Here is a 107,297-nt window from a genome sequence, read left to right as displayed (position 1 = left end):
AAGATAGGTTATCCAGGAGGGTGTATTTCTAGCTAGTTTCTCTCTCAACCTAGCCTACCCCACAGAATCATTGGGAATCTAAAATTAAAATTAAGCTAATTCTGAAATCGTCAAGGGGAAGAAATCCTAAATCCTATGTTTTTGGTGTGTCTGTGTGTTCAAATGGCTGCCCTTGCCCATTCCCAGCTGGCATCACAGACTGAAATAAAAATAACCCGCCTTGCTCACCTCCTAATTATTTTTAATGGTGGTTTAAGCGGTAAAAATATATATATACAACATTGGAGTGGGAACTGTCACAAAGCAGCCTTTCAGACTTCAGGTAAAATCCCTTCTTTCTTTCTTAGCTACTTGCTTGGTATTTCCTTCCTTCCTTCCTTCCTTCCTTCCTTCCTTCCTTCCTTCCCTTTCCATGCCACCTTTCTTATTTTATTTTTTAACCCAGACAGCTTTCATGCCTAAGGTTGGACTAGAACTTACAATTTCCCGGTGACTGGCCAGCTGTCACACCTAATGGAGGACTAGAACTCTCCATCGCCTGGCCAAAGTCACCTAGCTGGCTGCCATGCTTAAGATGAAACTAGAATTCTCTTATCGCCTGGTGATTGGCCCAAAGTCATCCACTCAGGTTTCATGCCTAAAGCAGGACTAGAACTCATGTCTCCTAGTTTCTAGGCCAGCATCTTAACCATTACCCCAAACTGGCTCTTTTCTACTTTGTTTCCTGGCCTGCTGAAGGTCCAAACAACTCCTGTGCACATGCCCAAATTCCTTACAGAACGCAATCCTGCCAATGCCAGTTCTGTAGCGATCAAAAGACCTCTGTTTTCTTTATGGCACAGGTGAGGATACCTTGAGCCTTTTATGACTTCTGGACTTCAACTCCCAGAATTCCTGAGCCGGCCATGCAATCTTTTTTTTCTCAAGCCAAGTCAATGAATGCGGCTCAGAATTCTGGGCGTTGAAGTCCACACAAGTCATAAAAGGCCCAAAGGTTTCCCCATCCCTACTTTATGGGAATAGGAAAAAAGGACCGCATTCAAAATATCAAAGGATTTCACTAGAAGGAGAAGAGGATCTATTCATCCCAGAGCACCAAAATGCTGGTGTTGTGGCCTGCCAGCGGTCAGCGGAGCTGGTGGCAGACTCGGACAGTGAGGAGGTTGGGGAGGAACATGGGCCAGTCCTGGAGTCTGGGGAAGGCTCTGATGAGGGCTCGGCATTGGAGGCAGAGATGGGGCCAGGGCTGTCCAACAGTTATCACCTGCCTTCGGAGTGGGAGATACGTGGGGAAGAAGAACAGCTGGAGCCTGTTCCCAATGTGCACATGTGCAGAGTTGCCAGAAGAAGGGAACAGCTAAGGAACAAGGGTCAACTTGGGAGTAAAGCCACAGGTGGATGGTGAATGGCCCCTCCCATAGGGAATAAAAGAGGAGTGAAGGGGGAGTGGAGTTTTGCAGGAGACAATTCATTTTGGGTGAAGATCTGTTCCTATATTCTTGTTAAGTATTGTGGCATCTGAAAGATATCGGCCTGGCCGCTCTCCAAGCCTGATAAAGGCCTGTAGTTGTGAAATCTCTTGAAAGATAGTTGGCCGGGACTTTGCTGGAGAGGAATTCACTGTAAACTAAATAAAAGGGGTTTTATTGGGACGAGGAGTCGGCTTCGTGCTGTTGGGGAAGCCTAGGTCAGAACAGGTAGTCTTTGCGCAGGGCAGTGAAATCTCGGGCTAAATTGGGAATGCAAAAGCATACACGCACACACACACACACACACACCCCACCCCACCCCACCCTAGAAAGAGGCTATTGTTGCAAATAAAACAAACTTGATGTGACTCAAAGACAACACCATCCAACTTAGCTCAAAGCAATCTTCATTTCAGGCAAAAAACAAACAAACAAACCAGCTAGTCATCTTTGGCTGATCTTGAAAAGCAAAGCAGGATTAAATTTAGCGGGCTCTGTGTAGGAGGAGTAAGCAGCACCCAAGGGCTACAATTTTCCTGGAAGAAACAGAGGGATATCTGTGTGCGGTCATCAGTCTTCGAAAGGGGAGTGGGGTTTGCAGGAGACAGTTCAGTTCATTAGGGTGAAGATCTGTTCCTGATTTCTTGCCAAGTTATTGCTGCTGCAGTGTGGCGTTTGGAAGCTATCGGCCTGGCAACTCTCCCAGCCTGACAAAGGTCTGTAGTAGTGAAATCTCATGAAAGACTGTTCGCCGGGACTTTGCTGGAGAGGAATTCCCTTTCGCCTAAATAGAAGGGATGAGGAGTCTGCTTCATGATTTAGTATTTAGTATTTATTTGATTTGTCAATCGCTTACAAGATACAGGTATAAGAATAAACATAGTTTTGAATACATGAGATAGATACTTATAAGAAAAATAAAAAGAAACAATAGGACAGGGACAGTAGGCACTTTGGTGCGCTTATGCACGCCCCCTATAGACCTCTTAGGAAAGGGGTGAGGTCAATAGTAGACAGTCTAAGGTTAAAGTTTTGGGTGTTTGGGGAAGAAACCACAGAGTCAGGTAGAGTATTCCAGACATTGACCACTCCGTTGCTGAAGTCGTATTTTCTGCAACCAAGTTTGGTGCGATTAACCTTGAGTTTGTATCTATTTTGTGCTCTTGTATTGTTGTGGTTGAAGCTGAAGTATTCATTTGCAGGTAGGACATTGCAATGTATGATTTTATATACTATATTTAGATCGGACCGGAGGCGGCATAGTTTTAGGTTTTCTAGGTCTAGAGTTTCAAGTCTGGTGGCATAAGGTATTCTGCAACGAGTAGAGGAGCGGAGAACTCTTCTTGTGAAATATTTCTGGACTTTTTCAATTGTGTTAATATCAGATACATGATTTGGGTTCCAGACTGATGAGCTGTATTCAAATATTGGTCTTGGAAAGCCTAGCTCAGAACGTTTACAGTCCCTTCAAACCTTCCCTGCGAAGGGTACAGATCAATGATTTTTTTATTTTTACACGACACGGCTACTTCGGCTAATCCTCAACTTACAACCACAACTTAGCCCTTATATGTGTGTTCATGTAGTGTGTTGTGTGTTAAGTAAATTTAGGACTTGGTGCCTTGTGCAGGTCTACCTCAACTTAGGACCCCAATGGAATCCAAACTTTCTGTCGCTAAGCGAGACAGCTGTTGAGTTTTCCCCATCTTCTGACCTTTCTTCACACAGTTATTAAGCAAATCATGGCACTTATTAAGTTAGTCACATGGTTCTTAAGCGGATCTGGAGTTCCCATTCATTTTGCTTGACAGAAGGTCACCAAAGGTAACCACATGACTCCGAGGACACTGCAACCCGTCCTAAATATGAGTCACTTGCCAAGCGTCTGAATTTTGATCCCATGACCGTGCGGTGCCGCAATGGTCACAAGCGTGATACACTGTCCTAAAAAAATTTCTGTGCCATGGCAACTTCAAATGGTCACTAAATGAACTGTTGTAAGTCGGGAACTCCCTGTATCTGTGTTCCAATTTTCACTCAGGACCCGGCCTGTTGCTGCATTCGAAATGGATGCAGAGGACAAAAAACACAGCTGGATCCCCGCAAGATCGATCATTTGATCCAACAACCCCGTTTGAATGGGATGGTATAAGGCTGTGATGGCGAACCTATGGCACATGTGCCAAAAGTGGCACACAGAGTCATTTGTGCCGGCACGCGGGCTGCAGGCAAATTTACCTCACTGCACATGCACGTACCTCACAGCTGATTTTTCGGCTGGTTTGAGGCCTTTTTTGGCCTCCCAGAGGCTTGGAAAAAGCCTTTGCAAGGCTTTTCAGGTCGAATAATAGGCCCCTTTCATCATTTCCTGTAACACCAGAAGTGACTAAACGGGCCTATTATTCACCCTGAAAAGCCTTGCAAAGGCTTTTTCCAAGCCTCTGGGAGGCCGAAAAAGGCCTCAAACCAGCCAATAAATCGGCTGTGAGGTGCAGTGCGGGTAAGGGGGTGACATGGGGGGGGATTGCACGTGCATATGTAGGCGGCATGAGGGGGCGCACATTGCATTCTGGGTGCTGGCACGCGAATGCGTGCGTGCTGATGCGCGCACAATTTTTAGCACAGGAGCCCAAAAAGGTTAGCCACCACTGGTATAAGGTCTTCTGCCTTGAGCAGTTGGTTGGCCTACATGATCTCTGAGGTCCCTTCCAGCCCTATGAGACTATGTCCTAAGAGGCGGTCCAAGTCAGCCTGGGTAGCTAGACATTAAAAAAAGCCCAGGCATGGGATCCCCATTGCCCTGGAGATAAGCTCAATCGAGGGAGCAGGAGGACGTCTCTCCCCTTCCTCTTGTTAGGAAGATAGATTTGTGTGGGTGTCTGTGGTTAGAAAAACATAGCTGAACAGGTTTTGTGTTGCTTCCTATGAAGTTCCCACTCACGTGAGGTTTCTGAAGGAAAGGAAGTTTATGGTGCCCACGCCCACTCAATGACTGCCTCTTGCCTCCTGCACATTACAGATCCACTGAGCAGATAAAGAAGGGTTTAATGGGGCCCAGACATCCACAAAGTCCTACACTTAGGCAAGAAAAACCATACAGACTGGGTGAAACCAGGCTCAGTAGCAGTAACTGTGAGAGGGATCTTGGAGTCTTAGTGGACAACCAGCTAAATAGGAGTCAGCCATGTGCAGCAGCAGCCAAAAAACCCAAAGCAACCCTAAATTGCCTTAACAGAGGGATACAATCAAGATCAAGTGAGGTACTAATACCACTCTATAAAGCCTTAGTAAGACCACACCTAGAGTCCTGCATCCAGTTTTGGTCACCACATTATAAAAAGGATGTTGAGACTCTAGAAATAGTACAGAGAAGAGCAGCCAGGATGATTAGGGGACTGGAGACTAAAACATATGAAGAACGGTTTCAGGAACTGGGCCTGGCTAGTCTAGTGAAGAGAAGGACCAGGGGATACATGATAACAGTCATCCAATATTTGAGGGGCTGGGGTCAAGCTATTTTCCAAAGCACCCGAAAGCCAGACAAGGAATAATGGATGGAAACTGAACAAGGAGAGATTCAACCTGGAAATAAGGAGAAACTTTCTGACAGTGAGAGCAATCAACCCATGGAACAGCTTTGACTTCAGAAGTTGTGGAAGCGCCATCACTTGAGACCTTCAAGAAGAGATTGGACTGCCATTTGTCAGAAATGGTGTAGGGTCTCCCGCTTGGGTGGGGGATTGGACTAGATGACCTATAAGGTCCCTTCCAACTCTGATTATCTGTTATCTGTTAACTTACAAGGGACACCGTCTTTGCCATCCCATGTGCGGAAAGTTGCCTTCATCTTGCTCTCCAGCCAAGGTGATACAGCCCAGAGCTATTGTTGCTTAAAAGGTAAAGGTTCCCCTCGCACGTATGTGCTTGTCGTTTCCAGCTCTAGGGAGTGGTGCTCATCTCCATTACAAAGCCAAAGAGCCATCCGAAAATGTCTCCGTGGTCATGTGGCCAGCAGGACTAAATGCCGAAGGTGCACATAACACTGTTCCCTTCCCACCAAAGGTGGTTCCTATTTTTCTACTTGCATTTTTACGTGCTTTCGAACTGCTAGGTTGGCAGAAGCTGGGACAAGTAACGGGAGCTCACTCCATTACATGGCACTAGGGATTCGAACCGCTGAACCTCTCTCTCTCTCAGCCAGCTCCACTCCCTCTTCTCCCTCAGAGCTCTCAGGTTGCCTGGATGCGGATCCTGACTCCCACGCCTCCTTCTCCTCCTCTGATTGAGCTGCTGGAGGAGCCAGTGGCCGACAGGCCACAACAGGTCATTTAAGCGAATCTGGCTTTGCCCTACGGATGTTGCTTGGCTGGGAAGGTGGCAAACGGCAATGAAGTGACCCCAGGATGCTGCAACCATTGGACATGTATGCCGGTTGTCACATGCCCGAATTGTGATGGCGTGCATTTATGACGGTATGACAGTCATAAGTGCAAGGATCGGGGGCGTAAGTCACTTTTTTCAGTACCATTGTAACTTGGAACGATCACTAAATGAACAGTTTTGATTTGAGGATTTTCTGGAACCCAGATATTTGCAGCTTTCATCATACCACTGTCATTGCCACGCTGTAGCAGCAATTACTTGGCAAGAAATCAGGAACACATCTTCACTCTAAGGAATTGAACTATCTGTCTCCTGCAAACCCCACTCCCCTTTTCCTCCTCTTTATTTCCTATGGGAGGGGCCATTCACCGTCCACCTGTGCCCTTACTCCCGAGTTGACCCCTGTTCCTTAACTGTTCCCTTCTCCTGGCAGCTCTGTGCATGCACACATTGGGAACAGGCTCCAGATGTTCTTCTGCCCTACTGATCTCCATCTTCGAAGGCAGCTGATAACTGTCAGACGGCCCTGGCCCCATCTCTGCCTCCGACGCAGAGCCCTCATCAGAGCCTTCTCCAGACTCCAGGATTGGCCCATGATCCTCCCCAACCTCCTCCCTGTCCAAGTCTGCCGCCAGCTCCGCTGGCCGCTGGCAGGCCACAACACCAGCATTTTGATGCTCTGGGATGAATAGATCCTCTTCTCCTTCTAGTGAAATCCTTTGATATTTGTATATTTGTTTTATCCTATTCTACCTCTTATTTTCTTCTCTTTGGACATGATCTGTTGTGCAGCCGCCTAACGGAATCTCCTCCCTGCAGATCAGGGTGCATGTTAAAAAAAAATGCATCAAGAGACGTGAGAATTGGCCAAATCTCATCCCTCAATCTTTCATATTTGAATAGTGGGTCTTCTGGATCTCCTTGTTATCACCCTGTTCAGCCAGAGAGGATCAATTCAGCAAACAACTCCCAGGGCGGTGGACAGGGGTGGGATGCAAATATTTTTAATATTTTTCTGTGGGCGTGGCTAGGGGCCGTGGTCATGTGACTAGGCGGGCGTGGCTTCTTCTTTTGTGCAGCACCCCACACATATACACTCCATTTTTTTTTTGCTTCCTGGGCCTCAGAGAACCCTCCTGGGCAAAGCATTAAGACAACGAGGGGGATCCCGGCACAGCTGATCATTGGAAAAGCTGGTCGTTGTGAGGGGAAAAAAAAAAAGCTGTTTTTTACTACCAGTTCAGCCGAATGGCAGCATTTACTAGTAGAATCCAAACACTGGTGATGGAAAAAGATTTACAATAACAGCAGCCGCATTGATTCCTCTGGAAATAAAAGGAAGTGGGGGAAGGCTTTTATTGGGCCAAGGAAAAGGGAAATAAATGATGCTGATTTATTGACGCTGGAGTTATATTCAAGCCCGTGTGCATCGTGCAGGGGTTATTCTGACATTTGCCACAAGAGGGGGCAGCACAACGTAATCTCTTGGTAGCCCGAACTTTCCATCATCCTTTTCAGAAAGAGATTATAGGATAAAGTCCTTGGTGCTCTCTAAACTTGGTTGTTTGGTTGCGTAATATTTTGTTACTTGATTCGGTAACATCTTCAGTGCAAATGCATGTGGGGTCTTCTCCGTGTTTTTATATGGTAGTTTACCCTGCCAGTGTTAGTGGAGTGTGATTTTTCTCCTTTATATTTCCTTCGCTAGGGTATTGTTTTCTGCTTGATTGTTTGTCTGGTGTTAATTCTTGCTTATCTGAATGTTGGCTGCTGTAGGTGTATGTTCTGGTTTTCCTTCCTTCCTTCCTTCCTTCCTTCCTTCCTTCCTTCCTTCCTTCCTTCCTTCCTTCCTTCCTTCCTTCCTTCCTTCCTTCCTTCCTTCCTTCCTCCTTCCTTCCTTCCTCCCTCCCTCCCTCCCTCCTTCCTTCCTTCCTCCTCCCTCCTCCTCCTTCCTTCCTTCCTTCCTTCCTTCCTTCCTCCCTCCCTCCCTCCTTCCTCCTTCTTCCTTCCTTCCTTCCTTCCTTCCTTCCTTCCTTCCTTCCTTCCTTCCTTCCTTCCTTCCTTCCTCCTTCCTTCCATCCATCCATCCATCCATCCATCCATCCATCAGAACAGAGTTGGAGGGGACCTTGGAGGTCTTCTAGTCCTACCCCCTGCTTAAGCAGAAGACTTTCTACTATTTCAGACAAGTGACTGTCCAGTCTCTTCTTAAAAAACTCCAATGATGAAGCAACCACAACCTTTCTTCCTTCCTCCCATGAATGGGCTGCTACCGGTTCGCACCGGTTTGTGTGAACCGTTTGTGAATTTTATGGCCAGTTCGGCGAACCGGCAAATCCCACCCCTGGCTGGCCCTGCCCACCCCACTCTGCCCCCCCCAGGAGTCTCCACATGGCCTGTTTTGCATCTCAGGTAAGTTCAGGGCCCGTGTGGAGACTCGGAGAGGGCGAAAAATGGGCCTCCCTCCAGAGAGCCTCCGGAGCCCGGGGAGGCTGTTTTCGCCCTCCCGGAGGCTCAAGAAAAGCATCCGGGAAGTTCGGGAAGTTCCAGAAGGCCAGAATGGGCCTATTTCCAGAGAGCCTCCAGAGCCTGAGGAGAGTGAAAATGCCCCCCCTCTGGCAGCCCATTTTCGCAACCCGGGTGGTGCAGGAGACTGACTAGGACACGCCCACCATCCACCCATCAACTGGGCAGAGTTGAACTGGTTGTTAAACTATTTGAAATCCACCCCTGCCTCCTTCCCCCCTTCTTTCTTCCTTCTTTCCTTTTTCTTTCTTTCTTTCTTTCTTTCTTTCTTTCTTTCTTTCTTTCTTTCTTTCTTTCTTTCTTTCTTTCTTTCTTTCTTTCTTCCTTCCTTCCTTCCTTCCTTCCTTCCTTCCTTCCTTCCTTCCTTCCTTTTCTCTCCTTTAAATTGCATGTAAATGTGGTTTATCTCTATGTGTCTATGGATGGCTGGTTCAATCATTGGGCTAGGATGCTGACAGTTTTCCAATTTAAACTATGCTCCAGTCTGAGTTTTCGTTGTTCATCAAGCCTCACAGTTTAGGTCCACCTATCCAGAAGGTGCCTGACCTGGAAAAAGCTGAGTGATGGAAAGTTCCCTTTCATGTGCATTTTGGGGTCCTTCACTGCTTTTAAACTCCATTTAACTGAGGTCAAGACTCTAAACATTGTTGTCTTTAAAAAAATAAATGGCACTTCCCAATTTTGCAATTTCTTAATGAAAGCCCCAAACTCCTGTTTTGCAGCCCCTTAGAGAATTCCCCAGCAAAGTGGGGACAATGTTTATAGCATGTTTGTGAAGATTCTCAATCATGACCAGGTCATGACTGCCCCAAAGGTGCTTTTCAAAAGGCAACTGGTTCTTAGTTCTTTCTTGAAAACATTTTACTTCTCATCCAAGAACTGAAGAAAATTCTTGGATGAGAAGCAAAACATTTTCAAGAAAAAGAAAAAAAGAAAATCTAGTTGCCTTTTTAAAAAAGGCAGAAGAAATATCCTTCTGGGTTAAGATCCAAGTGAGGAAAAAGACACTGGATTCGTGGAAGTTGCTTGGAAAAAAGGTTTATTGATGAACAGGATCACATGCCTCGGAGATCCTGAGCGAAAAGAGAAGGGATGTTGAGAGTCCCTGGGTTTTATGCCCTCTCTAAGCTTTGAACTTCCTGGGACACAGGGAGAGTATCCTGATTGGTTGCTGTCAGGGGTCATAGCTAGCTTGGTAGGTTGTCTGTGTGCTAAGTTTGGTTGAAACTTGCTGGGCGATGCAATGAACGGCAATGAAATAGCTCTGCCTGAAGGAGGTAGAACTTTGTTATGTAGAATAGGCTGGCCCAAGCCTTAATGGCCCATTAACAAAGGTGGTGGTGGGTGGGCTGCTGAGTTTCTGCCTCTCTAAATTTCTACTTCTCTTTTAGGGGAAATATTCTGCCTTTTTGACGTATCCTAAAATATTTCATTTTTCGAGGGAGAGGGGTGGGTTTTAACTTCCAACAGGGGGCTACAGCTTCTGCATTATTAGGTTAGGATGGGTTTTAAACCCCAAAATGAATGCCTTCAGTTTTGAGCTTCACCCCTAAACATCTCTCTAGCTCTTAAGCCAAGCTTTTCCTCCTTGCTCTAAAATATTCCCCTTGGGGAACAATTTACAGCAGGTGTGTATTTCAGATGAATGGGGCTCAGGATGGTGTGTGTTTTGAATTCCCTCTTCTTGAAGCCGTTTGGGTTCATTGGGACACCCTTGTCAAGTCGGCCGTAAATATAATTCTCCTGCTCCTCCTTGAGGAAGTGAAAAAGGAGGCAACACGATCTGAGTTGCAACGTTTCTGAAATCTAAGAGTTGAATGAAATTAAATCTGGAACAGAAGTTCCATTTCAGGACGAAACAAGGAAGGTTGTTGGGGGGCATGACTCGTTTTATGTTTCAAGTGAGAACGATCTTCTGTGAGACAAGCCAGGATAGGAGTCTGGTGGTCTTTGTGCAGGAAAGAGCAAGGGTCCCAACTGGAATTAGATTGAGAGAAGAACAAACTTTCTCAGAGGTTGTTCAGAGTCACCTTTGGATCGTGAGATGGGTGGTAAATAAATTTGATCATAATATTTGGAAGTACCTGGAAACAGCAGAATAGAAGAGAAAGAACTGGAGAAGATAACTGTTCTGTCCTAGGCCTCCCAAAAAGCATTAAATCAATCCTGAGTACTGGCAAAAAACCTCTTTGATTATATTAATGTGAATTTATTTATTTATTTATTTTATTTTATTTTATTTTATTTATTTATTTATTTATTTATTTATTTATTTATTTATTTATTTATTTGTCAATCGCTTACAAGATAACAGGTATAAGTATAAACATAGTTATGAATACATGAAATGGATACATATAAGAAAAATAAAAAGAAACAATAGGACAGGGGCAGTAGGCACTTTGGTGCGCTTATGCGCGCCCCCTACCGACCTCTTAGGAAAGGGGTGAGGTCAATAGTAGACAGTCTAAGGTTAAAGTTTTTGGGGTTTGGGGAAGAAACCACAGAGTCAGGTAGAGTATTCCAGACATTGACCACTCTGTTGCTGAAGTCGTATTTCCTGCAATCAAGTTTGGTGCGGTCTACCTTGAGTTTGTATCTATTGTGTGCTCTTGTATTGTTATGGTTGAAGCTGAAGTATTCATTGACAGGTAGGACATTACAATGTATGATTTTATATACTATATTTAGATCGGACCGAAGGCAGCATAGTTCTAGGTTTTCTAGGTCTAGAATTTCGAGTCTGGTGGCATAAGGTATTCTGCAATGAGTAGAGGAGTGGAGAACTCTTCTTGTGAAATATTTCTGGACTTTCTCAACTGTGCTAATATCAGATACATAATGTGGGTTCCAGACTGATGAGCTGTATTCAAGTATTGATCTAGCAAATGTTTTATATGCTCTAGTTAGTAGTGTGATATTACCAGAGAAAAAGCTACATAGTATTAGGTTAACAACTCTTAATGCCTTTTTGGCTATGTAATTACAGTGGGCTCTAGCACTTAGATCATTAGAGATGAGTATTCCAAGGTCCTTTACAGAGTTTGGATCATCAACAAGATCTTGACTATTCAGCTTGTATTTTATTTTCTGATTTTTTTTTGCCAATATGTAAGACAGAGCATTTATTTGTTGAGATTTGAAGTTGCCATTTGTTTGACCATTCTGATACATAGTCAAGGTCTTTTTGAAGGGTAGCAGTATTGTTGGTGGTATTGAATAGCATTACATCATCAGCGAAGAGAACGCAATTGCTCTTGATATGATCACAGAGGTCATTTATGTAGAGTATGAAGAGAGTTGGTCCTAGAACACTGCCCTGGGGGACACCACTATTGACAGGTACAGAATTTGATAGGACACTCCCAATTTTGACCATTTGTTGTCTGTTTGACAGGAATGCTTCTATCCAGTTATGCAGTTGTCCAGATATACCATAAGATTTTAGTTTTAGTAGTTTAGTAATTATGAAATTAATATTAATTTAGTAGTTTAGTAATTTCATTCACAGTCAGCCAACAGCTTGGCAAACAGTCTTGCAAAGGTATGCTAATGAGCTCAGACCTTTATCAATCCTGGAACACTGCCTGGTAAATAGTTCCACACTCATTGCTGGCAGGGAAGGGCTGGGTTATACAGACAAATCTCCATGAGGCTGGAACAAACAAATGACTGAACGAGCGAGTTGTTTCCTGCAAAAGCCCCCTCCCCTTTTGCTTTCTTTTAATCCTTATGAGAGGGGGCATTAATTATCCACCTGTGGCCTTACTCCCACCTCAACTCTGAGTTCTTAATTGTGCCTTCCTTTTGGCAGGTCTGCGCATGAGCAGGCCTGGAACCGGTTCCAGAAGCTCCCCCACCTCACTGCTGTCCGAGCCCAAAGGCAGCTGATGACTGCAAGCCTGTCCTGGCCCCATCTCTGCTTCTGACACAGAGCCCTTATCCGAGCCTTCCTCAGCCTCCAGAAATGGCCTAGATTCCTCCCCAACCTTCTCACTACTGCCACGACTCTACTGCCAGCTCCTCCAGCTGCCCGCGGGCCACAACAATAACTAAATACAAAGACCTGCAAATAGAAATAGAACAACTGTGGCAAAAAGAAAGCCAAGATAGTACCAATTGTAATAAGAGCCTTGAGTGCAATCTCAAAACACCCGGAACACCACTTAAACCACACCGGCATTGACAAAATCCCCATCAGTCAATTGCAAAAGGCAGCTTTACTCAGAACAGCTTACATCCTGTGGCAATCCTTTAAGTTCAAGTTTCCCTCTTTAATGTTTTTAAATTTTTATTTATTCATCAGACAAAAATTATATATTCGAATAAACACAATAAAAAATTAAAATGTGACAGGGACAATAGCCATGTTAGTGAACTTACGCACGCCCCCTTAGGAACCTCTTAAATATGGCATGAGGTCCAGAGAAGTTAAGTTAGGAATTAAAACTGTGAAAGTTAGCTGAGACAACAAAACTGGGTAAGATATGCCAGACTTTGACCAACACTATTACAAAAATCATTTTTTTTAATTGTAGAGTTTAAAGCGGTTTAGATGGTTTAAAGGGGTTGTTTTTACATACAGGTGGTCTTCAACTTACAATCACAATTGAGTCCAAAATTTCTGCCGCTAAGCGAGACAGTTGATAAGTGAATTTTGCTCAACCTATTTTGCCATGATTGTTAAATGAATCATGACAGTTGTTAAGTTAGTAACAGGATTGTTAAGTGAATCTGGCTTCCCCATTGACTTTGCCTGTCAGAAGGGGGAATCATGTGACCCTGAGACATTGCGACCGTCATAAACATGAATCAGTTCCCATCAGTTTGATCACGTGACCATGGAGAGGCTTCAATGATTGTAAATGTGAAAAACAATCATGTCATTTTTTTCAGTGCCATTGTAACTTCGAACGGTCGCTAAACAAATGATTATAAGTTGAGGACAAGCTGCATTTTGGAGTTTTCACGCCCCTAATTTGAACGAAAGCAATTCTAAGATTGTAGCCGCCATACCACACTTTTCCTAAGAGGGAGAAGTACAAAATGGAGGCATTGCTGAGATGAAGGACAACGCTACGTGGGAGGAGACCATAGAGTTGTCCAACAACTACCAATGTTTTTGCCAGAACAAGGAGCATCCCATTGATTGCAGAAACTTGGGAGTTTCTGTGAGATATCATGAGGCCCATTGTTGCAGAAACTTGGGATCTTCTGTGGGATGTTTTGAGGCCCATTCAAAAGTGGTGGGAAGGTTTATGCGCTGGAGCCTCATTCTTTCCTCGGCTCCCCTGTACAGCAACAGATGTTGAACAGCTGGATCTGAGCAATGCCAGAGTCACTCGACATTCAGGATGTGGAGAGATTAAATCACTATTCTCAAGGCAACAATTTACTGTGTGAGGTCCTCTCCCCGCTGAGAAGCAAGTGACAGCTAAGAAATTAAGAAACAAGACCCAGAAACAAAAGCAGACTTATTATTTTTACATCCCCTTCCAAGCAAGTCATGAAAACACAATCCCTTTTCCAAAGAGATTGCACTCTGAACCGCTTTGAATAAAACCTCACACCACCACTTTTACAGTTACAAGAAATTGATTTTTGGATTCTTTCTTTCTTTCTTTCTTTCTTTCTTTCTTTCTTTCTTTCTTTCTTTCTTTCTTTCTTTCTTTCTTTCTTTCTTTCTTTCTTTCTTTCTTTCTTTCTCTTTCCTTCCTCCCTCTCTCCCTCCTTCCCTTGCTCCTGCCCCTATTTCTCTCGTTTCTTTGTTTCTTGCTGCTTTTTTCTTTCTTTTTCTTTCCTTCTATCCTTCCTCCATCCCTCTCTCCCACCCTCCTTCTATTTCTCTTCTTTCATCCCTCATTTTTTTACTTCCTTCCTTTTTCTTTCTTTCTTTCTTCTTCCCTCCCTCCCTCTTTTCTCCTTCCTTTCATCCTCCCTTCCTTGCTCCAACCCCTATTTCTTGCTTGCTTGTTTTTTCTTTCCTTTTCCTTCCTTCCTTTTCCCTCCCTTCCCTCCCCCCTATTTATTTTCCATCCTTTTCCTTTTCCGTCCTTCCTTCCTTCCTTCCTTTTCCTTCCTTCCTTCCTTCCTTCCTTCCTTCCTTCCTTCCTTTCCTCTCCCCCTCCCACTATTTCTCTTCTTCTGTCCCTCTCATTTCCTTCCTTCCTTCCTTCTTCTTTCTTCTTCCCTCCCTCCTTCTCCCTCCATTAAAACAGTTTACTAAACTCAATAAGCCCCACAATTCTTGCCTTCATGTGCCATAACCTATGCACCCTACTATGGATGGATATGAGGATGATGACCTGGTTCTCACAGCATACAAAGATGCTGGCTGAGTTCCCACAACCGCAAATGAGCAACCTCATTTCAGTGAAGTTTAACATGTCCGGAAAACCCCTATGAACCAATGTAAAGTTTCAGGCAGTTAAAATGTTGGCTGGTGGACATGTTTAGTCTGAAAAGCAAATTCCAAATGCATATATAAACAGAAAAATGCTCCAATGTTTTCCTTCCAGGAATCTTCCTCCATTAAACATGGAACTGCTTTGATTTCCAAGCAGCAGCAAACTCAACTGAGAAGGGAGTAAGGTTTTTTTTTAATAGCAGCCTCTGATTCTGTCCATTTCATGGCCCATCATAGATCCCAGTTTCTTCTTAAGCAAATACAGGTAGTCCTCAAATTACAAGAGTTCGTTTAGTGATCACTCAAAGTTACAACGGCATTGAAAAAAGTGACTTATGACCATTTTTCGTTGCAGCATCGCCATGGTCGCATGATCAGAATTCACATACTGGGCAACTGACTCATATTTATGATGGTTGCAGTGTCCCGTGGCCATGTGGTCCCTTTTTGTGACCTTCTGGAGAGCAAAGTCAGTGGGGAAGCATGATTCATTTGTTATTAACTTAACAACTTAGAACTTAGCATAACTTTATTGTCACTTTGATTTTACACTAATCGGCACATATTAAAATGAAATTCCGTTGCATACAGCTCTTCAAAGGGTCACCGCCTTCAATGTACACTACCTAAACATGACAAAATAAATAAAGAAAAAATTATGTATATACCCACTGTATTATATGACAAAGAGAAGCAACCCAGTCTAGTTCGGATGTCTACATGTACATGGTGAGAGAAACGAATCTTGCAGTTTACTAGATGGATGGCATAGGGCAGGGATCCCCAACCTTTCGACGCCGCGCCCGGTTCTGGCGCCAGCTGGCCGCGTCCGGTTAGCTCGCGCCATCTTTTGACGAAAAATCACTTTGGTGACGTTTCGAGTGATTTTTCGCAGGCGCAGCTTGGTGAGCTTTTCGGAGAAATGGCTTTCTACCCGAAAAGCTCAGCTGCGCCCATCTTTTGAAAAATTGCTTTTTTACCAAAAAGATGGCGCGCCAGCAACCAGCGCGGTAAGGCTTGTTCCGCACGTCCGCGGACGGCGTGGGGACCCCTGGCATAGGGGAACAAAGCTGTTACAGAATCTGAAAATCCTGCTAGAAATATTTTGAAATGTGTCAGAGTATATTAATGGACTGAAATAGAGTTTGGTAACAAGGTCAGCCAGTGAATAGGCATAGCAACTAAATCAGCAAATGAAGTAGCCTAGGCTGGAAACTGAAACTAAAATTAGCCTAGGCGTGGCTCTCTATTAAGCTCTGCAACTCTGCAGCTATGTTGAGCTCTGAGTCTGTCTATTGAAGATGAAACTAACTTGCTTGCTTGCCTGCTTGCCTGCTGAACTAAAGTGAAACTGGTGTCTGTTTCTGAGCTCCTGAGTTGCTACTGAAATTACTTGCAACATATTTCCCTTTGAGTTTGCTCCATGTTGGAGAAATCTACAACTGGTTTGTAAAATCTACTTATTACGTTTATAAAGATGTTAAACGAAGCATCAACCATCTGTGTTTATTTTTCTGGTGCTGAATTGATGCTGCAAAACTCTGAACAATTGGAGCAACAGAAATAGACCACAAAGGGGTGTGTGGGGGGTCTCTAACAATGCTTTGAGCTCTAAGCACATAGCACTTGTAAGCAGTATCCTGAATGACAGGAAGAAAGCTTCCTATAATCTTCTCCGCTGTCCTCACCACTCTCTGTAGGGACTTTCTACCTGAGGCACTGCTGCCATCAAACCAAACCGGGATGTGGTTTGTTAAAACGCTCTCAATCGTGCCTCCATAAAAAAGGGGCCAGGACAGAAGGAGAAAAATGTGCTCTCCTCATCCAATGCAAAAATTGCACACTTCATTAAGGATGACATGTGGAGATACCCGAACTGCAATTATTCACTTAGCAACAGTGGCAATGAAGGTGGTAAAATGGGGCAAAATTCACTTGACTAATGTCTCACTTAGCCACAGAAAATTTTGGGCTTAATTGTGGTTATAAGTTGAGAACTACCTATATATAAGTATGGGAGAAACCAAGAGGCTTTCTGAGGATCATTAAGTTTTTTGTTCCAACTGTGCCCTGAGAAAATCTGTTTTTTTCCTGACATCCCTTTGCCGTGTTTCCCCTAATAAAGTTTGACAACTTCATCTTATCTCTTCTCGGGCCCTCTCTGAGAAGCCATTGAGAGTTGGGAAAATGAAGCTGCTATTATCCTAATTAGCTGTGACACAGATTGTAGCAGCTGAGAAAAGATGGCTCAATTAGAAGATATTGACATCACTTTAAAAACAATGCTTTGAGCTCTATCACATAGCACTTGTAAGCAGTATCCTGAATGACAGGAAGAAAGCTTCCTATAATCTTCTCCACTGTCCTCACCACTCTCTGTAGGGACTTTCTACCTGAGGCACTGCTGCCACCAAACCAAACCGGGATGTGGTTTGTTAAAACGCTCTCAATCGTGCCTCCATAAAAAAGGGGCCAGGACAGAAGGAGAAAAATGTGCTCTCCTCATCCAATGCAAAAATTGCACACTTCATTAAGGATGACATGTGGAGATACCCGAACTGCAATTATTCACTTAGCAACAGTGGCAATGAAGGTGGTAAAATGGGGCAAAATTCACTTGACTAACGTCTCACTTAGCCACAGAAAATTTTGGGCTTAATTGTGGTTATAAGTTGAGAACTACCTATATATAAGTATGGGAGAAACCAAGAGGCTTTCTGAGGATCATTAAGTTTTTTGTTCCAACTGTGCCCTGAGAAAATCTGTTTTTTTCCTAACATCCCTTTGCCGTGTTTCCCTTAATAAAGTTTGACAACTTCATCTTATCTCTTTCTCGGGCCCCCTCCGGGAAGCCATTGAGAGTTGGGAAAATGAAGCTGCTATTATCCTAATTAGCTGTGACACAGATGGTAGCAGCTGAGAAAAGATGGCTAATTAAGTCCAGATCATTGCTCTGACATCCCACTTTTAAAAAATAAATCTCTTCTCCCAGCCAACACCCTCTCAATCTTTTTAAATCCAGTCCACTCAGAAGGTGGGCTGATTCCAAAACTGCCATAAAACCATCAAAACAAACCTTGTGATCAATAGCTTGATTACTAACTCACCCTCTGTCCCATCCTCCTTCGCTGACAAGGCCACTAACATGTTCTCAGTTCCCTAGGGTGGGAGTTGTAGTACAACAGCTCTGAAGGTGTGAGAATAATCACAAAATACAGCAGAGACAGTGAACAATATGAGACCTGGGGTTTATATGCAAGTTCAAATGTACAGTGTCTGTCCTTTTTCCTGGGTTCACAATCTACCCAACTACGTAATTCCCTACGCCACACCCATTGCGTACCACCTGTTTCCTTTCATTTGGACACTACCCTTGTTTTCATGGCTTCTTCCTGTTATGTTCTTCTCAACACATTGGATTATTAACCAGTTCCATTCAGGTCAGAATGACCCTAGCATCTCTTACATTAATCTTTAAGCCAAAATATACAACCCCCATGTTCCAGCCAAAAACCTGACATTTACTTCAGAAAATAACAAGTTACAAAACAGTACATGTTTTCAGTAATCATTATAAAAGGTCACATTTTGAAAAAAGATGGAGTCCCTTCTGCTCTTCATTATCTCAGGTGTAACTTGCAACAATATATTATTTCCACATATAACATAAGGGAAAGGAATACATTGCCTTAAAAGAAAATAAGCAATTGACAGGTAGTGGGCTTGAATTATGACCGCAACTGAGCCCAAAATTTATGTTGCTCAGTGAGATAGTTGTTTAGTGAATTTTGCCCCCATTTTACAACATTTTTGTCTCATGGTTAAGTGAATCACTGCCATCGTTAAGTTAGAAACACATTTGTTAAGTGAATCTGGCTTCCCCGTTGATTTTGCTTGTCAGATGGTCGCAAAAGGGGATCGCATGACCCTGGGACGCTGCAATCGTCATAAATATGAGTCAGTTGCCAAGCATTTGTATTTTGAACATGCAACCATGGAGATGCAACAAAGGTCATACATGTGAAAAATGGTCATAAGTTACTTGTTTCAGTACCGTAATAACTTCAAACAGTCACTAACTTAATGGTTGTAAGTCAAGGGCAACCTGTAATATGTGATGGGAACATCATTTGGGGGGGTCTCGTTATGTCCAAAGGATGCCATTGTTTGCTTACCTAGCTGGTGTACAGGTAGTCCTTGACTTACAACAGTTCACTTAGTGACTGGCATTGGAAAAAGTGACTTATGACCGTTATAGCATCCCCACGGTCATGTGATCAAAATCCAGGCGCTTGGCAACTGATTTGTATTTATGACGGTCACAGTGTCCTGGGAGGCCACATGGTCTTCTTTTGCGACCTTCTGACAAGCAGAGTCAATGGGGAATTCAGATTCACTTAACAAACATGAGCTTCCTGTTCCTGTGGCAAGAGCATGTATCTGTTGGCTATAGTCAGATTTGGGCCATGTGAAGAATCATGTGTGTATGAATCAGGTTTTGTGGACCCTTGGGCTGATGTAATGTCCCCAGGTGATTTCACAGTGCAGTGAGACCTGCTAATAGATGGGTAGAGGGCTAATTCTATTATGTCCTGAGGGGTCATGTCTTAATCCCATCACCCTGGAGCTTTGGTTTTTGTCTTGTAGATAGGCTGGGCCAGTCCTGCTAGGGCTTATTAAGAAAAGTGGGGGCTGCTTTCCAAGAGCATGTTTCTCCTTTAGGGAGAAACTATAATATTCTGCCTTTTTAATATTTCCTAAAATATTTCATTCTTCTAAGAGGGGTGGGTGCTAACTTTATACACTGCAAACTGCCTTAAACGAAGGTTCGTTGCCAAGTGACCAAGATATGGTCACGTGACCACAACGTGGGGGAAAGGCACCAGAACTTCAAACCAATCGGGATCCATTGTAACTTCTAACGATCAATAAGCAACTCGCCATTTCCACGGAATTGTGCGGCAAGTGTCCTAATGAAGTCAGAGACATTGACCCGAACTTGTAGTTTTATACAAATAAATATATTTAATGTCTATATCTATAGCAGACAAGATATGTCAGGAACAGAGAAATGTCATGAGGTAAATTGAAGAGTGTACAGAACAGAGAGAAGAAAAAAAGGCGGGAAAAAAGGAAAACGCTCCCTTTATGCTCACGGCGACCAATCACAGCACAGATTGCCTCATGCATGACTCAGCCCTTTCTAACTCATAGACGACATCTGTGTGTTCTGGCCCATTGAACCTTTTACTGTTCTGGCTACTAAATTTAATATTTAATAACCATCATAAGTTGAGTGCAACCGAAAATTGTTGCTCCCTTTTTCAGAAAATAATTTCATCTATTCTTTTGGGCTGGGGGAAAAAAAACCACTCTACTTTTGAAGAGGGAGGCAGATGAAAACTGCAAAATACACCCGGTTTATTTGAACAACGGTGGTCCCAAATGAAACCAAATATTTAAATTCTAATTTCCCCCCACCCCTCCACAAAGAAAATAAAAGCCTTTTAAAAGACCACTTATTTTTCCTGCCCAGTTAGCCCGACATGCAATTAGTCACAATCCCCGTTCTGTGGCATTCCCAATTCCCCGATTGCTTGTAAACCACGCTGTTTATTGAATATTACCTTGCTACACGACGGTTTATTATGGTGGAATTTTATTTAATGGTTCTAAAAAGCCATTTTGCTAAAATACACCTTTTGTTTTGTCGCCTCCCTCCAATTAGCCTGCATTCAGGCATATTAATTCCAGCACCTTGCAAATTATTTGCGGTTGGAAATAGGAGGCAGTGTTACTGTACGTTTGTGTTCTTTCACTGCCTTTATGGCTGGTTTAGCAGAACCCATGTATGCAGGTAGTTCTCAACTTACAATTGACCCCAAAATTTCTCCTCTTAAGCAAATGCTTGTGAAGTGAATTTTGCCCCCATTTGATGACGTGTCTTGTGGTTAAGAAAATCACTGCAATTGTTAAGTGAATCTGGCTTCCCCGACATAGAATTTTGCACAGAAATAGCTGTGTTTTTCTTTTAAATCTAGCCTATGAACACCCCTAGTTTTCCAGTGTGAATAAAGAAACAACAACAAAAGCATAATCTCGCAAGATTTTAAACAAAACAATAGAGTATCCCTATTTCCATAATACAATCCTCTATGCCAGGAGTTGCCAACCTTTTGGACCTCAGGAACCACCAAACTCATAATTTTAAATCCCGTGGACCAGACACCCTGGGAAAATCCCAAAAAAAGTCTGCAGGAAAATTTCCCACCCCGTTTTCCTACCAATCGATCATTCTTTATTTGGGATTGCAGGATACCGTCTCCAGCTCCATTCTCAGGGGGAGAGAGAGACTTTTGGCTTCATGCAAGGAAAGCAGCAGAAGTCTTTCTCTCCCCCAAATTCCGCTAGAAATGAGTCTTTGTGACTTGTTGCGCCGGAGCAGCCTCTGGGAGCAGGATGCCTTGCAGGGTCCCAAAGACTCATTTTTGGCAGAGTTTGGGGGAAAGACTGTTGCTGCTTTCCTTGTGTGCAGCCAAAAGCAGACAGCAGACTGGTGGCCAGGCCAGGTGTGGGGCAAGTTTCCCCACTCTGCCCTTCCCCCCTCCCCTCACTGCCTCGTGCTATTTGCAATGCAAGCGACACAAGCCTTGTGTTCCCACACAGCTTGGATTAATTGCTTTGGGGGGTACTTTGGGGGTGACATTTCTCTGCAGACCACCAAAATTTTCTCATGGACCACCAGTGGTCCCCGGCCCACTGCTTGGCAACCACTGCTTTATGATCATAGTTGTAATGGTTGTTAAGCCTTTTTTTTGGTGGTAATCATTAAGAAAATGTGACAATCATTGCTGTCAAGCGAACTCATTGCTCACTAGGGTACGTTTTTGCCCCAAATCAAAAGCAAGTGCTGTGTTTTGGTAAAACCATAATAAAACAGTCATGGGACTGCAGAACGTGGCCAGTATTCTATAATTGCAACTGTTTTGCTGAAAGTCTGAAATGAGGTCACAGGACTGTGCAGTGGTGAGGGCGACCATCGTAATTTCGAATCCGAGTCATTGGTCCCCCTTTTTTCAGTACTGTCATAACTTCGGTTGCTAAGCAACTGGTTGTATGTTGAGGACTACCTCTAAGAGGAGTACCAATTTCGCAATGGATTTTTGGCCAGAGAACATCGCCGTCCAGCCATCCTTGCAAACTTTTAAATTGATGCACAATATATATATATATATATATATATATATATATATATATATATATATATATATATATATATATAAAAAAGCCATTTTGCTAAAATACACCTTTTGTCTTGTCGCCTCCCTCCAATTAGCTTGCATTCAGGCATATTAATTCCAGCACCTTGCAAATTATTTGCGGTGGGAAATAGGAGGCAGTGTTACTGTACGTTTGTGTTCTTTCACTGCCTTTATGGCTGGTTTAGCAGAACCCATGTATGCAGGTAGTTCTCAACTCTACAATTGACCCCAAAATTTCTCCTCTTAAGCAAGATGCTTGTGAAGTGAATTTTGCCCCCATTTGATGACGTGTCTTGTGGTTAAGAAAATCACTGCAATTGTTAAGTGAATCTGGCTTCCCGACATAGAATTTTGCACAGAAATAGCTGTGTTTTTCTTTTAAATCTAGCCTATGAACACCCCTAGTTTTCCTGTGTGAATAAAGAAACAACAACAAAAGCATAATCTCGCAAGATTTTAAACAAAACAATAGAGTATCCCTATTTCCATAATACAATCCTCTATGACAGGAGTTGCCAACCTTTTGGACCTCAGAAACCACCAAACTCATAATTTTAAACTCCCGTGACCAGACACTCCTGGGAAAATCCCAAAAAAGTCTGCAGGAAAATTTCCCACCCCGCTTTTCCTACCAATCGATCATTCTTTATTTGGGACTGCAGGATACCATCTCCAGCTCTATTCTCAGGGGGAGAGAGAGACTTTTGGCTTCATGCAAGGAAAGCAGCAGAAGTCTTTCTCTCCCCCAAATTCCGCTAGAAATGAGTCTTTGTGACTTGTTGCGCTGGAGCAGCCTCTGGGAGCAGGATGCCTTGCAGGGTCCCAAAGACTCATTTTTGGCAGAGTTTGGGGGAAAGACTGTTGCTGCTTTCCTTGTGTGCAGCCAAAAGCAGACAGCAGACTGGTGGCCAGGCCAGGTGTGTGGGGCACGTGGGGCAAGTTTCCCCCCTCTGCCCTTCCCCCCTCCCCTCACTGCCTCGTGCTGTTTGCAATGCAAGAAGACACAAGCCTTGTGTCCCACACAGCTTGGATTAATTGCTTTGGGGGGTACTTTGGGGGTGACATTTCTCTGCAGACCACCAAAATTTTCTCATGGACCACCAGTGGTCCCCGGCCCACTGCTTGGCAACCACTGCTTTATGATCATAGTTGTAATGGTTGTTAAGCCTTTTTTTTTGTGGTAATCATTAAGAAAATGTGACAATCATTGCTGTCAAGCGAACTCATTGCTCACTGGGGTACGTTTTTGCCCCAAATCAAAAGCAAGTGCCGTGTTTTGGCAAAACCATAATAAAACAGTCATGGGACTGCAGAACGCGGCCAGTATTCTATAATTGCAACTGTTTTGCTGAAAGTCTGAAATGAGGTCACAGGACTATGCAGTGGTGAGGGCGACCATCGTAATTTCGAATCCGAGTCATTGGTCCCCCTTTTTCAGTACTGTCATAACTTCGGTTGCTAAGCAACTGGTTGTATGTTGAGGACTACCTCTAAGAGGAGTACCAATTTCGCAATGGATTTTTGGCCAGAGAACGTCGCCGTCCAGCCATCCTTGCAAACTTTAATTGATGCACAATATATATATATATATATATATATATATATATATATATATATATATATATATATATATATATATATATATATATATATTTGTTTTCTTAAGTTTTCGCTGGTATTACATGTATGTATTGCTGGTTCGGGTATTTTCCCACGCGGAAAATACCCGAACCAAGTCAACACCATATATATATATATATATATATATATATATATATATATATATATATATATATATACATACATACATATATACACATACATACACATACACATACACATACACACACACATATATATATATATGTTTTCTCAGAAAACATATATATATATATATATATATATATAGAGAGAGAGAGAGAGAGAGAGAGAGTAATGAAGGGAAGAAGACAATGGGGAAAGAAAAAAGTATAAGGAACACAGATGCCTTTGAAGGACTTTATTAACAACTCAGCTTATGCCTCTTCCAAGTAAAAATTCGGTCTGCATAAAAATTAAAATATAACTCTGAATATATAGACCTTCCCCTTTATTTACATGATATCATATCAGATAGATTTGTGTCTCTCTATTTACAGATATAGAATCATGTACAAAGAATAAAAAAAAACCAGTTTTTAACTGCACGTTTAAGTTGTTACGTGATAAAATGAACAACTTGCTTTTCTTTTTCTTTTCATTTAGAAAACTGTCCTAAACCAGCCCGTGCCTTCATGCTTACAGTTTTTTTTTAAAAAGCCAGAAAATTTAAGCCCAACCAATTCTTCATGTCAGCAACCATGCTGCCTGGGGTTTTCAAAGGTATTTAAAACAAAGATCCACAAGCAGAGTAAAAGTGCAATTCTAGGCACAGAAAATAATAATAATAATGCATCTTTGCATTAGATTTTAATAAGCCACTGCATCACTCCAAGTATTCCACGTCAAGTTTTAAATCCCATTAAGTCTGTGGTCAAGGTAGCTGAGAATTCTGGGAGTTGAAGTTCACATCCTTCTATCCAGCTCAAATAGGACAAATGTTTCCTTTCTTGCAGCTTGTTTCCCTCTCTGTATAAAGTTAACATCCCTATCAAAAAAAAACTAAAACACAAACTGTATTTGAGTCCTTAATTTTCCCCTCAAATTAATTTTTAAGGCATCCTTAAAACTCCAGCCTGATTGCTTTCAACAGTTGTGGACGCTCCATGGCTGGAGGCTTTCAGAAAGAGAGTGAACAAACATTTGCTGAAATGGGTTAGGCTGGGGTCTCCTGCTTGAGTAGGGGGCTGGACTAGACCTCCAAGGTTCCTTCCAAATCTATTATTCTGTTACTTCCTCAGGCCCCTCTTCCATTTGTCAAAATGGCCAAACCTTGCAGAATTTCAGGGATGTCTGATGAAGATTTGGTTGAAGAAGTCAATTATTTCTGCCTACTGCCAACTCATAAAATATTTCTATTGGCATTCTATTCTTTTTAGAGTTGCCAACAGAAAGAAAGGGGGGAAAGCGGCAGCTTGGAAATCAAAAGTGCATTCCATAAATAGTTTTCAAAGATAGTAACTAGGGGACTGAAGTTTCTGCTGCACAAAATTCTAGCTGGAGAGCATGACTGATGACTCTGGGCTATGGAGGTGTCCCATTGGAGAATATGGATTACGATACACCCAGAAGGGTGTGTGTGTGTGGGGGAAACCAGGGTCAAGGGTGACAATGAATGATGTGTCTCAGAGTCGGCTGCACCCAGGCAATGCCGGACATGTTAACTCCCAATAAATCCTTTTGAAGTTTTGCTTGAGACTCATGAATTAATTGGGGTAAATTCCGGAATCCTGACACATACGTTGAGTGAAAATGCCAATGTTGTTTTTTTGAGGTCAGGATGACTGATAACCTGAAGCACGAGTTAATCTCCCAAGCTTTGGTGAATTTCAAACTTTTCTTTTCTTCAGAGCGGGTGGTGTGCCTGTATCACTTCTTGATCGTTTATGGGTGCCTATCACCTTAAAATATTTCCGGCTTCAGCTCAGGATCTTAATTTGGTTCATTGTGTGGGCACTTCTATGCATGCACAGAGGGGTCCATGTTTCCAAATACCAAGCACTGAGGAAAAAGGGAATTGCAGGCAAGGCCCTAAAAAAGTAAGAAAGCAGAGACAGAAAATCTGCGGAGGGTAGTTGTCAGTTGGCATATTGTGCATAAAAAGCCAGCTTCACCCGTTCAATCTGGTGGCACAGTTTGATGGCTGGGCCAAGCTTCAATTCCATGCATTCCTGGACGGTTGGGAGCGTCAGCAGGAGAAGGGCTTGTCCATCAATATCCTGCAAAAAGGAGAAATAGAGGGGGGAAATATATTTTTAGTTAAGGAGTCTTCCTCGGTTGAAGTTTCAAAACAATTGGATTGTGGGGCTTTTATACTGATTGATCCAGGGATGTAACACCCCTGAGTGTCTGTTAATTGGACATAGGATTTGGCCCAAACAAAAGGAAATTAATGGGAAGTCGAAGGTTAAAAAAATGTAAAAAAAATATCCCTGTGGATTTTACTTCACTACTTGTTGCCAACTGTAGTGGGCAGTGGGCATCTCTGTTTCAAGGCCATTGAGCCAGTGCTGTCCGAAGATATTTCCACGGTCATGTGGCCAGCATGATGTCATGGAGTGCTGTTACTGTACCTTCCCACCAAAGTGGTACCTATTGATCTACTATTGATCTATAGAAGACCGCTGAGGTCCCTCCCACTGTATCAGTTTATGTCCTGTGTTAACGCAATTCTGATCCTGTATCAGGAAGTGCTACAGTTAAAGAAAAGAAAAGTGTTAGGGATAACATGGTTACCTAACTTAGTTTGGGTAAAATAATATATATAGACTATGATTGTGTGTATCACTTTAAATGCAGACCATGTATTTTGGGTGCGGTTGTAAAATCACCATAAGAGGGAGCAAGAGAGCTCACTGTTTGCTGGCTTTTACTGGATTGCTGACAATGATGGATTGATAGTGATAACTGTGTGTTTTCCCTGCTATTGCTGAACGAAGAAAAGAGGTTTGATTTTCTTCATATCTCTACTGCAAAAAGAGATATATTACTGGACTGATTATTTGTAAGTTTACTGACCTCTTTTTCAACACTGGACTTTGCTAATGAATAATCCCCGGACGGACTGAACTAAGTGTATGATATATGGACTGTTGGACTATGCTAACAATCTTACTGGAATAAATCTATTTAACTAGCACTGTGTATCTGTTTTACTGAATGTAAGCTACAACAACGTTTATCTCACATATCTGCCTGACTGACTGACTACCGTTGCACATTTTGCTAGGGTGTATATCCCTAACACTGGTTATGGGCCCAGCTGCACAGTCAGACTAACCAGGATATAACAGGCTTATATAAAGTGAGAGTTTGTGTAGTTACACAATACTGTAAACAGACAGCTGTGTTTTATTAATTATAGTTTAATATCCAGAAAAAGATGGCACAAGTCAATTTACCAAGTTTGTCTCTAATATCCAAACTGGATGGAACAAACTATGTTTCATGGTCTATGAAATGCAGCCTACTTCTACGCAGAGAAGGTTTGTGGAGTATAATTCAAAACCCACCAGAGGTAGATGGGATCCGGAGGATGAGGATGATGCCCAGAAAATACAAGAATATAAACTGAAGAATGAGCAAGTTCTCTGTATAATAGGACTGACACTCTCTGACCAGCAGCTTGTCCATATTCGTGGAGAAGAAACAGCTGCAAAATGTTGGGAGAATTTAAAGAAGATTTATGTTCGAGACAGTGTAGGAGCACATATAAATCTTACACGAAAGCTGTTTAGAACACATCTTCAAAAGAATGGAGACATGCTGAGTCATATAAACACTATGAAGAGAATTTTTCAGGAACTGCATGAAAAAGAACTTATCTTCACAGAACTACATCAAGTTTATATAATTTTGTCTTCGTTAGATGAGAGTTATGATGACTATGTAACTTCACTTGAAGTTCTGCCAAAAGATAATCTTACATTAACTGACATTACTGGCAGATTAATTGAAGAAGCCAGGAGAAGGCTTGAAAGGGATCAACTCAGAAGGGAACAACCACAATGTGAAGAAGAGAAAGAATCTTCGTCAGCTTATACAATTAGAAAATGTTTTAATTGTGGAGGAAAAGAACATTTGGCTAGATTCTGCAAGAAAGCAAAAAGCCAAAATGCCAGCCAGAATGCTAAAAGGCATCAAAAGGATAAAAAATGTATAGAGTTAGCCATGTATAGCAACGAAACTGTGAATAATAATTTATGGGTTGTAGATAGTGCAGCATCGCACTGCATAATGAAAGATAAGAAAAGGTTTGTTAAGATGTCCACGAGTTCACAGCAGATATTGTTAGCTAATGGCTGGAAACTGAAAGCTAAAGGTGAAGGTATAGCATATTGTTCTTGCATAAAAGAAAATGTAAAAATGTTATATGTACTACAACTTAAGTTTAATTTGCTTTCGGTTAGAGTTTTGGTTAAACTAGGTTATGTAATTACCTTTAAGGGAGAAAGTTGCATAATAGAAAAAGAAGGTAAAAAAGTGACTGCAACTTTAAAAGGTGAATTGTATGTGTTAAATGATAATTCATTAGAGGTAGCTAACACAGTTTATAATAATGTTAAACCTCATGATGAGTGCATACATTTGTTACACAGACGTTTAGGGCATATAAATTTTAAAATGCTCAAACAAACGGTAGAACTATCTAAAGGTATAAAATTTGAAGCCTGGCAGTAAGTATTTGCACTGCAATACTTGTAGTCAAGAAAAAAGCAAGGTAATACCAGCAAATAGATTAAATGGATTTAAGACAAAGGAGCCTCTAGAGGTCGTATTTGCTGATACTATAGGTCCTAAAAAACCAAGTGTGGGAGGTGCTCATTATATACTAAGTATAATGGACCATTATTCCAGATATGGTTTCTGTTATCTAATGAAGAGCAAAACAGAAACATATCAAAATTTCTTTAATTGGCTTAAATTTGCAGAAAGAAAAACTAAAAGGAAATTAGTAACTCTTATAACTGATAATGGTACGGAATTTATAAACAATAAATTCCAAAACAGACTGAAGATGGCAGGTGTTGAACATAAAAAATCTGCACCATATAGGCCACAACATAATGCCTTTATAGAAAGACGAGCCAAACAATACAAGCAATGGCTCGTACTATGCTGTCAGATTCAGGATTACCTGAAACTTTGTGGGGAGAAGCAGTAATGTGTGGTAATCATATATTGAATAATATTGTTAACTCAACAACAGGTGAATTACCATTCACACAGTGGCATGGCAGAAAACCTGACCTAAGCTACATGCACACATTTGGAGCACCAGCATGGGTGCATATCCCTACACAACTGAGACAAAAAGGGCAGCATAGGGCTAAAAGGTTATTCTTTGTAGGTTATGAATCTAATCACAAATCATACAGATTCTGGGAAAAAGGTACATCTAGAGTTTACTGTAGTGCTAGTGCACAATTCCTAGAACATGTAGGATGGGAAAAACTGGAACAAGATTCAAGTAAGGAAGTAATTATAGAAACCTACAAAAGACCAAAAGATCAAATCAGTAATAAGAAGAGCGCAATTAAAGAGGAAGTACAGGAAGAGCATATAGGACCAGAACAGGAAGAAATACCAGAAAAGGAAGAAATAGATAACCAGGAACAGGTAGAACATGAAAGTCCACCTGTAAGCCCTGTAATACCTAGACGTTCTACACGTGTAACCAGACCACCTGACAGCTACCAAGCAAGTGTAGTTTGCCAAGTTAGTAAAGTTCCAACTACTGTTGAAGAACTTAGGATGTATCCTGCAAAGGAACAGGAAAATTGGCATAAGGCAATGGAGAAGGAACTAAATTCATTAAAGGAAATGAAAGTTTATGAAAATGCCAAATTACCTCCAGGTGAAAAGTCCATTGGCTGCAAATGGATATTTAAATTAAAAACTGGTAAAAATGGGACTGTTACCCATAAGGCTAGGTTGGTAGCTCAAGGATTTAATCAAACTGCATATGATTATGATGAAGTATTTGCACCGAATTTAAAGGCAACAACCTTGAGAGCAGCTTTAGTGTGGGCAGCTAAGAAGAATTATATTATAAATCACTTAGATGTAGAAACTGCCTATCTGCATGCACCATTGCAGCACACTATATATTTAAAGAAACCTGTAGGAATTAAGGATAATAAAACTAATAATGACTGTTGGAAACTTAAAAAGAGTCTCTATGGATTAAAGCAATCTGGTTATGAATGGAACCAATATATTGTTAAGGAGTTAAACAATATAGGGTTTAAAGCAGGTTTAGCTGATCCATGTTTATTTAAGAAAGAGACAAATGGAACGGTGTCATTATTATTGTTGTTTACAGATTATATTGCTTTAATTACAAAGACTAATAATGAAGCTACTGAAATAATATCATTATTAAGTAAGAGGTTAAAATTAAAGCAATTAGGAGAGATAAGACAGTATTTAGGATTGACAATAAACAAAACCAAGAGTGGCTTTAAGATATCTCAAGAAGATAAAATTTACCAATTGCTAAAAACGTATAAAATGGAACTTTGTAAGCCGGCAAAAACTCCAATGAGTCAGGAATTTTGCCGAACTGATGCTCAAAGTTCAAAATTTGATAAGACTATTTATCAGTCATTAATTGGTAGTTTATCATATATTAGTAATTGGTCAAGGCCAGACATTGCATATGGCGTTAATCAATTGGCAAGATTCAACGCTGAACCCACTGAACGTCACTGGCAAGCGCTAAAGCGTATATTAAGGTATCTTAAAAAGACAATGCACTATGCCTTGTATTTGGAGCCAAAAGATGATCTGATTTTAAGTGCATATGCTGATGCAAGTTTTGCAACAGACATAAACACTAGGAAATCAACTTCAGGTATGGCTATACTATTAGGAAAAGCACTGATTGGTTGGAGGTCAATTAGACAGCAACACATAAGTATGTCCACAATGGAAGCAGAATTTTCATGTCTATCTTTATTATGTACTGATTTAATTCTGTATAAACAGTTGTTATTAGATATGGGAATAACTGTTAATGATGCCATTGTAGTGTATGAGGACAATCAAGCAGCCATACGGTTGGCTACAAATATTGCTGTAAAAACGAGATCTAAGCATACTGATCTTAGATATTTGAATGTAAGGCAATCTGTAAAAAATGGTTTAATAAGTCTGGAATATTGCATAACTGAAGAAAATTTTGCTGATCAGTTTACAAAAGCCCAAGGTGCAGTAAAGCACAAGGAAAGTTGTGAAAACTATGGTTTAAAGTTGTAAATATATATATATATATATTATTATATTACCCAAAAGGGGAGAATGTTAGGGATAACATGGTTACCTAACTTAGTTTGGGTAAAATAATATATATAGACTATGATTGTGTGTATCACTTTAAATGAAGACCATGTATTTTGGGTGCGGTTGTAAAATCACCATAAGAGGGAGCAAGAGAGCTCACTGTTTGCTGGCTTTTACTGGATTGCTGACAATGATGGATTGATAGTGATAACTGTGTGTTTTCCCTGCTATTGCTGAACGAAGAAAAGAGGTTTGATTTTCTTCATATCTCTACTGCAAAAAGAGATGTATTACTGGACTGATTATTTGTAAGTTTACTGACCTCTTTTTCAACACTGGACTTTGCTAATGAATAATCCCCGGACGGACTGAACTAAGTGTATGATATATGGACTGTTTGACTATGCTAACAATCTTACTGGAATAAATCTATTTAACTAGCACTGTGTATCTGTTTTACTGAGTGTAAGCTACAACAACGTTTATCTCACATATCTGCCTGACTGACTGACTACCGTTGCACATTTTGCTAGGGTGTATATCCCTAACAAAAAGAAAAGAAAAGAAAAGAAAAGAAAAGAAGGAGGACGGGAGAAAGGAAGGATGGAAGAAAGAAAAAAGGAAGGAAGAGAAAGAACAATTGAAAGAAAGGAAGGAAGGGAAAAAGAAATAAGAGAGAGAGAAGGGAAGGAAGGAAGAAAAAAGAAAGGGAAAGAAAGAGGAAAAAAGAAAGGAAGAAAAAGGGAGGAAGGAAGAAATAAAAGGAAGGAAGAAAAAGGAAGAGGAAGAAAAAGAGATAAAGGAAGAAAAAGAAACAGATTGAGAGAAAGGGAGAAAGGAAGAATGAAAGAAAGAGAAAAAGAAAGAAGAGAGAGAAGGTAGGGAAGGAAGAAAAAAGAAAGAGAAAGAGAAAAAGAAAGAAACGGAAGAAAGAAAGAAAGAAAGAAAGAAAGAAAGAAAGAAAGAAAGAAAGAAAGAAAGAAAGAAAGAAAGAAAGAACCTGTTCCTGAAAGATTTTGGCAAGGGGAGCACAGTCGGTCAATCGGAGGAATTGCACCACATCGAGCACCGTCCATTCCAACGGGTTGCTCTCCAGGATGAGCTTATCTTCTGCAGCCTCCTTGATCTGCAATGAACCAAAATTGAGACCACAAAATTAGGGCAGTTAATCCTCAACTTTACAACAGTTTATTTAGAAACCATCTGACGTTATGACACTAAAAACATTGGCTTATGGCCGTTTTTCACTATGAATGACCGTTACCACATCCCCAGGGTCACGTGGTCAAAATTCAGAAGCTTGGCAACCGTCTCTCAGATTTATGATGGTTGCAATGTCCTGGGGACATGTGATCACCTTTTATGACCAAAGTCAATGGGGAAGCCAGATTCACTTAACAACCGTGTTACTAATTCAACAACTGCAGTTATTCACTTAACAACAGTGGCAAGAAAAGTGATAAAATGGGGGGAAAACTCACTTAGCAAATGTCTCACTTAGCAACAGAATTGTTGGGCTCAATTGTGGTTGTAAGGAAGTGATTCCCTTAACAACTGTGGCAAGTAAAGTCATTAAATGGGGAAAAATTTACACAACAGCGATTTCGCTTAGCAACAGAAATTATGGGACTCAATTATGATCGTAAGTCAAGGACTACCTGTGATATTCGAAATAGTATTTCTTTAGGATGGTTTAGAGGCCCACCCCCTCTTCATCCTAGGGCATGTAGGGAACAATGGAGAAGAGAGCAACATGGGTTGTATGGCTTATGGGGGAGGAAAGGGCCCTGATTCCCTTCATTAGCCACAGCTGGGAAGAGTTTAAAAGATATGCATGCTGAGTGCGGCAGCTGCTGGGAACAAACGTGAGTTTATCTTGTGTTGTCATGGCTTATCTGTGTTCCTGGCATCTTTCCAACCGCGTTGAGTTATTGCCGTGCCTTCACATTTGGAATTATTGCTTCTGCCCTGCCGGACTAATTACCTCATTTTGCCTTGATTGGACTTATAGTTACAGTTTTTGTTGACCACATTTTGGACTTGATTCTCCAGCCAGAAGAATCAATTTTCCTCCAGCCAGAATGTAACCAGGACTTTGGGGGCAAAGTTGGACCTAATAAAGGGACTCCTACTGATTATCTGACTGTGTTGCCTTTGTGCCATGCCCCGGGTCATCACACCAACCAAGCTGGCTTCCCCCTAAAAAAATCCCCAGAAAGCAAATGAACCAGGCCTGCAAGACGGAAAACCCATGATTTTCCAAGGGGCTGTTTTGGAGTCGTTCAAATGTTGGAGACCCATCAAAAAGCAAAGGTATAGCTATCCAGCCACTTACCTGCCTGGTTCTCTCACTTTTGACACGCAGGAAGGAAAGTGCCTTCTGGGCTTGCCTGTCCCGCTCAGGCCGAGCCACATGGATGGAGCCTCTTCTGCTGCGTAACTTCATTGTGGTCATTGGTATGGCCAGAGGAATGTCCTCTAAAGAGACGTCCGTTAGATCATCCTGCAGTTCTGGGCTGGTTTCCTCGCTCCACGGGGTGTCGGCTTCTTCCTCGTCACTCTCCTGCCACGGAATTGAATTGAATTGAAGGATTGTATTTGCATGCCTCCTGTAGAAGATGACCAGTCTGAGCCCGAAAGAGGGGTCAAATGTGCTGTGTCTGCTGACTGACGAGTTCTCTCTCTGGTCCGCCGCCTGCGCGCGGGAGTGCCGATCGCTCCCATTGGCTGATGCCGTTTGACAGCCGGCTATAAAAGGAGCTGTCAAACGGTATCAGCTGTCGCCGCCAGCTGACTGCCAGTTAGCCTCGGCAGCCGCGGTGACCCTTTATTCTGTAGAAAAAAGCCTGTTCACTTAAGCCTGCGTCTGTCTCGATCATTGCCGCCGCTCCACAACACTGGCGACGAAGGTGGGATGCGATAAGAGACAACCAGGCAAAGACAGCTGAGCACAGTCACTGTCAAAAAAGAGCCGAAGCTGCAAGAGCTGAATACGTCACCCCTGCTGACGCTCTCCACGAGCGCGAAGTTCAAACTCCCAGCTGGGAGTCTGACGCTGCCTGACAGGCACAGACGCGGGCGCCTTTTTAAAGGCGCGAATTTAAATCCTCCACAGCTGAGGAAATCAGCACCACCGCTTCCAAGATGGGCACAAACCCGACATTCCCTCCCTTCCAGCTGACGGGCGAGACGTGGGAGTCGTATATGAACCGGTTTGATTGCTTCCTGAACGCTATCGACTTGACAGAAGCCACTGACCTGAGGAAAAGATCCTATTTCCTGAGCTTCTGCGGGGCTGCAGTTTTTGATACAGCCTCAGAATTAGTGTCCCCACGCTCTGTAAAAGCTATTCCCTGGGAGGAGCTGCAGGGAATTCTATCTAACCACTACTCCCCCAAACCCTCTCAAATAGCTAGGAGACTAGCTTTTAGAAGGAGAGTTCAGGCTGAAGGAGAGACAATTAGTCAGTATATGGCAGCTTTAAGATCAGCTGCCATACACTGTGGATTTAGGGATTACCTAGAACAGGGGTCCCCAACCACGGTCCGCGGACCGGCACGGTCCGCGGAACAAGTCCTACCGGGCGCTGGTTGCTGGCGCCGCCATCTTTTTGATGAAAAAGTGCTTCGGTGAGCTTTTCCGGGTAGAAAGCTCACCGGAAGCACTTTTTCATCAAAAAGATGCGCCACGCTCGGTGAGCTTTTCGGGTAGAAAGCCATTTCTACCCGGAAAAGCTCACGAGCGCCATCTTTTGATGAAAAAGTGCTTCCGGTGAGGTCACGGAAGCACTTTTTCATCAAAAGATGGCGGCGCCAGCTGATGCCAGTACCGGGCCGCGGCATAAAAAGGTTGGGGATCACTGACCTAGAAGACACGTTACTGGACCAAATTGTAGGAGGGGTTAGAGATCTTAAATTACAGAGGCGTTTACTAGCAAAAAAAGATTTAACCCTAAACCTGGCCATTGAAGAAGCTCAGGCTGCTGAGCTATCAGAGCTGTCAGCAGCTGAGATTCAGGGAAACCCCATAAGGCAAGGGAGCTCTGCCATTCACTTTGATGAGGTATCCCTAGAAGAGGAACCACTTGATGTAAACCGCCTCAGACTGCCAAGCCCCCCCCAGAGGGGCCAAGAAAAAACACTAACCCAGCAGCCAGACAGCAGCCTAATTGTCTGAGCTGTGGGGGGGCACATCCCAGGTCAACTTGCAGATTCAGAAACACCATCTGCCTAAACTGCCAGAAAAAAGGCCACATAGCCAGGGTTTGCCAGGCTGAAAAAGCCTTCTCACAAAGACCTCAAGCTGCTGCCTCCTTCCAAAGGCAAGTTGAAGATTGCTACACCTGTTACCACTCAGACAATACCACCCCTGGGTCTAACAAAATAAGCATTTTTGTCTTTCTAGAAGGTAAGCCTTGCCGGATGGAGGTGGACACCGGGTCTGCCCTCTCTATCATCTCGTGGGCCACCCTGAAGAAGCTGCTCCCTACACTCTCCAAGAAGAAGCTGCTCAACTGCCACCTGACTCTTCGAGACTATCAGGGAAAGACCATTCCAGTCCTGGGGAAAGGCAAGTTCCTAATTCAGTTCCAGAACTTTAGAGGCCATTTGCCTCTGGTGGTTGTAGATGGTGCCCTTCCCAGCTTGCTTGGGCTAGATTGGTTCCCTGCTCTGGGCCTTAGTGTAACCGGTATTCACTCTGTGGTGAATACTGAGGTAGACACCCTCTTTAGGGACTACGCTGATGTCTTTAGTGATGAGCTGGGATGTTATTCTGGTACCCCTATCTCATTTGATGTGAGCCCACAAGCCACCCCCATTCGTTTAAAACCTCGTAGAGTCCCATTTGCCATTCGCCCTAAATTGGATCTGGAACTAGATAAGCTAATTAAACAAGGGGTACTAGAACAAGTAGATTTCGCAAAATGGGAGACCCCCATAGTCACCCCCCTCAAAAAAGATGGCAGCGTGCGAATTTGCACAGACTATAAAACGTCCCTCAATCGTTTCCTCCAAATTAGTGCATACCCAGTCCCTGTAATTCAACACCTGTTGCACTCCTTTGACCCAGGCACAATTTTCGCGAAGCTAGATATGCCCCAAGCATATCAGCAGTTCCCAGTAGACAACCACACAGGGGCGCTTTCAGATGTAAACGTTTACAATTTGGAGTTAGTGTGGCCCCAGGTATCTTTCAGTCCCTGATGGAAAGGATCCTCCAGGGACTCCCAGGAGTAGTCCCATACTTTGATGACGTTTTAGTCTCTGCCACTAACAAAACACAATTATTACTCAGGGTTAGGTCAGTTCTGGACCGTTTTAGGCAGCATGGGTTAAAACTAAAAAAGGACAAGTGCACCATTGCCACTAAGCAAGTGGACTTCCTTGGTTATCGAATTGACGCCTCTGGAACCCACCCCATAGAAACAAAAGTTAGGGCCATACACGAGGCACCTACTCCCTCTAACAAGACAGAGCTACAAGCCTTTTGGGGACTCCTGAATTTCTACGCAGCTTTCCTTCCACACAAGGCTTCTATAGCTGAACCTTTACATAGACTTTTAGATAAGAAAGCCCCCTGGCACTGGGGACAAAGAGAAGCCAATGCTTTCCAGGTGGTCAAATCCCTGCTAACCTCAAATGCAGTTCTAGTCCAATTTAACCAGCAACTTCCCCTGGTTCTAGCTGCAGACGCGTCCCCCTTTGGCATAGGGGCAGTACTCAGCCATAGGCTGCCAAATGGCTCCGAGGCCCCAATTGCCTTCTTTTCAAGAACATTCTCTGCAGCAGAAAGGAACTATAGTCAAATTGACAAGGAAGCCTTAGCAGCAGTTGCTGCTGTAAAAAAATTCCACGAGTTCCTTTATGGTCATTATTTTGAATTCATAACAGACCACAAGCCACTCTTAGGCCTTTTAGCAGGAGACAAGCAAACCCCACAGGTACTGTCCCCGCGGATGACCAGATGGACGCTGTTCCTAGCCGCCTACTCATATAAGCTGGTACATCGCCCGGGAAAGAACCTGTGCCATGCAGATGCCCTTAGCAGGTGCCCCCTGCCAACACCAGTAGAAGACCCCGCGCCCATCCACGCCATTTTTGATTGCAACGAACTCAACCTGCCAATCTCAGCCGAGGACATTGCTGCCCACTCCAGAAGGGACAAGGTAATCTCCCAAGTCCTGGACTGGGTGGGGAGGGAGTGGCCTGAAATTCAGTACACCTCTGAATTTATCCCATTTAAGACCCGCAGGCATGAGTTATCCTCACTTCAGGGTTGCTTACTATGGGGGACCAAGGTGGTCATCCCCACTACCCTCCAAGAGCCAATTTTAAAAGCCCTTCACGAAGGCCACCCAGGCATCGTGAGGATGAAGGCTCTGGCCCACAGCTACGTATGGTGGCCAGGTCTGGATGCCCGGATCTCCAGTTGGGTAAGCACGTGCCAGCCCTGCCAGGCAACTAGATCAGCACCTCCAACAGCTGTACCAACTCGGTGGGAGGATGCTGGGGCCCCTTGGTCCCGACTGCATATTGACCTGGCTGGCCCTGTGCATGGGCGGACCTTCCTGGTCATAGTAGACTCGTTTTCTAAATGGATTGATGTGGCTCTACTTCCCTCCACAACTACGCTGGCTGTCACGCGAGCCCTGACCAGACTGTTTGTCACGCATGGCCTCCCTGACACCTTGGTATCAGATAATGGCCCCCAGTTCACCTCTTGTGAGTTCGGGGTATTTGCAGCCAACCTGGGCATCAGGCATGCCCTCACAGCCCCTTTTCACCCTGCAAGCAATGGGATGGCTGAGAGTGCTGTTAGATCTGTAAAGGAAGCCTTGGCAAGGTTTGGCCAGGCAGACTGGCACTCCAAGCTGTCTGCTTACTTACTCAGCCAGCATTCTACTCCATGCACCACCACCAACAAGTCCCCTGCAGAACTATTGATGGGCAGGCGTCTCAGGACTACCTTGGACAGGTTACACCCTCACTATGCCCCTGGCACACCTTTAGACTCTGACAGTCTTGCCAGGGAATTTGCCCTGCAGGACCTGGTTTATGCCAGGAACTATGCAGGGCACCCTCTATGGATGCCAGGGCAAATAGTTTCTGTTACAGGACCCAAGTCCTACAGGATCCTGTTGGAAGATGGCCGAGTGTGGGGCCGGCACATAGACCAGCTAAGGAGGCGTTGGGAAAGAGCTGCAGTCGACTCCCAGGGACCGCCAGACGCGCCAGTCTACCAGCTGCCTGAAGCCTACTCGCCAGACGCCCCGATCTACCAACTGCCTGCCGAAGCCGACCAGCCAAGCAACCCGGTCTACCCAGCAGCCGCGAACCGCTTCCCGCCTGACGACCCGGTCTACCGGCCGACTCCCGAACCGTCCCCGCAGCGAACCAGTCGGAAGGACCTACCTGGTCAGCAACCGGACACTCGGACGAGGGCTCCTGAAGGCCAGCAAGGATCACCGGGCGACTCCCAGCAAGCAAGGGACCTTTTACCTGCCAGCAGGCCCCTAGATCTTCGACGATCTCTCCGCGAGCGAAGGCGGCCTGCTAGGCTGCAAGACTACGCATGCGCCTGGCCAGGGGAAAGGAGTGCTGTGTCCGCTGACTGACGAGTTCTCTCTCTGGTCCGCCGCCTGTGCGCGGGAGTGCCGATCGCTCCCATTGGCTGATGCCGTTTGACAGCCGGCTATAAAAGGAGCTGTCAAACGGTATCAGCTGTCGCCACCAGCTGACTGCCAGTTAGCCTCGGCAGCCGCGGCGACCCTTTATTCTGTAGAATAAAGCCTGTTCACTTAAGCCTAAGTCTGTCTCGATCATTGCCGCCGCTCCACAACAAAATGCATCATCAGTCTTGAGTCCCTTGAGATCTAAGTCCAGCCCACCTTGAATTCCCGTGACAATTTGCTTTGACCATTAGTAGTTCAGATTCTTGAGTGGTGCGGTGGCCCAGAGGTAGTGCTCTTGCCTCACAATCAGGGGGCCGTGAGTTTGATCCCTAGGAAGAGGCAGATATTTCTCTCTCTGGCACAATGAGAATATATCTGCTGCAAACTCCGCATTGGTGACAGGAAGGGCAACTGGCCAGTAAAGCACCATTCAGTTGCTCCGACTTCACCCTACAAGGGATTACAGGGTCATTAAATGACAAAGAAGAAGATTAGTAGTTCAGATTCTTGTAGAGAAGAGCTTAAGCTTGCAATAAATTCTTGTATTCATTTGAACTGCCTGGCTTTCTTATTTCCACTCTTGACACTCCCAAATTAAACAAAAGACTCCCAGCAGAAAACCACACTAAGAGCACACCATCAGCTTCTCTTCTACTTACCGCGTGATAATTAATAATAAATAGCTGTTAATAAGGAGGATGAAAGGTAATCAGATGAAACTAATTACCTGATAAAAACCCAGAGGGCATCACCAAGTGGTCCCCGGGAGAGCACTGTTTTGCACTAATTTCCATTAAATCAAACAGATAGAAACATAGCTAGACGTTGAAGAGGTTATTCCATTAAATAGGAGCAAATGGCAGAGAAACAGCCTTTCCTTATAATCATTGCTTTTCAAATTTGGCCACTTTAAGACACGTGGACTTCCAATTCCCAGAATTCCCTAGCCAACAAGGGGGAAGGCTGGCTGGGGAATTCTGGGAGTTGAAGTCCACGCATCTTAAAGTTGTCTAGTTTACAAAACATGGCTCTACATGGTAGTTGATTCCTCTCACATTAATCTAATATAGAAAAGATGCTGAGATCGTATAAAGAATACAGAGATGAGGAACAACCATGATTCGGGGACTGGAGGCTAAAACGTTTAATGAATGGTTGCTGGAACTGGGTATGTCTAGTTTAATGAAAAGAAGGATTAGGGGAGACATGATAATAGTGTACCAATATGTCAGGGGCTGCCCCAAAGAAGAGGGAGTCAAGCTATTCTCCAAAGCACCTGAAGGCAGGACAAGAAGCAATGGATGGAAACTAATCAAGGAGCACGTAGAACTAAGGAGAAATTTCCTGACAGTGAGAACAATTAACCAGTGAAGCAACTTGCCTCCAGAAATTGTGAATTCTCCAACACTGGAAGTTTTTAGAAAGAGATTGGATAGCCATTTGTCTAAAAGGGTACAGAGTTTCCTGCCTGAGCAGGGGATTGGACTAGAACCATGATGGCGAACCTATGGCACGCATGCCACAAGTGGCACGGAGAGCCATTTGTGCTGGCACGCAAGCCGCAGGCAAACTTACCTCACTGCGCAGGCATGTGCCTCATAGCTGATTTTTTCCCCAGCTGTTTGAGGCCTTTTTGGCCTCCCAGAGGCTTGGAAAAAGCCTCTGCAAGATTTTTCAGGACGAATTATAGGCCCGTTTCGTCACTTCCTGTCATACTGGAAGTGATGAAATGGGCCTATAATTCATCCTGAAAAGCCTTGCAGAGGCTTTTTCCAAGCCTCTGGGAGGCCGAAAAAGGCCTCAAACCAGCCAGGGAAAAAAAATCAGCTGTGAGGCACAGTGCAGGTAAGGGGGTGGGGTGGGAAATTGCGCGTGCATGCGCAGGGTAAGGGGCGTGGGGAAGGGGGCCCCATGTATTGCATTCTGGGTGCTGGCACGCGAGTGTGTGCACGCTGGTGCGCAGGCAATTTTTAGCACAGGAGCCCAAAAAGGTTAGCCACCACTGGACTAGAAGACCTCCAAAGTCCCCTCCCATTGTTCTATTCTGTTAGCTTTCTGACCTATTCCACCTCATGTGCAGATAATGTTCACAAGGGAAGCCAAATCTCACCTCTGATGATCTTGCTCCATTCTGATCTGCTGACGGGAGACACCTTTTCTTTGGTGTAAAACCTGGTTTCTGCATCTTACTGTAATCCGACCATATCTTGTGTCTGCTCTCCAAGCTGTAAGGGTTTTCTTCGCTAGGGGAAGGCTTAATGACTTTCCTACGTTTTCCACAGTAGTATGCTGGTGAGGAAAAAGTCTGGTTAAAAATCAAAGCATCGAATTCTATAGGTGTCATGCCCCTGTCAGAATCTGATTCTGAGGGGGAGGTTGAGCAGCTGACAGGGAGTGGGAGTGTGGCTCCGGTGGCTATGGAAGGAACAGGGGAAGGGTACAGTCCATCTGGGCATTCAGAGGAAGACCCAGGGCCACCCCCTCTTCATCCTAGGGCACACAGGGAGGAACGGAGAAGGGAGCAACATGGGTTATGGGGAGAAAAGGGCCCTGATTCCCTTCATTAGCTGCAGCTGGGAAAACAGGATTTAAAAAGGGTGTTTGCGCACAGCACCTTTCTGGAATCAAAGTGTGAATTATCTTTGTCAAGTCTGATCTGGGTTCTAGTGTCCTCCCAACTGTGTGTGTTTCGTTATCTTTTGAAGTCTGCAATTCCTTATCCTGCCCTGTCTCGTTAATTGCTGCAGCGTGGTTTGTGTTGGTTTTTATTTATAATCTATATGTACTTTGGGTTTGGACTGAATTTCTTCCCTTTAAAAACTGTTCTTGGGAGAGTTTTTTCTCCAGCCAATGATAACTGGACATTGGGGGCCAAGTTGGAGGCATTAAAGGAACTTTACCTACTTTTGTGACTTTGTTGCTTTTGTGCCATGCCCCTTTTGGTCGTCACAATAGGTCTGTGATGGCAAACCTATGGCACACAGAGTCTTCTCTGTGGGCACGCCAGCCATCGGCCCAGCTCAGCCCAGTCCCATCGTGCATGTTCGTGCACTTCCCGCCAGCCAGCTGGTTTTGGGGTCTTGTGCAGGGAGGCGCTCACATTGCATTTTGTGTGCATGCCCCCCATGCCAGTGTGCCCCATTTTGAGCCTGGAAAGCCTCCTGCACTAACCTGGAAGTCAAAAATGGGCGGGAGGGGCATGGCGCATGCGCAGGGGATGCTTGCATTGAATTTTGGAGGGGTGTTCATGCGCGCTCTGGGCACTCGACACCAGAAAGTTTAGCCATCACTGCTATAGGTAGTCCTTGACTTACAACCATTCATTTAGTCACCGTTTGAAGTTGCAACAGCCCTGAAAGAAGGGACTTATAACTGTTTTCACACTTACACTGTTGTAGCATCCCCATGGTCACATGATCAAAATTTGAATGCTTGGCAACTGGTTCATTTTTATGATTTATGTTGGTTGCAGTGTCTCAGGGTTATATGATCCCCTTTTACGACCATCTGACGCAAGGAAAGCAGAAAAGTCTTTCTTTCTCTCCCCCAAACTCCGCCAGAAATGAGTCTTTGGGACCCTGCAAGGCCTCCTGCTCCAAGAGGCCGCACCGGCAAAGACTCATTTCTGATGGAGATTGGGGGAGAGAAAGAAAGACTTCTGCTGCTTCTGCTGCTTTCCTTGCATGAAGCCAAAAGTCTCTCTCTCTCTCTCCCTCACTGAGAACAAAGCTGGAGATGGTATCCTGCGATCCCAAATACAGAATGATTGAGCGGTAGGAAAACGGGGTGGGTAATTTTCCTGCAGACTTTTGGGGGGATTTTCCCAGGGTCTCTGGTCCATGGGATTTTAAATTATGAGTTTGGTGGCCCCTGACATCCAAAAGGTTGGTGACCCCTGTTCTAGTTCAACCCCTTGCTCAGGCAGGATACCCTATACTATTTCAGACAAATGATTGTCCAATCTTTTCATAAGACAACGGCATTCGCTTAAGAAATGTGTTATAATTAACAACTGCGGTGTTTCATCTTAACAATTGTGGCAAGAAAGATTCTAATATGGGGCAAAACTCACTTAAGAACTGTCTCACTTTGCAACAGAAACGTTGGACTCAACTCAAGGAACTACCTGTCTTTCTTTTCTCAGCCCAAATCCAAGGAATTCTGAGGGCTTCCCCAGCGTTGTTCTTCAGAGTCAATCCTAGATTGTTAGCGATGGGCTTCCATCAGCAAATGCCAACACCAAATTTGATTTATTTGCAAAGTTCTAGATTACCCCAATCATAATACTCCAGGCAGTACAGGAGAAACTAAAATCCACACAAACTAAAACCAGGTTTCGTCCCACAGTTGTCATGCACGCTTACCGTATTTTGTTTTGGTGTGACGGGAACAGTTTTCAGGGCAATTTTCGGTGACCAAAATAGGGCCAAATAAATTGGGGCAGCATTCCAGTTTTGCGCACACCTTCCGGCAGAAATTGGAGACTTGGTCAGACGTACGAACTATCTTGACCATTGCCCGGTACGTTTTCCCACGGTATCTGTCATAGTGGGTTGCAACAACACGGCATACATTATAAATCAAGGTTTTGTGAGCAAGACTTATTTGCTCAGTTGGATGTTATATCCTCACAAAGACAGCTCACAGGGATACAAACCAAGATTTGGGAAGGTTAATCTATTGCCATCTTAGAAAGGTTGGTACGTCCTAAGGTTCCTCCATCCTGGCTGCTATCTTGACTTTTTTTTTAACCATGTTCTGCAGAAATTTCCCATGCAAACTATTTCTTCATCAGATACAGAAACAATTTTTCCACAATGCAAATATTGGGCTGGGGAACTCAGAGAAAGGTAGAAAATCGATAGCAGAAAAAGAGCCACCGTCCATCAAGTCTACCCTTTGACATTTTATATTTTAATGTAAATTTAATGTAATATTATTCAATGTAACTCAGAAGGTAAGAGATGTTTGTTCCAACCTTGGCAACTTTAAGACTTGTGGACTTTCAACTCCCAGAATTCCCCAGCCAGCCATTGTGTAATTAATATGATTCCGTCACTTTCTGGAAAATTTGCCCCCTGAATTCACTAAGGAATCCTTTGGCAACCTCCAAAATGAAACTGGAGCACTTGTTTTCTTAAAAAAAATAAGGCATCTTTGGCAGGCATCGAGCCCATAAGAAGGGCCAACTTGAGCTCACAGCCATCAAAGGGGTACCTTTTTCAATAACACCAACTCCCACCACAAAAACCCCCAAAACCAATCCCAAACAAAAAAACCCCCCCCCCCAAACCAAAACACAAAAACCCCCCCCCCCACACGGGCCCCCCCCCCCCCCCCCCCCCCCCCCCCCCCCCCCCCCCCCCCCCCCCCATCATTTTCAAGTATTCCACTGTGCAGTTGTTCCAATAACATTTTCATTTTACCAGCCACATTGAGGTAGTTAAAGAAAAACACCCACCCAAACCTATTAGCTTGAAGAATTTAATATGTGATAGTTTACCACTCTCTGGAACAGCAGAAGTTCCCCTAGTAAAATTCATTTTGCTTTCCTAATTACATGTGACATTCCTGAAGTTGTGGAAGCAGGCATGAAAAATCTCCAAAGGACCACTTTACAAAATAGCTTTGGAAAGAATGCACCAAACTTCTCATTCGGAGCATAGAAGCTATAACAGGTAGACCTTGACTTACAACAAGAGAGCCCTAAATTTCTATTCTTAAGCTAGATGTCAACTCATAAAACATTCCTATGCCTGTTTTAGTAGTGGGAAAAAAGGGGGGGAAGGGGAGAAGGAAGGAAATCTGGAAGAGCAGTGTAGCAATTTGAAAGCGAAAGTACATTCCAACTCTTACCTTTAAAAGATTGTAACTAAAATACCAGAGCTTTTGCCTGCAAATATATTTAACTGGAGAACATGAATGATGACACCCAGCCCGTGAACGTGTTCAATTGGAGAATGTGATTTATGACACACCCGGTGGGAGGGGAGAAACAGGATCACAGGGGACTGTAAATTACGGGTGCCAGAGTTGGCTTCATACAGGGCAGTGCCAGTATGTCGCCTCTAATAAATCCTTTGAAGTTTTTTGAAGTTTGGCTGGAGAATCATGATTTCATTAGGGTGATTTCTGGAATCCTAACACAAGACGATTGTTAAGTGAATCACTACAGTTTTGAAGTCAGTAACCCAGCTATTAGGTTGACTCAGCCTTCTACCCTTCCAAGGTGGGTAAAATGAGGACCCAGATTGTTGGGGGCAAGATGCTGGCTCTGTAAACCTCTTAGAGAGTAAAGCACTGTGAAGCAGTATATAAGTCTAAATGCTATTGCTATTAAATGAATCTGGCTTTGCTCAGTTGCCAAGCATTCAAATTTTAATCCTATGACCGTGGGAATGAAGCAGTGGTCGTTAAGTGTGAAAAATGGTGCTCACGTCACAACTGCAGTGATTCGCTTAACAAAGGGACTGAGGCAAAATAAATGTTTCATTTAACAAGAGAAATTTGGGGCTCAATTATGTTCATAAGTCAGGGACTACCTGGAGTTTCTTCTATCTTCTTCAGGTAAAATAACTTTTGCCAACATCCTTTCTTCCCTGGCCCACCATTATGGATATATTCTTAAATAACAAACCGTCTGGCTTTTTCTTCCTTTTAGAAACAGTCCTTACTTTGCTTTGAGATTCTCTTCCTGAAAGTTCCACCTGGGGTCACTGACACGTTGCAACTCTCGTAAAATGCTTCCGGGTTTGTAGGCAGAGTTGATCACCATGCGAAGAATCTGAGCAGAGCAAAAAAACAAAACAAACCCCACTGGGCATGAAGCTATGAAGCTGAGCCAAAGAGCATCAAGGACTCCATAGTTCAAGCTTAATACCAGCCCTATGAGGTAGGCCAGGTTAGGAAACAGGCACCTGTTGAGGTAATTTCCCGTTAGGAGAATGAGCGCATACAGGGAGTATTTGAAAGAAGTGTTTGAATAATACACACACAGCACACAGATACACTGTACAGTAAATGTAGGTTTTTACTTTCAGAAAGTTTTTAGCAAAGTTCAAAACAAGCAGTCCAAAATCATTCACAGGTAAATCAGTCAGTTTTCAGTCCAGGGATAATCCAATATCAAAGTCCAGTGTCAAAAACAGTTCAGTATCAGACTTACATCAAATCCATGAATACCAGTCAATTAGAAGAAATGGCAATATTCTCCAACAGAAGGAAAAACAGAAAGATTCACTCACACTCTCTTCTGAGACTAAGACTAAAACAACCCAGGTTTCTGGCTCCATCTTATGGCCGTTTGAGAAACCACACCCAATTACAGGTTTTGCATGCTCTTAAAAATACAGTATTAAAATGTCTATCTTGGTTTATATATTTCCATCCCAAATAACAGTTAGGTGACTTACATTTCTAACAGTACCACAAAGAAAGCACTAGAAATTGAATAACAAAACAGAGTAAACAGAATAACAGAGTTGGAAGGGACCTTGGAGGTCTTCTAGTCCAACCCCCTGCTTAGGCAGGAAACCCTACACCACTTCAGACAAATGGTTATCCAATCTCTTCTTAAAAACTTCCAGGGTTGGAGCATTTACAACTTCTGGAGGCAAGTTGTTCCACTGGTTAATTGTTCTAACTGTCAGGAAGTTTCTCCTTAGTTCTAAGTTGCTTCTCTCCTTGATTAGTTTCCATCTGTTGCTCCTTGTCCTGCCTTCAGGTGCTTTGGAGAATAGCTTGACTCCCTCTTCTTTGGGGCAGCCCCTTAGATATTGGAAGGCTGCTATCATGTCACCATTGGCATGATAGCAGCATTGACAAACTATACTATATTAGTAGAATCTTAAAAACCTGAGAGTTCATTAATTGCTCTCTGACAAGCTCAGACTAGCCTCTAGAAGTTTTGGCTGCTCCAACACTGGAGGTTTTGAAGTGGTGTAGGGTTTCCTGCCTGAGCAGGGGGTTGGACTAGAAGAACTCCAAGGTCCCTTCAAACTCTGTTATTCTGTTATTGTTTTAAATTTTGCTAATGGCAGTTGCATAGATCCTCAAAGCTCATCTCAGTACTCGTCTGTGGCTGTGGTTATTGAGTTCAAGATTTCTGCTGTGTCCCCTCTCTGTCTATCATTTTGTCTGCTTTTTGTCAAACAGACTGTTAATCTCAGTTCCTCCTTCTCCTTCAACTCCACTCCTTCTAGCACTGATGATGTTACCTAGTTGGGTCACGAAACGTCTGCAAGGAAACAATCAAGCTCAGAGAGCACCATGGACCCTACAGATGTCGTTGTCATCCTCCTCATCCTCTCTGCAAATCCTACCCCCTTCTAGCACTGATGATGTTAACTAGTTGGGTCGTGTAATGTCTTGTAAGGAAAACAACCCAGCTCAGAAAGCACCAAGGACCCAATCATTCAACCCTGAGCGGTAACTATTCTCTTCCATCGACACCATTTGGGTTCCATACTCAGCAGCGGGTTGGTTTGGATGGCCTCCTAGACCCCTTGTCAGATCCGTGTATCTGCCATTCTTCAATGGAAGAAGTGGGGGGGGAGGAGTTGGTACAAGTAATCCTTTTTGATGTAACCTTAATATATTAAATCCTATACTGATTCTGTATAACTTGCATATGATATACAACTGGAGGAGTGGAACCAGATGTCCAGAAATTGTCACCTCTTGAAGAGATAACAAGATGAGAAGGAACCATAAAAATTCCAGCTCTGGAAGACACTCCTGGGAAGTCTGCTAAGATACTTTCCCAGAGAAGGGGAAAGGGGAATTAACATGTTGGTTCTTTGTTTGACTAAATCCACATCTGAATAAGGGGAGGGATTCTAACTTCCTTTCTCTATGACTGTATGCCTGGGGATATCTTAGACCTACCTTGCCTAGTGTTGGGTTGAAATCCCTTTCCACAAAGGATTCCTTTGGAAACACCTGGTCTTCAGAAGTTTATTCTTTTCAATTGAAGGGAAAAAGTCCAATGCTTACACCCCTTCCCACTTTTCCAGGATCCTTACCTCTTTAAGAACCAGGACGCATTTCCCGGGCCCAACAGATCGTGGTAGGTCTGCCAATCTGCCTTTGTTGAGATGTGGGCCTGAGAAACAGCGATGGTTGATGAAGAGGACGGGGCAGTTGTATCTCCCATTGATGGTTCCTGCAGGGGAGAAACCAGAAATCAAGTCCATCTTCCTCCAGCATCCCATCTGGGGCGCATTTTCTCTCTCTCCTCCTCCTTCCCGCCATCTTGGGACATAAACAACAACTGCGTTTATGGAGTTTATCTATTCTTTTTCCACTTCCAACCAACACGGCACCTGGGAATTATAATCCAGCATTGATTTGGACAACCCAGGTAGTCCTCGACTTACGTCCACCATTGAGCCAGGCATTTCTATTGCAGAGTGAGACCGTTGTTAAAACGAGTGCTGCCCCCATTTTACGACCTTCCTCGCCACTGTGGTTGTGCCGTTAGTCACATGGTTGTTAAGTGAACCTGGCTTTGCAGGTCATAAGGTCGCAAAAGCAGATCACGTGATTCCCTGGGACACTGCGACCGTCGTAAATACGAGTCAGTTGCCAAGCGCCTGAATTTTGATCATATGACCACGGGGAGGCTGCAATGGTCATAAGTGTGAAAAATTGGTCGCAAGTCACTTTTTTTTCAGTGCCTTTGTCACATTGAAATGAACTAAATGAAATGACGTAAGTCGAAGACTACATGTACTGCACCGGGAGTAACAATTCAAAAATACATACTTATTGATGCCGATTGCGGGAATGCAGTGTTTCTACTTTAGTATTTCAGATCTAAATTAGAAACAGGATTGTCTTTTCCCTCAAACTCACCCATCATGCCGATCTGGGGAATGCAGTGAGGATTGTGAATTTTCACAATAGGCACTTCCGCTGGTAACCTAATATAAGACCAAAGAACAACAACGTGAAGTAAGATCATAAGCACCGTCACTTAGCATTCAAGTGGCCAGTCCCAATTGTGGTCACTAAACGAGGACTAATGATACTTGAATGGGGGTGGGGACGACTGTTGTCCAGAGAAGAGATTAAAAAAATTGGCAGGCACAACCATGTAATAAAAGCTGAAGACGACATTTAACAGATAATCAGTGTTGGAAAGGACCTTGTAGGTCATCTAGTCCAACCCCCCGCCCAAGCGGGAGACCCTACACCATTTCTGACAAATGGCAGTTCAATCTCTTCTTGAAAGTCTCCAGTGATGAAGCTCCCACAACTTCCAAATGCAACTTCTGTTCCATTGGTTGATTGTCCTCACTGTCAGAAAATGTCTCCTTATTTCTAGATTGAATCTCTCCTTGTTCAGTTTCCATCCATTCTTCCTTGTCTGGCCTTCAGGTACTTTGGAAAATAGCATGACCCCCTCGTCCTCTCTGTGGCAGCCCCTCAAATATTGGAAGACTGCTATCCTTCTCTTCATTAGACTAGCCAGGCCCAGTTCCTGTAACCATTCTTCATATGTTTTGGCCTCCAGTCCCCTAATCATCCTGGTTACTTTTCTCTGCATTTTTTCTAGAGTCTCAACCTCTTTTTTATAGTGTGATGACCAAAACTGGATGCAGGACTCTAGGTGTGGTCTTACTAAGGCTTTATAGAGTGGTATTAATACCTCACTTGATCCTGATTGTATCCCTCTGTTAATGCAGCTAAGGATTGCATTGGCTATTTTGGCTGCCGCTGCACATGACTGGCTCCTATTTAGCTGGTTGTCCACTATGATTCCAAGATCCCTCTCACAGTTCCTATTATTGAGTTTGGTTTCACCCAGTCTGTATGTATCCTTTTGGTTTTGCTTGTCTAAGTGGAGCACTTTACTTTTCTCTACATTGAACCACATACCATATCTTAAAGTTGCTGAGAAACACTAGATGGGTAGATGGATAAGTACATAAGGATTCCACGAGCTACAGGTCGTCCTCCATGTATGGCTACAATTACGAGCAGAATTTCCAACGCTAACTTAGGCTGCCGTTCATTGAGTTTGGGGTATCTGGTTCTTTGATTATTATTATTTTTTTTTTTTTTGCTGCAGGGGCTAGGCAGTCATTAAGTGAATCACACGGGTTGTTAAGCGAATCCCTGCTGGGTTTTCTTGACAGAAGCCAGCTGGGAAGGTCGACCAATCACCCCAGGATGCTTGTGACCATCATAATAAATATAAAGGTATCCTTCGACTTATGACCACAACGGAGCCCAACATTTTCATTAAGTAAGGCCTTTGCTAATTTGAGAGTTCTGCCCCATTTTGTGACCTTTCTTGCCACACTTGCTAAGTGAATCACTGCAGCTGTTAAGTTAGTAACAGGACTGTGAAATGAATCTGGATTCCCCATTGATTTTGCTTGTCAAAAGATTGCAAAAAGGGGAACCGCATGACCATCATAACTACGAATCAGTTGCCAAGTGTCAGAGTATATTCATGAACTGGAATAGAGCACGGTATCAAGGCCAGTGAATGAATAGGCCTAGCAACTAAGTCAGCCAATGAGGACTGTTTGGAAACTGAAACTAGAAGTAGCCTAGGCATGGCTCTGTATTAAGCTCTGCAGCTCTGAAGCTCCTAGTCTATTGAATATGAAGCTGCTTCTCTCCTCTGCTGTGTATAATGCTTGCCTGCTGAACTAAAGTGAAACTGATGTCTGTTTCTGAGCTCTTGAGTTGCTGTTCTGCTCTGAACCAGTAACACGTCTGCTTCTGTTTGAGTTTGCTCCATGCTGGAGAAATCTACAACTGGTATTGTAAAATTTACTTTATATGTTTATAAAGAAGTTAAATGAAGCCTCAGCCATCTGTGTTTACTTTTCTGGCACTGAATTTACGCTACAAAACTCTGAACCCCAAGCATCTGAATTTTGATCACATAACCATGGGGATGCTGCAGTGGTCATAAGTGTGGAAAAACAACCATAAGTCCCCTTTTTCCAGTGCCGTTGTAATCTCAAACTGACACTAAACCAAAGCACAAAATTCCCATTGCTAAGCCATTAAGTGAGTTTTGCCCCATTCTTTCTTGCCATTGTTGTTAAGTGAGCACCACGGTTGTTAAGTGAAACTGGCTTCCCCGTGGACTTTGCTTGTCAGAAGGTCTCAAAAGGGGGAATCACACGACCCCAGAGGGCACTGAAACCATCATAAATGTGAGCCAGTTTCCAAGTGGCCGAATGTTGATCCTGTGACCATGTGCTGCAATGAAAAACTGGTCGTAAGTCAGTGGTCGTAAGTAACTTTTTTCCAGTGCGGTTGTAACTTTGAATGGTTGTAGCAATAGCACTTAGACTTACATACCGCTTCACAGTGCTTTACGGCCATCTCTAAGTGGTTTTTCAGCATCTTGCCCCCAACAATCTGGGTCCTCAATTTACCCACCTCGGAAGGATGGAAGGCTGAGTCAACCCTGAGGTTAGTATCGAACTGCTGGCAGTGAGCAGTGAATTAACCTGCAATACTGCATTCTAACCACTGGGAAGAGAAAGAAGGAAGGAAGGGGAGGAAGGAAGGAAGGAGGAGGAAGGAAGGAAGGAAGGAAGGAAGGAAGGAAGGAAGGAAGGAAGGAAGGAAGGAAGGAAGGAAGGAAGGAATAGCAATACCATCAAGACTTATATACTACTTCACAGTGCTTCACAGCCCTCTCTAAGCAGTTTGCAGAGTCAGCCTCTGGCCCACAACAAATCTGGCTTCTCATTTTACCCAGCTTGGAAGGACGGAAGGCTGAGTCAGCCTTGAGCCTGGTAAAATTCGAACTGCCAAATTGCAGGCAGCCGGCAGTCAGCGGAGGTAGCCTCCCCCCAACCCAGAAAAAAAAAAAAAAAAAAAAAAAAAAAAAAAAACCAACACCCGACATATACTACTTCACAGCCCAGCCCTAGGTTGCGAGTCAGCCCCCCACAACACCGCCACTTTCCAGCTTGGCGAAGGCTCTGTGTTGAGCCGGTAAAAATTGAAGCACCAGCGCGGGCCTGCAGTTTCACCACTGGGCGGCTCAGTGTTAAGTTGAAGACTACCTGTGTATCAATGGGCCCCTTGCAATATAGTCAGGCATTTCTACCTTAGAGCACCTCTTTTTGTCTACATGATAAAACTGTGATGTAATTGACATTTTAAGGGCGTACTCACTGCTTTTCCGGTTGGACGATTGCAATCTTTCTCTTCCTGTGCGCTGGAAAACGAGAACGAGGACAAGGGTTAATCTGGCAATGTCAATTTGCAAATGGACAAGGGTGTGTGCTTCCCTGCAGGAAAATTAAAGATTTCTCTCGCCCTTTTCAAATGTGCAGGTAGTCCTCGGCTTACGACTGCAATCAAGCCCAACGTGTCTCTTGTTAAATGAGATGTGTGTTAATGGGAATTTGGCCCTTTTTTTTAAACGACCTTTCTTGCCAGACTTGTGAAGTGCCTCTCTGCAGTCGATAAATCAGTAACTCTATTGCTAAGTTGAATCCGGCTTCCCCACTGACTGGACGTGTCCAAGAAGGTCGCAAAAGGGGATCATATGACCTTGGGAACGCAGCAACGATCATAAATAGGAACCGGCGGCCAAGCATCTGAATTTTGATCACGTGACTGTGGAGATTCTGCATAGGCCGCCACTGTGGAAAAACGGTCGTAAGTCACTTTTTTCAGTGCCTTTGTCACTTCAAACAGGCACTATTTTAACTCCGGGTGGGTGGGTGGGGTGAGTCTGCCTACCAAGATGAGGTGGACCGGTTGCTTTCGTGGTGTGGAGACCATAACTTGGTCCTCAACACCAATAAGACCAAGGAGCTGATAGTGGATTATAGAGAAGGAACAGATCAGACCTCCAGCTCTGGCTTATCAAGGGAGACCGAGTGGAGCAAGTGGACAGTTTTAAGTTTCTGGGTGTTACCCTAAAAGAGGACCTGACCTGGGGTGCTCACATTGCAGCCCTGGTCAAAAGGGCCCAGCAGAGATTATACTACCCGAGACTTCTCAGAAAACAACAACTGAATGAAAAACTGCTGGTGATCTTCTACTGCTACACCATAGAGAGTATTTTAATTTACTGCACTTCTGTATGGTTTGCCAATTGCACAGTGGCAGATAGGACAGCACTCCAGAGGGTTAACATCATCACCCCAAAGATCATGGGTTGCCCTCTCCCCTCTTTGGAAGAGCTTTATAGCTCCCGCTGCCTTAAGAAAGTTCAAAACATTCTCAAAGATCCATTTCATCCTGGGAACCCATTTTTTGAACTATTACCATCTGGCAGATGTTACAGGGTAAAAAAAAAACAAGGACAAATAGGCTGAAAAACAACTTCTATCCCAGGGCAGTAGCTCTTTTGAATTCTACTGTTGTTGTGGTTCGCCGGCAGCAGGTGTGGACAGCTGAGGTCTCGGAGAGCGAGGACTCAGATGCAGGGCCTGTGTGTGATGCAGGGATGGAGCCAGAACCACCAGGGAGTAGAATGCTACCTTTGGAGATTGTGGAGGCTGGCAGCAGTGATGAAGAGGCCCCCGAGGAGCCCCTGCCCAGCGTGCGTGCGCACAGGGCTGCTCGAAGGAAAGAGCAGCTGCAGTAGCATGGGCGATTCGGGAGTAAGGCTGGAAGGTAATGGCCCCTCCCTGAGAAGATAAAAGCCAGCTGAGAAACCGGAGTTCTTTGCAGAAGGCAAAGAAGTTTGATATTCGAGCCTAGTGGACGTTAGAATATCTGGGTTGGTGTTTGGAGACTCTTTGATTTATTGTTAGGAACTTTATCTGTTGTTCTTGGCAGCCTTGCGAAAACTTGGCAAGACTCTTTCTTGTCAGAGCTAATTAGTTCGAAGCAGCCCTTTATCTGTGAAGAAACAGGATTCGTAAATGAAACAGTAAAAGGTGGTGCTGGTACCTTTGTCTTGTGTTTACTCTCAAGGAACCAGGTTTGGGTCAGAACAATTGTATATAGTAAACTGAAGATGGTATTTAATTTCGTTGTACGATGTGCAATGACAATAAACTAAACTAAACAGACGGTTGAAATTCGAGGACTGCCTGTATAGTCTTAGACAATGCATTCTGAAGACAATGTGTTCATTTTTAAGTAGAGGCCAAACAACTGAATGATTATTGCAAAACTTAGCAATTGAAATTTGCTCTTCCGGGTACCTACCGGTGTTTTTATGCGGTGCCCAGAGTTTGTAACCATTTGCTTCACACCAGCCCACAGGGAAGATGTCCATTGATTCCACATCGACTATATATTCGGAAGGAGGTACGTGAGGAAGACCTATTGAGGCATTAGAATGCATTAGAAACACCAGAAATTAATTACAAGGGATTAGATGTCTTTATAAAGCAATAAGAGAAACTAGTGTAATAGGCATACTGAATATTACTTATATTATATATATGGGAATGTGATTATTATTATTATATTGTTATACTGTTAAGAAGAATATTATTAGTAATTGTTAAGCACATGAAATATGTACCTAATCGACACACAATTGAAATGGAATGGATTTATTGTATGTTAAAAGAAATAAATAATTAAAAAAATATAAAGATATGCCAGGAAGGCAGCAATTTGGTGGCAAAAAGAAAAGGCACAGATACATCCACGTGGGGAGAAGAATTCGTGCCCTCCTGTCATGCCCGTGTGGGAATCTGACTCGGCGGGAGAAGCCGAACAGCTGACAGGGAGTGGGAGGAAAGAAAGGATAGAAGGATGAAAAGAAAGAGAAACAAACAAAGAAACAAAGGAGGGAGGGAGGTTGGGAGGAAGAAAAAGAGGGAAGGAAGGATAGAAGGAAGGATGAAAAGAAAGAAAGGAGGAAGGAAGGAAGGAAAAGAGAGGGAAGAAAGATAGAAGGATGAAAGAAAGAGAAAGAAAGGAGGGAGGGAAGGAAGGAAGGAAGAAAAAGAAAGAGAAGAAAGGATACAAAGAAGGATGGATGGAAAGAAAGAAAGGAAAAAAGAAAGAGAGAGAAAGAAAGAGGGAGGGAGGAAAGATGGAAGGATGGATGGAAGGAAGGAAAAGAAAGGAGGGAGGAAAGGAAGGAAGGAAAGACAGAAGGATGGAAGGAAAGAAAAGGCAGGGATGGAGGTAAGGAAGGATTGAAGGAAAGAAGGACTGGAAGGAGGGAGGCAAGGAGGGAGGAGATGGAAGGGGGAGGGAGTGAAGAAAGAGAAAGAAAGAAAGAAAGAAAGAAAGAAAGAAAGAAAGAAAGAAAGAAAGAAAGAAAGAAAGAAAGAAAGAAAGAAAGGAAGGAAAGAAGGAAGGAAAGAAGGAAGGAAGGAAGGAAGGCAGAAAGAAAGGAAGACAGAAAGAAAGAAAGCTTCGGGAATTCAGCAGGAATCAAGCAGGGCAGGATTTCCCCTGCAGGCCGTCTTCTAATGTACCTTCAAAAGAGAGCCACATTAGCCGGCCTTTTACGGAATTAACAGACGCCATGCAGATCTCAGCCGGATTCTGGGGGTTCGCTGCTTCCAGCATCATGTTTTTCATAAAAGCTCGACTACAGGAAGCCTGAATGGCATCAACAGAAAACACAGAAAACAGAACATTGAATGACACAGTTGGAAGGCAGCTGGGCGATCTCCGGCTCAGGCAGGAAATTTTATGCCATTCTGAACAAACGGTTGTCCACTCTCTTCTCTTTCATTTCCCTGCCAGCTCAGTTCGCCAAACCGGGACGTCTAACCCTGAAAAAAATCCACTCATCACTCATACTATAACCTCGATACAGAACAGAGGTCTCCAAACTTGGCAACTTTAAGACTTGTGGACGTCAACTCGCAGAATTCTCCAGCCAGCTATGCTGGCTGAGGAATTCTGGAAGTTGAAGCCCACAAGTCTTAAAAAGTTTGAGGATCCCCTGGGATATACAGTAGGCAGGGAGCTGCTACATAAGCTGGAAAAGAGGGTGAAGGACCTTTTTTGCTTCTTAAAATCCCTAATCCACCCCTCCCTCAAGAGTTGGGGACTTCAGCTGCTGTGTTGGGGCTGCAGATGAAATGCCAGTTTTAATGCTTGTTCTAATTACTTTGGGCTGCTGATGATCTAGATGTATCTTCCTCTGCACATGTTTCCTTGTGGGCTTCTCCTATTCTGATTCTGAAAAGAGGAAGGAAAGGAGGGAGGGAGGAATTAGGGGAGGGAGGACGAAGGAAGGGGAGAAATAAGAGGAAGGAGGGAGGGAGGGAGGAAATACAGTAGGGGAAAGAGGAGGAAGAAAGGAGAAATAGAGGGAGGGAGGAAATAGGGGAAGGAGGAGGAAGAAAGGGGAGAAATGGAGGAAGGAAGGAAATAAGAGGAGGAGGAAGGAAGAGGAGAAACAGGGGAGGAAGACGGAAGGAAATAGGAAAGGGAAGAGGAAGGAAGAGGAGAAACAGGGAGAGGGAGGGAGGGAAGGAAGGAAGGAGGGAAGGAAGGAAGGAAGGAAGGAAGAAAGAAAGAAAGAAAGAAAGAAAGAAAGAAAGAAAGAAAGAAAGAAAGAAAGAAAGAAAGAAAGAAAGAAAGAAAGAAAGAAAGAAAGAAAGCAGGCAGGAAGGCAGGAAGGAAGGAGTGTTGTGATCCCAGCCTCTTTGACCTTAACTTTCTACAAAAGTGATTTTGTAGAATACATACAATGAGGGTGAAGGACCATTAATGGCAATGGGCACAGGACAAGAAAGATCCCAATGCAGTGAAAAGAAAAACCAGAACTTACATTTTTGAAGAAGCCCTCAGGAGCTGCCTCCGCTCCGCACTGCTTCTGGTAATCCGCCCAGTCGAAATCCGGATTAGAATAACCTGCGAGAAATCCCAGGAAACCAACAAAATTCATTTTCTCTCATTTTGTTTGGGTGAAGACAGAAGTGGACAGCCGGACAGCAGCCCACACTCAAGAGTAACACAACTATCTGAGAATATTTACCTCAGCCCGCTCAAATGTTGGTTAGAGTCCATCGCTAACTACGGTTTACAGGAATCGGATGAGCTGCGCCAATATACCACAATTTACAAGCTTTTAAACATCACCCAACCCATATGATTGTTGTTGTTGTTGTTGTTGTTTGCAGTGGGTCAATGGATGGCAGTCAGCATTGTACTGTGGTGGCAAAAAAGCTGAATACAATACTAGGCTGCATCCTGGACATAAATGGTTTCAACTTCTACCCTCAAAACGATGCTGTAGGGCATTGCACACCCGAACAACTAGACACAAGGACAGTTTTTCCCTGAACACCATCACTCTGCTAAACAAATAATTCCAACTATTTACAAAGTCTGCACTACTATTACTGTTAATCTTCTCATCACTTCTTATCACCCATCCCCTCCCACTTGTGACTGTATGACCGAAACTTTGTCGCTTGTATCCTTACGATTTATATTGACTGTTTCCTAATATGATTTGATTGCTTATTCTACCCTATGACTGTTGTACCTGATGATTCTTGACTCTTTGACTATCATTAAGTGTTGTACCTTATGATTCTTGACTCTTCATGAATGTATCTTTTCTTTTATGTACACTGAGAGCATTTGCACCAAGACAAATTCCTTGTGTGTCCAATCACACTTGGCCAATAAAAGATTCCTATTCTATTCTATTCTATTCTATTCTATTCTATTCTATTCTATTCTATTCTATTCTATTCTATTCTATTCTATTCCATTCCATTGCATTGCATTGCATTCCATTGCATTCCATTCCATTCCATTCCATTCCATTATAACTATAAAAAATAAAACACAAACACACATCCTTCGCATTCTATAACAACTGAATTGAAAACCCCTGACTTTGCATTCATATTGCATTATACAGTAGAATTCAGTATAGTTACTGCTCTGGGATAGAAGCTGTTTTTCCAGCCTATTTGTCCTTGTATTTATTTTTTTTATGTTTTTTTATGAATTATGCTTTAATTTTGCATTGCATCTCTTAGGAAAACGCTAAGCACTTTCGCCCCACAAAAAGATGGCTCAGCCTTGCCCAGGCAAAGCTGATCTCAGCTGATCTCTGGAGGCTTTGTTTACTACCGGTTCAGCCAAACCAGTCTGAACCGGTAGCATACCACCATTGGCTTATATGTATATTCCTGTGTACTGTAGGGCAGACAACTTTGCCCCTTATGGCCTCTCCATTTTGAGTGGGGAAAGGGGCTGGTCTCCTTCACTGTCTTGCTTCCTCGCCCGCCAAATTGAAATCTCTTATCTTGAATTTCTGCCTGGTCTGCTTCCAACCTGGGCCTACGTGCCCCCAGCTTTCAAGTATGAATATTTCATTGCTTTGGAAATTTCACTCGTTGGGATGAAGCCACAGTGAAAAGCCAGATGCCCCTCGCAACACACCCAACGCCAACACAGAAATACGCCCGTCTCCAAGCAGAGAGAAAATGAGCAAAATCTTCCCCACAGCTGTGAACGCTTAAGGAAAAAGAAGTCTATAAATCTAGCTGTCGACAATATAAATGGTGTCCACAGAGCACTTTCATATGGTGGGGAAATTAATGGATATTAATTTTCTGGCTGGTATGAAATAAAACATGTCTTTTTTTTCTCCTTAGGGAATCTAAGCAGCTCTTCTAACCGTACATTAATGTGTACATTAAACATAATGTGTACGTCACTCTCCAATTATTCATCTATATTAGCCATGTCTTGGAACAAGAAGGAGAAATTCCCTTAGAAGCCAGAAGCCTGTTCTAATGCAGCAACATCGATGGTTTTTATATTGCTCTAAAGATTTAACTTTTCAGACAAGAAGCAAAGGGCTACGAAATGGCATAGGAATTCCATGCCTGAGCAGGGGGTTGGACTAGAAGACCTCCAAGGTCCCTTCCAACTTTGTTATTCTATTCTATTCTATTCTATTCTATTCTATTCTATTCTATTCTATTCTATTCTATTCTATTCTATTCTATTCTATTTTGTTCTGTACTGTTGTTCTGTTCTGTTCTATTCTATTCTATTCCTATTCTTCTTTCTATTCTATTCTATTCTATTCTATTCTATTCTATTCTATTCTATTCTATTCTATTCTATTCTTCTCTATATTCTATTCTTCTCTATATTCTATTCTTCTCTATATTCTGTTCTATTCTATTCTGTTCTTTTCTATTCCTCTCTATATTCTATTCTATTCTATTCTATTCTATTCTATTCTATTCTATTCTATTCTATTCTATTCTATTCTTTTCTATTCTATTTCTGTTCTGTTCTATTCTATTCTATTCTATTCTATTCTATTCTATTCTATTCTATTCTATTCTATTCTATTCTATTCTATTCTATTCTATTCTGTCTCTCTCTGTCACTCCTCTGCCATTGAATGTTAAGCCACGATAGCCTTAATTTTACCTCCCTGAATTTGTAACGCTATATTGACTTCTGAACAGAAATTCCTTGGCGCTTCGTAGCTGAAGGGACATTTGGACATATAATTCCAAGGTTTGGGGGTTTCTCTTCAAGCACCGCGTCGAAATAGGTTCCACGGTGTTTGCAAAAAAAAAAAAAAAACTATAGAATGCAGAACTACAGAGTTGGAAGGGACCTTGGAGGTCTTCTAGTCCAGCCCCCTTGCTCATGTCATTCTGAATACATGGTCGTGCGATCTCTTCTTTAAAAAACTCCAGGGATGGAGCGTCCAGATAACTTCTGGAGGCACTGATGATGCAAACCCTCCCCCCCACCCCAAATCCAGACCCATTCTGCAAGGCCAAGACAAACCTTTGGGAGGGGTGAGATGAACTCCATTTTTAAGGCACCACTGCACTGGCAGGAGGCCCAAGGAATCGGCATGGCAGAGCCTTGACGTGCTGCATGGTTCAGGACGGAGATCGTCCAGAGTGACTTGCATGAAATGGTGGCTGAAAACCTACAGGGGAAGCAAGTGGAGGAGTTTATTTATTTGCTTATTTATTTGTAGCCCACTTGTATTATTTTTGCAAATAACTCAAGGCTGAAATTACATCCAACATATTTTCCTCCTCCTATTTTCCTCGCAACAACGACCTTATGAGGTTGGTTGGGCTGAGGGAGAAGGACCAGCCCAAAGTCACCCAGCTGCCTTTCGTGTCTAAGGCAGGATGAGAATTCAGAATCTCCTGTCAATTGGCACCAAAGTCATCCAGCCAGCTTTCATGCCTAAGGCGGGACCAGAACTCCCAGTCTCCTGGTGATTGGCTCAAAGCCACCCAGCTGCCTTTTGCGTCTAAGGCAGGACTAGAACTCGGAATCTCCTTTTGATTGGCCCAAAGTCATCTTGCCGGCTTTCGTGCCTAAGGTGGGACCAGAACTCACAGTCTCCTGGTGATTGGCTGAAAGTCACCCAGTTGGTTTATGTCTAAGGTGGGACTAGAATTCACCATCTCTTGCTAATTGGTCCAAAGTCACCCAGCTGGTTTATGGTTAAGGCAGGACATGAACTCACGGTCTCCCACTTTCTAATCTGGTGCCTTAACCACTAGACCAAACTGGCTGCCATTTTTATTTATTTATATCCCATCCCTATTATTATTGTTTTATAAATCTCAAGGCAGTGAATTCTTCCTCCTCCTATTTTCCCCACAACAACAATCTTGTTGAGCTGAGAGACAGTAAATCAGCCAGTCACCCAATCAGCTTTCATGCCTAAGGCGGGATTAGAACTCCCAGTCTCCTGGTGATTGGCTCAAAGAATCCAGCTATCTTCCATGCCTAAGGTGGGACTTGAACTCCCAGTCACCTGGTGATTGGCTTAAAACACCCAGTCAGCTTCCATGCCTAAGGTGGGACTAGAACTCCCAGTCTCCTGGTGATTGACCCAAAGATACCAGTCAACTTCCATGCTTAAGACGGGACTAGAGCTTCCAGTCTCCTGGTGATTGGCCCAAAGACACCCAGTCAGCTTCCATGCCTAAGGCGAGACTAGAACTTCCAGTCTCCTGGTGATTGGCCCAAAGACACCCAGTCAGCTTCCATGCCTAAGGCAGGACTAGAACTCCCAGTCTCCTGGTGATTGGCCCAAAGACACCCAGTCAGCTTCCATGCCTAAGGCAAGACTAGAACTCCCAGTATCCTGGTGATTGGCCCAAAGACAACCAGGCAGCTTCCATGCCTAAGACAGGACTAGAACTCCCAGTATCCTGGTGATTGGCCCAAAGACACCCAGTCAGCTTCCATGCCTAAGGCGGGACTAGAACTCCCGGTCTCCTGGTGATTGGCCCAAAGACAACCAGTCAGATTTAATTTATAAGACGTAATGGAGCCTGGAATTTCCATCTTAAGTCATGACAGCGATAAGTCGAGGCTTTCCCATTTCCAGACCCTATTTTACGACCTGCTGCAGTCATTAAGTGAACATGAAGATTGCTAAGTGAATCAATGTATTCCTATGGGTATTTTTGCCCAGAAACGGACTAAAAAGGCTAGAAAGTGACAAAAAACATTGTAATTTGCAGTCTCACGTGACCAAGGGTGAAATATGGTCACGAGTCCCCTTTTCAGTACTGTTGTAACATTGGACGGTCACTAAGTGAATTGTTGTATGTCAAGGACTACCCGCATTGTGGTTGTGTGAGAAAGGAAAATTTCCCGAATTTCCACCAAACTTCTCCATGCTACTCAAGAGACAGTTTTAGGAACTCTAGAGATAAACTCGGAGCAGGGGTCTCAGAAGAGGTCAATTCCTGGATGGATGGATGGATGGATGGATGGATGGAACAAATCTATGTTGCCTCTGGGGTGCCCCTAGGAGACCTCAAACCTACATGCCTTGCCTTGACTGTGGAAGATCTGGTTTTAATTCTCAACCCCATTTTGGATTCCTCACCTTAGTTATAGTAGCCGGGCAAATCGCGGCTGGTTCTCGTTGATCCACTGCTTCCAACTTCATCCCTGCCGTGAATGAGTGGTTCCTCAAATCAGCATGATCCTAGGGAAAAAACAAGCTGATGCTTTGGTCCATCCTGCCAGGGACAGGCAACTCACGTAAAGCCCAAACTATTGACCTCACCCCTTTCCTAAGAGGGCTGTAGGGGGCGTGCATAAGCGCACCAACGTGCCTACCGTCCCTGTCCTATCGTTTCTTTTATTTTTCTTATATGTACCCATTTCATGTATTCATAACTATGTATATACTTATACCTATTATCTTGTAAGCGACTGACAAATCAAAACAAATAAAATGTTTTAAAAAGTTGCATTAACAGAGGGATTCAATCAAGATCAAGGGAGGTATTAATACCTGTTAAGCCTGGATTCCCCAACTGGTGTTAAGGAAAACAAACTAAACAGAACGAAACAATGTTATCCCTAACAATACCACTCCATAAAGCCTTAGTAAGACCACACCTAGAGTACTAACCCTAACCCTAATCCAGTTTTGGTCACCAGACTACAAAAAAGATGGTTGAGACTCTAGAAAGAGTGCAGAGAAGAGCAACAAGGATGATTAGGGGACTGGAGGCTAAAACATATGAAGAACGGTTGCAGGAACTGGGCATGGCTAGTCTGGTGAAGAGAAGGACCAGGGGAGACATGAAAGCACTCCTTTAACCTCAAACTATCCACTATTGACCTCACCCCTTTCCTAAAAGATCTGTAAGGGGCGTGCATAAGCGCACCATCATGCCTCCTGTCCCTGTCCTATTGTCCCCATTTATTCGTACCTATTTCCTGTATTCTTACTCATGTTTATACTTATACCTATTATCTTGTAAGTGATTGACAAATAAATAAAATAAAATGAATAGATATCTCAGGGGCTGCCACAAAGAAGAAGATGGAGTCAAGCTATCTTCCAAAGCAGCAGAAGGCAGGGCAAGAAGCAGTGGATGGAAACTCATCAAGGAGAGAAGCAACTTAGAACTAAGGAGGAATTTCCTGACAGTGAAAACAATTAATCAGTGGAATTACTTGCCTCCAGAATTTGTGGATGCTCAAACATTGGAGGCTTTTAAGAAGAGATTGGATAACCATTTGTCTGAAGTGGTGTAGGATTTCCTGCCTAGGCAGGGGGTTGGACTAGAAGACCTCCAAGGTCCCTTCCAACTCTGTTATTCTATTCTAACTCTCAGAATTCCCAGCCAGCATGGGGAATTCACAGGTCTTAAAGGTGCCAAGGTGAGGCCCCCTGTATGTGTTTGTGTGTGTCTGTGTGACAGAGAGAGAGAGAGAGAGGAGGGAGGGAGGGAGGGAGGGAGAGAGAGAAAGAGGGGGAGGGAGAGAGAGGGGGGGAGGAAGAGGAGGAAGAAGAGGAGGGAGGAAGGGGGAGAGAGAGATTGAAAGAAAATTTCAAAAAGGAATATCTACCATTTCCATGCTAAATTCTCCACTGCTAGTTTCAAATCTGGAAATCAAAGGAGGATGGCAGGGCAGCAATTTAAATGGCTCAAAGAAGAAATAATGGTTTATTAAGCAGAAATCAGGGTTTATTAAGGTTTACCTTAAAGACTTCCATGGGAAGGGATCGTTTTTCTGCCTCGGCCAGGGCCATGTTTAGTGCTGTCCGCCACTCAGATGCAATCTTCAGAGAAGAGATTTCTGCAGTAAAAAGCATGGGAAATTCCCACAACTGATTAAGCCAGCTGCACATATTCGATGTTCCTGCATGCTGATATGGGTAATCCTCGACTTACGACCACAATTGACCCCAAGATTTCTGTCGCTAAGTGAGACACTTATTAAGTGAGTTTTGCCCTATTATATGACCTTCCTTGCCACAGTTGTTTAGTGAATCACTGCAGTTGTTAAGTGAATCTGGCTTCCCCAAACCTTGCTTGTCAGAAGGTTGCAAAAGGGGATCCCATGATCCCCGGGACATTACAATTGTCATAAGTGTGAGTGGGTTGCCGAGCATCTGAATTTTAATCACGTGACCATGGGGGGAATGCTGCAATGGTCATTAAGTGTGAAAAACAGTCATGTCACTTTTTTCAGTGCTGGCATATCTTCAAATGGCCTCTAAATCATCTTCTTTTAACAATCCCATAATCCCTTGCAGGGTGGAGTCTTGGCAACTGAATGGAGCTGAGTGTTTACTGACCGGATGCCCTTCCTGTCACAATGCGGAGTTTTGTTCAGCAGATATATTCTCATTGTGCCCACAGGGAGAAATATCTGCCTCTACCCAGGTGTCATGCCCCAGTTGGAGTCTGACTCTGAGGGAGAGATGGAACAGCTGACAGGGAGTGGGAGTGTGGCTCAGGTGGTTGTGGAGGAAACTGGGGAAGGGCACAAGCTGGCTGGGCATTCAGAGGAAGACCCAGGCCCATCCCCTCTTCATCCTAGGGCACGCAGGGAGGATAAGGGAGAAACGTGACTGGTGTGGTCTACAGGGGAGGAAGGGGCCCTGATCCCCTTCATGGGCTGCAGTTGGGAGGACTGGTTAAAAGGACAAACTGCGCATGGCAAAGTTGCTGGAAGCAAAGTGTGCATTATTCTTGTCGGAGCTTATCTGTGTTTTGGCTTCCTCCCAACTGGTTGCTGCGTTATCTGGTAGAAGTCTGCAATTAATCATCCTGGCCTGCTATATTAATTCCTTCAGTGTGGTTTGTATTAATTTTGAATTAACTTTACTTTGGGTTCGGACTGCATTTACTCCCTCCGTAGACTGTTTTCTTTAAGAGTTTGATATCCAGCCTAGGATAATTGGACATTGGGGCCAAGTTGGAGGCCTTAAAGGGACTTTATTCTATTTTTGTGACTTGGTTATTTTTGTGTCATGCCCCGGGTCATCACACCAGGATTGAACTCACAGCCTCCTGATTGTGAGGCGAGTGCTCCACCTCTAGGCCACCGCACCACTCATCCAATGGTCACTAAATGAACGGTTGTAAGTTGAGTATTAAATCTTTATACTTGCACTTTTCATAAACGTTTGGCTATAAAGTCTCCTTTGCACTGAACCAAGTCTGTGGAGTTTAAGGTGGGAATTCCCTTGTAGTATTTTAAGCAAAATGAACTCTTTCCAAGTAAATTTGGACATTTTTTCCCCCTTTAACGGGTTCTCCTTAGCATTGTTTAGGACGTCACTCCTCCAAGCCACATCCAGAAAGAACCACGATGGGAAAGTGAAAGGGTTATTTGATTTGAGGAAGCCTGGCTCGTCTCTGTGGAGAAAGAGAAGTCAATTTAATTGTTAATGAAGAGGAAAAAGCTCAGATGCCTGGCACTTTGCCCTAAATGAGCTTTTATTGTGTATCATGCTGGCCTTTTCACAGCCGCTCCGATGCAGCTAGTTTTGGTGAGAAAAACAGGGGATTCCCTCAGCTGCAGCCATAATCAGGGTTGGTCTCAACCCTGGTGATTTTTAAAAACTGTGGACTTCAATTCCCAGAATTCCCCAGCTGGCCAGCCAGGGCTGCCTGATGTTAAAAAACGGGAAAAGAAAACTCGACAAAGCAAAGTCACACCACTTTAAAATCCATATTGTTAAGACGTGAGGCAGCTGCTTAAAATAAGATTAGGGGAAATAAAGACTTCCTTGAATCAAGTTCATCTCTTTACTTTATCTTTTTTAATAAGACTTTATTAAAAGCTTCAAAAGAAGATTGATGACCGCACAGAGATATTCCTCTGTTTCTTCCAGGAAAATTATAGCCCTAGGGTGCTGCTTACACCTACACAGAGCCCGCTAAATTTAATCCTGCTTAGCTTTTCAAGATCAGCCAAAGATGTCTAGATGTTTTCGTTGCCTGAAATGAAGATTGCTTTGAGCTAAGTTGGATCCTGTTGACCTTGAGTCACATCAACTTTGTTTTATTTGCAACAGTAGCTTTTTTCCTAGGGTGGTGTGTGTGTGTGTGTGTGTGTGTGTGTGTGTGTGTGCTTTTGCATTCCCAATTTAGCCTGATATTTCCCTGGCTTGTCCAAAGACTACCCACTTCTGACTTTGCTTAGCTTTTCTCAAGATGAATCAAATGACATTAACACCTTGGATGGATGGATGGATGGGTGGGTGGGTGGGTGGGTGGATGGATGGATGGATGAATGGTTAGAATAGATGGATGGAAGTATGTATGCATGTTGGTGCATTTATGCATGGGTGAATGGATGGTTGGATGGATGGTAGATGGATGAATGGAAGCATGGATGCATGTTGGTTAGATGGATGGGTGGGTGGATGGATAGATGGATGAGATTGAGGGGTGCATGGAGGGATGAATTTATGCATGGGTGGACGGTTGAATGGTTGGTTAGATGGATGGATCGATGGATGGAAGTATGGGTAGATGGATGGAATGGAGGGGTGCATGGATGGATGGACGGATTTATGGTGGATGAATGGACAGAAGGATGGATGGATGGATTTATTAATGGGTGGATGGTAGAATGGTTGGTTAGATGGATGGATGGATGGATTTATTAATGGGTGTATGGTGGAATGGTTGGTTAGATAGATGGATGGAAGGAAGGACAGATAATAGGTGAATAGGTACTAATTTCTGGTACCTGCAGGTGGTTCCAGCTGGTATTTATTCTCTTGACACCAGCCCACCGGTCGAAGTCTACAATCCAAGTAGAAAAGCCACTGGTCGTAAGAGTCAGTTTCCTCCAACCCTGCATAGCGAAGGCGCAATCTTCCGCCGACATTCTCAACCACGCTCACTATCCAGAACTGAAAGGGACTCTGTCCACCCTGCAGCTCTATTAAGGAATCCAGGGCAATGAGGTCCACAGCGTTTTTCCCTCGCAGAGGCTGTTTGAACAGAAGCAACACCCCTTATTTTACACTTCACAGAACATGATCTCTGCTTAGCCCAGGAGTCCCCAAACTTGGCCACTTTAAGACTTGTGGACTTCAACTCCCAGAATTCTCCAGCCAGCATAGAAGTCCACAAGTCTTAAAGTGGCCAAGTTTGGAGACCTCTGGCTTAGCCATGCCTAGAAAACCGCCAATTTCCCTCTATCCACTCTTCTAGGAAATCATTGTTCCTCCTTCCTCCACACTATATTTGCCATCCCATTTTCCTCCTCCTTTCCTTCCTATTAGGCATCAGTTGGCCTAAAGTAAGAGAGATGGCCAATAGATTTAATAATCAATACATTTAAAAAAATTCCTTCTAGGAAAACTAAAAAAACAAGAAACCATTTGCAACCTGATTTTTGGGACGGAAGGGCGGGAGATGGAGTGCTGTGACATTGCTTATTTTTCCATCCAAAGTTTCCCTTGCTGCTCTTGGTGATGCCTCTTCTACAGAATTTACAGAGTAACAGAGTTGCAAGGGACCTTGGAGGTCTTCTAGTCCAACCCCCTGCTCAAACAGGAAACCCTATACCATTTCAGACGAGTAGCTGTCCAGTCTCTTCTGGAAAACCTCCAGTGATGGAACAGCCACAACTTCTGGAGGCCAGCTGTTCCACTGATTAATTGTTCTCGCTGTCAGGAAATTCCTCCTTAGTTCTAAGTTGCTTCTCTCCTTGATTAGTTTTCATCCATTGCTTCTTCTTCTACCTGCAGGTGCTTTGGAGAATAGCTTGGCTCCCTCTTCTTTGGGGCAACCCCTGAGATATTGAAACACTGCTATCATGTCACCCTTGAACTTGGAGGTCTTCTAGTCCAACTCCCTTCTCAAAAACACTTCGTATTTTTCTCAATTTTTCCTAGGGTTCCTGCATGTACGGCTACGTGAGGAAGCCCAGGTGAGATGAGGTGAAGAGATGCAACTTTAGGGTACGGTCAGGTAAGAGAAGGCATTGGACATTCGGCCCTTCACGTGCAAACAATATAAACTAGGACTTGTTAATTTACTGAATTGGTTAAATATTCCATATTAATTAGACAAGAAGTGTCCAATCTTGGCACCTTTAAGATCGGTGGATTTTAACTCCCAGAATTCCCCAGCCAGCATGGGGATTCTGGGAGTTGAAGTTCACAGGTCTTAAAAATGCCAAGGTGAGAAACTCCTGTATATGTTTGTGTGTATCTGTGTGACAGAGAGTGAGAGAGAGAGAAAGAGAGGGGAGAGGGAGGGAGAGAGGGATGGGGAGGGAGGGAGAGGGAGACAGAGAGAGAGAAGGAAGAGAGGAGGGAGGGAGGGAGAGAGAAAGAAATAGGACATTTGTCCCTATCCTGCATGTGCAAACATAATAGACTATTTATTGACCTGATTAAATATTCAATCCTGTATCCTATCCCTTATTTTTCTTCTGGGTGGCAAACCTACAGCCCTGGAGAACAGAAATTAAATCAATACCTACGCCTTCTAGTAAATTTGCTGGTACTGTTCGTGAGCCCGTCAAATCACGTATGAGGAACTCCGTCCAATCCGAGTATTTCTCTTTGATAGCTTGAAAATAGAAGAGGGAAAATGTGATTACTCGAAGGATGTGATAACTAGTCTCTTTCTTTATGTAACTGAATGTAAGGAGATTCCCCAGGAGGGAGGGGCTGCATCCCAGAGGACTAAGAGGCAACTCAGCCTAGATATTATGTGTGAGAGAAAAAGGGCGTGGACAGTCTCTCCCTGATAGTTCCCTGAGTATATTGGAGATGCAGATGAAAGAGTCTTTCAGTTGGGCAAGATTTTGTCTGTAGGTGTGAAACAGTAAAGGGCTGAGCTCGGGAAGAATCTTGGTTTCTGTTTCTGTCACTTCCGACACAGATTCAAGGCAATGATTTCTCCAATCTGGATTCTGGGAACCTGCTATTATATCCACAAATAGCATTTGCATTTTGAACACTAATACCATGGTGACACGTGAAATGTTGGTTAATTTTCAATTTATGATGTACTGGGACACTCAGAGTCTTTTTTTTTTTTAAGTATACTACTGCTAAGCCAAGTTTTCCTTATATTGTATTATGCTAAGGCCTTCCTTCCTTCCTTCCTTCCTTCCTTCCTTCCCTTCCTTCCTCCCTCCCTTTCTTCTTCCCTTCCCTGCCTTCCCGGTAATCCTTCCTTCTTTCCTTTTTTCCTCCCTTCCTCCATCCCTCCCTTTCTTCTTTCTTTCTTGCCTTCCCTCTAATCCTCCCTCCCTCCCTCCCTTTCTTCTTCCCTTCCCTGCCTTCCTTCTAATCCTTCCTTCTTTCCTTCCTTCCTCCCTCCCTTCTCATTAAAGATTTACTGTATTGCCTCTGTTTTGGCAGCTTGGTGCCACACCATCGTTTAGAAGGAAGCTCACAGCCTCAATCTTTGGGGTATCTTCTAAATATCCTTCTTAGTTGCTCTCTCAAAATTACCCTGTTTCTGCAGCTTCATCCAAAGAGATCTAATCAATTTCCTTAACCCAGTTGACTGGAAAATAAATCTCTCCATTCGCCAAGGGAATGATGGAGAAACAGGCAATTTTCATCAAATTATACAAGCCAAACACAACTCAATATTTTAATTGTAATAGCGGCCATAGAAAAAGGAGAAAGGGACTCCACTCAAAATGCAACACACACACACACACACACACACCCCAAAGCCCACCCCACCAAGTCTTAAGGTTGCTTGGAGAAGTTGATCAAATTAGCTGCATTTAAGCCCACAAACAAACCCTGTTAGCTGTTTCTTTTTTGACTAACTTGTGTGTCTCTGAAAAGCCTCATTGTTAGCACAAAATTGGTACTCATTAAACCTCCCATAAATTTCTACTCTGGCACTTCATCCCATTCAAAATATTATTTAGAAATAGTTATGGGCCATTAACTTGATTCTTGCCACCTGAAGCCAATTGTACATTTTCTTGCCGTTGTTTGCTTCACCCACAGGTTATTTGGAGGTTGCTAGGACACCGAGAGCATTTCTCCAAAGAAAATATAATAAAAATTGGAGCTTTCAAAAGGCCCAGATAGATTTGCCGAACAGTTCACAAGGGAATCTGAGGCAGGTCTACAACTTGATATCATGGGGTAAAAACCACATGCTTCAAAGAGGAGTCTAATGAAACACAATGAGAGAAAACAAAATAAAAGACAACAAAATAAAAGACAGAAATGAGTGGAATAAGGTAGAAAAGATGTACTTTTATACTGCCTGGATAGAACAGTGAGAAATCTGACTTTTTTAAGACTTCAAAAGTCTTCCCTCGTCAATGGATTCTAGATAGGTCCAGCTACAACACTCAGAATTCCAAATCTCTTCATCCTCAGGACTAGAAACTTAGTAAATCAATCCCATAGATGATTGGGAGACACTGTGTGATTGACTTCCTCCTTTGTGGCATTTAGCCTTGAGCGGTGCCAATAGTCCCATGTTCAAACAGATGTTAAAAAAACTACAAGAATAATTGGGGGCCAGCAGGCCTGCAGAATATCTCTGAAAAAGGATTTTTTTCCCCCCTGGAATCAAAAGAAGAATATTTGACAAGACAAGGAATAGAATAGAACAGAATAGAATAGAATAGAATAGAATAGAATAGAACATACACCTCCAGCAGCCTCTGGCACAATGTTGTGAGCACAATGGCTGCAAAGCAAGAAATCCAGCAGGGCAAGTTGAGGAGTCCAAGAAGCAAAGGAGCACCGCAAGTAATCCAGAAAAAATGCAAGGAATCCAGGAAAGTTCAAATGTCGGCACTCGACGCTCCAGGAATTCAGCATTTGTTCCTGACAAATGCTCCCTCCCCACAGCATCTCCTTAAGTCTCAGTCCCTAGGTGTGCCTTGTGAAGAGGGGCGGGGTGCTCTCCTCCTGAGTAGTTGGGTCAATCTGTGCTGTTCTCGCCTTCTCTCCACTCTCCGTGCTCGAGGATCAGGAGGGGCGGTCTTTGCTCATCGCCTGAGCTCTGTCTCTCATGTTCACTGCTTAGCCTTTCTTGGTCATCCTGCCCCCACTTCCTCCCTGCCTACAAGCCATCCTAATCCTGAAAGGCCCTGGACTGACTGGGCCTGATCCTCCCCATTTTCCACTCAAAGCCGCCCCTCGATCTCTGTCATCTCCAGTTCCAGCTAGTCTTCCTCCACAGATTCAGGTTCCGACGGGGGCATGAACCACCATCCTAAATCAAGTCGGACTATCCAGATCTCAGATCTGTTCCTGAGAAATGACTCCCTTGCTTTTCAGTCTCGTTTTTTAAGACAGGAAACAGCTTTGATCGAGATCCTATGTCTGTTAGGAATATGAGTCACCTAACAGCTATTTGGGTTAGAAATATATAAACCAGGATAAACATTTTAAAACTGTAACTTTAAGAAAATGCAAAACTGTAATTAGGTGTGGTTTCTCAAATGGCCATAAGATGGAGCCAGAAACCTGGTTTGTTTAGTCTTAGTCTCGGAAGAGAGTGTGTGTGAGTGAGTATCTCTGTTTCCTTCTGTTGGAAAGTATTGCCGTTGCTCCATTTCTTCTAATTGATTGATATTACTCGATTTAATGTAACTCTGTTACTGAACCTTTTTTTTTACACTGGACTTTGATATTTGGATTATCCCTGGATTGAAAAACTGACTGATTTACCTGTGAATGACTTTTGGATTGCTTATTTTGGACTTTGCTTAAACCTTTCTGGAAGTAAAAACCTACACTTACTGTACAGTGTATCTGTGTACTCTGTGTGTATTATTCAAACACTCCTCTCAAATATGTCTCCCTGTATGTACTCATTCTCCTAACGGGGAATTACCTCAACACTGTCCCCATTGGCATTGCCACCAACTGGCAATGCTTTTGAGGATCAAACTAGCAGTTCCTTGCGTCCGAATGGCATGCTCTACCACTAACTGTTCCTCCCGACAGAGAGAGCAGTCAGTTAGAACGGAAGAAGCTTCTTGGATGAGAAGTGAAATGTTTTCAAAAGAAAAAAAAATCCAAGAAAGTCCAGTACACCTTTTGGGGGTGGGGGGGGAAACATCTTTGGGACAAACTCCCAAAGGCACTTTTTTTTTTTTTTTTGAAGAGGCAGCTGGACTTTCTGTTTTTTCTCTGAAGAAGTTTCACTTCTTCTCCAAGAAGCTTCTTCAGCTCTGACCAGATGGTGGGGAATGGAAGGAGAATCTAGTCAGAGCTGAAGAAGCTTCCTGGAGGAGAAGCGAAACATTTTCAAAGAAAAACCAGAAGCTCTAGTTTCCTCTTGAAAAAAGCCAGAGGTGGGCTGCTGCCGGTTTGCACCAGTTATGGCAGACCCATAGTTAAGATTAGGCACAGTTCGGTGAACCAGCAAACCTCACCACTGGTTGGCCTCGCGCCCGTTTTTCAAGCCGTTTTCAGGATGTTTCTGGGCCATTTTCAGGCCCTTTTTGCAGGCTGTTTTTGTCCCGAAAAGCAGCGAAAAACAGCCTTAAAATGGCCTGAAAACAGCCCGGAAAATGGCCTGAAAATGCCCCAAAAATGGCTTGAAAAGGGCCCAAAAATGGCCTGAAAATGACCAGAAAATGCCCCCAAAACAGCCCAGAAAACAGCTGGAAAATGGCCTGAAAATGCCCCAAAAATGGCTTGAAAAGAGCCCAAAAATGGCCTGAAAATGACCAGAAAATGCCCCCAAAACAGCCCAGAAAACAGCTGGAAAATGGCCTGAAAATGACCTGAAAACATATGGAAAATGGCCCAAAAATGACATGAAAACAGCCCAAAAAATGGCCTGAAAATGACCCAGAAACTGCCCAGAAAACAGCTGGAAAATGGCTGGAAAACGGCTGGAAAATGGCCTGAAAATGGCCCAGAAACGGCCCAAAAATGACCTGAAAACAGCCCAAAAACAGCCTGAAAATGACCTGAAAATGGCCCAGAAACAGCCCAAAAATGGCCCAGAAAACAGCTGGAAAACGGCCCAAAACCGACCTGAAAACAGCCTAAAAACAGCCCAAAAATGGCCTGAAAATGACCCAGAAACAGCCCAGAAAACAGCTGGAAAACGGCTGGAAAACGGCTGGAAAATGGCCTGAAAATGGCCCAGAAACAGCCCAAAAATGACCTGAAAACAGCCCCCAAAACAGCCTGAAAATGGCTCAGAAACAGTCTGAAAAACAGTCCAGAAAACAGCTGAAAAATGGCCCAAAACCAGCCCCAAAATGGCCTGAAAACGGCCCAGAAAATGGCCCCCAAACAGGCCTAAAAACGGGTGGGGGCGTGGCCAGCCAATGGTGGGATTAGCCCCAACTACCTCTTCCTTTGAGGCGAGTGGCCGGGACGCGGGGCTGGGTGTGATGAGTGACGTCATCCAACCAGTCACATGACCAGCCGGCCACGCCTGCCCAGCCAGAGAACCGGTTGTTAAAAAATTTGCAGCCCGCCCGTGCAAAAAAAGCACCTTTGGGACAACCATGACCTGGATGGCTGAGAATGTCCACAGACCTTCAGAGAGCTACACCCTCTTGTCCAACCAAGCCTTCTAAACACAACCAGCTCCACCAAACATTTCTGCAACTGCTTCAAAGGGAGGGGCCCGCCCCCATTCAGAAGGTGCATCACACAACTTGAGACCCGCAATGCAGCTTCAGACTCACTGTCTGGGGGCATCAACACTTTCCCGTTCTGCGTGCACCAGCCCACAGGGTGGAGGTCGGCGGTCATCACATCGCACCAGAAGTCAGCATGGCGATCATCTTTGTAACCGCAGTAACGCAACAGCAGCAGCTGGCCGCACGTGGTGATGGTAGTGGCCACCCAATAGGTGTCCGCATTGTGCTTGTTGGCCACCTCGAGTTTCATACCAGGCTGCAAGCTGCTCTGAAGGCTGATTTCCACCTGGAGAAAGGAGACACAGGGGTAAATGTCATTTTGGAAGGTAGCTGTCATGTCCCTGTCGGAATCTGACTCAGCGGGAGAAGCCAAACAGCTGACAGGGAATGGGAGTGTGGCTCCATTGGCTGTGGAAGAAACTGGGGAAGGACAAAGTCCGTCTGGGCAGAGCAGGGGAGAGGGAATTCAGAGGAAGACTCAGGCCTATCCGCTCTTCATCCTAGGGCACTTTGCACCCGCTTCCAGCAGCCAGCTGCGGGAGAAAGTAACAACTGAGTTGCAGTCCTAGGGCATGCAGGGAGAAACGGAGAAGGAAGCAACATGAGTTGCACGGCTTACGGGGGAGGAAAGGGTCCTGATTCCCTTCATTAGCTGCACCTGGGAACACAGTGTATAAAAGAGAAAGCTGTGCACAGCAAGTTGTTGGGAACAAATGTGAATTAATCTGGTCTCGCCGTGGCTTATCCGTGTTCCTGGCATCTTCCCAACTGTGTGAGTTTTGCTGTGCTTTTAAGTCTGAAATTCCTTCTCCTGCCCTGTCAAGTTAATTACTTCAGCTTGGTGTGTTTGGATTTTTAGTAACAGTTTGTGTGTACCTTGTTTTAGACTGAATTTTCTAGTTAAAGGCTGTTCCTAGGAGTTTTCCTCCAGCCAAATGAGACATTGGGGGCAAAGTTTGAGATAATAAAGTGACTCTTATTGCTTATTTGACTGTGTTGCCTTTGTGCCATGCCCCGGGTCATCACAGCAGCAAAGGGAGGAGAAGGGCCAGCAATCTGTAGTATGGATTGAGCTAATTTGAGTAACTGCATTCCAAAGCAATACAGGTGGTCCTTGATTTACAACCCCAATTGAGCTCAACATTTATTTTTATTTTTTTAAAATATGGATGTTGTGGTCCACCGGCAGCCTGCAGAGACGACAGCAGAATCGGACAGTGGGGAGGAACATGGGCCAGTCCGGGAGTCTGGGGAGGACTCAGACGAGGGTCCTGCGTCCAATGCAGAGATGGGGCCAGGGCCATCTGGGAGTTATGTGCTGACTCTGGAGCCTCCAGAATCTGACAGCAGCAAGGCAGAAGAACAAGGGGAGCCTGTTCCCAGTGCGCATGTGCGCAGAGCTGCCAGAAGGCAAGAACAGTTAACACAAAAGAGGCGTCTTGGGAATAAGGCTTGGAGGTGATTGGCCCTACCATAAGACATAGAGGAGGAGCAAAAGGACAGGACTCTTTGCAGGAAGCAACTTTGTACTGGTCAGTTTGAAACCTGAAGCTTGGTGTTGAATTTGTGTTCCGTTTTGCCTCGTATAACTAATTGGACATTTACTCGTTGGCAGCATTTCAAGGAAAATAAAGGTGTGTGCTTATCAGACTTATCCTGAAGGAAAGGCAGACTTCCATGGGACTATTTACAAACTGTTTCAGACTCATTACGGGCTATGAATGACTAAACTTCACAGCCATTGAAATAGAGGGAAAAAAGGGTTTTGGGACTAACCCTGTGTTTGTTAGTGTCTCCATAAACCTTGGTTAGAACAGTGGCAAAAAAAAATTACAAAATGGGGAAAAAACTCACAGAAAAATTTAGCAACAGAAATTTGAGATCCAATTGTGATCGAAAGTCCAGGACTGCTGTACAGATGTAGATTACATAAAGATAATTACAATGAAATAGTCACACTTTATGGAAACCACACCCAGACATACATACAGGGGAAGCTATGATGTGTATAATTATTGTTGTTCCTTTCTATTTTCACTCTTCTTTCCTACTGGTTATAAAGACAGAATAACTAACTCATTCTAGTCATCATTGTGTACCCTTTACTGAATTACCACGGTTGCATCATTTTCATCTATTTTGAAGTTTCACTGTAATCAGTAATAGAAAATACATTTATAAAGCTTTTTTTAAAAAAAAAACCACAGATGTAGACTTGTCAGCATCTGTCATGCCCCTGTCAGAGTCTGAATCCGAGGAGGAAGCCGAACAGCTGACAGGGAGTGGGAGTGTGGCTCCCTTGGCTGTGGAGGAAACTGGGGAAGGGCAAAGTCGGGCTGGGCAGAGCAGGGAAGAGGTAGAACAAGGAAGAGGGAGTTCAGAGGAAGACCCAGGCCCATCCCCTCTTCATCCTAGGGCACGCAGGGAGGAATGGAGAAGGGAGCAACATGGTTTGCATGGCTTACGGGGGAGGAAAGGGCCCTGATTCCCTTCATTAGCCCCAGCTGGGAAGACAGTTGATAAGAAAGGCAGGCTGCATGCGGCAGGCTGCTGGGAGCAAACGTGACTTTATCCTGTGTTGTCATGGCTTATCTGTGTTCTGGGCATCTTCCCAACTGTATGAGTTTTGCCTTCAAGTCTGAAATTCTTGCTCCTGTCCTGCCAAACTAATTACTTCAGTTTGGCTTGTTTGGACTTTAAATTACAGTTTGTGTTGCTCATGTTTTGGACTTAATTCTCTGCACTCAAAGGCTGTTCCTGGGAGAGTTTTTCTCCAGCCAGAAGGTAACCTAGATATTGGGGGCAAAGTTGGAGATAATAAAGGGACTGTTATTGCTTATCTGACTGTGTTGCTTTTGTGCCACGCCCCGGGTCATCACAGCATCACAAAAACCAAAGCTGTAACCAATTTGTTCAAAAATACCACGCGAGTCTTCGGGGTTTTTTACACTAATAAGGTCTCATTATTGTTCAAATATGTTCTTCTATTTTATTATAGAGGTTTGAATTTTAACACTGCCACGATCAATTTCCCATGATGCCAGCTAGATGCCTTTCAACTGTCTGTTTGGCCAAACTAAAGATTCCCAGGCTAAACTTTGCAAAGCATTTTTTCCACTAATTTGCAGACTTAAGTTGAATATGTGTGCCTCTTTATTTTTCTCTGCCTTAATTTCACGGATGAGCATTTGCAGGAAAAAAATTGGCTTCTATCCAGCCAATTTAAGCTTATTTTTTTCTAGGTTCTTAACTGAGCTGGTCTGCTCCTTTTCCCATTTCCTGCCCATTTAAACCAAGACTAGAAACTCTGTACAATTTCAAATATCAGTACCCAGCAGACAATGATCAGAGATAATGGGAATTGTAGCCCGCAGTGGGTAGCCCATTGATTCCTGAATGCAACAGAAATTTCTTTTAAGTAAACACAATTGTGCCGCTTGTCAGACTTTGGACACCCATTTCTAAAATCTCAATGAGGACTAGAAACCCTACCGTTCTGGCAATGCGCTTACATGCTTAAATAAGGAGTGTGGAGCTGCTGTAGATTCTGTCTCTTCCAGGTATTCATCCCAATTGAAGCCAGCCTCTTCAGGGTTGGAGCTTTCATCTGCTTTAAATGATAACGATGATTAAACTTTTTTTAAAAAAAATTATCTTTTATGATTTGAATGCTTTGAATCCTGAATGTTCTGAAACAAGATAGGTGGCAAATAAAACCATAAAATAATAAAAATAAAACAAACGTTATTGGAATTGACAAAACCCCAACCTGTCAATTGCAAAAGGCAGCTTTACTCTGAACAGCTTACAAAGGACTTCATAGTTGTGCAAAAATCAAAATCCAGTCTAAATATCTTATTCTGCGACCAACGAAAATAGTCATATAAGAAACAAACAAATGAGCAATTTTACAGAAGAGTCTACAAAACATGTCTATGCTGATGCTTTACATAAACTTATATTTGTGTTTGTAGGTACAATGTGTGTTATTAATGTCGCATATCATTGATTCCATGACCTCTGTAGATGCATGCACCAAATAATAAAAATATTGTTATCACTATGTTTGGATAACTTAAACCTTTAAAGATAAAACAGTAAAATAAGTTGGTATTAATATTAAATGTTTATGAACATTAAGGCCTTAGATGTTTCTGGAACTGGGTATATCTAGTTTAATGAAAAGAAGGACTAGGGGAGACATGATAGTAGTGTTCCAACATTTGAGGAGCTGCCACAAAGAAGAGGGAATCAAGTTATTCTCCAAAGCACCAGAAGGCAGGACAAGAAGCAATGGGTGGAAACTCATCAAGGAGAGAAGCAACCTGGAACTAAGGAGGAATTTCCAAACAGTGAGAGCAATTAACCAGTGGAACTGCCTGCCTCCAGAAGTCGTGAATGGTCCAACACTGGAGGCTTTTAAGAAGAGATTGGAGAACCATTTGTCTGAAGTGGTGTAGGGTTTCCTGCCTAAGCAGGGGGTTGGACTAGAAGACCTCCAAAATCCCTTCCAATTCTGTTATTCTATTATATACTTTATGTTGCATTATATACTTTATGTTTTTTATTATACCAAGAAGACAGCATAACTATATAAAATAAGGTTAGCGTGATTGTCCCAAAGGTGTTTTTCCAAAAGGCAACTAGACTTTCTTGGGTTTTTTTTTTTCCTTGAAAACATTTTGCTTCTCATTCAAGAAGCCAAGAAATGAAGAAGCTTCTTGGATGAGAAGCAAAAAATATATTCAAGGGGGGGAAAACCAAGTAAGTCCAGTCGTTTTTTGGAAAAGCACCTAACTTTGGGACTTCCATGGGTGATAAGGACTGAAAAGTGGGTCTTCACAATTGGACAGCCATTTGTCTGGAATGGTATAGGCTTTCCTGCCTGACCAGATGCTATTCTGTGGGTATTTGCCATGCACTATGATGGTAGTAATGAATTATTAGGTCTGGATGAGCAGATCTGAAGCCCTTGCAGATCCAGGCACTTCCGGTTTGACTTCCGGTTTGTCGGCTTCGCGAGCGGCAGGGATTTGCGAAGCTGCGCGATCCTGCCGCGCTAGCGTTTTTGGGGCTCCGACCCAGCCGGGTGCGGAGCTAGGCTGCCTTGCAGGGGCAGCTGAAGGTAGGGGGATCCGGAGAAGGGTTTGGGGGTGCTGCAGACCCCCTCCCTGGCCGGCAGAACCCCCTTTTCCCAGGACGGTGCAGCGGCGGTCCGTAATGGCCGCCACAAAGAAGCTGGCAGCCGGGTAAGAATGCGCAGGAGGAAGTGGAGAAAGTGATTGAGAGGAGAAAGTTTTTTCTTGGCTCCTAGGACTCTAAGACATATTTAATAAAATTCCTGAATAGTATGACTTTCTGAATAATACCTGCCAGAAGAGGAAAAAAGCGGCTGCTGGAAGGTGCTGAAAGGATAGCTTTCCCTCTTTTCCTACGGAATAAATAATTGGATATTAAGAAACCTATTTTTTTTAGGTGGAAATTGGATTTAAGCGATGAGTGGGAAGAGAGAGGATTAAAAAGAAAATATTTGTATGCTAAGATTTGTTGGAGCAGATGCCTTAAGGATTTGAAGACTAGAATATATTGTAACAAGACTTTAAACAGATTTGGACTTTCTTTCTCTTTGATTGATATCACCCCAGAAGGAGAAAGTGAGAACTCTGCCTTGGTTTGGACTGATTGATAACTTTGGGACTGTTTTATCTTTTTTATTTTCTTTTGAATATTCTGGTTGTTGTAAGAAGAAAGAAGGAGAAAAGAAAAGAAAAGATTTATAATGGCTCTTTCTGTTGAGGAACTGAGAAATGGTGTGGAAGAAGCTTTTCTTTTCTTAGAAATGGCGCTTACTAATTATCAACAAAAATTACAACAGATGAAGACAGCAGAGGAACAAGAAAGAAAGGAAGGAGCCATCTTTAATGAATCTCAGAATTTGATCCAGAAAAAAGGAAGAGAGAAAGAAAAGAAAAGAAGAGAAAAGAAGAAAACTAAAGGATTTAAGGACTTAAGATCTAAAACAACATTTAAGAAAGGGAAAAATAAAGTGCAAAACCAATATGATGAGTGTAAACAAAGGGGAAAAGAAATACGACAGAGAAGGGAAGCCGGTAAGGCAGAGGCTAGAAGAAGGGGGGGTAGAAAGGTTTGTTGGGAAAAGAAAGAAAGGGAAAAGGTGGAGAAAAGCTACAACGTTTTGAAATTGAATGGAAAAAAGGAATTTTTTATGGATAATGGATAAAGTATAATTTTTTTTAAAAAAAAAAGATTTTGCAAGGTACATAAGATGAGATGGTAGTATTGCAATGGTTTAAGAGTTGATAAGAGATTAAAATGTTAAAATGTTTAAAAATGATTGGTATTAAAACTTAATAATAGGAGAGGTTTAGAATATTGTTTTAATTAAAGAGTTTAATAAAATTATGGTATTGATGTTATTATAAAATTTTTATTATAGTATTTCTTTTTAATATTTGGATTTATTCTCTAATTATGCATTTAATTGTGTTGGATGTATTAGTTAGATAGAATGTACCAAGCAAAATCTGATTGGGTATTAGATATTATTTTAAAGATTAATTTGATTAACTTAGGGGGGAGATAGAAAGGCATCATACTCTGATTAATGATTTCAGGAGAAACTGATTTTCTTTTTTTTTTTCATAAGGGATGAGACAAAGGGATGATAAAAAATGGACAAAAGATACAAATATAATGATTTAAACTAAGATGATTAATTAAGGTAGAATTAAGAAGTGTGAAATATGTGGAGAAGTTAATATAGAAGGCTTAGAATGGTAAATAAAATAAGTAATGATATGTAAGATGAGCATGAATATAATTGAAGTCCATGAAGAGAGAGACACCTGGGTCCAAGTTACTTTCCAAAAAAGATATTTTTTTTATGTTTTGTGTGTTGTGTGTATATGTCTTTTTTGGGGGGAGAATTGGTAAAAACTTGTAGAAATATAGAATGAGAATAATGGTAACTAAGTCAGAAAGAAACAGATGAAATAATAATAATGATATTGAATAAGAGTAAAGAGAAGTAAAGAGAAATTGAATAAGAGGTTTTGGTATATTATATGGAAATGGTTTAAAACAGAATCATAATTTATCTGACTTGTTAAATTTATAAGGGAAAAGGTTTAAACATGTAATGTATAATGATAATTTGTGTGTTTTAAAAATTAATAAAACTTGTTTAAAAAAAAAAAAAAAAAAAGAAAAGAAGGACTAGGGGAGACATGATAGTAGTGTTCCAACATTTGAGGAGCTGCCACAAAGAAGAGGGAATCAAGTTATTCTCCAAAGCACCAGAAGGCAGGACAAGAAGCAATGGGTGGAAACTCATCAAGGAGAGAAGCAACCTGGAACTAAGGAGGAATTTCCAAACAGTGAGAGCAATTAACCAGTGGAACTGCCTGCCTCCAGAAGTCGTGAATGGTCCAACACTGGAGGCTTTTAAGAAGAGATTGGAGAACCATTTGTCTGAAGTGGTGTAGGGTTTCCTGCCTAAGCAGGGGGTTGGACTAGAAGACCTCCAAAATCCCTTCCAATTCTGTTATTCTATTATATACTTTATGTTGCATTATATACTTTATGTTTTTTATTATACCAAGAAGACAGCATAACTATATAAAATAAGGTTAGCGTGATTGTCCCAAAGGTGTTTTATCAAAAGGCAACTAGACTTTTTTGGTTTTTCTTCCTTGAAAACATTTTGCTTCTCATTCAAGAAGCCAAGAAATGAAGAAGCTTCTTCGATGAGAAGCAAAAAATATTTTCAAGGGGAAAAAAACCAAGTAAGTCCAGTCGTTTTTTGGAAAAGCACCTAACTTTGGGACTTCCATGGGTGATAAGGACTGAAAAGTGGGTCTTCACAATTGGACAGCCATTTGTCTGGAATGGTATAGGCTTTCCTGCCTGACCAGATGCTATTCTGTGGGTATTTGCCATGCAGTATGATGGTAGTAATGAATTATTAGGTCTGGATGAGCAGATCTGAAGCCCTTGCAGATCCAGGCAATATTTGCAGCAGTTTTTTTCAATCTTGAAGATGTGTGAACTTCAACTCCCAGAATTTCCCAGCCAGCATCTTCAAGTTCCCAAGGTTGAGAAACGCTGGATTAGATACAGGTATGCATTCAATATCATGAATTAATCTTGTCCTTTCTTTCCTTCTTCTGAATGCAACTTTTCTTGGAATGCAACTCCTCCAAGAAAAGTTTGGCTAAAGCAAAAGATCTGAAAACAGAACAAACCGAACACTTTCTCCCTCGTCTCTTCATCTTTGGAAACACAGAAGCCACCCAGTCAACTGAGCAATATGCTTTGCTAAGCTTTTAAAATCCATGCATCTCGTGCAACGGAAGGAAAACATCAATCATCAAGGCTCCCTGAGGATTGTAAAAAGGTTGAGACAAAAGTGCCCGAAGCAACAACTTCCTCAGACGGATTTATAAAAAGCAGACCAACAACAACTCCTTTAGTGCCCCTTATTATTTCACAGGAATCGAAAAGCACCATTTGCAAACATGTAGGCCTCAAAAATGGCATTTTTCAAGCGCGCTGTTGGACAAACTTGTTTCCGACCAGATGGGATAAGGATATATAAATAGATCGAGATGGAGTTTCGGGCTGTCCCTTTTTCAAAGGGGAGTGTGAGGTTTTTTGGTTTTTTTTTAAAGGTTGCAACGTTGATACGGAAATATGTTAAAAAGCACCTGAATGAGAGCTTTCCTTGTTGCCATTAGCTGCTGGGCTGGGATACTTTTCCAGAGGGAGGCGATGCGAATCGTCCATCTTAAGGACCAGAGGTTTCCCGTTCTCCATCACTCAGGCCAAACTCGGTTTGTTCTTTCTCCCAGAGAATGACATTCCTGTCGAAATAAAGACAAGAGCCTCAAAAGAAACTTTTCTCATTGTAAAATCTTTTTCTTTGGTTCTTTCCTTCGTGTATCCAAAACGTGGGGACTTTGGGATCGGACACCCTAACCCAGAGATGTTAAACTCAAGATCCATGGTGGGATTCGATTTTTTTTTACTACCGGTTCTGTGGGTGTGGCTTGGTGGGCGTAGCGTGGCTTGGTGGGCGTGGCAGGGGAAGGGTACTGCAAAATCTCCATTCCCTCTCCATTCCACTAACCTGCTTTCCAGCTCTGTTCTCCTGTGCAGGGCAACAAAAGAAGACGCAGCTGACCAGCTGGGACTCAGGAGGCAGAGAATAGATGGGGGCGGAGCCAGACAGAGGCGGGATTTGCCGGTTCTCCAAACTACTCAAAATTTCCACTACTGGTTCTCCAGAACTGCTCAGAACCAGCTGAATACCACCTTTGCCGGGCTGCCGCGGTGTGGTCCCTCTGCCAGTGAAAATGAAACACCTGTGGCCCCTCCAGCTTCATTTTCACTGGCAGAGGGCTGCAGGAAGGCATTGAAGCCGAAACGGAGCTCGGCTGCCCGTTTCGCTGCAGAGCCCTTGGGCCGCAGGCACCTCGATATGAGTGACGTCAAGTGGCCACACCCACCTCGGCCTCTAGAGGTCAAATACAACCCCGATGCAGCCCTCCATGAAATCAAGTTTGACCCTTGCCCCGCCCTAACCTAAAGCAATGTTTTTCAACTTTGGCAACTTGAAGAGTTTTAAGCCACTCCTTCAAAGTGCTCCATAAAGATAGTCCTTGACTTACCACCATGCGTTAAGCCACGGTTCAAAGTTTGATTTGATTTGATTTATTTGATTTGTCAATCGCTTACAAGATAATAGGTATAAGTATATACATAGTTATGAGTATGAAAAGGGTACATGTAAGAAAAATAAAAGAAACAATAGGACAGGGACGGTTGGTGCACTTATGCACGCCCCCTACAGACCTCTTAGGAAAGGGGTGAGGTCAATAGTAGACAGTCTAAGGTTGAAGTTTTGGGGTTTGGGGAAGAAACCACACAGTCAGGTAGAGTATTCCAGAGGTTGACCACTCTGTTGCTGAAGTTGTATTTTCTGCAACCAAGTTTGGTGCGGTTAACCTTGAGTTTGTATCTATTTTGTGCTCTTTTATTGTTATGATTGAAGCTGAAGTATTCATTGACAGGTAAGTGATTGCAATGTATGATTTTATATACCATACTTAGATCAGACCGAAGACGGCATAATTCAACGTTTTCTAGGTCTAGAATTTCAAGTCTGGTGGCATAAGGTATTCTGCAACGAGTAGAGGAGTGGAGAACTCTTCTTGTGAAATATTTCTGGACTTTCTCAACCATGGTAATATCAGATACGTAATGTGGGTTACAACAGCTGCGACCAGTTCTCGCATTTATGACTGTCACTGCGTCCCACCCCGGGAGCGTAGAGCTGGGTTTGCTTAACAACTATGTGAATCAACTGCAGCGATTAAAAAACAACAACAGATCGTCATATCAGATGCAACTCATGTAACCACGGTCATGGTTAGCAACAGAAATGCTGGTCCCAATTGTGCGTTATCCCTCATTAGCGTTCTGCATGCTTTGCACCAAAGGTCCAAACTCCGGCAACTTTTAAGCCTTGTGGACAGAGGTGGTATTCAGCAGATTTGGACCAGTTCTGGAGAACCCGTAGCAAAAATTTTGAGTAGTTCGGAGAACCGGCAAATCCCACCTCTGACTGGCTCCACCCCCATCTATTCTCCGCCTTCCGAGTCCCAGCTGATTGGCTGGGTCATCTTTGGTTGCCCTGCCCAGGAGAACGGAGCTGGAAAGCAGGTTAGTGGGGTGGGGGAGGGAATGGAGATTTTGCAGTAACCTTCCCCTGCCACGCCTACCAAGCCACGCCCACAGAACCGGTAGTAAAAAAAATTTGAATCCCACCACTGCTTGTGGACTTCAACTCCCAGGATTCCTCAGCCAGCCATATTAGCTGGGGAATTCTGGGAATATGAAGTCTACAAGTCTTAAATGTGGACCTTTGGGGTTTTGTTTTGTTTTCCCTTGAAAAACCAAGAAAGTCCATTTGTCTTTTGAAAAGCACTTTTGGGACCACAATGTCCTGGATGATTGGGAATTTCTGGCTGCTTTGACTTGGAAAACTTGTGACCCGGTTTTAAGAATCGATTTTGCAATTTAATGAGTAGATTCTTTAAAAAGGGCTTGGAAGGAAATCAAGCCAAGTCTAAAGTGCTGTGCTGGCATTGGTTCTTTGGAATCGTTTCCCAAGCGTGCACATAGCTGTGATACGCAAACGTGTGTGTGTGTGTGTGCACGCACACGTGTGCACAAACAGAGCAATAGTGTCACAGAGTTCATCAATAGATGGGACGGCGGGAGAGAAAGAATGTACGGCTTCTCTATTAACAGACCTAAAACTTCTATTCAAACAGTCTACAAGTAATCCTCAACTTACAACGGTCTGGTTAGTGACTGTTCAAAGTTACGATGGCACCTGAAAAGTGTGACTTACAACCGTTTTTCACAGTTATGACCTCCATGGCATTCCCATGTGATCCAAATTTAGACACTCGGCCACCGATTCATATTTACAACTGTTGCTATGTCCCAATACCACAGGTTTACGACCTTCTGATAAGCAAAGTCGGTGGGGAAGCTGGATTCACTTAACGACCAGGTGACTGACTTATCAACCTTCACTGAACAGCTGCAGCAAGGAAGGTGGTAAAATTGGGCAAACCTCACTTAACATATGTCTCACTTTAACAGCAGAAAAATTGGGCTCAATTGTGGTCGTAAGTCGAGGACAACCTTTTTTTAGCAAGCCGGATTAGATAGCAGCTAGACTTGTGGACTACAACTCCCAGAATTCCTGAGCCAGCCTGATCTTGGGATGGGCAACTATGGCTGCCTCAGGAATTCTGGGAGTTGAAGTCCACAGGTCTTGTGGTAAAGTTGCCATAATTACTTATCCCGGATTAATAGCATAAAACCTTTGGCCTTGCAGACAACAATGTCTAGAAATCTTGGAATAAAGTTAAATTTGAAAAGCAGGGTGGGTAAGATAAGCAGGTTTACAGGCAATCCTTGACTTACGACCGCAATTGAAGCCAACATTTCTGTTGCTAAGTGAGACAGTTGTTAATTTTGCCCCATTTTACAAACTTTCTTCTCATAACTGAATCACTGCAGTTGATCATTTATTAACGTGGTTGTTAATAAATAAAGGGACACTGCGACCATCATAACTATGAGTCAAGTTGCCGAAGGACTGAATTTTGATCTCGTGACCATGACGATGCTCCTATGGTCGTAAGTATGAAAAAAGCCCATGTCACTTTTTTCAATGCCACTGTAACTTCAAACAGCCACTAAATGAATTGTTGTAAGTCAAGGACCACCTGCAGTTTGGACAATACTGCATATGTTGGTATCTGCTTCACCTAACCTGCTATTATGCTACAATATCCTGATTTCAATCCCAATAAAATAGGAAAACAGGAGAAGGAAGGAATATTGGGTATATTTTGCTGCCTTGAGTTATAAAAATAATAAAGGCGGGATTAAAAAAAATCTATAATCAATAAATGCAACATATGCTCAAAATATCTGGAACTAGAAACCGCTGAACCCCATCCTGACCTCCTCAAGGTTGACTCAGCCTTCCATCCTTCCAAGGTCGTTAAATGAGGACCCAGATTGTTGGGGGCAAGAGGCTGACTCTGTAAACCGCTTAGAGAAAGCTGGAAAGCGGTATATAAGTTTTATTGCTAGGAGTGAAAGCCAGCTGGATCTATCTATCTATCTATCTATCTATCTATCTATCTATCTATCTATCTATCTATCTATCTATCTCCATCCATCCATCATGGAGTATTGAAGGTTGACTCAGCCTTCCGTCCTTCTGAGGTGGGTAAAATGAGGACCAAGATTGTTGGGGGCAAGAGTCTGACTCTGTAAACCTCTTAAGAGAGGGCTGTGAAGCACTGTGAAGCGGTATATAAGTCTAAATGCTATTGGTAGGAATGAAAGCCAGCTGGATCCCTCCCTCCCACCCATCCACTATGTAGTATTGCAGGTTGATTCTGCCCACTGTCAAGAGTTCGATCCTGACCAGCTCAAGGTTACTCAGCCTTCCATCCTCCTGAGGTGGGTAACATGAGGACCCAGATTGTTGGGGACAATTGGGTGACTCTGTGTAAAGCACTATAAAGCCGTAGATAAGCCTAAGTGCAAGTGCTATTGTTATTTTAGCGTAGATTGGCCCATTGTGAATGCGCAGTAGGTGTTCTCCCCTCTCCACACAAACCTAGCAGGTCTCCAATGCTTTCTGTCTCTCTGTCTTTGTCTCTCTGTCTTTGTCTCTCTCCTCTCTCTCTCTCTCCCCACCCCCCCGCTCTCTCTCTCACACACACACGTGTTTTCCAACCACACGACCCCGTCCCCGCTTCTGCCTTCCCGCCCTTCTTTTGCAAAAAGGGAGGCTCGTTTTGCGCAACGCGCTGGTGGGGACGCGCGCAATTCAAACCTCCGCCGCCTTCTCGGGCCCCTTCCCCGTCCCTGAGAAGCCCGTCTTCCCAACCCGGGAGAAGCCGAACCAGCCTCTCCGAGACAAGCTTGGGTCGAATCCTGGATTCAGACGGGCGCGGCAGCTGCAAACCGACGCGGTCTTCTTCCCGAAGGAGATTTTCCCCCTCGAATAGCAGACGCGGGATCGCGCCTACCAAATCCACGCCGCGCGCCCAACCCGCTTTGCTTCGCTCTCGCGTCTGGAATAAACCGCCCCGTTTACAAACCACCAATCCTAACGACCCCACGCTAAGCCATCATGCGCCGGAGGGGAATTGACTGGCTTGCTTTATCGCTTCATTGCAGCCTTGTTTTATCGCTTCATTGCAGCCTCCCCAGCCCTCAAGGCGGTTTATTTTGCGGACGCGGGAAACGCGTTGATCTTGCGGGTTGTGTGAACACAAGTCATCCGCTCCGCCTCCGCATTCTGCCGGGAGCCAGCGATCTCTTCGCTCGAAGCGATCCCGGCGCCTTTGTCGCATTTTTACGGATGCGCGCAGAAGGCCCGGACATTCCCCCTCCCCGCCTCCCTTTCAAACACGCTTTCCAGAAATGGAAAGAAAAGCGGCCCGTAACATTTGGCCGCCGGGATTGCAGTTCTAGCGTTTGTAAAACAAGTGTATAATCCTAGCTAGCCAACGTTAAAGTCTCCTTCGTTGTACTTCGCCATCGAAGCGGTTTTTCCACCCCCCGGGTCTGTAGAGTCGGTACTCCTTTGGGGCAACCACGACCTGGAGGACTGAAATCTCCACAGACTTTGGGATTACAGACTACACAATACACTTCTACACAATGACAGACTACACAATTTGGGATGGACACTCTTGCAACGGTTTGGGAGTAGGAATGGATTTCCAGGGGGGGGGGGAATGGCAAACTACAGGAACCATTTGCACTACTTAGGCGACCCTGAGGACACAGATAAACCTCCAAGTGGCCTCAACGACCCTCTAAAAGGATGCTAATGACCAGCTGTCTGCAAGGAATATAAACCCATTTTTCACAATCCTGTCAGAGCTGAAGAAGCTTCTTGGATGAGAAGAGAAATTGTTCAAAAAACAAAACAAAACAAGAAAGTCCAGTTGCCTCCTGGAAAAAAAAAAAAAAAGCACCTTTGGGTTTGTTTTACTTTCTCTCAGCCCGGGATTTCTACGTGGTCACCACTCCAAATACCACTGTAATTGGACCTTTGCCTCCAAAATTACTGGATGTCTGCTATGGACTTCTTACAACCTGGATTTACTTGAAAGTCAAGTCCCAATCGAAGAGGTACTTAATCCCAGCTCAAGGGGCCCAGAATCGGTCCGTTTTATTTATTTAATAAACCCACCCAAATCCCATGAAGCAACGAGACCTCGCCTGGATTCACACGACTCTGTGAATCCCCCCATCCAGTTGCTTGGGTTAAGACACCCCGCCAAACCCAAGCGTCGTGTGAATACGGTCCAGAGTCACAGCACTGGTGTGATGCGTTTAACAGATAATCAGAGTTGGAAGGGACCTTGTAGGTTATCTAGTCCAACCCCACTACCCCCGCCCAAGCGGGAGACCCTTCTTCGAATCTTCCGAATATTTGGCATGTAAAACACGGAAAGGGAAGAAGCAGCGACTGTTGGAAATCTGCTAGAGATCGTGGTTGAAACAAAAAAGCCGGCAGCTCCCACTTTTAAGGCTTCAATCCTGTCCCGATTCTTTGTTCACAGGAGACGTCTAAACCTGCCTTTAAACCAAAAGTCACATTCCTACGTTCCTAGGAGACGCCTTGACAATTTGGCTTGGTGGGCATCAATCAGACCCTAATCCAAAAAACCGAGTTCTCCCAACTCGTTCCAAGTCAGTCTAGTTTAGAGGGTCGTGTGAACTCGCCCCCCCTCTGCTTCTACTGAAAACAAGGGCACTAGCTTAACAACGAGGGGGAAAGAATTATGTTACCGGCCGAGTAACTTGCCTCTTTCCCCGAAGCGCGGTTATCCCTTTGCCCGCTACCCCCCAGAACATGTGAACGAGTCCCAGGATGGAAACCAGCGAGTTCCACGGGGAAGCTTCAAATGCTTTAGGATCGCGACCTGCGACTTCCCACCACACGGTCCCGATCCTCGCTCTTGTGGACTCAGCAGAAATTGAACTGACTTGGGGGTAGATTCCTGCTCCCCCCCCTCTCCATTTTCTCCTTTTAATAAGAGTGCTTGTTTCCCGTTTTTCTGAGCCCGCCATGTTAAAATAAAGCGTTTTGTTTCCACGCAGGGCATACAATTCATTAAAACGGTGGCTCTTGGAGTGATTTCTGCAAGTTGGAGGGGGGTGGGGAGATGCGTTTGTGCACGTGTAATGTGCCGCGTTCACACATCACACTTCTGCTTACAGAACTGACCGTTTTCTGGGTTCACGGACACTCCGGAGCTCACAAAACCAAGCAGGGGTGAGTGCGAACCTAAGTTCCCCCCCTGCCCCCCCCCGCCGCCAAATGTTAAACAGAATTAAGAACTAATTAAGATTTGCGCAGTTGGGCGAACGCATCCTAGTGTCTTTAATTTCCCGGGTTAAGGGCGTCTTGGGGACGAATCATTCTAGCCCCCATAGCCTCTCCGGTTTCACACCGTCCTCCCCATTTGACTTTCCTCCAAGAAACCATATCCAGCCGCTGTTGCTGCGTTCCTGACCACCAGCCCCGAGAGCTAAGGATGGTGGGCACTGTAATCCAACACGCCTGGAAAGGTGTGGGGGGCTGGGAAATCAGCTTTGGCTCCCACCTGTCAACTCGGAAGAGAACCGCCAAAGCGCACCTTCACACATACCCACTCGAGAAGAAGAAGAAGAAAAAAGGAGGGTCATCCAAAAGAGACGCGCGCGGCACGCCAGAGGCGATCCAATAGTGTCTTCCTAGTTAGGGAGGGGCTGCAGATTTCCCCCCCACCCATCCGACCTTCTTTCTCCTTCCCGAGAACAAAACGCGCAAGGTTCCCGCAGTCGGGGAGTTTAAGGCGTGGATTTGGGCGCGCCATCTCTGGATCGGGTCCAACTGCTGTGGATCGGGTCTAACTAACCCCAAAAGGGCTGCCTAAAAAGGAAGGCTGCGGGTCTCCCGACAGCCGGAGCGGCCACCCGGAGCAAGTAGCCAAAAGGGCGCCCGCGCTTCTCCTGCGCAAATGGGGGGGGGGGGTCTGGCTGGTTGCGCGTCCGGCCGGGCGGATTCTAGGGGTACCCCGAACCCCACGCGGAGGGGGGGAGAGAGAGAGAGACCCTGGAACACCCCCTTCCCTCCTCGGCCCGGACTCGACAGATCTCCCCTTCCCTTCCCCGCAACTCGGCTGAGAATAAATCTGTGCCAACAAAAAAAGGAATCGTGGGGGGGAAAGAGAGAGAGAGAGAAAGAAAGAGGGGAAGGAGGGGAAGAAAAAAAAACACACACCACCAAACCCAGCCCCGCCATCCAGGCGTTTTTCTCCCACCCGAGACCTCGCGTCCTGCGTGGCATCGGCTGGTCCTTTCGGGCCAGCGGTCCTTTTACCTGCGCCAAGTCTCCGATCCTCGCTTCCTTTGCCCTCCGGCTGGGGAGGGAAACCAGAAAACAGGCGGAGACCCCCCCAGCCACCACCCCCTCCCCGCGCGCGCGGCTCCCCTCCTCTTCCCCTCCGACACACTTCTTCCAATATGGCATCCGCGCACTGCGCATGTGTGTGTGTGAGAGAGATTGTGTGTGTGTGTGTGTGTGTGCGCGCGCGCGCCTGGCTCGGCTCCTGGGGCTGGGGGACTCCCCGTGTGTATATGTGGGTGTGGGAGGGAGGGAAGGAGTGGGAGCGGGCGTGCCTCCTTTTGGCAGCCCCTGAGCCCAAATTTGCTTTGCGCAAAAAAACTAAAAAGAAAAAGAGTGAAACCTCCTCCCCACCCAGCGCGAGGATTCCGCGGGGCACGACCGACGGCTCCCATGGAGTTCTGCCCGGGGGGGGCTAAGAAGTGAGCGCGCAGGTGTGAAAAGGTGTGGCGGCCAAATCTTGGTGGAGGCGAATGAACCCGGCTCTAAGCGGGTTCGGACACCCTCCGTGCTAGTCTGAAATAGTATATACTGGTTTCCTGCCTAAGCAGGGGGTTGGACTAGAAGACCTCCAAGGTATCCTTCCAAGTCTGTTATTCTATTCTGTTCTGTCCTATTCCTATTCTATTCTATTCTATTCTATTCCCTATTATTCTATTCTATTCTATTCTATTCTATTCTATTCTATTCTATTCTATTCTATTCTATTCTATTCTATTCTATTCTATTCTATTCTATTCCCTATTATTCTATTCTATATTCTATTCTATATTCTATTCTATTCTATATTCTATTCTCTATTCTATTCTATTCTATTTCCTAGTATTCTGTTCTGTTCTATTCTATTCTATTCTACTATATATTCTATTCTATATTCTATTCTATTTCCTAGTATTCTATTCTATTCTATATTCTATTCTATTCTATATTCTATTCTATTTCCTAGTATTCTATTCTATTCTATTCTATATTCTATTCTATTCCATTCTATTCTATTCCCTAATATTCTATTCTATTCTACTATATATTCTATTCTATTCTATATATTCTACATTCTATTCTATTCTATATTCTATTCCATTCCATTCCATTCCATTCCATTCTATTCTATTCTATTCTATTCTATTTTATTCTATTCTATTCCCTATTGTTCTATTCTATTCTATTCTGTACTATTCTATTCTAAACGATAGGAACTCCTGCAAGCTTGGGTCATTGTCTAAGTTTCTCCCTCTGGATCTGCTGGACTACATTTCCCATCATTTGCACTCTATATATAAATGCCCCAGAAGTCAGGAATAACTCTTGGATGCTGCTGTGGGAAGCCCCCCACCCCCCTCCTAGATGAATGAAATATTTTGGGAAATATTAAAAAAGCAGATTATTCTATTTCCTTAGAGGAGAAATGGAGAAACATGCTCTTAAAGACAGAAAGCAGCCCCCAAATCTTTCTTAATAGCCCATGTCAGATGCCAGCGTATTGAAAGAGGAAAGCAACTATCTAGATGGCTCCATTCATAAGCAAAGCAGGCAGAAATCCATTCGATATCTCGAAACTGCTTGCAGCAAAGTTTGACAGCTAACAAAAGCAGAATGGTAGGATTAGAGTTAAGTAGCCCCTCACCCAAGATCCAACACAGGATGAAAACCATTAAGACACAATAGGAATTGCCTAACGTCCTTTCGGGACACTGCATCATTCCCAAAACTTCCAAAGTCATAGAAACCTATAAAGATCCATCCCCTTGTTCAACCATTTGGTCAGCTGACGCAGAACTGCTCGCTGCGTGTGAGATGGTTCTGCTTCAGTGGTAGGATTCAAAAAAATGTTTAACTCCCGGTTCTGTGGGCATAGCTTGGTGGGCATGCCATGACTTAGTGGCCGTGGCTTGGTGGGCATGGCGGGGGAAGGATACTGCAAAATCTCCATTTCCTCCCCACCAGTGGTGGGATTCAAAAAAAAAATACTACTGGTTCTGTGGGTGTGTCTTGGTGGGCGTGGCATGGCTTAGCACACACACACACTGGGAACAGGCTCCCCTTGTTCCTCTGCCTCGCTGCTTCCAGATTCCGGAGGCAGCACCCCGCTCCCAGATGGTCCTGGCACCATCTCCTCATTGGGCGCATGACCATCATCCGAGTCCTCCCCAGAATCCTGGACTGGTCCCCGTTCTTCCCCACTGTCCGATTCCGCTGCCACCGCAAACCACAACACTCACCATCCACATTTACCCAGCTCTGAACAACCATGGTTAAACGAAGCCATAGTTTACCAGCTGGACAGCCCCTTGTCTCAAATTGGACAGGGTCTCCTGCTTTAGCAGGGGGTTAGACTAGAAGACCTCCGAGGTCCCTCCCAGCTCCATTCTGATTGATGGATTGAATTACACTTAACTGCCTGGGATTCACATGAGACCTGAAGTAGGAAGCTAGCTGACGTGTTGTAGCAAGCCAGTATGGGTAGTTCTCAACTTAGGAGCATAACTGAGACCAAAATTTATGTTGGCTAAGCAAGACAATATTGTTTGTCCCATTTTAAGATGCTTTCGTGCCACGGTTATGAAATGAATCACTGCCGTTGTTCAGTGAGGAACACGGTGCTTAAATGAATCTGGCTTCTCCATAGATTTTGCTTGTCCAAAGATTGCAAAAGGGGATCGCATGACCGTCGTAAATATGAAGCAGTTGTCAGAGCATATGAATTCTGACCGTATGACCACAGAGATACTGCAATAGGCCCTAAGTGTAAAAATGGTCATAAGTCTCTTTTTTCCAGTGCTTCGAACGGTCACTAAACAAATGGTTGTAAGTCAAGGATTGCCTGTAGTATGACCCCATCAATGTGGCTAGTTAGAGTTTGGGATTAATCTGTATATCCACTCAATTGTGGTTTAAACCAGGTTAGTGGACTTCACTCCCCTCCCCAGTTATTTCCAACAAACAAGTAAAAATAAACTGTTCAGAAGATAAACCTGTTCAAAATTCAGAAGAATCAATAGTGACATCAATAGTGTTTCAACCAACTATACTTCAATATCACCTCACCATACTAAGCTATGTTGTGAGTGGTGTGGTGGCCTAGAGTCACAATTAGGAGGCTGTGGGTTCAATCCTAGGTAGAGGCAGCTATCTGGGCACAATGAGAAACTCCACATTGGCGAAAGGAAGATGTTCTGTCTTTTATAATTACTGGCTGAATGTATAAAGACAGACAGGCAAACTCTACAAAGTCTTCCATACAAAGTTTCTTTATTGGATGATATTAGGCATCCTCAAGATAACTCACGGTCATGTCAAGATCCATCTAATGTCCAATTCTTTGCACAGCCGACTTCATAGTCTAAAACAGGGATCCCCAACCTTTTCGGCCGCGCCCGGTTCCGACATCAGCTGGGCGCGCGACCCGGTACAGCGTCAACTGGGCGCCGCCATCTTTTATGACGAAAAGTAGCGCTTCGGTGGCGTCACGAGCGCTGTTCGTCATAAAAGATGGCGGCACCAGCGCTTCTGGTGAGCTTTTTCGGGTAGAAATGGCTTTCTACCGGAAAAGCTCACCGGAACAGGCTAGCGCCGCCATCTTTTATGACGAACAGCGCTTCGGTGAGCTTTCTACCCGGAAAAGCTCACCAGAAGCGCTTTTACCAAAAAAGATGGCGGCGCCCAGCAACCAGCGGCCCGGTAAGGCTTGTTCCGCGGCCAGGCACCGGTCCGCGGACCGTGCGGTTGGGGACCCTGGTCTAAAAGACTAGTGATGAAGGACCTCCCCCAACCCAACCAAGGATCAATTCAGTGACCAATCAGAAATGAACTACATTTCCCAGGATGCATTAGCTACATTTACCATGAGGCATTCCCTTAAGGGGACAGCTCCCAATTCTAACTTAACTAACTCAATTCCCATTACCTATATACTATCTGGACAGCACAGAAGGGCATCCGGCCAGTAAACGCTCTGTTAGTTCCATTCAGTTGCCCAGACTTCACCCCGCAAGGGATAATGGCATCATTAAAAGAAGATGGGTCATTAAAACATGGGCCATTAAAAAAAGGGACGTGGTGACTCAGTGGCTAAGACGCTGAGCTTGTCGATCAGAAAGATCAGCGGTTCAGCGGTTCGAATCCCTAGTACCGCGTAACGGAGTGAGCTCCCGTTACTTGTCCCAGCTCCTGCCAACCTAGCAGTTCAAAAGAATGTAAACATGCAAGTAGAAAAATAGGGACCCCTTTGGTGGGAAGGTCACGGCGTTCCTCCGTGCGCCTTTGGCTTTTAGTCATGCCAGCCACAGGACCACGGAGACACCTTTGGACAGCGCTGGCTCTTTGGCTTTGTAATGGAAAGAGCTGGAAACGACTAACACATATGTGTGAGGGGAACCTTTATCTTTGCTAAAATAAGATGATACTAAGCTATGTTGTGTTTTTAATGACATTTTGTTAATGTCATAATCCCATGCACCACGCTAAAGCATAAATCTAGCTTTTCAGCTAGACATCCCTCAGAATAATAAGTTAAGATAATGTTCTGTTTTAACGTGCATTACAAACCTCTCTGTATAGGAAGCATGCTTGCGCATAATTTAGCCTTTATTTTCCTATTCACGTTTCTTTGGGTCATGTTGCTTACATTGTAGATCCTTATTATAAATTATAATTTTCCTCAAGTGCTTTGCTAGATAGACAGAAAATATGGAGATGCAGTCAGAAGACAAATAAGTCATAAAACCAGTTACATCATTCTAATGTAAGAAATAAGACACCACAAGGTGAAAGATAGAGATGTGCTGACAATGGCTAGAGGGGACAATTTAAAGGGTGCAGCTGATAATTCCTGAATGTCTAGATGGGTGTTTTTCAAATAACCCCTTTAAGATGCATGGACTTCAACTCCCAGAATTCCCCAGTCACCATGTTTAAAGATATATAGGCTTCAACTTCCAGAATACTATGGCTAGTCTAGTGAATGGCTAATCTAGTGAAGATAAAGACCAGGGGAGACATGATAGCAGTGTTCCAATATTTGAGGGGCTGCCACAGAGAGGAGGAGGGGGTCAAGCTATTTTCCAAAGCAGCGGAAGGCCAGACAAGGAATAATAGATGGAAACTGAACAAGGAGAGATTCAACCTAGAAATAAGGAGAATTTTTCTGACAGTGAGAACAATCAACCAATGGAACAGAAGTTGCCTTCAGGAGTTGTGGGAGCTTCATCACTGGAGGCTTTCAAGAAGCGATTGGACTGCCATTTTGTCAGAAACGGTGTACCGTCTCCTACTTGGGCAGGGGGTTGGACTAGATGTCCTACAAGGTCCCTTCCATTAATCTGTTAAAGTAAATACCTCAGCCAGCATGCTTTTAAGAATTCCCATAATTCCTTAGCCAACATGATTCCAGAATTCCCTTAAACATGCTGGCTGGGGAATTCTGGGACTTGAAGCCCACACATCTTAAAAGTGGCCAAGGTTGAAAATCACTGGCTTAGATAAACAAGAATCGCCTTTCCTTGTTTAAGTTTTAGGGTGCTCAAAATTGCCTGGAAGTCTCACTTTTATCTCTGCTCACTTGAGTTTGATCCAGTTCCAGAATTGGGCTGTGCCTTAGAAGTTTCCTTAGGATCTGATCATCATCATCATCATCATCTCCTTTTAACGACCCAATACGCCCTTGCAGGGTGGAATCTGGGCAACTGAATGGAGCTGGGTGTTTACTGGCCAGATGCCCTTCCTATCGCCAATGCAGAGTTTTGTTCAGCAAATATATTCTTAATATGCTCAGAGAGAGAAATATCTGCCTCTGCCTAGGATCGAACTCACAGTGTCCTGATTGTGAGGCGAGAGCTTCGCCTCTAGGCCACCGTACTACTCTTTCCATAGGATCTGATGCTTTCCTCAAAAAGTTTATCTGTATGTATGTATTGAGCACTGGGGAACTAGAGCAGTGATCCCCAACCTTTTTGACACCGCGGCCCAGTACCGGCATCAGCTGGGCGCCGCGGCCCGGTACCAGCATCAGCTGGGCGCCGCCATCTTTTTGATGAAAAAGTGCTTCGGTGACCTCACCAGAAGCGTTTTCATCAAAAAAGATAAGCGGCACGCTATCGATGAGCTTTTCGGGTAGAAATGGCTTTCTACCTGGAAAAGCTCACCGAAGTGCTGGCGCCATCTTTTTGATGAAAACGTGCTTCCGGTGAGCTTTCTACCGGAAAAGCTCACCGGAGGCTAGCCCGCCATCTTTTTTGATGAAAACGTGCTTCCGGTGAGCTTTCTACCGGAAAAGCTCACCGGAAGCACTTTTTCATGAAAAAGATGGCGGCACCCAGCAAGCCGCGGCCCGGTAGGAGTTGTTCCGCGGCCGGTACCGTCCGCGGACCGGTGGTTGGGGACCCCTGAACTAGAGGACTGGAAGAGAACTGATGTAGTTCCCATCTCCAAAAAAAGTGTTGGGGTGGGGAAATAGATCCAGAAAACAATCAGCCTGACCTCAATACCTGGGAAGATTCTGGAAAAGATAATCAAGCGACAAATCCGTGAACACCAAGAGTCAAACAAAGTCATAACCAAAAAAAAAAAGCCAAATGAGTTTGTCAAAAACAGATCATGCCAAACGAACTTTATTGAATTCTTTGACAAAGTGACAAAATTAGTTGACCAGAGGAATGCTGTCGATATAATTTACCTGGACTTCGGTAAGGCCTTTGACAAAGTAGACCGCAACCTACTACTTGATAAGATAGAAAAATGGGGGTTAGACAGCGTCACCACCAGATGGATTCGTAACTGGCTGACCAGCCGCACTCAATGGAACTGCATCTGCATGGAGGGAAGGATGCAGTGGGGTGCCCACAAGGCTCTGTTTTAGGCCCAGTACTCTTCAACATCTTCATCCATGATTTGGACGAGGGGATGGATAGATGGGGAAACTCCTCAAATTTGCAGACGACACCAAGCTGTCAGGAATAGCTAACACTCCGGAAGATAGGCTTAAGATACAGAAGGATCTTGACAGAGTTGAACGCTGGGCCCTATCTAACAAAATGAAATTCAGTGGTGAAAAAAAAAAAGGAAGGTTCTACATTTAGGCCAGAAAAACCAAATGCACAGGTGTAAGCATAGGTGATAACCAACTCTGTCATATTCTATTCTGTATATCCCTTCTGGTCAGTGTTGACTCCTTGTTAGGAATATAAGTCACCTAACAGCTGTTTGGGTTAGAAATATATAAACCAGGATAAACATTTTAGTACTATGTCTTTAAGAGATTGCAAAAACTGCAATTGGGTCTGGTTTCTCAAACAGCCATAAGATGGAGCCAGAAACCTGGATTGTTTTAGTCTTAATCTCAGAAGAGAGTGTGACTCTATCTCTGTTTCCTTCTGTTGGAAATTATTGCCATTCCTCCATTTCTTCTAATTGACTGATATTACTGGATTTAGTGTAAGTCTGTTTTTTAAGACAGGAAACAGCTTTGATCGAGATCCTATGTCTGTTAGGAATATGAGTCACCTAACAGCTATTTGGGTAAAGCCTTTGATTCAGTGGTACACGACAAACTACTCCTAAAAATAAAATCCTATGGTATCTCTGGACAACTGAATAACTGGATAGAAGCATTCCTGTCAAACAGACAACAAATGGTCAAAATCGGGAGCGTTCTATCAAATCCAGTACCTGTCAATAGTGGTGTCCCCCAGGGCAGTGTTCTAGGACCAACTCTCTTCATACTCTACATAAACGACCTCTGTGATCATATTAAGAGCAATTGCGTTCTCTTCGCTGATGATGTAAAGCTGTTCAATACCACAGACAATACTGCTACCTTACAAAAGATCTTGACTATGTATCAGAATGGTCAAACAAATGGCAACTCCAAATCTCAACAAATAAATGCTCTGTCTTACATATTGGCAAAAAAAATCAGAAAGTAAAATACAAGCTGAATAGTCAAGATCTTGTTGATGACCCAAGCTCTGTAAAGGACCTTGGAATACTCACCTCTAATGATCTAAGTGCTAGAGCCCACTGCAACTACATAGCCAAAAAGGCATTAAGAGTTGTTAACCTAATCCTACGTAGCTTTTTCTCTGGTAATATCACACTACTAACCAGAGCATACAAAACATTTGCTAGACCAATACTCGAATACAGTTCATCAGTCTGGAACCCACATTACGTATCTGATATTAGCACAATTGAGAAAGTCCAGAAATATTTCACAAGAAGAGTTCTCCACTCCTCTACCCGTTGTAGAATACCTTATGCCACCAGACTTGAAATTCTAAAACTAGAAAACCTTGAATTACGCCGTCTTCGGTCTGACTTAAGCATGGTATATAAAATCATACATTGCAATGTCCTACCTGTCAATGAATACTTCAGCTTAAACCATAACAACACAAGAGCACACAATAGATACAAACTCAAAGTAAACCGCACCAAACTTGATTGCAGGAAATACGACTTCAGCAATAGAGTGGTCAATGTCTGGAATACTCTACCCGACTCTGTAGTCTCTTCCCCAAACCCCAAAAACTTTAACCTTAGACTGTCTACTATTGACCTCACCCCTTTCCTAAGAGGTCTGTAGGGGCGTGCATAAGCGCACCAACGTGCCTACCGTCCCTGTCCTATTGTTTCTCTTATTCTTTTATTTTTCTTATATGTACCCTTTTCATGTATTCACAACTATGTATACACTTATACTTATTATCTTGTAAACAATTGGCAAATCAAATAAATAAAATAAATAAATAAATAAATAAAATATAAACCAGGATAAACATTTTAAAACTGTAACTTTAAGAAAATGCAAAACTGTAATTAGGTGTGGTTTCTCAAATGGCCATAAGAGGAAGCCAGAAACCTGGTTTGTTTAGTCTTAGTCTCAGAAGAGAGTGTGTCTGAGTGAGTATCTCTGTTTCCTTCTGTTGGAAAGTATTGCCGTTGCTCCATTTCTTCTAATTGATTGATATTACTCGATTTAATGTAAGTCTGTTACTGAACCTTTTTTTTGACACTGGACTTTGATATTTGGATTATCCCTGGATTGAAAAACCGACTGATTTACCTGTGAATGACTTTTGGATTTCTTATTTTGGACTTTGCTTAAACCTTTCTGGAAGTAAAAACCTACACTTACTGTACAGTGTATCTGTGTACTCTGTGTGTATTATTCAAACACTCCTCTCAAATACATCTCCCTGTATGCACTCATTCTCCTAACGGGGAATTACCTCAACACTCATGTTGATTTGCTTGGACCGATCCCTGCAGTTTTCTTGGCAGGATTTTAGAAGGGGTTCTGCTCTGGTCATTGTCTTCTTCCCAGGGCTAAAAGAGAGGGACTGGCCCAAGGTCATCCAGCTGGGTTTGGGCCTAAGGCGGGACTAGAACTCAGAGTCTCCAAGCTTCCAGGCCAGCAGCTAAACCACTGTAACCGTTTTACCGTAGGCTTCACACACATACACACCAGGGGTGGGATGTAAATATTTTTACGACCGGTTCCGTGGGCTTGCTAGGTGGGCATGGCCGTGTGACGGGGTGGGGGTGGCTTTTCTTTTTTTGGTGCAGCAGACACACACACACACACACACACACACACACACTGTGCTCCGGGTTTTGTTTTTTGTTTTTTTGTCTCCCCAGGGAAGCTTCGGAAGGGGGCTTTTTTGCTCCCAGGAGGTCTCCCTTTAGGTCCAGGAAGGCAAAAAATGGAGCATGGGGGAGCCGTGCAGCATCCCCCCCCCCATGCTCCCCTTTTTGGCTTCCTGGGCCTCAGGGAAGCGTCCTGGGCAAAGTAGCAAGACAGCGAGGGGGATCCCGGCACAGCTGATCATTGGAACAACTGATCGTCGGGGGGAAAAAATACCAGTTTGACCAAATCAGTAGCATTTTTTACTATTGGTTCACCCAAACCAAGCCGAACCAGTAGAATCCCACCCTTGACACTCCCCATACACACACACTCCACTATGAATCCGGAATCAGTACATCAGGTGTTAAGCAAACTCAGGGTTTTCTTTAACCAGCTGTGATGACCCAGGGTGGGATACAAAATAAACACAGTCACACAAAAAAAACAAAACAGGTGAAGCCCCTTTTATTCCTTCACTTTGCTTCCAAGCTCCAAATATTCTTGACTGAAGACAAAAAAACTCCCACACAAAGAGTTACAAGAAGGAGGAAATGCCGTTTAAACTAAAAATGCCTATAAATTATAAAGAGTAAAAAACAACACAAACCAAGCAAGATAAGGGCTTGAAGACATCCACAGATATCAGAACACACACTGGGAAGGATGCCGAACTCAGAGAGGAACAATAAACTAGAGATATTTCCATGCTTTGTTTCCAGCACTCACCCATACGCAGGTCCGTCCTCTTATCCAGTTGTCACAGCTGCAGCCCATGAAGAGGATCAAGGCCCTCTCCTCCCCCATAGACCACATCTCTCCCTTATCCTCTCCTCCCTGCATGTCCTAGGATGGATAGGGGATGGGCCTGGGTCCTCCTCTGACTGCCCAACTGGCCTCTGCCCTTCCCCAGCCTCCTCCACGACCTCCTGAGCCACACTCGGAAGGCAGAAAGTTTCCCACAATTTTTTATATACAGCCTTTGAGCCCACAAGCAACCCCAGGACCCCTCCCACCCAGGGGTGGGATTCAAATTATTTAACAACCGGTTCTGTGGGCATGGCTAAGTTGGTGGGCATGGCTTGGTGGTCATGTTATTGGCTGGGTGTGGCCAACTCAATATCACTCACATCGAGGCAGTCATCTCCTCTCCTGGCCTCTCATGACTGTGGGGATGCTGCAACAGTCGTAAGTGTGAAAAATGGTCATAAGTCACTTTTTTCAGTGCCATTGTAACTTTGAATGGTCACTCCACATTAGCAAAGTACCAGCAAAGGAGGGGGAAAAAAACTCCAGAGCAGTTCCAGAGACAGGAAGTTTAGTCCTGCCAAGAATGTAATAAGGATTAACGGAGAGACAGTTTCTGTAAGCAACACCAGAATGTTTCCTTCCTGCCTTCCTTACAGGATTAGCCCAGTAATTTCTTCTAACAACCGGTTCTCTGAACTGCTTAGAATGTTAACAACCAGTTCTAGGGAATAGGTGCGAACTGGTAGAACCCCACCCCTGCTCCCACCAATCCTGACAGGGCAAGCCACTAGAATATAAAATGAGAGCAAACCCCCTTTCCTTGTAGCACTGATGGTGTTACCTAGTTGGGTCATGAAATGTCTCCAAGAAGACAATTAAGCTCAGGCAGCCCCCAGGACCCATTACTCTCCAAACGGCTAGTAAACCCCTCTGCTGGGATAATGTAATCCCCCTTTCTACATCCAGAGCTATATTTCCTCTCCATATGGAGGATCCATCAGTGGTTTCACCGGCACATTCTCCCGTTTCCTTTCCCCAGCACATCTGGAAAAACTCTGAGCCATCAGAGAGTGATCCAATCAATTACATAGGTCTATGGAGACTGAATTTCCCTTTTTTAAAAATTCCCTTTGCAAGACGTTTCGCAGCATGCAAGACTCTGTAGATGGGAGTCCCCAAATTCAAATCCAAATCCAAATGGGCAGAGCGAAAAACCCAAACCAGTCCCAGGCATTGCGAACCAGCCTGTATAATAAACAATGAATAATAAACCGTGGTTTGGTCAGTGGTTCATTTGATCATATACAAAGCTGTATAAGGCTTATTATAAAGATGTATGAAGAGTCTAAAGAAGAGCAACTAAGATGATGAAAGGCCCGGAGACTAACACAGATCAAGAATGGTTGCAGGATTTAGGTTTGGCTACTCTTGAGACTGGGGGAGACATGATAGCAGCCTCCCAGTATTTGGGGGGCTGCCCGAAAGAAGAGGGAGCCAAAGCACCAGAAAGCAAGAAAAAGAAGCAACGGATGGAAGCTAATCAAGGAGAGAAGCAATCTGGAATTAAGGAGGAACTTCCTAACCGTGAGGACAAATAACCAGTGGAACACCTTGCCACCAGAAGTTGCGGGTGCTCCAACACTGGAGGTTTTTTAAGAAGACTGAACAAACCTGTCTGAATTGGTATAGGGCAAGGGTCTTCAAAGTTGGCAAGTTTAAGACTTGTGGACTTCAACTCCCAGAATTCCTGAGTTACATAACTAGAGGAGGAATTCTGGGAGTTGAAGTCCATAAGTCTTAAAGCTGTCAAGTTTGAAGACCCCTGCAATAGATAAAGAGAGGTAGGATAGAGAGAAAGATAGAATGATAGAATGGGGGGAGAGAGAAAGAATAGATAGAATAGAGAAAGAGAGGTAGAAGAGATAGAAAGAGGTAGAATAGATAGAGAGAAAGAGAGGTAGAATAGAGAGGGGGAGAGAAAGATAGGATGGATGGAGAGAGAGAGAGAGAAAGAGAAAGAGAGGTAGAATAGAATAGATAGAGATAGGATAGATAGATAGATAGATAGATAGATAGATAGATAGATAGATAGATAGATAGATAGATAGATAGATAGATAGATAGATAGATCAAGGCTCTTCAAACTTGGCAAGTTTAAGACTTGTGGACTTCCAACTCCCAGAATTCCTGAGCTAACATGCCTGGAGGAGGGAATTCTGGGAGTTGAAGTCCACAAGTCTTAAAGTTGTCAAGTTGAAGACCCCTGGAATAGGGTCTCCTGCTTGAGCAGGGGGTTGGACTAGAAGACCTCCAAGGTCCCTTCCAGCTCTATTCGGATTCTGATTCTGTCGTGGGGAACCACCCAGCCAAATTTCGCGGCTTGGCTTGAAAGCAGCCTAGGACCCCTGCGTGCCTCTCCCCCACCCTCCCGCGCGCGATCCTACAAGCCCTCAACTCCTGCTGCGCCGCGGGCGGGGCCGCCTCCCTCCGAGCCGCGCCCTCCCGGGGGTGGGTGGGGGAGAAGCCTTATTCCTAGCCCCTCCCCGAGGAAGCGGGTCTACTTTGAGCCTCCCCGGGGCGTGAGTCCCGCGCCCGCAGCTGCGTCTGAGCCGGGAAGGAAGCGTTGAGGTTGCTGCTGCTGCTGCGCGGCTCTGGGGTCGCCTTCGGTCCGGGATGCTGCTGCTTTCCGACGAGCTCCCGGCGCCCAACTTGACGCGCGTCAGGATCCGCCCGCAGGGCTGCGGCCCCGGGGCGCTGCTCAACCGCCTCGGGGTCTTTGTCCAGGCGCTGCTGGCCCTGGTCGCCTTCAGCACGCTGATGCGTGAGTGGCTTTGCTTTCCCCTTTCTCGCTCACTTTCTCCCTCGCTTCTTTTTCTTTTCTCTTTTCTCCTTCCTTTCTTTTCCTTCTCTTTTCTCCTTCTTTCTTCCTCTTTGCTCCTTTCTTCTTCCTTTCCTTTAACTTTGCCCTACCTTCTCTTTTCTTTCTTGCTTCTCTCTTTTTCTTTCCTCCCTTCTCTTTCCTTTCCTTTCTCTTTTCTCCTTCCTGCCTTTTTCTCCACTTCCCCTTGTTTCTTTTTCCATCTTTCTCTTTGCTCCGTCCTCCTTCCCTTCCTTTCTCCTTTCTCCCCTCCTATCTTTTTCACTTCTTCCCTTCCCTTTCTCCTTCCCTGCTCATTTCCTGATTGCTTCTTTCTCCTTCCTTCCTTCCTGTCTTTCTAGCTTCTTCCCTTATCTTCCTCATTTTCTTTTTTCTCTCTTTCTCCCTGTTGTCTTTTTTTTTTACTTCTGCTCCTCCCTTTCTCTTTCCTTTTTGTTTCTTTTTTTCTCTTTCTCTCTGCTCCTTATTCCTTCCTTTCCCTTTTCTTCTTTCTGGTCTTTCTTGCTTCTTCCCGTTCTTTTCTCCTTTTTTTCATCTCTCTCTCTCTCTCTCTCTCTCTCTCTCCCTTCTTTCTCTTCTCCTTTCTCCTCCTCCTGTCTTTCTCTCCTTGTCCCAACTTCCTTCCTTTCTGCTTCCTTCTGTTCAGCCCATCTTCCAGGCACAATATTTGCCTTGCCTGGAATAACCAAAGATCTTTCCAACTTTCTGAGACAGAGAACCTGAGACCTATGCCTTTTTCCGTGATTATATTGTCAGACAAAAGAGCTGTCCCAGGAGTTGGTAAGAAAAGCCAGCTGCCTTATATCTCACTGCAGCTTAGAAACTTGCCTACTTGTTACATTGCTATTTTTTCCACCTGTTGGGTCTGAAGAGATGCTGGGGAAGAAGGAACCCCAATCTGAAAGTTTTATATTGGGTTCAAATTAGACATGTATTTAAAAACAAAAAAACCTGTTCTGCTTTAAGCAAAGAATGCACAAATAATCAAAATAATATCAGGTTTTGAGTGACTACTGCTCTCCAATCCTCCAGGTAATACTCCTAATAATAGAAACTTTTGAAATTTGGGTGATTCTTGTTTCTGTAGTCATGAGATCTAGAAACTTGACTGTTTAAATTGAATCTTGTATTTTGGTTCTATCTACCTGTTTGCCTGTTTGTCTATCTCCCTCTCTCTCTGCCTCCCTCCCTCCCTCCCTCCTCCCTCCATCTTCATTCCTATCTATCTTTCTATCTCTTTCTATCTTTCTTCTATCATTTATCTATCTTTCATCTATCTATCCATCTATATATCCATCCATCCATCTATCATATCTATCGTATCTATGTATCTTCTATCATCTGTTTTTCATCTTTCATGTATCTATCATCTATCTATCTATCTATCTATCTATCTATCTATCTATCTATCTATCTATCTATCTATCTATCTATCGCTATACCTGTCTAACTGTCATGTATCTAGTTCTGTCTCTGTCTATCTACAGTTATGTATCTACATCTCTATCGTCCGTTCATCCATCCATCCATCCATCCATCCATCCATCCCATCCATCCATCCATGAATCTCTCTCTCTATCATATTTAAGAACTGCCTCTCTCCCTCACAGAGGGACTCTGGGCAGTGCACGATTTTAAGGCTTCAATTTATTGTTTGATTGAATGTCTTAAAAAGAGATCCAGTGTGGCTTTTCTGTGGCAAGGCAGTCCAGGGTGGCTGTTATGGGGCCATCCGTAGCGAAAACTCCAAAGCCACAAACTTTTTCCTTCCCCATCCTGTCGGCCCAGCCTTCCTTTCCTAGGCCTCCCTGCCAGATTTGGCATCTCGGCTTGGCAACGTGAGGCTATGCTGGGTTTTCTGTGGGGCAGCTGCTCTGGCGTCTTTTGCCATTGTTTCACCCACTTGGCCATCTGGAGAGGCTGAGCTAAAGGGGAGGGGGAGACGGGAGTGGGGGGATATGTAGTCCCTGGGGCTGGGCTGAAGACGCCCTGCAGCCTGCTTCATGTCTGGAAATTTTTAGCACCCCTCCCTCCCTTGCGGGGGTGTGTGTGTGTGACAAAGTAAAGTTCAGGGCCCCTTTGGTGTGGTGAGGGTGCTAAACAACAACAGTACTGATGGACACCAGAAGATGTATCTAGCCAGACATCTTGTTCCCACACAGTGACTTACCAGGGAGGCCCAGAAAGTCTATGGACTGGACACGAGAATTAGCATCTTTCTATTCTATTCTATTCTATTCTATTCTATTCTATTCTATTCTATTCTATTCTATTCTATTCTATTCTATTCTATTCTCTACTCTACTCTCTCTACTCTCTACTCTACTCTACTCTACCTCCTTCCTTCCTTCCTTCCTTCCTTCCTTCCTTCCTTCCTTCCTTCCTTCCTTCCTTACTTGAAGGTGGAGCGCGCGGTAGCTCTGCCCGTTCACGTGGATGGAGCCTGTCGTTTCGTTGTCAGTGGTCAGGTATTCGGACTTCTTTAGGTTCAACCGAAGCCCGAACTGCTCGAGGCGGTCGGTGCCACTGTTGGACTAGGTGCTCGAGTTCAGCCTTGCGCAGGTTGGCCAGGAACACATCATCGGCGTAGAGCAGTGTCCATGGGGGCGGGCGTGTGCAGGTCGTGTGTAATTGTGTCCATCACCAGAATGAACAGCAGTGGTGAGAGAGCAGAGCCCTGGTGTACGCCGGACGGTGATATTGAACTCCTCTGATATCCCAGCTGCCGCTTTTACACGGCTTTTGTGACATCTGTATAGGAGTTGGACCCATTGTCGAGTAGCTAGGAGCACGCCGTGATCTCGCAGTGCGTACCAGATGAGATCATGCGGGACTCGGTCGAAGGCCTTTTCAAGTCCAAAGAGAAGGCGGTGTGGAGCGGGATTTTCTTCTCTCTGAGCCTCCATCAGCATCCGCACACCGAATTTTTCTATTCCTTCTTTCTATTCTATTCTATTCTATTCTATTCTATTCTATTCTATTCTAATTTTCTATTCTCTATTCCTATTCTATTTTCCTGTTCTATATTCCTATTCTATTCTAATTTTCTACTCTATTCTATATTACTATTCTATTCTATTCTGTATTATTACTATTCTATTCTCTATTCCTATTCTATTCTATTATGTTCTATTCTATTCTCTATTCATATTTTCTATTCCTATTCTATTCCATTCTAATATTCTCTTCTCTTCTCTTCTACTCTACTCTACTCTATTCTACTCTACTCTACTCTTTCCTTCCTTCCTTCCTTCCTTCCTTCCTTCCTTCCTTCCTTCATTCATTCTATTCTATTCTATTCTATTCTATTCTATTCTATTCTATTCTATTCTAATTTTCTTTTCTATTCTCTATTCCTATTCTATTTTCCTGTTCTATATTCCTATTCTATTCTAATTTTCTACTCTATTCTATATTACTATTCTATTCTATTCTGTATTATTACTATTCTCTATTCCTATTCTATTCTATTCTGTTCTGTTCTGTTCTATTCTGTTCTATTCTCTATTCATATTCTCTATTCCTATTCTATTCCATTCTAATATTCTATTATCTTCTACTCTACTCTACTCTACTCTACTCTACTCTACTCTACTCTACTCTACTCTACTCTATATTCTCTTCTCTTCTCCTATTCCATCCCATCCCATCCCTTATTACATTTATACGCCACTTGTCTCGCAGTATAACAGGAGCAATGCATTGACCCCTTCCCTGCTACACTAGATTTTTTTCCAGACATCAAAAATCTTTTCCGTTTTCAGCCATGTCCAGTTTCTCCCATAAAATGAAATGGGAACAGCCTTTCTGAGGTCATGTGCCTCATTGTGCACATGACACCAATTGTGTGGTTTGAGTCTTCTGCAAAATAACCTCTTCATGATGTCATTAATCTCCCCCCCCCAACCCCTTTTTAAGCAAAACCAGAAATTCCACCAGGTACAGGCTCTGATTTTTTTTTTCCTAGCCAGGAAGTTGACAGGTTTTGAAAGAGAAAAACAGAATTTTTGGCTTGTAAGTTACCTCTCCACCAAAGTGGTTCCTATTTATCTACTCGCATTTGCATGCTTTTGAACTGCTAGGTGGGCAGGAGAGTGGAAATA

The 107,297-nt window shown here is 43.9% G+C and overlaps 3 protein-coding genes across 4 annotated transcripts in view; 2 read left to right on the top strand and 1 right to left on the bottom strand.

Annotated features, from left to right (window-relative positions):
* Window positions 1-24,268: 24,268 nt before the first annotated feature.
* Window positions 24,269-89,984, bottom strand: SFMBT2 (Scm like with four mbt domains 2). 2 transcript variants are annotated; one of them, XM_087968888.1, is made up of 21 exons: window positions 89,921-89,984; window positions 81,645-81,800; window positions 76,431-76,528; window positions 72,964-73,204; window positions 67,795-67,883; window positions 66,046-66,292; window positions 63,038-63,135; window positions 61,424-61,525; window positions 59,341-59,488; window positions 56,333-56,415; window positions 55,023-55,149; window positions 53,791-53,907; window positions 51,796-51,838; window positions 48,496-48,563; window positions 47,664-47,803; window positions 45,315-45,424; window positions 43,005-43,180; window positions 40,751-40,929; window positions 33,304-33,531; window positions 31,969-32,094; window positions 24,269-25,903 (listed from the first exon to the last, which is right to left on the bottom strand). In XM_087968888.1, the coding sequence occupies exons 2-21, from the start codon at window positions 81,751-81,753 to the stop codon at window positions 25,763-25,765; spliced, it is 2,670 nt and encodes an 889-aa protein (XP_087825014.1). In that variant the 5' UTR covers window positions 81,754-81,800; window positions 89,921-89,984; the 3' UTR covers window positions 24,269-25,762. The 2 variants fall into 2 exon arrangements, with proteins under 2 accessions (XP_087825014.1, XP_087825015.1); XM_087968889.1 differs by having other exon boundaries at window positions 76,431-76,525.
* On the top strand, window positions 33,932-36,172 carry LOC148130256 (uncharacterized). Its single transcript, XM_087969075.1, has 4 exons — window positions 33,932-34,481; window positions 34,830-35,079; window positions 35,118-35,744; window positions 36,039-36,172. The coding sequence occupies exons 1-4, from the start codon at window positions 34,113-34,115 to the stop codon at window positions 36,170-36,172; spliced, it is 1,380 nt and encodes a 459-aa protein (XP_087825201.1). The 5' UTR covers window positions 33,932-34,112.
* Window positions 89,985-102,905: 12,921 nt separating the features above from the next.
* The window catches only part of LOC113422830 (store-operated calcium entry regulator STIMATE-like), a 41,988-nt gene continuing 37,596 nt past the window's right edge, over window positions 102,906-107,297 (top strand). The window contains exon 1 of the mRNA XM_087969135.1: window positions 102,906-103,137. Coding sequence (XP_087825261.1) covers window positions 102,990-103,137 — 148 coding nt within the window. The 5' untranslated portion in view covers window positions 102,906-102,989. The remainder of the gene's footprint in view (window positions 103,138-107,297) is intronic.

Source organism: Notechis scutatus, chromosome 6 (genome assembly GCF_049901735.1).
Source record: "Notechis scutatus isolate UNSWTSFEM ecotype Mainland chromosome 6, rNotScu1.2, whole genome shotgun sequence".
Taxonomy (NCBI): Eukaryota; Metazoa; Chordata; class Lepidosauria; order Squamata; family Elapidae; genus Notechis; species Notechis scutatus.
The sequence above is the reverse complement of the archived record's forward strand: the minus strand, read 5'-3'. Positions and strand labels throughout refer to the sequence as shown.

What these genes read in the sequence shown, in the direction of transcription:
- LOC148130256 (XM_087969075.1), top strand. Translation starts at nt 34,113, where the DNA reads ATGGGCACAAACCCGACATTCCCTCCCTTCCAGCTGACGGGCGAGACG. An exon ending in CCATACACTGTGGATTTAGG is followed by an intron (nt 34,482 to 34,829) that starts GATTACCTAGAA and finishes TTGGGGATCACT; the next exon opens with GACCTAGAAGACACGTTACT. An exon ending in AAACCGCCTCAGACTGCCAA is followed by an intron (nt 35,080 to 35,117) that starts GCCCCCCCCAGA and finishes ACACTAACCCAG; the next exon opens with CAGCCAGACAGCAGCCTAAT.
- SFMBT2 (XM_087968888.1), bottom strand. Translation starts at nt 81,753, where the DNA reads ATGGAGAACGGGAAACCTCTGGTCCTTAAGATGGACGATTCGCATCGC. An exon ending in CACACTCCTTATTTAAGCAT is followed by an intron (nt 73,205 to 76,430) that starts GTAAGCGCATTG and finishes TCCTTTCTCCAG; the next exon opens with GTGGAAATCAGCCTTCAGAG. An exon ending in ATGGAGCAAGATCATCAGAG is followed by an intron (nt 33,532 to 40,750) that starts GTGAGATTTGGC and finishes ATTCCGTGGCAG; the next exon opens with GAGAGTGACGAGGAAGAAGC.